This window comes from Mchenga conophoros, linkage group LG3 (genome assembly GCF_057382185.1).
Source record: "Mchenga conophoros isolate Kocher_MC1m ecotype Shallow Benthic linkage group LG3, M_conophoros_male_GT1.1, whole genome shotgun sequence".
Classification (NCBI taxonomy): domain Eukaryota; kingdom Metazoa; phylum Chordata; class Actinopteri; order Cichliformes; family Cichlidae; genus Mchenga; species Mchenga conophoros.
In genome coordinates this window covers 78,371,902-78,514,150 of record NC_140528.1, presented here as the reverse complement: position 1 = coordinate 78,514,150, position 142,249 = coordinate 78,371,902, and the positions used below count along the sequence as shown (strand labels likewise).

Here is a 142,249-nt window from a genome sequence, read left to right as displayed (position 1 = left end):
ATATTATAAAGAATGGAGGAAGATATTAATCTGGGATTTTTATCAAATGTACACCAAACACTAGATGAAGACAGTCGATGTTGTGTCATCAGCGAGATGACAAGAAACTTGTACACAGTTTCACTTATGTAACAGATAGTATGCAGTGAAATTTTGATGTGCCTTTATGCATATAGTTGCATAATAGTGGGAAAACGCTGCTTTTCATTAATTCACAAGACTATTAATTCCAGAGCTCAAAGTCCTAATACCAATTTTCTTATACAACATTACTCATGCTAACAGAAAGACAACTTCTAATTAGAGCACGTTTTAGCTTAAAGAATGAGCTATGTCCATAAAAGTCTGTATTAAACGGAACCTAATATGCTCATTTTAGAGGGCAGATTTTCTCACCTAGAGTCTACTGGAACAGCTGTGCATGATTCACAGTTTAAAATAATCCTTTTTATCTCATACTGGGCCTTTGCTTAGCTCCTTGGTTAATCCACTGTCTGAAATAAGCTGCTTTAGCTCCCTTTAAGCCAGCTTTCTTCTGATTGGCTGTCCCTTTGGGAAAAAAGAAGAAGAAGAAGAATGGAAAGTGGGTGGGGCATATGCTCTTGCTGCCAGAGCCTTGGTGCCCATGTGAGGGCTATGATCGCTAACTGACATCATGCAGAGCCAAGAGTTTAAAAAAAAGTATTAAAACAGTCGGATGCCTGAGCTTTTGGCTCACACTGAATACTTGCACAGATGTTGGCCTCGTTATGTGAAACTTTGGCCATGCTTAATGAGCATCCACCTTTAGAATAGTAAATGTCACAGACAGACAGTTGCCAGTCCTTTGAAACTGTGGACACAAATTAGATTATTTAATTCACCACTGGGATAATGTCACTATCAATATAATCAATACCCTTAAGATAAACAGTTTTTGATGCTCAACAGGGTCTGAGTGAGTGCCTTTCTTTACATGCGTGCAGGAACAGCTTTGTGTTGTGCATATGTGTGTGAGATGCTGTGAGTGTGTAATTATGGGCAGATTATGGAAGAAGCGGACAGCATGAAGCAGTCTTTGATGGGATTAAACACTCAATTACTCAGCCAAGTCTGCCCAACCCCTCCTCCTACCAGCACCACCCGTGCACACACCCGCATGACTCTCAGGTTGAAACATCTGTGAGTACACAAAAACACATACACGCATAGATAAACGACAAATGATGCCATTCTCACTTCTGTTGACAGGAAGTGACAACAAGTTTAGAGCACTTTGTTTTTGCAGGTCAGTAAGTGTTGCCATGACAACAGTGTGGAAACATCCCATTTTAGAACAGGAAGTGGCGTTGCTCCCCTTGATGTTACATTAAAGGCAGTGTGTTTAGATTCTGTATTTTTTATATGTAGTCCAGATTCAATGCAGTCATTTAAACATTATGTTATAGAGAAAGGAGGCGCACACTTACGCGTGAATGTTTGCACCATGGAAGGAGAAGCGTCTCTGGCAAAAGGAGGCTGTGCAAACTTGACCAGGAGATTCTAAGAAAATGCTTGTTCACTTCTTGCATTAGTTTGAGATTCTTTATGTTAACTAGTACTGAGGCTTTACATATCTGTGATAGACCTCTTGCCCCTTAATAGCAAAGATAAGCTTCAGCCCCTTGTAATCTTGAATTGGATAAGCAGTTTAGAAAATTGATTGAGTTATCAGCACACTGAGGAAGGTGAGTGTTTAACATCCACATTCAGACAAATTGTGTTATAATATGTTATTGTTCTGTGCTCAGAACACCTTAAAAACACAGTGGAGAAGGACTTTTGGAATCAATGCTACTAAACAGCATATCAGATTTTCTTTCAGCACAGTTACCCTTCAGACTAAGCAAACAGAGCTGATCGATTCTATCTTACTGAAAATATAAGACAAAATCTACAAATGTCATTTGTTATTTAAACTATCATCCCATCTGAGATGTCCATTTGCCTCATATTGCTATATCAAATCTTTCCCTTCCTCTGATAGAGGCGATTAAGGAAAGTCTTTGACTACATCCTTAAAGCTCTCTCCAGTTGTTGCAGTTTCAGAATTCTTTAAATGGGTTAGTCTCATTTGAGCACTGGGATAATGTGTAGCATACTCACCATAGCAGAGCTTAGGGGAGGGGCTATGTTATTCTGAAGGGTAGTGAGAAAGCTACAGTTCTTGGTGTTGTCTTTATTTCCCAAGTATATTTAGAGTTATAATTAGTTTTCTTATCCATTCACGAATGGTAATCCAATATTTACTATCCCTTTTATCTCTGTTTGTGGTCCATGATTAAATTAGTAATGCTCAGCCGAGTTCACCAGCAAGTTCCTAAATCTTTGTGCCTGCTGTTTGGTGGTAGGCATGTGGTTTACTGTCTATTTGTTTTTCTGATAGAAAGCATGTGCCTTTTGAGCTCTGAGATTGACCCAAAGGGAAAAGTAGGTGTAAAACTAAAACGTTGTACGTCTCTATAAAACAGACCTGTAGGGGTAGAGTCCAAATTTGGGGTGAAAACCACCTTAAACTAAGTGATGATGATTCCACAGCTGAAGGGGATGCTATCAGCTTCTCCTATTTTGAACCTTTTTTATTTTAAATGTAAATAACATACATAAAACAAGTGTTTTCATTCTTTTATTGATTGCTATATTTCTCTCTGCACAACCTCTACTCCACTGTCCTTTACAAGTTTACTTTTAATAACCACATTTCCACTTCCACTACCAAGCAGATATTGTCCCTGTCAGTGGCCTTTTACCAACAAATATACCTGACATTTGAATGCACACATTAAAGTGTGTGTCCTTGCCCTACTGTATAGATACATGGATGTAATAGGGACTTCTGAGAATGCCTATTATCTACCTGTATGGGTGTGTGGGTTGAGAAATTGAGGGCCAGCTACTGTGGAAAGGTCAGGTCCCCAGTCAGGCACAAGTGGTGGTCCTTGTTTATTGTACCCTTTGGAGTTACTCAAGTCCTGTAGTGATTTACAGTTACTAATGTTTTTCATAGTGTCTTACATATAACCCCATGACATTAATAGCAGTCACTTTTTCATAACATGTTACTAATAATGCCAGAGCCTTTGTTTCTTCTCTATCAGCAGCTGTTTAATCCAGCTGCCTCAAACTTTGCAGGTGCTTTGCAGGTAATTGAAGTAAACACAGTGATGAGGTTGTTGAATACTCACATTTCAGCTAAAACCTGTGTAACACTTTATAATATGGCTAAGGGTGTAATTACATGGAATTTTTATATACTTTATTTGAAATTCCAACTAATTATATTTACCTACAAATACTTAAATGTAAGTCAACTAGAATAAGGGGACAACAAGTCAGCTGTTTACAAGAAAGAAAAAAAAATATAAGTACATTTAAATAGCTTGTCAGTAACTTTATTTAGCGCATGGGTGATTTAAATATTATAAGCAAAGTGTCATTTTAGGTATTTTAAGGAATGCACAAATTGTGGGTTTTTTACAGGAAATGAAACAAAAATTATACAATATATATATTATATATAATAATTATTGTGTTAGTAATTACAAGTATTGTGTATTTTCTTGATAATTTTGACAAAAAACAAACAATATTTTCCCATCTTACATTGTAAGTCTACTGTACTTTTTGATCTGCAGGCTGTATTATGGGGTGGCGTAATCTTGCCTACCTCCCAGGTATTTTACTATAAAAGTAGTAAAGGGAGAAAAGTCCTTATTACATTTATGTTGGTTAAATAAAAGTGCAATTGAAAAATAGAACAGCCATCATGCTCATCAACATAATGAATATTAAATATAGAGATTTAAAATTCAGATGTAAAAAAGGCAAAATTATTTCACTCCAAAAAGTACAAAAGGGAAATATTTTTTATTTGTCTGCAAAATTACCACGAATTACTAATATTACTCCTTAAATTTATTTACTTACTTATTTGCTTACTGCTTGATACCCTTTTATGTCTGCCTTATGTTTGTAAGATTTGTAAATAAATAAATTACATTGCAATTTCAAATAAAATACATTGAAATTCAGTTCACTTACAATAGAACTGCGCCCCTTGAGGGCCATATCACCAAGTGTTAGCAAAAGTTATTCTGAGACAATTTAATCTCTTAGCTCACTTTAATTCCTCACTATGATACCTGCAAAAGTGAAAAATAGCTGTGTGTTTATTTGATTTCTTTTCTTTGACACTTACTTTTCCTTGATGACTAAATGATAAATATACTGGTTTTATAAAGCCCTTTTCTACGTGAGCACACAAAGTGCCTTATACAACTTGCCTCATCCTACATTTAAGTGCTTTTTATCTATCATTCATGCTCCAACAGATGCATCAGAGAAACCTGTGGTTAGTATCTTACCTTTGGATATTTAGCATGCACACTGGAACAGCCAGGGGTCGAGCTACAGCCACCCCCAGTAAACAGTTTGCTGGAAAGCTTCACAACAACAAAATTAATGTTTTGACAGGTTTGGACAGAGGTGGCAAAAGTACAAACATTTTGTACTTACGTAGACGTTCAGATACTACTGTCCAGTAAAGGAACTGATTCAAATTCCAGATGCAAGTAAAAAACTAAAGCCTCTGAAATGTACTCAGAGTAAGAAAGTAATCATTTCCTGATAACATTTACTTTTACAATAATTGATTACACAGCGGTGAAGAGTAGACTTTATCAAAGTAGATGTCTTTCTGAAAGCACTGTAACTAAGTTTAAGAATATAATCCACCCACTGTTATCATCTCCAATGCCCTGTACCAACACAGAGCAAAGCAGCTATCTGAACGCTACCCCAACAGAGGTCGATTATCTTGTTAATAATTTCACCTCCTCACTACGTACGACTCTGGATACTGTAGCTCCTGTGAAAACTAAGGCCTCAAATCAGAAGTACCTGACTCCGTGGTATAATTCTGAAACACGTACCCTAAAGCAGATGACTCGTAATCTGGAGAGGAAATGGCGTGTCACAAATCTAGAGGATCATCATTTAGCCTGGAGAAATAGTTTGCTGCTTTATAAGAAAGCCCTCCGCAAAGCCAGAACATCTTACTATTCATCACTGATTGAAGAAAATAAGAACAACCCCAGGTTTCTCTTCAGCACTGTAGCCAGGCTGACAAAAAGTCAGAGCTCTTTTGAGCCAACCATCCCTTTAACGTTAACTAGTAATGACTTCATGAACTTCTTCACAAATAAAATTTTTATCATTAGAGAAAAAATTACCAATAATCATCCCACAGATGTAATATTATCTACAGCTACTCTTAGTACCATTGATGTTAAGTTAGACTCTTTTTCTCCAATTGATCCTTCTGAGTTAACTTCAATAATTACTTCCTCCAAACCATCAACGTGTCTTTTAGACCCCATTCCTACAAAACTGCTCAAAGAAGTCCTGCCATTAATTAATTCTTCGATCTTAAATATGATCAACCTATCTCTAATAATCGGCTATGTACCACAGGCCTTCAAGCTGGCTGTAGTTAAACCTTTACTCAAAAAGCCATCTCTAGACCCAGCAGTCTTAGCTAATTATAGGCCAATCTCCAACCTTCCTTTCATATCAAAAATCCTTGAAAGAGTAGTTGTCAAACAGCTAACAGATCATCTGCAGAGGAATGGTTTATTTGAAGAGTTTCAGTCAGGTTTCAGAGCTCAGCACAGCACAGAAACAGCTTTAGTGAAGGTTACAAATGATCTTCTTATGGCCTCTGACAGTGGACTCATCTCTGTGCTTGTCCTGCTAGACCTCAGTGCAGCGTTCGATACTGTTGACCATAATATCCTATTAGAACGATTAGAACATGCTGTAGGTATTACAAGTACTGCACTGCAGTGGTTTGTATCATATCTATCTAATAGACTCCAGTTTGTGCATGTAAATGGAGAGTCCTCTTCACACACTGAGGTTAATTATGGAGTTCCACAGGGTTCAGTGCTAGGACCAATTCTGTTTACATTATACATGCTTCCCTTAGGCAGTATCATTAGAAGACATAGCATACATTTTCACTGCTATGCAGATGACACCCAGCTCTATCTGTCCATGAAGCCAGATAACACACACCAATTAGTTAAACTGCAGGAATGTCTTAAAGACATAAAGACCTGGATGGCCGCTAACTTTCTGCTTCTTAATTCAGATAAAACTGAGGTTATTGTACTCGGCCCTGAAAATCTTAGAAATATGGTATCTAATCAGATTCTTACTCTGGATGGCATTACCTTGGCCTCCAGTAACGCGGTGAGGAACCTTGGAGTCATTTTTGACCAGGACATGTCCTTCAATGCACATATTAAACAAATATGTAAGACTGCTTTCTTCCATTTGCGCAACATCTCTAAAATTAGAAATATCCTGTCTCAGAGTGACGCTGAAAAACTAGTTCATGCATTTATTACTTCCAGGCTGGACGACTGTAATTCATTATTATCAGGATGTCCAAAAAACTCACTGAAAAGCCTTCAGCTAATCCAAAATGCTGCAGCAAGAGTGCTGACAGGGACTAGAAAGAGAGAGCATATTTCTCCTGTTTTGGCTTCCCTTCATTGGCTTCCTGTTAAATCCAGAATTGAATTCAAAATCCTGCTCCTCACATACAAGGTCTTAAATAATCAGGCCCCATCTTATCTTAATGACCTTGTAGTACCATATCACCCTATTAGAGCGCTCCGCTCTCGCTCTGCAGGCCTACTTGTTGTTCCTAGAGTATTTAAAAGTAGAATGGGAGGGAGAGCCTTCAGTTTTCAGGCCCCTCTTCTGTGGAACCAGCTTCCAGTTTGGATTCGGGAGACAGACACTATCTCTACTTTTAAGATTAGGCTTAAAACTTTCCTTTTTTCTAAAGCATATAGTTAGGGCTGGACCAGGTGACCCTGAATCCTCCCTTTGTTATGCTGCAATAGATGTAGGCTGCCGGGGGATTCCCATGATGCATTGAGTTTTTCCTTTCCAGTCACCTTTCTCACTCACTATGTATTAATAGACCTCTCTGCATTGAATCATATCTGTTATTAACCTCTGTCTCTCTTCCACAGCATGTCTTTATCCTGTCTTCCTTCTCTCACCCCAACCGGTCGCAGCAGATGGCCGCCCCTCCCTGAGCCTGGTTCTGCCGGAGGTTTCTTCCTGTTAAAAGGGAGTTTTTCCTTCCCACTGTCGCCAAAGTGCTTGCTCATAGGGGGTCATATGATTGTTGGGTTTTTCTCTGTATCTATGAAGCGCCTTGAGGCGACTTTTGTTGTGATTTGGCGCTATATAAATAAAATTGAATTGAATTGAATTGAATTAAACAGTAGCTTTTTGGAGGATGTTTCTAACAGCTATTTTTGTGCAAAGCTAGCTGAGCCCTGTGCTATATGAATGTATTAATGTAATATTAAAATAATATTAGCATATGGGAATAAAGATTTTATTTCACTCTAAATTTTAATTCTAATAAATTTTCTTAGCTTGAATCATTTATGTAGAACATGAGAAAAATATTAAAATTAAATTACAATTAAACGGAATTAAATTATTTAATTAGTATTTTAATGCCAATTGTAAATAACACATTTAGTCTACCTCAGTTTGTTTTGCAGCACATTTCACAATCATAAACAAACATAATATCACTTGTACAAACCTAATATGTGATTTAAAAACATGAGCATTTACATTTAATCTTTACATTTCCGGTTTATCACACCTCACTGTGCAGTCCTTACCATTAAATCTAACATCTCTTCTTCCTCTCCTGTCCTGTCTTTCTTATCTTTCTCCATCTCTGAGTGAAGTCTCTCCTTCTTTTATCTCCCTGTGAAATACAGCAGCTGGACCTTTAGCTAGCGACACACTGTGTGACAAATTGCACACAAACAGTTTGCTGATGTTTTCTGAGCTGATAAAAACATTGCATTTGAAATTAATAAACGAATAGGACTGCCTTTCACGTGTTACTGTTTATGATGTGTGACGGCTCCCCTCTAAATGCATTAAACTAAAAGTAAAAAGAAGTTTTGAAAATGAGAAACGAGTAGAAACCGTTTGTTTAAAAATGTGGGGAGGAAAAGTAAAAAGAATATTCAAGTACAGATACCGAAGAAATCTACTTAAATAGACTAATAACATATTTGAACTTTGTTACTTCACACCTTTGGGTTTGAGACAGCCACAGAAACACACATGTAAGCATTCAGTGAGTGCATCCTTACAGCTGTCCTCTTTTCAGAACAGTACATTTATACAAATAACAAACCTGGGATTGAAACTGTGTCATGAGTCAGCGTGATTTAAACTCACATGTGATGTTATGGGCTGTAGCCTTACAGATTACAGACTCAGGATGAGTTCATCACAAAGCTAGTTTATTCACGTGGTTCATCTGTTCCTTGGTGGCTGTTTTACATACTTTTGAGTATCTCTGATACATTAAAAGTATCACTAGTTTAAAGTGGGTGGCTGTAGCTCAGGTTGTAGAGCAGGTCATCTACTAATCGGAAGGTTGGTGGTCCTAATTCCTGGCTTCCCTAGTCTGCATGCCAAATATCCTTGGACAAGATACTAACCCTAAATTGCTCTCCGATGCATCCATCGGAGTATGAGTGTGTGAATGATAGTTAAAAAGCACTCACAAGCACTTGCTTGGGTGAATGCACAAGTTGAGTGCTCAGAAGAATAAGAAAGTGCTATATAAGAACCAGTCCATAATACTAACAGACTGATATTTGGTGGTACTAATAAGACCAAGGCTGTGCTGCTGATGTTATTAAGCTCAGGTGCCAGCTCAGAGATGCATGTGATGATGTTTTTAACGGTGTTTAAGAAAATAATATGGAATTGTTATTGTAATGAATGAGTGGTGCTAACCAGTTAAATGCTACTATTTAGAAGAAAAAATGCTGTGCGAACACTGTGTTTTCTTTCCTGTTTGTCCCATATAGCCATTAAGACTTATTGTCCCTGACATGGTAACTGTAAAGCAGGCGCTTGCAAACCAATTCTCACTTTTCCCCAATCGACTTCTCCTTTCCACATTGGTGAACAATCGCTATGAAAAAATGCATGACCTTTGTTTTTATGGACCATTTGCGTTACAGAAAAAAATGCCAGAGTGTGATTCTTCTTACTACCTCTGGTACTAGAGGAAAAAGCCAACAGCCCTCAAAAGCTCTGGGCAGAAAAACGCCTATATAATACGTGTGTGTGTGTATTTGGTGTGGTCACCTTGATCCACAAGTTCATTTTGAACTTTCATGCACCATAAAGAGCCATCAGGCAGATACTGTAAACTCATGAGATTGAGGGGGGAAACAGCAAAACAGCTCTTGCATTAAAAGGTTGACTCCAGAACAGATGGGATGCTTCACTCGGCTGACAAAGCCCAAGGCCTAGGACCAGACTCAATCATGATGACCAGTCCACTGTAGCTTCCACAAGAAATAGCAAGTAAATCTTGACTGCCTGAGATCCAAACATCCAATTATTCAGTGTCAGGGAAAGCCTTTCCTCTACAGAGCCTGACTTTATTTGAAAAATCTGAACAGGCCAAACAGGAAATGTGCTTTCATTTCCAGAGGCAGCCAAGAGCTGAGACTGAACGCCATTTTAATGAGCTTTCCCAATGAGGTGCCACCTGTTTTATCCAGATAATTGAATGATTGGCCACCCTTAAACGACCCCTGCTTGGCAAGCAGTTTATTTCTTTCTTTTTTCTTCTTTCTTTCTTTCTTTCTTTCTTTCTTTCTTTCTTTCTTTCTTTCTTTCTTTCTTTCTTTCTTTCTTTCTTTCTTTCTTTCTTTCTAAGAATAACCTTACAAAAGCACATAGATCTCACATTGTTATTAAAAGGCCTTGACAGATGATGATAAAACTAAAATCAGACTGCAGACAAACATTTGGCTTTTATATGAAGAAATTAGTCTTGCCTGCCACTGTAAACCTTCCCAAGCAGCTTAACTGCAGAACTTTGATTTATTCATAGTGTGACATCAAACATAAATCCATTCAGATAAGATGAAAAATACAAAACAAATGCTGCACATACAGTATGTGGTTTCAGCATTTGTGGAACAATATACGCCAGTGATGCAACTTTGTCTTCTTAATTTTAGAATAGCACAGTGGTGTATTTGGTTCAGCTGGACCACAGAGATGTTGCAGTGCACTGATTGCTTTAACAATTAATTTACAGTTGCTTTTGTCATTCTGAGTGCATTTGCTGTATAGCAGATATTAGACTCCACGCTGAGGCAAATGGACGATTTAATCCATTTCACACTGAACAATTGGTCCACAGTCTATGATAACTTGATAATTTCATGATTTCACACTGCTCTTTTACATACAACAGACATAGTCAGCTGCTGCTCTGCCTGTGACTGTGAATGAAGCCAGTTCCAACGTCCTGGCATCTTATGGGGAAAGATTATTGACAAGAGACACACCAGGGAGATTCAATGTCAGTTATAAATGCAAATGAGCACACAGGAGAAGTTGTAGAGGTTTACCCACATGCATTTGACATTTAGAACTAGAGAATCTACTGCACATAAGGATTGCAGACATTTTGGCTTTATTACTTATTCATTCATTTGTTTTTCATGTATTCGTAGTGTTTATTTATTTATTTAACGACGTCTCTATTTGTGTTAAGTCTCATCACGGTCAGATTGTTCACTTAACTGAATGTTTGTTTTAAAAAATCATTTAACTTTTACTTTCAAATTGAAATATTTGCACAGCTTGAGCTTCAAGCTTAATGAGCTTTCCTGGATTCAATCCATTTTTCATGAGCACACGAAAAAACTAACCATCACATATTTGCCTTTCATATTATCACACACTGTAATTACACAACAACGTGAAAGTTAATTAGTGGATTCATATAGCAAAAACGAAACATGTTACATACGCATTTCATACGTATATCCTACTGAAGCAGCTATTCACATATATCTTACTAGGGGCAATACCTTTGTTGGGTTGACTTGTGATTGTGATCAAAAAACTAGCTAGCTAACAACTTGAGTTCAGCTTTTGATTACCTGGCATTATGCTCTTGTGTACCTCTGTGTACTTTCAAAAGCAATCACCCACCTGCTTTGGCAGTCAGCTTGCTTGTTGCCTTCTTGTGTGTATTCAACCTGCAGGCAGTACCTCCAGACACTGTCAGAGGTTTTATTTCTCAGAAATAAGCCACAATAAAACCTCATTTGTTATTTCATGGGCAGCATATATGTTGCTATTTACAACATAATAGATAGGAGGAGAGTGTATCATGTCTTAATGTGTATCATCTGGTTTGAGCAGAGTGATAATTTCAGACAGATTTGGTTCAAAATAACTATCTTATCATACCACACCTGTTAAAAATGGGTACCGAAAATTAGCAGAATTGCTCTGTCTCTGGTTGCTGTTTTTACATAGAAAAATAAACCTTGTGCAGAAAACAAAAATTAATGACACTCATATTTGATTCAAACAATAGCATCATGTCTATTCAGCCTACCTGTGTTTGCAGTGATGACACTAGCAGGCTCACTTGTTGTTGTGCTCCATTAAACAGTCCACAGCGTATGGTATAACACACTTTGTAGTGCGGAGGAGGCTTGCCTGCCCATACCACAGTCTTGTTTGTGTACAGTAATTACACTAAACTCTAACATCTGTGTTGTTTATTTCATCCAAAACAAGAGCATGTGCTATAGCACCTCTAGGAGACGGTGGGCAAAGTAGCATAAATCCATGCTGTTAATGTTTAATTGCAATTAATGACACAGGTTTTTACACAGGATCCAAGATCAACGCGTTTTAAAATTCTTCAAATCATCACAACTGCACTTTGTGTCCAAACTTTATAGTGGCCTTGTCTGTCCTGTCATATGGAGGAAACCCTATAGAAGCCAGGTAAGGGGGCCAGGAGGCTTCCCCGAGTCATCCTGAAAAAGTAGGCCTAATCCTCCCAGACAGCGGGGAACGGCTGCTATCCTGGCCTGTCACAACCACTCTGGGCCCTCACGGCTGAGGCCGTCACAATGAAAGCCAGTGCTCCGCAGAGAAGAACAGGACATGGGGGAGAGGAGGAGGGACAAGGGGCATAAAGGAGAGGATTTAAATGCTTGGCTGTTCTTTTTATGCCACCCAGAGGACTCAGGTGGAGCAGGTGGATTTATGATACCACCGAGAGGATAGGAGGCTGCACTGGGCGTGAAGGATATTAATAGTTTTATTATTTTGTCTTTTATATATGATCCACCTTCTGGTCATATGGTATCCTTGTGTCCTTGTGTACTTCTGTGTACTTTCAGAAGTAATCAATGGCAATGCAATGGCCTCACCACAGACAACTGCTTGCACACTGAGATTTATGGCAGTGTTGTCTGACCATCATGATCCCGTCTCTTACACTTGTTTCCTTCCACTGTCAATCCATCCATCCATCCATCCATAGCAGCAGATAGGTGATGAACACAGTAAAACATTTATTGACTAATTTTCCTGAAGATCAGATGGAAAGTTCAACAAAGACAAATGAAATGTGCATTTTTGGACTTTGACATGACATGCAATGGGAGTACGGCCAAAGTATTGGCAAATATGTAATGTGGAGCAGCTTTCACTGCCCTGAACAGGTGCCAAAAAAAGAACAACCCATTGGGTGAGCGAATTTAAGCCCACTGGGGGCAAGGTGGGTTTTTCGTCTTCTGTCATATGTGAAAAGCTTTCCCCTGAGCAGTCAGTCACATTAGAAATTCCATCGGCTGTGGTCTTGTCTATACAAAAAAGAAGCCGAGTAAAAAAAAAAAGAAGACGGGGGTTAGAATGAAGAGAGAAAAATAGATCAATATTTAATTTTCTCCCCAGGAGATATGTTCAGGCACTAATCAGCAGCGACTGGAAAAGATGACACCTGGAATAGCAAGCAGCAGAGCTGTGCCGTCCTCTCCTCTCCTTCCACCAAATCTTTTGCTTCCCATGTCAGTCTCTCACTTTGCCTGTACTGTCTCTGTGAGGATACGTTTCTTATTTATTCAGTCAAGTCCGTCCATCCCTCTTTGTCTTTCTTTCATATTATCCCAACACTTCGTTCTCTCACTCATCTACCTTCTGTCATCCTCTCCCTTTCCCCGCATTCATCCTGTGCCCTCGTGGATCTGCTTTTATTTCCAGCCGAGTCTCTTGCCCTTGCACCCCTCCCTCTCTTTCTCCAGTCTTCTCACCCAATCTCTTCTTTCTTACTTTCAATCTTTTACTCAATAACCGCTTGTCCAGCATGACAGAACAGCTGAGATTGGGGTTGCAGGAGAAAGCAGAGATTCACTTAACAAAATCACTATACATGGAGCAGGTATCATTCACAGCGGGCACTCCAGCTGTGTGCGGAATTGGTAATCCTGCATTGTGTGCTCTTTCTTCATTACAAAGCTCGGTGATTGAGCTCCTTGCACATGAATCTCGACTCATGTGCATTTACAGTGCTCTTATTGGCGGTATACATGGCTCTTTAGGATAAAATGAACTGTTACACTTGGGTGATATTTCCTGGAGAGAAGAATGTAACACAGCACTGAAGTGATTTCTCCAGACTGGTCATGATTTGATTTGCAAGGCTTTCACATTTTCATTTAGCAACATTGAGCAACCCATCTGTATTTCAAAAGCATTTCAAATTCATGTTCCTTCTCTCACTTGGGGTTTAACAAGACCTCAAGCGTAATGAGCTTCATTTCCAACTTGAACAAATTCATACAAATTGGGTGTTATCGCTTCAAATTACTGCTCTGATTTCAGTGCCAGAGATGCCTGCCTGATAGCAATAATAGAATTGTTTTTAATGTGCCAGAGCAGTTGTGTAGGAAGTCTCCAGATATTTTATTTAAGCAATGTCATAAGGTAAAAATGTAAAGAAATAGTCCTGTATTTCACCTGTGTGTCCGTTATATATATAAACCTCTGAATTTTGTCAACTGTATAAAGCACTGTTAAAAATAAAGACCCCGCACTCTGTAGTCTGAAGTTTAGTTACATAGAAAGGTACTATATGTACAGTGGGGCAAAAAAGCATTTAGTCAGCCACCGATTGTGCAAGTTCCCCCACCTAAAATGATGACAGAGGTCAGTAATTTGCACCAGAGGTACACTTCAACTGTGAGAGACAGAATGTGAAAAAAAATCCATGAATCCACATGGTAGGATTTGTAAAGAATTTATTCGTAAATCAGGGTGGAAAATAAGTATTTGGTCAATAACAAAAATACAACTCAATACTTTGTAACATAACCTTTGTTGGCAATAACAGAGGTCAAACGTTTACTATAGGTCTTTACCAGGTTTGCACACACAGTAGCTGGTATTTTGGCCCATTCCTCCATGCAGATCTTCTCGAGAGCAGTGATGTTTTGGGGCTGTCGCCGAGCAACCCGGACTTTCAACTCCCGCCACAGATTTTCTATGGGGTTGAGGTCTGGAGACTGGCTAGGCCACTCCAGGACTTTCAAATGCTTCCTACGGAGCCACTCCTTTGTTGCCCGGGCGGTGTGTTTTGGATCATTGTCATGTTGGAAGACCCAGCCTCGTTTCATCTTCAAAGTTCTCACTGATGGAAGGAGGTTTTGGCTCAAAATCTCACGATACATGGCCCCATTCATTCTGTCCTTAACACGGATCAGTCGTCCTGTCCCCTTGGCAGAAAAACAGCCCCATAGCATGATGTTTCCACCCCCATGCTTCACAGTAGGTATGGTGTTCTTGGGATGCAACTCAGTATTCTTCTTCCTCCAAACACGACGAGTTGAGTTTATACCAAAAAGTTCTACTTTGGTTTCATCTGACCACATGACATTCTCCCAATCCTCTGCTGTATCATCCATGTGCTCTCTGGCAAACTTCAGACGGGCCTGGACATGCACTGGCTTCAGCAGCGGAACACGTCTGGCACTGCGGGATTTGATTCCCTGCCGTTGTAGTGTGTTACTGATGGTGACCTTTGTTACTTTGGTCCCAGCTCTCTGCAGGTCATTCACCAGGTCCCCCCGTGTGGTTCTGGGATCTTTGCTCACCGTTCTCATGATCAATTTGACCCCACGGGATGAGATCTTGCGTGGAGCCCCAGATCGAGGGAGATTATCAGTGGTCTTGTATGTCTTCCATTTTCTGATGATTGCTCCCACAGTTGATTTTTTCACACCAAGCTGCTTGCCTATTGTAGATTCACTCTTCCCAGTCTGGTGCAGGTCTACAATACTTTTCCTGGTGTCCTTCGAAAGCTCTTTGGTCTTGGCCATGGCGGAGTTTGGAGTCTGACTGTTTGAGGCTGTGGACAGGTGTCTTTTATACAGATGATGAGTTCAAACAGGTGCCATTCATACAGGTAACGAGTGGGGGACAGAAAAGCTTCTTACAGAAGACGTTACAGGTCTGTGAGAGCCAGAGATTTTCCTTGTTTGAGGTGACAAAATACTTATTTTCCACCCTAATTTACGAATAAATTCTTTACAAATCCTACCATGTGGATTCATGGATTTTTTTTTCACATTCTGTCTCTCACAGTTGAAGTGTACCTCTGGTGCAAATTACTGACCTCTGTCATCATTTTAAGTGGGGGAACTTGCACAATCGGTGGCTGACTAAATACTTTTTTGCCCCACTGTATGCTGCTTGATTCTTTTGTGTTCTGTTATGATAAGGTGCTTTTTGTACCAACATTTAAAATTAAGCACTTTTACTTGATTTTTTTACTCCACTAGCATCAGTAAACGCTAGCTAGCTAATTACAGCTCTTGCTGTCTTCGCCTGGTATCTCCACAGCTGCTTGAGTCTGATGTGTAATTACGTTGCTGAGAAGGCACAAATCAGCTACAGCATTGTCAGGCTACATCACTGCCAGTAAAATAATGGGGTGGGCAAAGGCTGCCTTATGGTCTCTGAATTAGTACTTAAAATGTGTTTATAGTCATTCTGTACAGTTTCACTTGAGGGCAGAGCGAATAGCCAACCATTATGAAAGGGGGGGAAACGTGACCTCCACAGAATGGAGGTCAGAATGGAAGAACTGTGCATGTTTTCCAAAAGTCTTGTTCACATACCAAGATCACTATCATCTATCATAACAGTCTTTGAATTATAACAAAAAAGCAAGTGTCACTGATCCATTCATTCATCTGCCCATTTTCTATGCCGTCCAGGGTGCAGGGCCAACAGTATAAGCAGAATTACCCACTGCTCCATCTTCCCAGCAACCCCACAGCTTTGCCAGGAGCACATTGTTCACGAGCCAACCATGAGAAAAAACCTCTCCAGCATGTCCTTGGCCTGCCTCGGGGTCTCCCTGAACCTACCACACCACATCTGGAAGTAATCCAGGAGGCACCCTGATCAGATGCCTAGACCACCTAAATGAATAGGTGGTTTATTCAATGAATGAATATCAATGAGGAAGAGAATCTACTGTCTCTATTATGAGCCCCTTCTGAATTAAAATCTGTAAGGGAGCCCATACACACTACTTTGAGAAAGCTCACACCACTTGTATCCACAATCTTATTCTTTCTGTCACTACCCACAGCGAGGTAACATTTTTCTTTTTTATATTCATCATAGGAGTCATTAGAATTACACTCTGTCTGGGCTTTACCCAGGACCAATTGGCTCATTTGGAGGCCCTATCAGGGGCAAATTACCCATGATAACTTAACTCTCGGGAAGGCTTGTGGCGGCTGTAGCTCAGGAGGTAGAGCCGATCATCTACCAACTGAGCCAGTTATGTTTTGATACCTTGGACCTTGTGCCAAAGTGTCCTTGAACAGGTTACTGATATTGAATGTGTTGTGCATGATAGGTAAAAAGTAGGGCTGAACGATATATTGCATTTGCGATAATATCGCGACATGATCAAGTGCAATTTTCTAACCGCAAAGGCTGCGATTATACTCTGGACATGTCCAAATTCATGGGCTGCATCCTCCTGAGGCCGCATTTGTAGACCGATTACGTCACAGCGACGTGCCGAAGGCTGTCCAAATTACTACCATATCCCAGAATTCATAGCGCGGCCCAGCCAAACTCCAGTTTCCAGCAATGGCGGCCGCTACTAAGTTTTAAAATTACTCATACTAATCTTTCTGGGTCACAAACTAAACTTTTAACATATTTTCAGGCGAGAAAGTAGTTGTGTAAACATCAAATATCTGCTCGGTTTATCAAGATATCCCATATTTGCAAAAGTGCTTCGACGTTTTCAGAGGCGTCTGCTACCCACCAGCTCGACAGCTAGCCGGGAGCTCGAGGGTTACTGATGCGGCCGAGAACGGCACAACTCCCGGCACATCATTTTCAGATCACCGCGGAGTTTCGCTGCTCGGGTTAAACGTAATATATAAGTCACTTAGACAACCTAAAAATGTTATTGTTGGGCTTTTTTCAGTGTTTTGTTTGTTCGTGAGTAAATCGGTTTGGCTGAGATTAAAGTTATTAGATTAGATAAAATAAAACTTTATTAATCCCCCGGGTGGGTTCCTCCTTGGTTTTCACACAGCTGACTAAACGTCAAACAGAAAACTTATTAAACAGAAGTATGAGACAGTCGAGAATTTACGCCAGTGTCTGGTTATATTTTAGATAGCAAGAAGCAGACGGCCGAGTTTAATAAACTCCACCGAGACAGCGGTGACGCTAATCAGAACTAGCCTTCTGATTCAGAAGGCTAGACCGTCCAATTTCACGCCTTTAAACTTTAAAGGCGTGTTTGTGTGTGTGTTTATACAATTGCTATTATGTTTGCACTTTATGTGTAATGTTACTGACTGCAAAGATCAGTAAGATGTGTGTATTTTTTATTTATTAGTTTTGTTTATTTAATATTATTTTTTAATTGAATGACTGTCTAGTAGTTCACAGATGTCGAAAAACTGAGTGTGGTAAAGCCACTGATTTTTTTTATGTATATTTCTGCAATCTGCACATTGTACTGACTTTCATTTTAATGTTTACACCAGGGTTCCTTGTCAGCACTTTATGCTCAGATGTTTGTAAGCTAAAAATAAACTATTGTGTATGTTCAAATATACTGTTGTGATTGAAGAAGTTAAATAAAAATGTCAGTCATCAATTCATGCATCACCTCATGTCATCATAACAGAGGTCTGTCTTCCAGGAAAGAACAGTTTAAAATTAATGTAATATAGTATTGGCCATACTATATGATGTATTGCTTGTCTTTGTTTAATAATACAGAAGACAAAGACCATAAAAAATAATCGCATATCGCATCGCAATCGCAATATTGGGGCAAAAAATCGCAATTAGATTATTTTCCATAATCGTTCAGCCCTAGTAAAAAGTGCATAAAGTCATACAGTGAAGTGCTGTGTCAATGTCTGTCTGAATGGCTCTAAAGGTGCTTTGAGTCCTTGGTAAGAGTGGAAAATCTATATATAAAATGACTTTCACGATTGAAAGTGCAAAACTGATATGGTATCTGTAAAGCTATAAATGTTACCAGTACAAAATCTGGGTGATGCAAACCTATTCTCTACAAAGAGCAAATAACAGATTTGTTTAGTGATAGTACATTCATTATAACATTGGATAAGCATTTGATAGTGGTTAGTTTTCTTCAGTTAGTCAATCAAACTGCAATTCAAAATTCCTAACAAGTAACAGTATCCTGTACTGGTTTTAAAGCTTTCAAAAAGAAGCCACTCTGCAGTCTCTCTCCCCACTTTCCTCACTGCAGGGAATGAGTGAATGAGATAAGAGCTTTCGGAGGTAAGTGGACCTTATCCAGTGGACAGAAAGATTGTTCAAGGTTGATCTGTTGTGGGGATTCTGACATTGGACAGCTAGCCAATCAAGCTGTCCTGCCGATATCTAAAAAGCATGCACACAAGCCCACACTTACATAACTGGAGCAAAACAGAAACTCAAGAGACTGGATTACCATACTAGACCTCCCTTTGAATATTTCACTTTACTGTATACTTCTTCTGACACTTAGACAACCATCTATGGCCTGTTGGTGGGTGTTGAATTGGTCTGCTATGAAGGAAGCGTGAGTGTGTGGATGGAAGTCTCTCCTGTCTACACAAAGCCTCTGGGGTGAAGATCCAAGAGACGCAAAGAGACGGGGAAGAGGGAAAGAGAGGCAGGAAACCTTTGGCCCCAAAGGGAAGTCCCAATACAGCCTCTGCCTGCCTGCCTGACTCCTTCTCTCTGACTCTGTGCATGCACTGTCAACCTGTCTGACCACAAACACACAGACACGCATACGTCATACGATAAAAACAGTCTATTACCTTTGCACTGCAGTGAAAGTGTGTATGTGATAGAGGGAATAGCAGTCACAATTCTAATGTAGTCGATTTCATCCTTAAAACCTCAGCTCGGTCCATGATGCAGACAGTTGTTGATCTCACACATACACACACAGCTCTCTCTCCCCCCCCCCATGGAAACCAGCGTGTTTAATTAATACCGACACCATAGTCCTAGCAGGAAAGTCTGCATGTTTTGTTCTGTAAATTTACGTGAACGTGTGTGTGTGTGTGTGTGTGTGTGTGTGTGTGTGTGACACACGTGCGTGTAAGACAATATGAGCCCAGAAGTCTTTACAGCTACACTGTTTATAGAATAAGTGGCCATTAAATATTATGCAAAGCTCATTCTCACACAGAGTGAGGCCAATCTTCCTCTCAATGTCACCTACACAGTCTTAAGAAGCCTCAATTAACTTATTAGCAATTCTGCAGAGCTTAACATGGGTGCTAATGAAGAGAGCATTGAAAGGAAATGAACTTAATGATAGGAAACAGGAGTCTGACACACCGCATTTTGTAGTGCTCTACCTTGTTTTTGATGGGGTTAAAATGTCCTTTGCCTTTTGACCATTGTTAACAGTGCTGATTTGAATCCTTTGAATATTTAAAAGCAAAGAAATCATACTACTGTGATGCTTTTGAGGTTATGCTTAAAATTGTCCCTATTGCTAAAGCTAGGGCTGAATCAGGTGACCCTGGATGGTTAAATGATTCCCTGTGTTAGTGTTGTTTCTACATCATCCAGGATGAACATTGCAACTGACCTATCACGTCATTGTGATTTGATAGCTTTAGAATTTGGTGCCATTGTTTATATAAAACACTCTTCTTGAACAAATGGTAAGCATTTCAAGTGTATTTAAACAAGCTACCAAATATATTATCAAGTTATGTTTGCTGTTAACCAGTGTTAGGTTACTCATGCTGGTTTTTATTGTTAAAATAGTTTTTAATCATATTAGCTAACGTCTTGGCTAATGCTAACTGAATGGTCAGACCAGTGTTTCCCAACCTTTTGAAGCCACAGCACATATTTCACATTAGAAAAATCACACGGCACAACACCCAAAAAAAACCATGTCACAAAAAGCATATTAATAAATTCCCCTGCACACTAGTGGAATTGGCTCAGTTTGTCCCCAGTATACCTTTTTTGCTTTCTTCTGACCACTACTCATGCTAGATCGTGTATAAAGCACCTTGAGGCAGCTATTGTTGTGATTTGCTGCTATATAAATAAAATTCAATTGAATAGCTCCTTCATCTGGGTTGGAATTTTCTCCAGGACCCAGGACAGATTTACTACTTTTTCTTTTCAAATATTTTTCTATTGCTGTCTCACAGCATGACTATCATGTAGTTTCTTCTTCGTCTCTTTCTGTTTTACTGGCAGTTGGCAACCCATTTAATTAGATGAGATAGTTGTACTGCCCTCTAGTGGAAGAGAATGAAATTGTTCAGCTCGTTGATCACACAGATCGCTTAGTACTAATCAGAAGGAACGAGATAATCTTCATGGCATAGGAAACACTGGGTCAGGCAATGTCATCATGGACCAGCATTGTTATGATGATACAGGAGCAACACCCAAATGGGGATATCAGATCCAGATCCTGAACCCTCCCTCCTGCAATTGACCTCAACTGCTGGGGGCTTCGCACGATGCACTCAGTGCTTTTTCTTCACTCACCTTTTTTCCCTCTCGTGTGTTTATATGCCTTTGGATTTAGTTATTATGATTAATGCTTATCTCTTCCACAGCATGTCCTTTGTCCTGTCTCCCTCCCCTCACCTCCAAACACCCGTGGCAGATGGCTGAACCTCCCTGAGGTTTGTTCTGCTGGAAGTTCCTTCCTGTTTTCTCTGTAGTATTGTAGGATCTTCACCTTACTATATTAAGCATCTCGAGGTGACTGTTGTTGTGATTTGGTGCTATAGAAATATAGATTTATATAGCACAATATTGAAATGGCCAAAAATAGCAACTCTATGAGATGCATCCCATTGGAATGGCTCAAGATGTAAAGAGATGACAGCGGCTATTAAGCAAAAATAAGGAAAAGAAACTATTCATTGTATGAGTACAGTTAGTGATTTCTGGCCACAACATTGTCATGGGAAATGAAAGAAAATATACACACCCTACTAAATTACTATAAATTCTTCCTCTACTTTAAATAACCTTATAATTTTTTATAGCATATCAAATATATAGCATTTTACTTGCATATGTGCAGTTATTCTTTAAAAATTCATTGCAGTAATGTTTTAATCATGCATGTTTCAAAAAGGAAAATTATGGATATTCAAGATAAACAGGAAAGTTTCAAAAGTAAGCCTCCGAATGACTTATCCTGTACATGATAACATCATCTAATTTCTCTCTCTCTCCCTCATTCCTGCACTTTCTTCATTGCTCATTACCATCCCTCTCTGCATCCTTTCCTTCTTTCTCAAAACTCTATCAGCTCCTCCCTCTTCCTCTGTTGCTTATTCATCTTCTCCTTCCTCACAATTTGTATCCCTCCTTTCCTTCTTCCGCTCTCGTTCCCTCCCTCTCCACCCCTACAGGCAGTAGCAGTCTTGCACAAAGTGACACGATGGTTGTAATTGGCTGCCCTCTGCCACAAATCAGATCACAGTTGGTGCTGGGAGTGCTCTGGCGATTATCCATAACCCCCCACCCCACAGATCAGTGGCTAACTCCAAAGAGACTTGGAGACAGGGAGGAGTGAAAGGGTTAGAGACTAATTTTGTTACTGTGTTTTTTCCTCTCATCAGCTTCCCTGCCATTTTACCACCGATATAGTGTTCATCATAGTGTTGTAGGTATACGAAACAACAGTTTCTTCTTAAGTGGCTCCTTTTCAGATTAGCATTGATCTGATCAGAAGGAGCACTGAAAGGGTGAACAATGTGGTTGTTTTTTTTAAACATCGGCTGTCCTTTACCTTTCTCCTCCCTTCTCTTTCAGTCCTTCCTCATTCCTTGTTCTAACACCTTCTTTCTGTAAAGCGAAAAGAAGGTGATGAGATCCAATTTACTCACAGGAGCAATTGACTTGGAATTGCTTGGCTTCTTAGACACTGCATCGACCCTCCATTCTCAGTAAGGGGTCACGCTTGATGTGGTCCTTTATTAGCTCAAATTAGGCTTCGGTGTCTCCAAGAAGGGAACATCCATCTCCTTATTCATTTGTTCTTCTTGTCCCATTTATTTACTTAGTTGGCTAGGCAGTGGGCTGTTTGTACAGAGAGCATTGGTCGCCCCAGGCAGGGACACAAATATCATCTTATGCACATTAGTTACAAATCACCAATGCAGGGTGAAGGTCAGAACATGGGGAATAGGTGAGGCTTGAAGAAGCATAGGAGGATGCGAAGTGGATTTGCTGAAGAACGTGCATTATCTGTGCAAACATTTGTAACATGACTTTTTAGACCTTTCCAATTAAACGCAGCTATTGGTTCATATTAATTATCCTTGAGCATGACAATCTGCCACTGTCATTTTATCAGTATCACACATCAGTGTGAGAGTTGTATGTTTTCTTGGTTCATGAATCTTAATTAATGTAAAAAAAAAAAGATCCTATTTTCTACATTTAAAAAGGGACTTTAATAAATATGCTTCCATTTGATGGTGGAACAGAATCAGTCTTAATAAAAATGTTCTTTTTTAAATCTAACTTTATTTAGATTCAGGGTTTTTTAAACTATTAACCAACATTGACTGTTACTTGGGTGGTTATTAATTTGTTTCTGATTATCTAGATGTAATCGTTGATGTTTAAGAAAATAGGCAGGCCGGGTAACAAGATAGGCAGCACGGTCCCGTGGTGGTTAGAACTGTTGTTGGTTCGAATCCACCATCAGGTTCACTCTGACTTCCTCCTGCAGACCAGAGACACTGGTGACTATAAACTGACCATATGTGTAAAGTGTCAGTGTGTGGATGGATGGATGGACGGATGGACGGATGGATGGACGGACGGACGGACGGATGGATGGATGGTAATGAGGCTGCTGTTCTTGTTCAGTTGGCTTTCCTTTTTCACTTTCACCAGCTATTGCAGTAGAAATGGGCATCAAAAGTAGCAGGATAGTCTTAGGAAAAGCTTATGGTTTGCATTAAAATTCAAAAGTGAGACTAGTCTCAGTGTTGTCTTGTCATGTATCACAGCTACTACAACACTAAAGGGCACATTTGATGTAAGCATCTCTAACTGAGTGGCAGTATGTGAAACCCAGGAAATGAGGACAGGCTCAGTGACTGGTAAGGAACTTTTATTTATAAGCCACAACAACATTTGGCATTGAATTTTTAAAAAAAAGTACACAGAATGTTATGAGCCTCTCCAGAATGTAAATGTATGTATCATCTATGGTACAATACAAACCACAGTTCTTATTTGCATCATGGACATCATTGAGATAAATATGAATCATGACATTACGGTCATATGATTGTTGGGTTTTTCTCTGTATCTATGAAGCGCCTTGAGGCGACTTTTGTTGTGATTTGGCGCTATATAAATAAAATTGAATTGAATTGAATTGAATTGATAGTTTGAGACCATTATTAATTATTTAAATCCTTGTTAGCCATATAATAGCTTTTTACTGAAGTTTAATTAATTGTCAGTTTACAGTTCTTCAGCAATGGCGATCATGAAGTGTTTCCATGCACACTGGTGTAAGAAAAGCGTTGGTCTTTAAGTAGTTTATGCCTCTGGGTAATTTAATCCCTGTGACAGTACATATTTTATAAGCTCATTACATGGCTTTTAGGTAAAATATTATTCTACAAAGTAACTGTAGGAGCTGTCAGATATTTTATAAAAGGTGCAATATTCACTTTTGAACTGCAACAGAGTGAAGTAAGCAAAGAAGATCAAAATGCTGTTTAACTTGAGAGGACGTCTGTGGATATTTTTAACCACAGGATCGAAGTAAAACCATTAGATAAGCAATAGGACCGAAGCGCTATTGTGTAAAATGACTGTGATCTTTAGCTGTTATTGTACTCACCTAATTATGAACACCAAAGTTTGCTTAGTTTTGCTGAAAACCTACATATACAGGGCAGTGTTTGCACCCTTTGTTTTCAGCTGAGAGGGCACAGATATTTCATCAGTGACTTCCTATTGCCCATTTCCATAGCTGATTATTGGCTCATGAACTCACCGTATCAATTTATAGATTGATGGCTATGAAAAGCACTAAACCCAGGGGTGCTGATGGATCCAGCTTAAGAATCACTGTTAAACATGAGCTATTTAGAAGATAGTGGAGCATTGCTTGTAAATTGAGGTTTAAGATGCCTCGTGGCTCAGCTGCAACTATATAGCGAAACAGATGGTAATAATCACAGGGACATTTCCACCACAAAGACTGATGTTTAGTATGTAGTTTATGTGTAGAAAAGTCACTCTGAGAACCTTTTGCATGTTTCAACCACAGAAAACGCATCAAACGGACTCCCAGTTATTTGTGGGTACCCAACAATAGCATTTAAGCCCCCATCGTTCTGATCGTTACAATGACAACAGAGTAATATATATTTGTCTTTACTAGCAGAATGCAAAACACTACCTAGCTGACATCACTCTTGCCTGGAGTTCATCTCAACACAGCGGGATGGTTTGGGACGATTCATGAAAGGTGAAGTAGCAATGAAGTGTTCTTGGTGTGTGTGCCGTGGCCATCTCCAGAAGGCAAGACTGTGTTTCTCCCTCAGATTTGGTTCCTTTTACAGTCTCAATTTAAATTTAGGTGGAGTGAAAGAGAGGTAGAGGGGGATGGTGGGAGCAGACAGAGAGCACAGGGGTTACTGTCAGACAGAGATCCCTCTCTCCTCTGCTTATCTCAGATTCTCTCTGTCTGATCACAAATCATAGCCCTGACTTAACTCAAGCAAAGAGGAGAAAAGCCAGAGCCCCTCAGCTATCTTTGCTGCTTATACCCCTCTTCTCTATTTTTCATCTCTGTGTCTGTCTGTCTCTCGCTCCCTCTCTCTCTTTTCCAGTCATGCAACTCGGGGCGGCGTCCTGGCCTTTAAAAAGGCAAACTTGTAATCTGATAATTAACAATCTGCTAAATTTCTCAAAACGAAAACAGTCATGAGAAATGTCTGCCTCATGCCTGTGAGTAGGATGACCTTTTGCCGAGGCTGGAATGGCAGGCGAGGCGACTCACTTAGAAGCATTTAATTAGCTCTGCTCACGGCTGTGTGTGCTGCCAACGGACAGATGAGGGAGGAGGAAAGAGATAGTCAAGGCCAGATGCAGACATGAAAAATGAAAAACGTTTCTTATTTAATACTTTTCCCCTCATCTTAATGCCGCAGCACCCTACTTATTGTGGAGTGAAGGTGGAGGAGGAATGGAAGCGACTCAGACAGTAGCAAGCTTCTCTGGCTTTTGCAGTATTTCTCTCTTTCTTCTTCTTCTTCTTGACTCCAACAGTTCCCTTTTGCAGCCTCAAGGTGAGACTATAAGGTCAGGAAGTGCATCTTTTAAAGTTTTATGACTCAAAAAATTAAATAAATAAAGTCAAATAAAAGTATCAGGCCTCTCACTACTGACTACTTCCATTCTGTCCTCTTCCTCTGTGTTTGTTCTTGCTCTTTGCCTTTCTACGCCCAGGCTGACTTGTCTGGGTGTAGGGTACACACTAACCTCAGCAGCAGTGTAGGAACATTGCAGCCCTTTGGCATATTTAGTGGCTTTCCCCAGAATGTCAGTGTTCATCTGCTGCAAAAAAGAACAAAGCTTACAAAGCAGCAAGAAATGTTTTGCTCTCTTGCTTTATTTTGAGGAAGCTCTTCTGCAGTTTTTTCCAATTAGAATGCTACAATGACTTGATGAATGCATGTCTTTATTCTGTTCTTTATATATACTTTACATACTGTATCCTATTAGCATTGCTTTGTAATGACACAGCTCCCTCAAGCTGGGATCATTTAACTTTTGTGCTTCACTGCTTTCTTGCTTTATAGGACACAATAAGGAGATACATTCCCCAAATCAAACACAGCACAGTCATAATGGCAACTGCAAACTAAAGCTGTGATTTAGCCGCATGGAAAGGGAATAAGGTATTTCAGAAATCCAAGACAAAACACCCACAGGAATCCAATGGAAGTCAGTTCAACAAAGTCAATAAACGCTCACGATTCCACCTCATTTCAAGTACACATAGACAAATAGTGAGCGGGATATTACTACTGTGACTCCAAGAAGCAGCAGCGCTAATGCACTTAGAGGGTTAATCACTGCATTTGTATGCAAATATGTATTTAAGAGTGTCTGCCCTTACGAGAGGGTTGAATGAAGGAATTGGGCCCAGGCAGTAGGTGACATTCAGCACCAGTGTAACCTCTGCAGATAGCTTCCCTAGCGCTATTTGTGAATGTTAATTGCTTTTCGGCTGCCGTTGCCTCCCCAGCCTCCACCTGTCCCTCTGTACGGAGCAACTTGAGACTCTCGCTGTTCTTAAAACCAGAGCTTATTGTTTAAAAGAGCGAAAATCCTCCTAGGAATAATGTTTGTTGTCTTTGCGCATCACATCAAACTGATGCCTTTATGATAAAAGTGTCCCTTGCAGGAGAACAACAATTTTAACCAAAAGACAGGAGCGACTTCAATTATCAAATGTATATGTATCTATGTATAGGATAGGAGTGTGAAGGATTACATTATGCAAAAAATACCATCTTCTATATATTTAGTTTAGGGGTTTTTATTTTAGATTTTTGTCATCCACATGTATATACAAAAACAGCAGGAGAGGAAGGGAGGAGACTGAAGAGTAAAGATAGAGATCTTTCATTTTCTGACAGGGTGCTTTGAATTGAGGTAATCCACAGAACTGTGGAAATTAAAACCTCATCTGTTAAAAAATGCAAATAGAGCTTTTTGATTCAGCTGTAGAGGGAAAATTGCTGAAATCAAAAGATTACCCCCAATAGTTCTAGATTAGGTTTCAGCTTTATTCTCAGCCTCCTCTCTTCCCCTTGCATTTTTTTTTTTTTTGCACCGTTTCTCCTCCCTTCTTCCCCCAGATTTCAGTCAGGGTGTCTTACTGTTCCATAGACAGGTGGGGGAGAAAGGGAAATGGATACCTGGGATCTAAATTTGGCCTGTAACAGGGATATCAGGTACAGTCCATAGGCAGTTTATCATGCAAGCTGTCTGTTTAAGCAGCGTTCACATTGGAAAAAGAAATGTTAACCTAGAAAATCCAGATTCAATATCTTGCATTATTATTATTCCAATCAGTGTCTTCAGTTGTGACAGAAAGAAAGTGCCCATAAATAAACAGTGGATAAATCTTGAAATTACCCAGGTTAAAAGTGACACTAAACATTTATGAATGCCATGAATCTGTGTGTTAAAACACAACCATTTAGTCTGGAGTGGTGTTTTATGGACTGCGTCCAGTGGACAGCATTGCTAACAATCCTTTTTTTTTTTATTTTGTTTCTATCGCTTGCAGGCTCCCTCTTAGTGATATTCAAGTAAAAGCCATATAAATGCTAACAGCATTCCATTGATTTTCCTGGGTGTGCATGTGTGTTTATGTGTGTGGATTTGTCTAAGGCATCAATCTTGTTTACATGGGCAACTTAGGGTGGAGGTCTCAGCTTGGGACAATATCAGATGTAAATTTAAACCCCTTTAAATTAAATTTCCCCCCTTTAAAATCAAATGTAATGCATTTACTGAGAACAGTCTGCAGTTATTTGACCCCATCAAAGCATTAAACCTAAACAGGAGTAAACAGAGAAGAGAGGTAACACACATTTTGAAGCTGGAAGTTGGTTTATCTCTGCAAACAACTTCTAAATTTGCTCAGAAGTGCGAATGTTGCAGGTTGGTCTGCTGACATTAGAGAGAAAGGGCACGGGGATCACAGGGATCAGTGCATGTATTCATTTGTGTCTGTTGTGTAGGGCTATGTGAAAACAGTGTCCTGACAACAACCCTTTCGCACATTACTGCGCCTGGAGTATGCGACTCTGGTGGGTTGTCAGGCAAGATACATATCACAACAAAGGGAGGTTAGATAAGAGGTCATCACCATTTAGTTTGTGACAAAGATTGCCAACATATTTTTAAAAACACAGTTAAAATCAATTTTGATCACAATATTGCATTTTTAATAGCAACTCATCTTATAGATATTGCCCACCCACCCAAAACCTGTTGCAAAGACGTCTGACATGTTTTTGGCAAATGTTTAAGCCCACAGTGGTCAGCTGTGGGTAATCTGTGGGACTTTCTGGGTGGGACAAACCAAACACGTGGGTTAGTTAGATGTACTCGTATAGGGCTGACAGCAGTTTTGTGCTTTTGGTTTTGTATGGTTAAATCCACTATGGAAATGAACACGGGAGAACACATGTGGGGCTCCTTGTAGGCTAGCTTTGTTTTTGGGGTTTTTGGGCCCTCCTCTTTCCCAAGAGGGAATTTGGTGGGGGACCCCACAGTGGGCTTATCCAGAGAACAACCCATGTGGGGCCAAAGCAAGCTAGTCCACGTGGGGCCCATTGCAGTTTTGACGTTTCACTTCCACTTGAGCCTGTGTAAGGAATGAGTGTGGGTTTGATCTGCCCAGACAGCTTCACAGTTCGCCCACACCTACCCACTATTGGGTTAGCTTGCATATTTTTCAAATTAGAAAACATTACACAGAGAAAAGTGACTGCTGTGGAAAACATGAAACCATAGACTACTGATTCAAAACCTCAGTAAAATATAAGTTAAACTGAATATACTGATATACTTCATTTTCTCCAACTCCAGTGACTAGCTTGTTTGATAGGATTTGCATGCTGTGGGCATGTTTGGTGGGGCAAGCTTCTCAAGTCATTGAAAATATGTTCATATAGACGTTCCCTTTATATCTAAATGAGGCTGAAAAATGAAAAGACTCAACCTGCAGATTCAAAGCAAAACCTGTTGAATATCAAACATTGCATGAGATTTCTCATGAGATTCTGTGCAACAAATGAGAAATATAATTAGAGATATTGAAATGACAAATTCCCCGTCCACCAGGGCATGAAGCAGGTATGGAGATCAAGGCTCCAGACATCCAGAGCAAAGGAGACCAAGGAAGAAAAAAAGCATTATTCATGCACTAAATATTTTATATTCAATTTAATCAGCTGACAACTTTTCACCGTTCACTTTTGCACCAAAGACTGGTCAATCAGATTTAGCCCAGAACATAGTGTCCATGGACTTCTAGTGGAGTCTGGCACCAAGACTCTACCAGCAGGACTTTGTGTCTCAAATAGCATCCAATGTGGGGCCCTGAGTGTCTGGCTTGTTCTATCACTTTCCATTTATGTGGGCAGTTTGAAGGCTGCGTCAGCGCCCGGGGCTCTGATTTTGCAGAGTGGTGGGGCACATTGTCCTGCTGTTAGAGACAGCTGCCACTGGGGACCATCATTGCCACGGGGGAGTGTACTTGATCTGCATCAATGTTTAGGTGGGCAGTCTCCACATGAGCAGCACAGTCCAAAGTTTCCAAGCAGAACAATGCATTTGAATGAGACAATCAATCTTATCCACTTCACCTGACAGTGGTTTCAGTGTTGTGGGCCCTCTGTGTATATACACCCAGAGTCTGCCTATGCTACATATCTACCCAGTGAATCCTTGGGCTCCTTGTATTCATTACTAGCAAGCCATTTCATCAGTATGCTTTTTTTTTTACATAGAGATCAGCAGCCATTGTTTTAAATCAGGGATCTAATATGTAATACGTGCTTGTAAAATCCCATAGGTTAGAAAAGAATCTGAGGTTAACTGCTGACTTCATCTGTGACTCATCTTTTTCATGTCTTTCCCTTCCCCCCTTGTTCCCACTGAATATGGAGGACAAACGCATCAAGCCGCTATTAAGCCTTTTTAATCAGCGTGAGAGATTGCCCACATATCTGTTAACTCTGTCACTAATGGCTATTCTTCCTCATTAGGGAATGTTATGCTCCCTCCACCACGTGCAGGCATGATCAATTCCTCTATCATTTAGGACCAGATCAATCTCACATGGCCCCTCCCTTTTTAAACTCCAATATCTCCCCCTTCCATCATGATGCATTAGAGCATCTAATTAGTCACATAGCCCAGGGAGCGAAACTGGAGCAGGGGAACAGGTCCGCACATTCAAGGTGGGCTCCAGTGGTGTAGATAAGTCTTCATTAAACTAACTCCCATATATCCACACGGTAGTACAAAGGGAGGATAAGGAACATCTCTGGATGTGGATAGTTTGTGAGTCAGTGCATTACATTACAGTATTTATCTCTTTGGCTTCTCCCGACAGATGTATGTTTTTTTGACATTAAGACATATGCGCTTCACTTTTTGGCCTGTTTTTAATGTGAGTTGCTTTTGTGTTGCAAAAAATATTCAATCTTTAGTTTGAGTTGACTTCTTAAGTGTAAACGCAGATAATTTTATCTGTTTCCAGCACAAAAATGAACTTTTTTCTAAACTCAGATATACAGTATGTCTTGTTCAAGTATGCCAACTCCACTTTGTTCTGAAAATAAAGTGAGCCATCTCATCCCACCGGTAGCAAATAAAGCACAAAACAAAAAAACAAAAAAAAGTGGGTCAAGATATGCAGGCTCATGAACAAAAGCTGTTTCAATGACATTATCACAGTTCTTGATGTTTCCTTTAAGAGGAGGTCAAGACTTACCCTTTGGGTGCAAGTGAACGAAAGCTTGGATGGGCAAGCTTTTAGTGAAGCCATTTGGGAATCATTGTTTCTTTGGCGTTTAGCTCAGTTATAAGGTCAATACAGCTATGAAAGCACACTATAAAGCCAAGGTGTGCATCTTGTCTTGCAGTGGAACAACAAAGCAAAACCCCAAAGCTCTTTGTAGCAAGAAAGCTTGTAAGACCTGAAGACGCTGGATGTACGTGTGTGTGCTTTTTTTCATGCCAAATGATAAATTTGTACTTTTTTAAACAAATATATCATCATTATTATTATTATTATTATTATTATTATTATTATTATTATCATGGTTCAATAAAGAAAGTACGATTATGCCTACTCCCTTAGAGTGCTGGATCTATTAACTGGCAACACAAGGTTAAAACACAGTCCTCCACTTTAAGATATTCAATAAACAGGGTACAGTAAGTTTAAATATGAGACCTGATAAAGGTGCGTTTAATGAATCCACATATGTTGTAAATTGAACACTGAGATTGTAGCTAATAGCAATGCAGAAAAGGGAAATATTTCATTTTTTCCCCTTTAACCTGTTCAGCCTCCTAAACCTTAGCAAGAGAATACTGTAGGTTACCACAACCTGTTGTTACCCCTCTGCCATGCTCCTCTTCATCTCACTGCAGTGTGCAATGTGTAGTGTCGACTGCGAGGTGAAGAAAGAGGACAGAGGGGAGGTATTATTTATTAATAGTCAGTCTCCCCAAAGCTCTGTAAAACATCCTGTTGAGCTCCCTGAGGTGAGCACTCAGCTTCAAAGCAATTAAAACCAAAGCTATGAGAGTGGAATGAGAGCAAAGGAAAAATGAATAGAGCAGGAGAAAGAGAGTGAGATAGGCCTGGCCTAGCCACAAGGCCAGTGGGCTTGGCTGACTGCACAGTCACATACTGTAGATTCAGCTTTCATGCCTGGGAGAGCAGGGGCTCTGAGCAGAATCAACTCCCCAGGTCAGGGATCCCTTGTCAGGGTTTAAAACCCCAACGAGCCTGGAGACTGACAAAATCCTCTCTGGGGAATTACGCAACCATAATGTAGCGATTGTTTTTGATTCTATCGTTCTGAGTCACGTTGAGAAGTTTTAGAAAGAAAGACCTAAGAAAGAAAGAAAGAAAGAAAGAAAGAAAGAAAGAAAGAAAGAAAGAAAAGATGTTCTTAATGCTCTATCTGCCAAAAAGCCTTCAGACTTTGGAAAGATTTTTATATTGTGTGGTTGGAGATGCTAAATTGCCATGTCTAAATGTGAGGTTTAAGGATTAGCTCTGTTTTCTACTGTATATTGGTGTTAAACTATATTGGCAACCCCTGCAGGGTGTTTACCTGCTTGCAGCCACATGCTGGGATATGCTCCAGCTGCCAACAAAAATGACTGGTCTCATAAAAACAAATGAAAATCTACCAACATGTTGGCAAAATTAGCCCAAAGGCGTCCAATAGCTAGGAACTACTCAACGCATTTGAAAGCATCACTCTTAAACACAAGAACGGTATGCTTCCTCATTGCATCCAAAGGATTTCTACTTATGAACCTTAAACCTCATAAACCCCATGAAGCAAGGTTAAGCCTATACCCATCTGCAAATGCTGTTAGGCGTCATAAATGCAGCTTAAGTGGCCTTTAATAATGGTGGGCTTTACATGCCTCTTGGGCATTTTCTCATAAAAAACCTGGAAGGTTTTTGGCAAATCGTTGTCTCTTATGGGCTTGTAAATCCTTCGCATGCTCCTCTGACCACAATGACAATAATGTCTTTAGAAGACTTTCTAGGCCTTCAACAGCCTCATAACCCTTAGATTATTGGCCTAGGATGATGCTCTGTCCCAAAATGCCCTGTTGCCCCTCCACGTTTTTCCTACAGATCCTTGTGTTCCTCTTTGTTGCTGCACATCTAGGAGTATTTTTGTCATCAGCTTGATTTGATCAGCGAAGAAAAAACTGGAGAAAGAAAGATTCTGTGAATAACTTATGAGTGCTCCCAGCTCAAAACTGAGGCATTATGATACGTATATTAGTTCCACTGTTTTCCCATTCTGTGCCCGCTGTCAAGGTGGGTTATGCAACTGAACAGACTGAGACAAAGCAACTATTTTGGGCAGAACGCATGTGTTTGCCTCAGAGCCACAAAGGAGACAATGCCTTGCTTCCGCAAAAGTGAATAAAGTGACGTAGGAGAGGAATAGGATGCCACGTAATGGTGACGACAATTACAGTTATTGGAAGCAAACGTACTAAATGGAAGGGGAAACTGAGCGCTCATCCTTTTATCCCTTTCCTCTCTATTCATATTCTAGGTCTCAGTGGCAGAAGGCTGAGAAAGGAAGCTAAGAAATCCTTCTTCACATCCTCTAGCTCTTCCTGGGGCATCGCAAGGGGTTTCCAAGCCAACCCAGATATGTAATCCCTCTAGTGTGCTCAAGGCTCTGACCACACTTCAGCAGGGAAGCAGGAGAAAGTCAATCATTTTCCCAAATCACCTCAACTGCTGACTGTTCTATTCTGAGATATCCCTCAGGGACAGTCCAGATATCCTGCTAGGAAAGATCATTTTGTTCTTTTTAAACAGTCTTGTTGTCAGATACTACCCATTTGCCATTACCTACTGCCACTGCCTCCGTGGTCTCTGAAAAAGAGATGGAGATTGTATCCAACAAGATCTCTAATGATGCCTCTTTTGCGGTGTGTGGGAGTTGTGTTAGGAAGTCTACAGATTTTTTTCTTTCCTCTACCTGACTATATCTTCAGCTGGGTTCAGTAGTTCTTGTCTCCTGCTGAGAACAGCCTTGGCAAGGCTCTGCATCCTTTTCCTGAGTCATCTGGTGGTTTGCCAAAAAGCAGCCCGTCGCCATAGCAGCCAGAAACCTTAGCAAGGCTCGAGTTTTTCCTTTCAAGACCACATTTGCCGCAATCTACCAATCCTCAGATTACCTGGGAATCTACCTAGAATATCCAAGTCTGAAATAACAACTTTTTCAGATTGATGGTTTTGTAGATACAGGAGGCTATTCCTCCTGATAGAAAGATGACATTCTGGTTATAGTTGTGAGCGGCTGCAACCAGGCAGCATCACAATAAGAGATATGTTTAAATTGGCCATTTTCCAGGACATATTAGGTGCAAAAGGACACTGAAATGAAACAGTGTACATCACTGAGCAACTAATTCTCCTGCTAAATAATCCAGGATTCATTTTCCGTTGGGTTTTATTTAATTGAACTTTTTGAGCTGACTGTGGAGGGCAGTAGGAACCCATCCAAGATATGATATGATTTTAGATCTCACACTGTGGAGCTGGAGCGGTAAAAGTCTACCATTAATCAGTTTATTCTGGAAATGAATCAATTAAATGAATAATCTACAAATTTATGCCTAATGAGAAGAAACGTTGTGGTCAGAAATGTCCACGAATGACTCCTTTTTAGCAGTCTTAGCCACAACTGACATCTACTCAGACAGCAAAGCTCTGCAGCGTGTCATTTGGATATAATGTATGAATAAATGTTTAATTGAAGTATTAACAACACTCTGAGATCTCCGTGTCATTATTCTTGGCGTTTTGTTAAATTAAAAAAAAGAAAAAGAAAGAAAGAAAGCAAACACTTTTATTCAAAGGATAACCAAGGATAATAAATACTAAATTCATGTCCTCCAGGTATAAATCAACTGAGTAACCTCCACCACACAGATAAGCAACACCACACAAATGAATAAATGACAGAAGGACAAAGAGCTACAAAGGGTAGAAATCACAGGACTGCTGAGGTGCTCTGGGCTGAAAGCAGACTATTTCATGCTTTCACTGATGAAATATAACTCACCTTTCAGAGCGATGATAGCCTGCATTTAGAGGCAGGTCTTTATTGCAGCCATTTATGCATGCATACTTTTATAGCCTATCATATCTGTGCTTTCATGAATACCTCAAAGCAGGAATGGTAGATGCGCTAAAGTGCTGCTTATAATCTTCAAAAACACCATGGGAATGAAAGGCATGGGGACTGTAAAGTACATCCAGGGATAAGCTTGTTGTCGTTCCTTCAGTTGTTTTTTTTTAGGGGTCCCTTAGCAACAACGGTGACCCGGCTGTTCAGGTTATACATAGATAAGTCTCAGATGCTCCGCTGTCGGTGATGCCAGGGTCACGAGATACAATCTGCGGGTCTATCAGTCAAAACAGGTTTGCTGCTGAGGTGTGCTTCCCTGCCTCTCCTCCTCCTCCCTGTACCGCCACTTTAGGAATATTAAATATGCGAGGCGTCCCCCACTGCAGATGCAATGCTATTGATTTGGTGTCAATCCTCAAAGCCGCAGTAACATGATTTGGTATCAGCAATGGCTAAATGAGACTTCTCCCAGCAAGAATGGGAGAAGAGGTGAAAGGTTGTCAGGTTTCTCATTCGGAATGACTCCTTGTTTACAGGTAGCTTGATATTTGTCCATAGCCCTTTGGTTAAGGATTCAGTTGGTCTCTCATCTTACGTCTTGAGACAGCTGAGGCTGATTTTACATAACCTTGGCTACTTGGCTGTCTTCTTCTCTTCTCAAAAAAAAAAAGCCTTGAGAGTATTGAAACTGCAGAGATGAACCAGACATTAGAAGTGTTTCTCTAATTCTTTTAAAGTTACACCAGGTCCTGGCCACATCCCACTGGGTCTCTCTGGAGAAAGTCAAATTTTCTTAAAGCAATATTCATCATAACTGATTCTCCTCTAATGAGGATTCCAACCCCCTACAGTGCCCAGTGCTTCACCAGAGTCAGCAATGATCTTAATGCAATTAAGGCTGCAGCCTGACTGAGCCGCTTTGACTTTGCGACTGTTTGCCCGGCTGCTTTTTAAAAAATGTCGACAGAGCCAGATAAGCAGCGCTCAGGCGCTCGAGGCGCTTTCGCTGGAACCTATTTGACTTGCTTTACTTGGCATCAACTTCATTTATGCTGTTTGACTTTAAAGATTACTTTGAGCGAGGGACATCTGTGGATGCGATTTTAATACATACGTGGTTTCTTTGAATAAAACACATGTACTCACTCGTTTTTCTCTGCAGAGACACCTGCAAGCTGTGGGGTGAAAACATATTAAACACCGCTAGCATGTGTCTGCTGAAACGGTTCTGAGGGTATTTTATTTATTTATTTATTGCTTGTCTGTGTGCAGGTGAATAAGAAATACAAGTATAAGTGACTGCTTATAAAGAAGTAGCAGTCTATTTTATTTACAGTATGTATCTTCTTGGGCAGTTTCAAAAATGTTATTTTATTTCATTTTATTGCATTTTATGAGACGAAACATATAAAAGGCAGAGGAATCCAGCGCCGTTATCTGCATTGTGATGCTGCATTGTGATTCACCATGAACCCCTGACAGTGGCTCTGTTTTTGTCACATCACTGGCACGGTTCCCACCTCACTGCTAAGAGCCCTACATCGCTGCGTGCTCGATTACAATAGCTCAACATTGCCACCAAGTGGTACACAGCAGCCATGACCCCGGTTTGGCAGAAGGTTAACAGCTCCAGATGCTTGCAGTCAGTGCAGCACAAGGGGACGGCGCTGCAGATGCAGGTGTCACTGTGGGGCTCAAAGAGACGAGCAGACGTCAAATAATCACACAGCTTGGCTGCATTCCCAGTTTTTGATGAGCAGACATGGAATCAATGATCTGTTCATTAGTCCTACATGAGCAAATCTGAGAGTGATCTGCTGCCCAAAAGAGGCAAAAAAAAATCAATACTGCATGTGGATACTCTTTGCACCACATCCTTCTCTCCATACATGATAATCTTTTATCTCTGGCAACTGAAACGAATAAATGCCAATAACTAGGAACAAATATGCCTCTATAGTCTATCAGGGGGCTGTGGGTCGAATCTTTGTCTAATTGAACATCAGCTGGGGGGGTCTTAGCTAGAATGTGTTTTAGCTTTCAGGCCCTGGAGTCTTTTTTTCCCTTGCAATCAAGGTCACAGTGTGAGAGCGTGAACAATGCACGAGGTTATTTCCCTCCTGCCTTCATTACTATACAATTAGCTGTGGTGGTATTCCATTTCCCTCATTTCAGACTTTGTAGATCGATATTGCTCAGGCTCCTGGCTAAGTAGCTGCGCTGCTGGTAGGGCTTTTCAATAGCTGAATGGGAGGCATCAGTCACTGAGCTAAAAGAGATGTTTGAGAGCTGTAGTCGGCGATGGCCACACACACACACTTTGATGAGCGGTTGTAGAGACTTTGCAAAAACAGTCTCACAAATACGGGGGACACTGGGTGATTTTTAAAGAGGAGATTGTGCTAATGTCAAGTTTGAACAATGGTTCCACTATCATCATTATCAAGGTCATTTATTTGCTTGTGTGGGGTCTGTTGAATTTTGCTTTGAGTCTCCTTTCTTTTTCGGATTTTCATTCATTGCTTTAGTTTAAAGGTACAAAAAAATGGGTACAAACACTTTTTTTGGTTTGGATATCATTAATTGGACCTTCTTGCTGGTGGAACAAGTGGCTACAGAAGCTGAATGTATCACAGTAGCACGGTTATGTGCTTAAACTTGAATGCATCTACAGTACAAGGCGGTATTTGCCCCTTGTCATGCTTAAATGTTACAGACTATCAAACAAATTATATTATTTCCACTAGCCACACCCCAGCCTGATTATTGCTAGATCTGTTTGAATCAAGAAATGACTTAAATAGAACCTGTCTGACAAAGTGAAGAAGGCTAAAAGATCTCATAAAGCTGCTTTTCAGTAGCTGAATGTATCAGTCATTGATCGACATGTGTTCGAAGACATCGTGCCACAATCTAAAGAAACTCAAGAACCAGTCTGGAAAGGGTTAAAGAGCCATTTCTAAGCCTTTGGTACTCCAATAAACCAGAGTTAGAGCCATTATCTGCAAATGTAGTGCACTGGTAATAGTGGTGAACCTTCCCAGGAGTGTAAACGTATACAAGAGCGCATCAACAACTCATCCAGAGGTCACAAAAGCAAAACAACATTTAAAGAACTGCAGGCCTCCAGGGTTCATGATTCGACAGTAAGAAAGAGATTGGGTCAAAATGATCTAATACTAACACAGCATTTGTCAAAAAGAGCAACATACCAACAGTCAAACATGGTGGTGGTGCTGTGGTGGTGTGGGGCTGCTTTGCTGCTTCATTACCTGAACCATGACTGAGATCATGATGGACCTGGACCATGATGGACCCATGAATTTGGCCCTCTACCAAAAAATCCTAAAGGAGAATGTGTGACCATCAATTTGTTCCCTGAAGCACACCTGAGTTGTGTAGCAGGGCAGTGAAACACACCAGCAAGTCCAGCTGTGAATGGCTCAAAGAAATTGATTGAGATGTTTTAGCATAACTCCAAACTGGCCATTCAAAAGCTTGTGGTGTGTGTGGCTGGATGAAAACAACTCTTCAAAGAAGCATGGGCCAAAATCCCTCCACAGCGATGTGAAACACTCATTGCCACTTACTGCAAGGGCTTGATTGCAGTTCTTGCTGCCAAGGGTGGCACGACCAGTTATTACGTTTAGGTGGCAATTACTTTTTCACATAGCTTAATAAATTAGATCATCATACAAAAAATGCATTTTATTTTTTTCTGGATGATCTCTGTCTCATTTTTTGATTTTGATTTTTTTGGAGGATGTGAAATATTTAAAGGTCAAAGAAATCCAGATGGCAGCAAATACTTTTTGTGACACTATTCTTGTGCGTGATAGACCAAGGTCAAAAGGCCAGGTTATCAACACATCACCTCTCCAATTCATCAGCTCATTTTTATTTGGCACAGTCCCTCATGAGAGCATTTAGCAGCATGATGACAGGAGGGCTGAGATATGAGCCGAGCCAGTGGCTGCAGAAAGTCTACAGAAAACACGGAGCAAGGGCTGTGCAATCAGACACCACAACTGACTTCATCTCAGAGAATAATTACATGTGGCACTGACTCCGAGGCTCGTTATTAATGCCTATAATGGACAGGCAGCAGAGGGCACTGGATCATGGTCACATGAAGGGTGAATGAAATGTACAGTAGTACAGTAGTATCCTGTTTTGTTAAAAAGGACCTATTGTGCTCATTTCCAGGTCCATATTTTTATTTGTAAACTTGACTTGGGCAGTCAAATGAGCCATGGCTCATCCTTATTTACCTCACACCGGGGTGTGGTGCAGGCCATCAGTGTGAATCGAGTGACTTTAGCTCACAACCCTTTCCCTAGCCAACTGACAGAACGAGCTGTGTGCCTAAAATGACCTTATTAGGGTTATCCACTGACATCACACAGAGTCAAGAGTAGAAAGCTTTTGAGTCACATGGGTTGCTTGTATATACCCTAATTGTATATATCCAACAGTTTATGCAGTACATTAAAAAACTAGGACCATAATAGGTGCAATATCTCAAAGACCTTTTTTCAGTTGCTGTTAAACTGTCTCTTGGAAAATACTTGAATTTGGAATCGTAGAAAAACGTTGCATTGATATTTTAATGTGCTGCAGGCCATACATGCTACATTAAACTGGGCCGTTTTGTATTAAATGTGAGAAAGTGTTCTGAAGTTAAGCATGTTTGCAGCTAGTGTTAACTAAATGATTTCACACCTGCACTCTGCTAAACCTCTTTGTCTGTTTTACTGAGCTAAGCTGATCTTGAATGGACAGATTCAGACAGGGGAACAAAGAGCTCCCTTTTTATGAATTGTGAAAGAATATCTTTGATGTTTTACTTGACACAATTGTTCAATTTTTAAAGAAAAAAAGAATTTCTTCTTCACCAAAATCGCCAGCTTTCATTATGAAACATTATCTGTATTTATAGTAACAGCACAAAGTTTAAGTAAAATCAACCATCTTTAAGATCAAAGCAGCTGCTTTAATTTAAAGTGTTCCCTGCTCAAGTTAAAGAAGAGAAAGATTTATGTGAATACACCTTTGATTCAGCATACAAAGTGAAAAGAGGACTAAAGCAAGACAAATTTTACTGTTAGTATCATTATTATTATTATTAGTCACAGAATCTCATAACAAGAACACATATTAGAAAGATGCCTGCTGCATTTAATACTGAGGAATCATGTAGAAACAGACCACGAGGAATAGCATGACATCGTTCCGAATAACAGCAAACATCCAATCGTCAGGCAAGGAGTGGCACAGGACAGGCATATTCGTTTTTTTCTTTGTTTTTTTACCAAAAAAATAAATACCAGCAAACTGAGGAGCCTCATTCAGCGACAAACTCGCAGTTGAAGCAAACGCCACTCAAAGTCTGAAGTCATCTCTCCACAGGCACCAAGAGACAGAAACATTTCCTCTGTGTGGAATTTCAAGACATCATACTTGCTAAATAAACGAAAAGTTGGCGTGCTACGTAAAAAAAAAAAATTACAAATTTAAAAATAGAAAAAAATATCTGTCAGGAGAATACGAGGAAGAAGGAAGAAGCATGCAGATTATAAACAGCGAAAATACAACTTGCATGGAAACTTCTCAGGAAAATGTTTTTAGAAGCTGCTGTCAAATAAAAAACGGCTCCAGTTCTAATCTTGTTCTTTTGATTATTTCATTTATTTTTTCTTTAATGCTCTCAACGCATTTACTGGGAAAGAAAAATGGGCTTCTTCATGTGACAGCAGCATTCCTGTTTCTGCTACATTCACAGTACTGCAGGAGGATGGGTCATCTGTCACTGCACTGGTACAAGACAGTACTCTATACTGAAAATAACACCAACCGCAATAACTATAGTTACTGATATTCAGGTAAACGTGACGAAGAACAGAACATTAATTAAAGTCCATCCCAATTACAGCCGTCGCCACGGTTCTTTCAGCTGTTTCCTTTGCTGCCGTTGTCATCGCACTTCAGACGGGCACCACAAATATTTTATCTGACATCAAAATTGGTCCTATTATTGGTCCGCTGAAATGTATTTCAAAACAACAAACAAGAGGAGAGGGGGGGAAAAAAGTTGAGCTTCCCACTTAAAGGAGACTGTAGCTTAGTCTGGGTGGCAGCTTTACATTCTTGGCAATAACAGCACCTCTTTTATGTTTTAAAGAAAAGACAACTGCGCCAATCTGCAGTGTGCTCAAATTTACAAACTCCACTGACGTGAACATTTCACCAAGAAAATACAATTTTGTGGATTTTCTTTTAAATATATATAGATATAGATATATAGAGAGAGCGAAAGAGTAAGTATTTAGTAAGTATTTTACAGTAACACTCGTGGCCGACACAGAATCAAAATGCACATCTTTTTTTTTTTCATAGAAATCATACAGAGACATTCGGTTCCCACTGGTCGTCACATTCCTGTGAGTCGGGCAGAGAGGAGTGCTGCTGCAGCGTGTGTCCACCGTGTGGCAGCATGTAGGTATCCTGGATCGTGTTCAGTGCAATTTCTCCTCAGCGCTGCGGGTTGTAAATCTGACACACTGTAGCACATTCTCCGTCTCGCTCTCGAAAGGGGCTGATTTGGCTTCTCGAACACCGACCGTAGGAGGGATTCTAAAAAAGAGCCAAAATCTGTCACCGGCCTGTTCATCAAAACCGCTCTTCAGTTCAAGACTCCTGCAAAGATTTGTCATACACTGACAGTCAGACGATGCTGTGTAAAGGCTGTGGGAAACTGTGGTAACGGTGAATAATTGCACTGTCTCTCTTCAAGGGAAGACCACGAGCTAAGCAAATCAGGCACGAGTCTGACATTCCCTGTGTGTAACTTGGTGTGAAATACTGTGGAAATGTGCACGATTTTATTGCACTACATCTGCAACGCCTTTAAGTGACCTTAAAGGAGTAAATATTATCATTATTATTTCAGTATTATTAATCTCCACATATTTGTTTACTTCTCACAGAGATCTCCAGGATGATCTCCAATACCATATCTGGTCCTTTTTTATGCACTCTGATACTTTTCGTTTTTGTCAAACTCAAACTAGTTTCACTTCTGTGGGAATAAGCTGAGAAGAGAAGTGAACTTTCATTTGAGGTTTCAAGCCAGAAAGGGATTAAACGACAACACACTGGTGTGTTTTCTGTGCGGTTGCATGGGTTAAGTGGCTTTAACAGGAAGAGAAATGAGTTATGCTAGAAAACTGGGAAATATGTACGCATGTTTGAAGGTGACCAGCAACTCTGTAGCTAATTAACTAATTCCACACAATTTGTTATTTGTGAAAGAGCTACAGGTTGATAGCCAGGCTTTTAATGATTACTGTGGTAGCTGACAGACTGTGTCAGGTCCTGCTGACTTTACAGACAACAAGAATTCTTCCAGGTCAAAATGGAAGCTATGAACTCATTTAATTAATTAGGAACATAACTAATCAGCAAAAACATATAAAACAATTATCTATTAAACAGCAAATAAGCGGTCAAAGTGCACCTCTCTCACCTGGTTATAGATGGACATCAAATACTCCTTCCTCCACTGCCTCTATATCCTCCTCAGCAATTACTAGTGGGAACAGAGAAGGTGAGGGCAAAGAAATAAGTGGCGGTTTGGTCAGCCATCTGGAAATGCAAAGCATCGCCTAAAATCCAGAAATGTGCGGCCTTTGTCTATTTACCATTCCCAATTCATTCGTCTGGCAGCATTGTGCTGCCCACTGATGGAGCAGGTTTGCACTGATACAGAATTGAGCCAGGCAGGGCGCCACTTTTGCTAATGTCTGATGAAAACACTGCCTTTATGAGTCACTAGCCTCACTGTGGTGGACCATTTACATTTCCATTGCAAATTACACTCTATTGTTGGAAGAAAACACTCCAAATGTCAGCTCCCCATACACTCAAAGGAAGACAAAAGCCCCCATCAAAAAGTGGAGGTGTTGCAGTGGTGACATGAAGTCAAAATTCCTCCGGGCTACACTTGTTTATCTTTGATGCCTGCGATGGGAGATTCTATTTTATCAGCACGAGGGGTCAAACTTTAAGGTCTGTACACATATCAAGCTAGCTGGTACTGTATTCATTCCTGTGAGAAACAAAGATTCTAAAAACAAGTAACTCGATGCTTGAAAAATACACTTATTCTGTGGGGGCTTTTTGCTTATGCCTGTAGGCCACAACCAGCAGCAGGTAGTTGCATAAGGACCATAGATATATATATATGTGTATATATATATACACTAGAAATAGGAGGGCTGGCTCGATCCAAAAAGGCTGAAATTGATCAGAAATGTTATAAAAGACAGTTATCAGTGGAATCACAAATCATTTTTTAATTTTTAATGTAATACGTATTTAGACATGTGTAGGGGTCCATTTCAGCAATCATCCTCTTGGAAACATGAGGGATGCTAGCTGCATGTAGATGCATCTTACCAGTGTTCTGCAGGCTGGGTGGGGTGTTAGCAGGAGGAGGGAAGCTGTAAGATCTGGCCTGGAGAGCTGGCGGCGCTTCATGGCTGATGCTCTTGGTCCTCTTCCGGCACTCAACAGCCAGCCGGCTTCGGCAGGCCTTATGGCAGTTGACCCCGCAGGCTGCAGTGGGAATGTTCGCACGATGGGAGAAAGATGGAGGCAGGGACAGGTTTCGGGAGAGGAGGAGAGGACGGGGGGATTGGAAGGGAGGGAGGGACAATCGGCGAGAGAGCAGGCGAGACAGGAAGAAAGGATGAGAGGGCCAGGGGCGAGAGGAAGATGGAGGTGGAGAAGAAGGGTCAGACAAAGGGACGGGTGCAAACTGATGAAACGGGGCAAACGGGAGAGCTAACGGTGACAGTAAAGTGCTTCGACATGCTGTACAGACACGCAAACACTGGCACATGCACACGGTAAGGCCGACTGTGCCCGACAACAGCTCTGTCAGCTGTGGGTAGTCTACAAGGAGAGGAGTGATGGGTCACCCAGCAAGGCAGCAGGAAAGCAACTGAGTTACTGGAATCCACGGCAACAGAAATCTTTCCTGGTTCATTTCTTCACTGTCACTGGTGGTAGTCACCTGACTTTAAATAACTATAAAGTGTGCAGATAAGCATCATATCAAGAGAAGAAAACAGTAACAACCTACATAGTGGCAATATAACAAATTTTGATCATACTGGATTTTTTTATAATGCTTATTTCTTTAACTCACTATGAATTTTTCATTCTAAAATAATTATCACAGATATTCGTCAGTTCCCAAATAATGACACATACCTATCAGTCTTTGCTTAAACTCTCATGTACTCTCATGTCTTTCCAATGTATATGAAGCTATAAATGTTGCTACTATTCCCAGTCTTCATGCTATGGTGAGCAAAGCAGCTGGGGGATGACAATTCAAATTTAACAAGGAGATCTTAGAGCAGTCTTAAGGTCTAAAGCAAAAAAAAGAAGCCTACCTGCTAAAACGTCAAAGAGATAGAAAGAAGCAAAGATGTTTCTGTGATATGGATGTTAGAATGCTGGCATGAGCACAGCCCCACATCTGTTCAGACAGTGAGAGGTTTCTGATTCAAATCTCAGTAGCTGACATCTACTACCCCATTACACACACCAGACAACCCACACACATCAAGAGCGCTCCTGCACTGCACTGCACTGCAGTGGGTGATTCATTTCAATTATGTGCCTGCCGGTCTGTCTACCTCCCTGAGTTTGGGCTAACAATGGTAATGGGGATGAATGGCTGTGGGGCTCTCTCATTGACTTCCCCTGGTCTCATTAATGGAACAAGCCAGAACTAAAACTCTCAGTCAGGCTCACAGAATGCACTCCTGTAGAGTGGAGAGGACACGGGAGAGTGTGAGGGTCAGTGGTGTGTATGTGTGTCTGTATACACAGAGAAATGCATCGATCTCTTTGTGTGGATCTGCTTGTGTTATTTTTTAAAGCAATCACATGCTTGTCTTTGTATTTTAACAACAAACACAAGTTAAAGATTTAAAGCTCCTTACATAACTTGCCTCATTCACGCAAGCACTTTTTGCTACACTTTTTCTATGTAGCAGTCACACAACAGAGAGCAACTTGGTGTTAACATCTTCCCCGAGGATGTTTGACATGTAGACTGGAGCAGCTAGTGATTGAACCACCAACCTTCGGATTAGCAAATGACCTGCTCTACCTCTCCTGAAGTACTAATCCAAGTCTCCCATCCAAGTACTAACCAGGCCCGACAAGATCGGTTGTGCTTAGGGTGGTATGGCCGTGACCTAGTCAACATGACGTCATCATGAAAAATAAGAAATTACTAATCCTTAAAGTTGTTACACTAATTCAAACACAAATATCTGTATTTGTTAACACATGTGTCCTTTTGTTCTCCTACTTAGACCTCCAAGGCTCCAAGAGAACAACAAAGCGTTACATCCTGCGATACACAAGGACTCTGCACACAATACAATACTACTGTGAGGTTTCTCAAGCTGTCATTGCATTAACACAATACTTAACTTCTTCTAAATAATGAGATATTCACGCTAGTAACTGAACAAACTGTGTAGGCAAGGCTGACTGAGAAATCTTTGCAAAAACCTGACGTGGAATTTAGTTTATGCAACACAGAAAAAGCAGGGAAACGCCATCTATGAAATATCTGCCCTACCTTTCTCGCTCAGATGTCTGAACTGTATCCAATCACTCCTTAAAAGACTACAGCAGATGGAAACTAGGTTTATTTGCATTTTAGATCCGGCATCATGTCCAAACCTTTGCTTGACATCTGGAGAGCAACATATTTGTTGCAAATTATTTAGAGAGTTTAACGTCTGCAGATCATCACTCTGCTTTACAACATCAGCACGGACCACCAACAGCATGTCCACAGAGGGGGGGGTGGACAAGCTGCAAATATGTTTAAGAAGGTAGCCGGCCTCTGTGTATGTGCATTTGTGAAATGAACCAGCTTCCTCAAACACAGGTCCACTTGGAGGCCTGAAAGGGCAAATAATTCTCCATTGTGTATAGTGTGCTCTCCGGTGATGGAGTTTATCCAGCTGCTTAAGCAGAGGGCTTTGAATATAATTAAATGTGTGATATGTTTGATGACATTTACTTAGCACTCAAAAATCTGTGGAAGGTGCAACAGATGGGAATCGATGGCTTCAAAAAAAAGGCACTAATTCCTTGAAGCTTGTACCCTTGTAGCTAGAACAAGTTTATTTGTGCAGAAAACAGCGAGCAAAAGCTGAACGACTCCTCTCTTACCTTTACATTTGTAGCCTTGCTTGTAAAATCCCCAGATCTGGAAAAAAAGAAAGAAAAGAGAGGGGAAAAGGAGTGGGGTTGGGCATTAATCCTGATTTTATTTTGTTTAGGACACAAGGCGCTTTATATAATGAGGTAAAGACCCTACAATAATACAGAGAAAACTGCAACAAACAGGCAACTGTGAGTAAGCACTTGGCAAAGCAAGGCAAGAAAGAGGTACAATGAAGCAAAGAGACACGTAAGGTGTGAGAGCGAGATAGAGGGAAAGAAAGGGGGAGAGAGACGGGAGGCCGGCTGGACAGAGGGGGTGGAGGGGGACCGAGATCAAGCGGGATGCAGGGAGCGCACAGGCAGTGGGGGAACAATGACATGAAAGAGCTGAACTGGAGATCACACACCGCACTGGCACATCTGAGGAGGCACAAAATATCCTGACCTCTTCACGTACACACATACAGACACACACAAACCTACATGAATGACAGCAAAGCCACATACACCTGTAGGTGCACATTTGCACACTGACACAAAGAAAGTCTCTCACACACACACACACACACACACACAGCCAGAGGCTTTAAAACAAAGAGAAGTTAGTTCTGAGCAGAATATCCAAACACAACTATCATCACAGCCCTGCCTACGCTGACTGACCTTTAAAGCCTCTGTAGACGCTAAAACACAACACACTACAAACAACAGCTGGAAACATGCTGGTTTTAATTTAAGCTTTGCCACCTCTACTGGCTGTAGTTACACATTTGATATTTAAAAAATGCACCGGGAGACGTTTATGTTTCTATTTTTGAAATCATTTCTAGTGCCTCAGTGCTGAGTTTTGAACCAGCACTGACAAGCAGTGTGTATTTAATTTCTCAGGTATTTTAAGGCAATCTTTTATCAAATAGGAAAGTTCAAATAAGGGAAACTGTGCTGTCTTTAATGCCCCGACTGTAACAAATCTCAAATGTCATTCTGTTCCTGCTAAATTGCTTAAATTGCAAAAAAAGTGACAGAAGGTAAAATTTGGCTTTTATACGACGAGAAAAGTTTCCATTTATCATTCTACTGAATTCCCATGAACCTTTTTTTGTTATTGCCATTTTATTTTAAGTATTTTCAAATGAGGGAACAAGTTGTTTTCTAAGTGACTGACATCAGCCATTATTGTGGAAGAAATAATGGAAGAAAATGTGCAAATTTGGAATTGGAATCACTTTATCTAGACAAGCTCAAAAGTACCCTATTTTTTGTCTCTAGTGGAGGAAGGGGGTTAACTGATCGAACTAACATTTTAGTCTGTCAGACAAAATAATTTGTAGTAATTTATGTCATGCACATAAGTAAAAAAAAGAGCACACATCCAACCCTTTCCATGTGCACACATGGAAAAACAGGGACAGGGAGAGCAGCAGCATGACCCTGTGCAGGACGCAGCAGGCAGGAAAGCCTGGTGGACGGGCACGCCTCTTTCACTCAATTATGTTTAAGGCTGTGAAATCATTTGCAGTAAAGCATCACTGTTCACTGTAAATGATTCTCAGAGTAGACGCGTTATTTTACATCTTTCAGAATCAGGCTCAGGACTGGGAGTTAAACTTAACATGTAGTTTTTAACCTCCATTATTATTTTTCAGTTTGTAGACCTTTATGCTAGTTTAAGAACCTGTAACCATATCAAACACATAATATGACGTCAATGTACAATTAACCCTGCAAACCAAAAGCTCATCGACAGCTCCAAACACTTAGTTTCAGACATTACATACTCTTACCAAACTCTGCAGTCCAGCAGGATAAGGTCACCCACACATGTCCATAGTAGGCTTGTTTAGAAATGCTAGTTTGCAGTATGAGCATACATGCATGTACAAATGTACCTTGGAAATCAAGTATATACTGCATAAGACACGCAGCCTGCAAAAGATCTGTGACTGTAATGAGATATTTTTATCTTTTGTCACAAGGTATGAACACTCTCGTAACTCAAAACAGAATAAGAGATGCAGCATGCGTCAAAAAGCCTCGATGCATCACTCTGTGTAATTTCTCTTCTGAAACTTGTTTGAATCTTTTCCAGAAGCCTGCTGCATCCTCCGGAGATGGAGAAGCTTGCACACGGTGCATTGTCGGCTTGCTTCTGTAATCTGTAAGCCAGTAATTAAAATAAAAGACCAAAGAAGAATGCAGGCACCACAGCACCAGACTGAACATCCTTGTGCGAATACCGGTGACTGGACGCTGGTGTTTACAGAAGGCCCAGCTGGAATTGGACAGCATGTTTTAGGCAAGTGTTGAAAAATGTGCTGCAGGAAAATATTTTGTTTGCACAGGAGCCAAGAGGAAAGCAGACAGATGAGGAAGTGGTTGGTGTACAGTATCTACCTCTGCCACACACACACAGATATATCCAAAGGAAGAGGCAGACTGCCAGGGTCCTTATCTTTCCCTGCTCTGTATTCTGAATTTCCCCCATGACGATTTAAAAGTAACAGACTTTCCCCAGAGTTTAACGTGCTGCTGTATACATGTTTAATTTTAATGGAAACACATACGGTTGTCTGTACGTCTCTCTCGAGAATTGGTCCGCTTATAATGCAATATAAAGAAATGAATGTGATGTCATCTCAGTGTCTCTACTTCAACACTAAAGGCCTCTTCTCATTACAGCTTAGTCACTGTCTGTGTCTCAATAACACAGAGATCCTTGGGGGACTTTTGGGAACGTTGAGGGCCAGAGGACGCACACTCACACACCCTTAACACTGCCACAGACGAGGGTTATCATCTCACCCAGTTAACTTCCTCTCATATTTCCCAGAATGCAACTTCAGCAGTGTGTGGCTGCAGCTCAAAGTGATTGCACTACCCTGACCTGACAGGAGGAACCTTAAAGAGTTGTGCTACCACGGCTTGACAGTGACAGCCAAGACAAATAATGAAGTGCATGACACTGGGGCATTTATAAATCCTACAGCTGAGTCAGTGCCTAAAATCGAGTTTTTCATGGACTGTGTTTCATGAACATTTTAGGATGGACTGAGGTCAAAAGCAGAATTATACACAAGCTGAAAAGATGGCTACTGTTTAAGTTTTAGGCATAGATGTTTACTCACAAAGCCAGCACAGTGTTCACAGAACGTGGGCTTGACATAGGTGGTCTCAGTAAAAGTGTGGATGAAACCCATCTTGCAGTTCAGCAGAGAGCTGGCTTTCATAAAGTAGTCTATCATCTCCTCCCTGCTGATCTTCCCGTCTCTGTAAGAGGACGCAGAAAGAGATGAATGTCATAGAAAGCAGATTGTAAGTTGGCTCAGTCTATAAAGTGCTTGTGAATAAAGCTACAGATTCTCACTGGTTCTTGTCCAGTTCTCCAAACTTGCTGAGGTATGGAAAGTTGTTCCTGATTGCTTCAAATTCATCCCTGGAGATATTGCCATCGCCATCTGTGTCAAAGTTCTTGAAGACTGACTGAAAAGAAGAAAGATGTGAAGTAATTAGGCTGTTTTAGGGAAAAGTGATTATTGTGATTGCCTGAAAAATAACACAAAAATTTATGTATTTAAAATTTAGATCCACAGATTTGTCCATGCATGAGCTCTGCACCAAGTTTCACAACATTTTTCTTTTCCATCTTTGGTCATATATCTGCATTTCACTTGTTTATTGTGTAGTTTTGATGAATTAGCAGTTCTGATACTAACACCTATAACACCTCTCAGAGCAACCTAAAAAACTAAATGTTCAAACTGGGAAACAAGTATTCCCTCCCTAAAAGGCAGAGAAACCCACAGCATCACAGCAGGTCACATTTATTAAATAATGTTGATTGTCTTTAAACTTTATAAATATATATACATACAGTAGATAGAACAAAGCTAACACTTTGACTGGGTGACAACCAACTTAACACATCTGGAAAATAACATTTGCTGAAACAGAATTTTACAGACAGAGTAGATCTGTCATGCAACTCATTTGCAGATGTGCATTTGTGGGGAAGAAGTTACCAAAACACATACGCCCTAGTTATGGTAGTTATGGTTTGTGCAAGACTAAAAAAATACACTCTGACATTTGCTAAATCTTTGACAAGCCCAATAAAATGTAGTAGATCAGACTCATGCAGTCTAAAAGATGATTTCATAATCCAGCAGTTTGATAATGAAGAGCACTGGTGAGCGTTATTGTTTTTGAATTAATCATTTTAGTGGTAAAAGCCTAGAGATGTATCAGTTTTTAAACTTTTGATCTCTGACAGTTGTGGTGGTGAGTACAGCCATAGCTCATTTTTATCCTTATCCTTGTAGCACCTCTCAGGCTCTGAGAGATGTGAATATGAAGGGAGCAGAGAAACTCACTTCCACCATCTTCTCTATGTGTTTCTTGATGATCGTGGGGTCAGCGCTGGGCTTCACTGAAACGGCCCACTCATCAATCATACTGGGCTTGGGATCAGGTGCGGGGGCAGGGCTGGAGTTCTGCTACAGTTGATGAGAAATCAGAGACCATGAGATCAATAATAAACCAGGGAAGTGAAGCAAAGAAAGCTGCCACACAGGGCAGAAGTCAGGAATAACCTCGGTGGATCAGAATGAAAATACTTTTTGAAAAAGATTTCCAGCGTAACAATTCTGATATTTTAATATCTTAAGATAAATATTGTCTACAGTATATTTGTCTGAAATGCAGGCAATTTTAGACTGAGGTTCAGAAGGCACGCTTAAAATCACCATTATCTATCATAGCAAGTCTGTAGAAAAGCAATATTAGTGCATGAGAGGTGAGGGGCTGGGAACACACGGGATGAGTATATCACCATGCTGCTTACCACTGGCTTGCGTGGTTCCCTCTGTAAAGACATCTGATAGATCTCCTCTTCTGTGTGGTATTGGTCCAGAGACACCTGCACAAACAGCCAATGTGAAAAAGGCACATGAAAAAATTCAAGTAATTTCCATTTATCAGGTAAAATCAGGTATTAACACCAGCAGTTATTTCAAATAAGAATACTTTTATTTCTTAAATGTAAAATACTTTTTCTATAAACATCAAAAGTAAAGTTTTTTATAGAGTTACAATTTGGTTCATACCTTCCAAATCAGTCCTACAAAACCTAAACTAAAGGCTAAAATATTGTTTGCTAGCTAAAAATATGACATTTTGAGACATCAGTGGTTTATGCTAGCAGCCTGTGTCTAGTTAGCTATTAAAGTATGAACTGTGTTAGCAAGCTACTGGAGTTACCTAAGGCACTATACATATTTAAAATGGTAAATGGCCTGTATTTATATAGCGCTTTACTAGTGCCTAAGGACTCCAAAGCGCTTAACATATGCAGTCATCCACCCATTCACACACTGGTTTGATTTGATTTGATTTGATTTGATTGATTAGCATTCAAATATCTCAGTGAGGACAGAACAAAGATCTACCACAAAGCAAGAAAGCATGAGACAAGGCTAATCAAAAGGTATTGGCTGAAGCATTTGCTTATTACGCCAACCCTTTTAACAAAAGATCTTTTTGCATGCAGCTCCTGTACACAGGGCTCGAAGCAAATAATAAAACAAAGCAAAAACAAAATAAACAAACAAATAAACAAGAAAAAGAAAAAAAAACGTTCCACCTTAGATAAGTAACTACATCAAAGCAAAGGAATCAAGAGTTTTTTTTGTTTTTGTTTTTGTTTGTTTTTTCTTTTTTGTTTTTTGCTCTTTTCATTCTTGATTTATATATTTTTCTAATACTGTATTTTTAAACATATTTTTAAACAAGGAAAATGAACTACACCTTTTTAAATCACTGTCATAACTATTCCACAGGTTAACTCCTCTAACAGAAACACATCTCTGCTTTATATTTGTCCTTATCTTGTTTTTTTTAAAGAAATCTGTTCCCCTTAAGTCATACTGACTCTCTCTGACTTTGAACAGCTTCTGAGTACTGGGGCAAAGCAAGTTATTTTGTGCTTTATACATTATCTGTGCCATTTTATATTCAACTAAATCATACAATTTCAGGGTATTCAGATTAATAAACAAAATGTTAGTTGGTTCTATATAGTTTGATTGGTTTATAATTCTTATAGCTCTTTTTTGTAACTTGAAAATAGGAAGAGTGTTCGTTTTATATGCATTACCCCATATCTCCAGACAGTAAGTCATATATGGAAGCAACAGAGTACAATAAAGTGTGTATAATGATTTTTTGTTCAGGACATGCTTTGTTTTATAGAGAATAGCAATGGTTTTTGACATTTTTGTTTTCACATGGTTTATATGAGACTTCCAGCTCAGCTTATCATCAATTATCACTCCAAGAAATTTATTTTCGTACACTCTTTCAATTTCAATTCCATTAACCCTTATTTTAGATACATTTTTCATTTGTCTAGTGCCAAAAATAATCAATATTGTCTTCTTTATATTTAATGATAACTTATTTACATCAAACCAGTTTTTTTATATATTTAACTCCTTTTCCGCTGTAGTCAGAAGCTGTTCTAGGTCACTGGTGAAGGCAAGCTACATATTTAAATGTAATGAGAGGGGAAGACCCAAAAGTCTTTCGCTTTAATGTGCAGAAACATCATAGCTTAGAACTAACATTTGAGTTTGGAAAGCTTATATAAATTTACTTTTTGGTTCTTTGGTCTGTTAGCAATTTGCTGCAACACTTAGCAGCCTGCAGCCATTTATTGTTGCTAGCTGACGGAACTCAAAAGAAGTCACCTAATATTTCAGCTGCAAACCATTTCAGAACACTTGTCACCTGCTATATATAGTGATATAGAGTAACTGCATGCTTTCGTTCTGAAAAATATATTGCCACGTTGTCTGAGCGCACACCATTTATTGCAATCTTTTGCTAATTACTGCCCACATACGCACATTGAAACCTTTTATTTAATGGGCATTGATCCAGTTTCTTGTATGGTGCAATATAATATTGGATTCTTTAATGGAGGCAAAGGTTGTCATCACTTGACTTGTGTTAACTCTAAAGTCACATGATGTCAGCTGAAGTAGCTCCATTAAGTGACTTACTGTCAAATGTAGTTCAAAGCTGAGGATAGTCAATAAACATGGATCTATATGCATCTGTTAATTTGTAAGTTTAAAGACAATATATAAGCTTAATTACTTTATATTGTGAAAATTTAAAACAATAGCAATAATCCAAACACCTAAATCCAGGCATCTCATAACAACAATTTGTTGAATATAAATGTATTCACATATAGTTTCTGAACGCATCTGTCGAGTACTTAACACAAAGACCCTTTCACACAGAAGCATATTTCTCAGAAGACCTGTTAAGCAGAGTCATCTCTTGCGTACAGAGCCATTATAGCAACAAGTGAGAGAGCAGCATCTATTTTTTGCACTTGTAAACACCATAGACATGTGGCATATACGGTCTATGGTTAACACATTTAGGTCTGCTGCTACACGTACTCGTCTACTGCATCCACGCTTGGCCTCGTACACTTTTGTTTTCCTTAAGTCCTACTCTCTCACTGTACTTGTGTGTCTTGTGTTTTAGTCAGCTGGGACAAAATTGCTAAATTATTTTCTTTTTATTGAACCGTGTCATTTCGAAGAATTCCAGACATTTCAGGGAAAAGGTTCAGTTGCAAAGCAAAGTACATCTGAAAAGCTGAAGAGAAAAATAACCTGCGTGGTTTGCTTATTTTACCTGTCTAAAATAAAGCATGCCTTCCCCTTTTCATTATTTTGAAGGATTTATTGACTTGCTTTCCATCTTATCGCTGCAAACCCAGCAGGCCTCATGCTAGATCAACTCCAATAAGCACTGGCATAAGATAATTGGATATTGACTCTGTCCAGCAAACTTTTTCTCTTGCCTCTCAGCTCCAGAAGCTGTCAAGTTATTTTCTTTTATTTTCACAGGAGAAAAAAGGAGAAACCAGCTGCAATCTCACAGCAACACCTGCTACCAGTAATTGATCTCCTTGGATTGTTTAAATTCAGAAAGCGCTTAAATTCAGGAGATTCTTGTCTGCATCTGCCAAAAATACTGACATATACACACACACACACTGGGTTGTGAAGTTGTAAAATGCCACTACCACCTCAGCTTTCAAACTAAAGAGCAGGTAGCAACAATTAAGGTATCATTCTCACTCACTGTTACATGATATTACAGTACATCCACTTTATTTCAAGTGGATGTGTAGTAAAATATTTGCTTAAAATATATTTCTTTATACTGACTTATTTAGTCATTGAGGTAAATCCAAAACATTGCCTTTTGTTTAAATTCCAGTTAGATTTTGGTCTGAATGCAAATCAGTTTAGTCTGTTTTCCCTGGGTAAATAAAAACAGCTGAGGATATCCTCACTGCTGTATATTTCCTGTGTGCTACTGTGCTCTCTAAAAACCCTCTCATTTCTCTCTCTATCAAAATGTTTGTCAACCACAAATTATGAGCCATTTCCTTTTGTTGTTGCAGAGTGCCACTAGTCAAAGCAGATGTCACTGACTGGCACCGTGGTAACATTGGTTACAGTCTTGCATTAGCCTGGTAGGGAGGTGTATACTTTTTACTTAGTTTTTTTTTGTCTTTATTATTGTAAAACTACAAAACAGCCCAGTCCAAATGAATGTGGTCTCAATTAGTTATGTGTATAAAGCAAACATGTCCACAGAGTCAATTTCTTCCATTCCAGCCACTCTGCCAACATAGGCCAGACCAAAGATCTGTCAAAGGACATCAGGGACATGATTGCAGCCCTGCACATAGCTGGAATGGGCCAGAAGACCATCAGCAAGAAGCTTTGTGGGAAGGGAAAAGCTGTTGGTGCGATTTCTCAGAAATGGAAGAAATATAAAATTTCCATCAGTCACCTTTGATCTGCAAGATCATGCCTCACAGGGTGAGGATGATCATGAGGAAGGTTGTGGATGGGTGAAGATGGGTTGTGAATTGGTCTTCCAGCATAACAGTGACCCACAATATAGTCTCCAGACCTCAAAATGAAAAATTCAGCATTGGTTCAAACAATTAATTCCGCCACTGTATTTCTGTTGATCTGGATAACCAAGTAAGAATCGTATGAAAATGAAAATGTCACAATGTCACTATGTTACAATTTTAATTAAGCTGATCCTAAGCAGGCCTTAACACAAAGGTCTTTGTTGTTACTTTTTACCCAAGCTTCACCTCTTCACTAAGTTTTATTTAAGCCTTTGTATCACCTTGCTAGCAAGTATAGCAATACACATGACAACAAACAGCAGTGAACGCATGCCTCCTCCTCAGTTCTTCCCTCAGTAAAGGAATAAATACAGCTGAGCTATTAGTACAGTGATCTCTTAGGTAAAGGGCTTTCTTGAAAAACTGTTCAGATTTCAAAGAAGAGACTGCTGCTACTGAGATCCCCTTGGGTACTTTCAAAGCTAAAGCAACCTGACAGGGAAAGCTTTTTAGTCTAAAGGAATAGACATGAGATTTCAGTCCAGGTTAACAACTTAAAGTTCAGTGAAAACGATGCTGCAGGGGTTACAACTCTCTGTCCCTGATAAAGAACAATGAGTCACTTCAAACAGTGGAACTGGGCTAGCAGTGTTATGAAAGTGAAAACAACAATGCTGACTTAAATGCCCTCTTTAATGTTCTCTGCACCCAAGCGTTAGCATTAAAGCTAACGTACGATGCCTTTTTCTTTTTTACCCATTTAGTTTTGTGAATTTTGCTCAGCCTGTGACACATTTATTTCTTTCCCTCCTGTACGGCTGTACAACATCATGTAAGTGCAAATGTAAGTAACCCAGCTTGTCTCGCTTCTGCTTCATCTTGCTGTTCATTTTCAGTGCATTTCCAATCAAACGCTTAGTAACCATTTCTCTGTTATGCCACTGTGGACCACATCTGTAAATCCCATTTGCTTTGTGATTGAAGGTTCATGTTTTGAATCTTTTCCTCTACACATGATCTCTGACTTTTGTCTGTGCACAGATTTTGTCCCAGCTGGCTACAGTCTGTCTGACCACGAGCCAGTCGAATCACAGCAGAACAAAGTCAAACAGACTGCCTGCTTCACTGGCTGGAAATAAAATGTTTCCTCCTACTACCTCCTCACAGCCGTCTGGTTGACAAACAAATGCCACTTCATCATGACTAACTTGATTTGGGACCTGATTTGTCTCTTATTACCCCTTTAACTGCTTTCTGTAGAGGTAGGTAATTGAAGCCAAACATTTCTCTTGGACTCGGAACAAACTTTATACCCACTGTAAGTAAGTTGAGCAGGTCTGTGTTGGCATCGACGTTAGGTGGCGTGGCCTGAATGAGCGCCAGCTCTTGAAGGATAGCGTACAGCTGCTGGGTTTTTGCCAGGTTGACTCGTGTCTTCTCTTTGTCGGCCCAGTCTGGCAGTGCCACATGCACAGCTATCAGGTCTTTCAGGTGCACGCCAAGAATTGGGAACCGGAAGCCGGAGCATTCAGAAAAACGCTTGCGGTACTGACTGTAGTTGCCACATGATGTCACCAGTTCAATTAAGTTGTTAAAAACCTGTCGTAGAGTGAAAGGAATATAGGTTTGAGGAGCAGAAAAGAGAATGCCTGTCTCAGAAAAGATTGATTTGGAAGCATCACAAATATTGTCGAAAACTTTGCTCCAGATGGACTTGCATAACTGTAACTCGCCCAACTGTTGCATTTAACTTTCTAGTCATGTGACTCAAATTCATAGTTCTAAAAAGACACTGTGTAGGAGTAATGGGCACAGACAGGGAGCTTGGTACCGCTTACACAGAAGATGCTGAATACTCAATCAGGAAGCATTATCACTTATTAGCTCAGCGCACAGACATGCAGCGAACATTGAATTTGTCTGGTAGCGCCTGGTTGCGGTTGCCAGAAATAGATGACAGATGGCTGCAGCTACTGCACCTTGTTGGTCTCTGCACTGATGTGAGCCTGCGTGTCTTTGAGACGAGAGATGGAGCTGTTGCTGAGGCCGCCCACTACCGCCATGAGTGTATTGAAGTTCTGCAACTGTAGCAGCTTCTGTGAACGGAGGAGGAAGAAAAATTAGGAGTGAGGGTGAAAGAAGAGATATTTTATGAATGTGTAAGACACTGCCAAGAGCAACCTGGCCAAATTTTTTTTTTAAGGCAGAGAGAGAAAAAGATAAAGAAGGGTGGTATAAGTTAGGAAAAAAGACTTACAGGCAGTCAGAAAGATGCAGCTATGGAAATAAATGGTTACAGGGTGAAGAGACTTCTGGGTTAGATACTGAAAGAGTTTAGCAGGCCAAATACACATCCACACATAATCTGAATACCAAGAATTTAGTGAATGCTCTAACCTGTCTATGTCAAAGTTAAGCTAACTCTTTGTGAATGGCGCTCTGTGGGGCTGCTCGCTGCCCTTCAGACTGCTGGCATCTCAGTGAAAATCAATGAGGTCGCTGCTGCGTGGGAGGGCTGCCAGAGGGGATCATTTGATTCAGCTCAAACAACCTTTAGAATCAATTTGCAAAGCAGTATGGAAAGCAGGCCATCATTTGCAGAGTGTCGCTGCACCACGCATACATGTGTTCATCAGTGATGCCTGGGAAAGGTTTCACTGTCAACATGCCACACCTTTCCCTGTCACCTAAGAGTTAGCACACAGTGGACTGGTGATGCGGTATGCTTATCAAACGCAGGTGGAACATTCACAAAGAACACAATGTGCAATAAACTGAAGGCAGCCACGTTCACAATTGAATTTATAATGCAAGTGTGCAGTTGAGAAAAAAACACTAATGAGCATGAGTCATTTGTGATAGGCTCCCAGTAGGATGCCGAAATGGGACACAACCAGCAGAGGGAAGCTTTAGGAAATGTCAAGTGCAATAAGACTGCCTCCTGTGCTGCCTCTGAATACATCTGAAGCCAGCATGTGTTTGCCCTGGGATACATCAGAGAATATCAAAGTTTGTGGCATTTTAAATGGGCGGAAAATGAATGAGGAAATTTTGTGGAGGGTTTGATCTTCTCAGATGTGTATGCTCTAATTTTGGCCCACTCTTAGCCTTATTGGAGGATTTTGGGGCATAAATCGCCATTTAAGGTCATGCAAAGCATCTTAATCGAATTTAAGTGCAGTACAGTTTGTTTCAGTCCTGCATAATCCTGCACAAAGTGTGCTTGAGCTTCAGTGCACAAACTGATGGCCTAATACATTTGACTCTTCCAAAAGGTTCAAATTTTGTCTTGTCAGTCCACAGAATATTCTCCCAAAAATCTTTGGGATAATCAAGATGTTTTTCAGGTTTTTTTGTTTGGTTAGTTAGTTGATTTGGGGGAGGTTTAGATAAATGAGAAATCGGCCTCTGTGTTCTTTTTGGTCAGCAGTGGTTCTATTTTTCACGGCTCTGTACATTCAAGTGAGGAACTAGATTGTGTTAAGCTTTGCTGATGCATTGGACACATGTTTGCAAACTGGCTTCATTCACGGCACTGCCCCAGAATCTGAATATAAAGAAGTTGAAATGTGTGGAGTTGGTGTAAGGTGTTTCATGGGAAAGATAGTTACTTTGGTTTTAATCATTAACTGCATAGACAGCCATGCACAATCATCCTAAGAGGACCAAAAAAAAAGGGAATTTAACACTAAGCATTGGCTTCATTAAAATGTCTGCACAGATCAGCTGAAGTTCTGTATTCATGAATTCATTCTACTTAATAAAGCCACAAATTAACCTTCACCAAACAGGGTTAGCTGTGCAGCTCATGTTACCATGGTTATCTGCTGTGGTTGAAACTGAGCCAGCTTTGTATGTGAGGATGTTCTCAAGCACAGCGGTCCTTTAACAGTAAAATCAGAATCAAGCCGCAATTTCCAGGGATGAAAAATGAAGCAAACGGGAAATGTGAAACACTGCAGTTCCTATAATGGCCACTTGAAGCTGGCTCTAAAAGTCAGACTTTGCAGAATTAAAAAGCATAGCCTGGGACAGAGAACTGTTTTAACCTCTGCGAATCATTTCCCCATCATAATAACTGTAAGGAGGGTGAACAGCTTCTGTTAAGACTGACAGCTGGGCTTGAGGATACTTTGATTAACAGGTGTGTTAGTACTTGTAGTTGGAGATACTCAGTCTGTGCTGTGTTTCACCTCCTGTAATTCCACTAGCTCAACTTGACATCTGGGTGATGTCAGTTTTGATTAATCTAGCTTTATATACACACTAGCATTCTGAATGTGTACACATTTGAGCAAAGTAAGTATAATTGCATTATCGAACAGCCAGCAAAAATAAAATGAAGCCTAATGGCAAGTCATTCTTTTCAAATAACTGAAGAACAAAGAGTTCTCTGGTGATGGCAGTGAGTCAGCAGTGTGGGGATCACCACCGTTATTACGAAGGATCTCATAACAAACGAGAATATCCACCTAGCAGCTGGAAGGCTGTTTCAATCCACAACCACAAAGGCCAATGTGTATTCAACACAACAAATGTCATCAGAGCACATTACAATTCATCCAAGGGATGCACACTTCAGTCACTGCACTGCTTTAATATTGTGGATAAGGAAACACGCTTTTTATTTTTGATTAGTATCAATCCAAATTAAACCACTGACAAATATAAAAGAATTTAATTGGTGCACAGAACATCATGTGACCAGCTGACTGGCCAATAGACACCGCTGTTTGATGGCGATCTTTGGATCGGGCTGCACAGAAAGAGCTCATTATCCACCGTCTGCACAACCGAACTTTAGTTGTTCATACTGTCCTCACCTCTAAAGTATCTAGCTCCCTGAAACACTCAAACAACCTTAAGTGTTCAGTTTGAAACACTTGGGAGAGCTCTGCTGGGCTTCCCCTGATAAGAACCCTGCAGAGGTGTTAGATTGCTGGCGTACCTCAACAGAGCACATTATGTGCGTCTAGCATGTGTTCTGCTGAAGATGAAATAAATGGAGAACGGGAGTAGACCTAAGCGACTCATAAAGATGAAAACAAACCCACACTAGACTTGCAGTAAGTAATGAGCATGCATTCACAGAGCACTGCAGGCTATTAAGATGAAAATTCTTTTTCTGCACTTTCTATGGCTGACTGAAGCTTCCTCTTAACGGCTTAGATGACTGAGTTGTCGCGTGGAGGGGAAACTCAGCCCATCTGGCAGACCGAACCAAGCGATAACATCAAGCTGAACTGAAATCAATTACAGAGAAGCCCCGGGTGCCACTTAAAGACATGCGTCTGTAGTGAAAGGACGACAGTCTCCAGACATATGATTGGAAAACCATACAGCGCAGCTAGCTGGCAGTTTCTTCCAGGAAATTGTGGAAGTATTAAGATTAAGTGAAGATTAGGATTAGAGCGATTATGACACGCAGACGACCATAACGCTATAGCGAATGAGTACAGAAACAGGAAGGTGGGCACAGTTTTCAGTCATATTTCTCTAGTTGGAAACTAGATTCCTCCACTACAAAACATCATAATAATATTAATGAAGCATTTATAGAAAAGCAATTTTTAAAAAAAGAAATAATTGCAATAATTCTGTCAGTCAAGTGTATCTACAACTGTTTTGTGTGTCTGTTGTCTTTTTTGGCAAATGAAAAATGTTCAAAATACAAGTTTATGGAGGTGGTAAGAGAATCTTTAAGCATAAGTGTACAAAGGTCAACAGGTCAAGCTTTATGCTAAAAACTCTGCTGCAATTTTTTCTACTCTGTGTGATGTAAATATGAGAGGATATTTGTAATATGGTCATGTCAGACACGCAGCTCTTTCTGCATCACAGAAGCCCACCCACTGTTTCCAGGGGTCAGCCAGTCAGAAGTAAGCTGACTGAAGCTTGTTTCAGAAGGTGGATGAAGTCATGGACTGCACCAAGACTCAGCGTGAGATAAGTAAGGATTATTTGGTACTGTGAGTCACAGAGAACTACTCTGGTAAACTACAGGAACAAAAAAAAACCATAGATAGCTGGAACTGAGCCCAAAGATCTCCTTTATTTTTAAAAGATGCAAAATTGGCAGCAGCATTATCTCACTGAGCAGGGAGCTTGGAATGCTAATACCTCCAATGCCATTTTTGAATTAATGTTCCCTTTTTCACACAGTTGTGCTGCTAATGGGAAATCCTAGTATATTTTGCATTTGTTTGCAAGTCATAAGAGATCCTCGGTGACTTTTCCACTTCTCTCTGCTCCTCCTGGTTTTCACAGTTGCTTCCAAATCACCTTTCCTGCTTTTTTCTCTCTGCCCCCAACAATCACCCACTAACACTCTCTATCCATGAACCCAGAACCGCCAAGCTTTCCCGATTGTAACAGACCCAGCAGACAGACCTGTGCCACTCGGATGAAATGGGAGATAACAGCAGCTCTCTGCGGGGCGGTGGGCTTGCTGAGCACCATAAGCTGGATCCATTGTGAGACGCTGTTAAAGAGCGTGATGAAGCGCTCTAAGACGGGGTTATCCACCGTGCAGCCATGCATCACAAAGCTGTGGTAGTCCTGAAACTAGAAGGAGAAGTAAAGCATTGAAAGCCTTTATCTATTTAAATTACAGTACATCATATTCACATCCCACAGCAATTCTGAATATTAGAAAATGCCTGACGACAAACATATATGCAAAGGCCTTTCTCTTGTTTTGTACATATTCCTCTTGATTGTAGACAGTCTCCTATGTCCATACAGTAAACCTGGATATGCAGTTGGTTTGCTTAGCTGAGCACAGAACTTTAAACAATGAAATAACAAGACTGGATACAAAATACAGACGCAGTCTGAAATGAGAAGTACCGTAAGCCTGCATTATTTCTAATAGTCAAAGCAGGCGGAGACTCATCTGTTTCCAAAAAGAAATATTATCCAGTATTTATAACCTCAGCAGATCCTTTCCCGATTCATTTATGGTCTGATTTGTTAGTTTCAAGTGTCTAATAGAGCTGCATGTCCAAGTCAAATTTGGATTAAAATTGCCACGAGACAGAAAACAATTAAGGTATTGACAACTTCCTATCACATGAGCATCTAATGCTGTATCAGTCCGATTAGCCCCACAAACACTGGATGACGCCATTACGTCTGTCTAATGCAATCTATGGGAAACAGCAAGCCTGGTTTATGAAATTATATTATTATATTAACTGTCTGTAATCAGTCAAATGCAGACAAATAATATTGTGTAATTACAGCTGTACTCGTTGTTAGATCCTCATTAATTCGATTTTTTGTTTCCTTTTAGGCAAAACTCTATTTTAGCAGAGCCATGAAGACAAAGACAAAAGAAACGCCATTAACACTGTCCCTACTGTGCCACGAGCATCATCCCACTGGAATAAATTATCAACAAAAAGAATCCTCAAGCGTTTAATTCTGCACAGACCCAGTCATTTCTTTTGCCTCCTGAAATAGCTCTCAAATTGAACACTATTTCCAGTCACTAAATATAATTACTGCCCAGTTAAAGTTGATTTTAACAACTATTGCTTAGCAACTGCAGTGAGCCTTGAATCATGTAAACACAGAGTTACTTGAGAATTTAAGAGCTGTAAACATCACAGTAAAAAAAAAAAAAAAACAGAGCCATGGTCACACTGACCAGGATCTTGCAGAAGGATTTGTATTCCAGATAGGTCAGGTGTTCAGCCAGTTCACAGGAGTCGAGGTGATCAAACAGCAGGGACATTTTCCTCTTTTTGGACACAGATGGGACACGCTGGGTCACCTGCCGCTTCCATTTATATGACGGCCTGAGAGGGGAGAAAAAGCACAGTTGTCTCTTTTAAGGTCTTTTGGAACTGCACCATAAAAAACTACACAAGGATCACTTTTATAGCCGCTGCAAAAGTTACAGCTGGCCTTTAAGGGCTGTTGGGGAAAAAAAGGAAAAACTACCATGAGAAAATGATGATAGTACAATGTGTCTACAATATAAAAAGCCCTGAGAAACCTCATATTTGTAGACTGAACTACAACTCTCCAACTATTGCTGTAGAAGTTATTTTTAGAAGGCTATTCCCCTGCTTATTCTAAGATATTCTGGCATAGAAATCAAATCAGCTCCACGAATTCATTTCCTTGGAGCAATAAAAGAAAGCGGAGCCATATAGAAGTGGCATTTCTCAGAAAAGGACAGGTCACTGGCCCTGCATAGCACAGCTCAGCAATTTCAAATAACAGGCAATAAAGGGCTTGCTGACATAAACATCGGCAGATGGGGACACTCATTCAAACTGTCAACAACACACGCAGCATTCAGCGGCCTATTCACTCACACGCTGTCCAAGTCAATGAGCTGACTCTGCCTCTCATTGCCCTCAGTGGTCAAGAGGTCTTTATAGTCTTTGATCTGGTCTGCCAGCTCCGGGTTCAGATTGAACTCTGCGGGAAACTCAGAAATCCAGTACCTGGAAGAAAGAATAAAGGGAGAGAGAGAGAGGTGAGCGTGATGGCATACACTGAAAGGACTGGGCTGTGGTCAACTCATAATTTAAAATAGCATTATAGTTTTGGTATTTGATGAAACAAAGCACCTAATTGGAGCACATGAAGAAGACCATAGAAAAAACTAGAAAGGATAAAAGGATAAATGGAAATGACACTTGGAAAGATCAAAGATCTCTTAGAAAAAGGCAACGAGACGAGCAGAAGTCAGAAAAGATGGTTTGTTACTTGACGAGGTGGCATATTTTTGTTCGGCGCTCATCGGTGCAGCCATCCTCTTGAGATCTGATGCTGAGGTCAAGGTGCAACCGAGCTGCTCCTCGCAACACTACAACAACTTCTTCAAAAATCTCATTTAGATTTCACAGATTTAGAAGGGGAACAAAGTCTGGCACTATTTCCATTGCTCTGTGCATTATGTGTGAAAAAAGATATATTCATAGGCAGCATTCTTAGAAAAACACTGAGCAAAAAAAACATAACATTTGTCACTGATGTAAGAACACTCAGAGGTGAAGGATACTTCAGCACGAGCTTCTTGGCCAGGTCAGCTGAAGGGATATACCAAGGGTGCATCATGAGGAACATGCGGACCAAGGATGCATCCTTCAAAGTGCCCTTCTCATCTATGAGGAAAAACAGGGAGTCACCTGTCATTAAGAAGATACCTCAGCATGTTCAATTTGTGCTTGTGTTTTTTATTCTACTGCCTCCCTTTACAAGCAGATGAATAATTCATATAAAAGAAATAATACTTAAATAACCAACCAAAGGCTTTGATGCAGGCTTCCACCAGCTCGTCCACAGTGGCAGACTGTTCCGATAATATGGACTCCATCGTAGCTGTCCTCTCAGTTTTCCCCCTCGTTTACCTCTCTGTGGTTTGAATCTGTTGGCTCTCACTGAACACAAAAGGAGATGAAAAGAGAGGGGAGTAATTATTAAGTAAACACAGGGGAATCAAAACTTACTCTGGCTACTGCAGCACACTTAAAATAGCTGTGTGGTTAGTTCTTCTATATCCTGTTCAGCACTGCAGAGTGGCATATTCATTGCAGTAAGTTAACTGGGACATGTGCCTGTCAGTGTCATCTGATATGATGGTTAAGTATGGCCAAAACACATTCATGGTGTCAACGTGCAAAATCTGCAATGAACTCATTCTACTTATAGAAGCACCTTTTAAGTGACCCAGTTTTCGGGGTTAACAGTTTAAAGTTTTTGCAGTCTGTTAGTGTTGTGTGTGGGGAAATGAGTTGGTGAATTAGGGCTTTAGTTTACAGGGAACAGTTGCACCAATCAGTCTTTACCAAGCCTGGTCCTCACAGCAAAGGCCGGATCTTGATATCAGGACCAATCAAACATAAACCTAGTCTTAACTACACCTATAGTGCATTACTGAATATGAATAATTAGAATATCAACATATCCTAATTAGCGATCCAAGCTGGCGGCACTGAATTTAAACAGAAGTAAAACTGCAAACTTTTAATCCGTACTGCCAATCCTGTTTATTTCTGACTCCCTAAATAAGTCGTACACAGAAAACTGATCAGGTTCTATCCATGATTGTGTTTTTTAAATATTATGCTGTATTCATAGTGATACCTGCATGGATCTACTTTGCTAAGAACCAAAACAAATCCTGCTTTTCCTGCCTTTGTCTGGAACCCACTAACTCGAGAAGGACATCACTTCCTAACAAAGGTTTCTGGAATGCAGTACTAGTCTTAGCTATTTATATGAAGGCTCATGTGACTATCATTATTGTCTAACAGCAAGCACTGTGTTCCAAATTTGTCAAATTTGTGGGATCGATAAAGGAATAAACAAAAAAAAAGAAGGCAATACCAAGAAGCCAGGGATTATAGTCCGTTTGAGGTCCTCATGAGACATACGCACACCTGAGCACAAAATACTGTCAGCTGAAGAGCATGAAGGCTACTTGTGTAGATTCTCACCCACAACAAGAACACAGACTTCTATTAGGGCCATTAGCATCTAGAATGCCAAGATATGACCCACTGCTGCAACTGCTCCAGTGGTTGGTCATTTGCTTCTCATTGGCCAGACAATTGCTGTGATTACTTCTATCTATACTGCAAATTCACAATAGTAGATTTCTGCTGACCAACATTATCTTTGACTACAGCCTCATAGAAAATGTTTTATATTTTGATACACTGGTGGCAAAATGCAGAAACAATAGGTATTTGGACCCATGTGTGTAGCTTGTGTCCGCTGCAGCGAGTAATCAAATGACTATTTACACCGTTAGTAGATGACCAGCTCTACTTCCTAAACTACAGACGCCCAATTTTTACACGATTGATTACAAAATATGACCCTTTTTAAATTGTTTTGCCCAGAAGTTTACATAAATATTTGCGTTACATCTTAACCAGCTGAACAAATTACTGCTTCGATAATAAATTGTTTTCAGACTGCGGCAATGCTAGTTTTGTATCAGTAAAGAATCAGATCTATAATCCTGGCTGATTGTTTCGTCAAACTAAAATCAGTTTTTACATTTACACACCAATTCTATGCTTTATAACTGCACTTTGGAGCCAAGCATAATAAACAGTTTTCACCGATGTGTGTGGCTTTTCTATCAGACAGATACTAAGCCACAAGCCCAATCAGCAGGAAACCACTATTTATCTTTTCCTGACATGCTGTAATGCTGTCTGCAGCAGGCTATAAAAAAGTTTGATGAATATTTACGACACAATAGCAAATATTTTGACATGCGTTTCATTCTATCACATATTCATAGGAAACAAGCTAAAAATTTGCATCTGTGCTTTTCTTGATTTGGTAAGGTCTGGCTCCAAGTAACCATGGCAACAACAACTTAATGACCAGTTACTTTTTAACAACATATACACACACCTGAGCACAAAATACCTTCAGTAGAAGAACAAAAAAACTATTTTGGAGTAATCCCAAATTCTTTACTTGTGTCTCGATCAGTAAAATATACCATCTTCCAAGTTATGACATGATTAATTGGTCAAATGTATCCATCCATCCATCTATTCATTAAAGAAACTAGTAATTTTGATTCATTTTTATATAGCCCCAGATCAAAACATTGACGGCCCAGTGCAGTGAAAAAAGGATTTGCCTTCCCTCCTGATTTCTTACTTTATTTCATATTTGTCACACTGAAATGTTTCAGCTCATGAAAGATAATTGTAGTATTAAATAAAGATAACCCAAGTTAATCTAAAATGCAGGCAAACAAAAGGCTCCAAACCTACCTGGCCCTGTGTGAAAAAGCAGTTGCCACCTGAGCCTGGTTGCACCACCCTTGGCATCAAGAACTCCAATCAAGCTTTTGCGATAACTGGCGAGGAGTCCTTCACATCACTGTGGAGGAATTTTGCCCCACCTTTCTTTGCAGAATTGCTTTCATTCACCCTCATTGGAGAGTTTTCAAGCATCAACAGCTTGTTTAAGGTCATTCTTTGACAGTCAGATTTTGACCAGGTCGCTCTGAAATCTGTTTGGTTTTTTGGGAATTCTTTGAGGCTTTAGGAGCTGGACTTGCAGATGTGTTTCGGATCATTGTCCAGCTGCATAATCCAAGTGGGCAATCCTCCAGGCACAAACTGATGACAGTCTCCTGCAGGATTTTCTGGTCGCAAAATTCATGGTTCCTTCAATTACAGCAAGGTAATTGAAGGAACCACCTTCCAGGTCATGAAGCAGCAGTGGACGATCACACTTCTACGGTGTCTGACTGTTGGTGGGATCTTCTTTTTATGAAATGCTGTGTTATTTTTATGTCAGATGGTTCTTCCCAGTCTCTTTCTTATTACTGAATCATGAACACTTTCTTTTAGTTGTTCTGGGTTCTGAAGTAATTTTGGGATGGTTCATCAGCGCTCCAAGGTTTCTCCATGATCTGATATCTCTTAGCCTATTTTTACTGTGTCAGACTCGACTCAATTCAATTGAAATTATTTCAAAATAAAAAAATAAAAAAGGGTGTGGCTGTAATCAGGCCTGGGTGAGGCTAGTCAAACTAATTTCATGATAGATATTTTTTATCACATAGGGCCCGATAGATTTGAATAGCTTTTTTTTCCTGACTGAATGAAATTATTATTTAAAAAATATTTGATATTTACTCTGGTTGACTTTGTCTAATAGAAAAATTTGTTTGTGGTCTGTAACATGTAGGTGTGAACATTTTTTCATGACACTATAAGTGTAAAAGTGACACTAAGGTTAAGCTCAAGTAACAAAGTTAGGTAACAAAGTCCCCAACAACACACTGTGCACTGCTGTAACTTTATTTTAATGTGGTGGCTCTGTGAGTGTGAGAAGGGTGTGATGTGTATGTGTACGTATCCATTGTGCCTGACACAATGAAGCCTTTCACTGCACTGTCTCTGCCGCAACGCGGTGGGTGGACACACTCAATTACAGGCTTCACAAGCTGTCTCAGCCACGTTCTGCAGGGATGGTGGGGGAAGCAAACGTAGAGAAAGAGATAGAAGTATAATCCTCAACCGCAATTTAAATCATCACATTGTTAGGGCGATCAGCCACAGCGCTGATCAGTAGGCAAGATTAAACTGCTGAAACGATATGGTCAGATTACGGGAAGATAAATGGCGAACAACTAAAAAGGCTTTTGTGTTGCTGTAAATAGATATGAAAGTTTCAAGGTGGGTTGCTAAAGTCACCACAGGAAGTAAAGCAGTGTTGCATGTGAGTATTAAAACCTCAGCAAACAAACACCAAGACCTGTGATGCCTAGCTCAGAAAAAGGAGCCTACACTCCATCAGTATTGGCTCTGTGCACTGGCAGTTACGTCTGCTCGCATGTCATGAATATAATGAGAATGAAAATTGCCTTGAAGTCAATTGTTTCCTCACTGCAGGAGATAAGCCTGAGGATCATCTAGGTTTGAGCTGAGATGGCCTTGCCTGTGAAAAAATGTGCACTTCTGTTTCACTTCTGCATTTTCAGTGTTTATTACAAAAGTGTCCATCCTCAAAACTGAATGAGGACCTAAAACCACTTTCTCCTTCTGTGTGGGGCCCATCTCTCAGGGGCTAAACAAAACAAGAAAGGGAGAAGCAGAGGTGTTTTAAAGTGTCACCAACGCTTTAGCAGAGTCTAGTCTGGCGCTGCTGAACACACTGTGCCCATCTTGATGATGATGGTATCTTCCAAATACACCATTCATCATCCTGCTGACAGGAACGCTTTGCCATTACCCAGAGAACAATTTTCTCTAAGTTTTTATATGAATTAAGACTGATCTGTCTTAAACAGGGTCCCTCCTCCCTTCTTTTCTAGACATTCTTTAAGTGTTTTTCCAACAGCGTCTTTCTAATACAGTCCCGATATCTGCAAAGCGGCGAATTGATTGTAAAGAAGCACACACTGCGAGAGCTTTAGTGTCATCCTTGGTTGCCTGGTGACGAGGACCCGGGGCCATCGATCAGGCAGATTAAGGGGTGGATGGGGCTCAGCGGGGATAAAGGGAAGTTGACGGGTGCCTGGTCAATCCTGGCCATGCAGAATCTGCTGTGTGCTGCTGCTTTACTGGGCAGTGAAAAAGGTCACATCCTCCGGCTAGACGCAGTCAGACCCCCTTCAGACTACTGCCTCTCTCGTTTTCAATATCACGGTCACAGAATAACAGGCGAGCTGCTTTTCAGCTCATTCTCAACTTTACACCAATGCTTTTGAAGTTTGACCCATAACAGTGAATTCACGCTGACATATTATTGTTGCTACTGTTTAAGAATTGATGACTCCTGTTGGACACATTTAAAAGCACCTGAAATATACATGTAGTTAAAATAATGAGGTTAACATAACTAATAATAACAAATAGTGGTTTTATAGGATGTCTGTGAAAACTGATATTCCAAATATGACGGCTTCTGTTCTGCTGCTCAAATGCAGAGTTTATGAGCTGACTTAAAGCAGCAGAACTCTTAATAAAAGGAGCTTATGCTAAACGCACACTTTTTCCAGCTATAGACATTAGAAGAAAACCAAGAGCTTAAATCTTTATTGACTTTCCCGTCTTAAAGTACTAACTGATGATAAGGCATTAACAAACAGGCAATAATCATGTCCATCGTCTTATCGACACTCCCATAATGGACTCAATTCCACGCTGATAAATGCTACATGCTAATTCACAATCATTGATTTAGTTCTATCCTCTCTCATTGGCGTTTGGGAAAAACACGTTTTTTGTGGATAACAGTTATAAGAAAAGAGACACAATTTTAACAGAATTTGATTCTTTATTCAAATTGTCAATGCCATAGCAAGACTGATTGGACAGAGTCCCGTTTTTCAAGTACGTTTGGATGGATTACTACCAAATTGTACATTTTGGGCCTCATATTTTGTGTGCTTACAACTTTTGTCACAACTTTCTTTAAGCAGACACACAAAGATGACCTCGGCTCTATGTTGTGTTTGGTGTGAATCTTCAGATATAAGCATGTGACATACTGAACAACATGGCAGACACATTATTAATTAATGGAGCACATTGTCATGCTGATGCTGCTTATAGCTGTCAGTCTTGTATGAACCTCAGTGTATGAAATAAATAAGTTAAGTATTCTTCTACTAAAACTTTAGCAAATATATAAGAGCTCTGAATTTGAGGCTACCGTGTAATAATTGTTTACAATAGTAAATGTTTCTTACTATTGTGTGGAAGAAATGCAAAAACAACACTAAAACATAGTTTTATAGTCTAGTCACATACTTTATGAATGACTTAAATAGCTACCGTGTTTTAAAGAAGAAAAAAAAGAGGCCAGATTTCCTATAAAACCTTTGATTATTTTCACCCGCGCGGGCTTTTCCTCCTATCTGCCTCCTTTTTACTTTTGCTGTTCCATTTTCCATTTTTGTGAACCACTTACTGGTGGGTAATGATGCTAAGACAGTTTTCCTTTCATCATATGTTACAGCTAGAAACTGTAATAGCATTACGTTTAGATTTCCACTAACAAATTTGGCCATGTAAAATGTAACATAACAGCAGGCACAGGCAGACAACCTTTTCTAATGATATTAGCTTTTAAAAAAAAAGTATATGATATTAAATCATATCTTCCTGTCTTTGACAGACTGTAATACGCGTACAAAAACCAGTTCTTCATACACACCACCCTTGTTTATTCCCCTACATCCCCCAGTTGTAGTAAGGGTGTTGCATGATGGGACAGATATAGTTCTTCAGAGTAGCTGGTGGCAGGCTTCTATTTAGAGACTGTAGGGTACTGAGAGCAGGAAGGGAAACATTTCCCTTTCCCTGGACACGCAGAATGCCACATCAGTGGGGGGGCACCGGCTGCAAACTGAGATTAGCAGCTACAGTTGCTCCTTAGGGAGGGAAGGGGTTGAAGCAGAGGGAGGAGAGGAGGAATGTTTGAATGGGTGATAAAGAGAGAGACTGGGAGGCAGGAAGAGTGTGCTTCAGCTCAGTAAAACACAAAAAGATACTGTTGGCCGAAGGAGGAAAGAGATTAAGTATAGAGGGTTAGTACTGACAGAAGACACAATGAGATATATGAAATTAAAGTGCAACTGGGAAATTTCTATAGGCACATGGAAGCACTCATGCTAATGCTACTCAAAAGATTGAGAAAAGCAGCACTTCTTTGTAATCTTGAAATAACAGAGAGGGGAAAAGGAGAAAAATATGTAAATGTCCTCCTGCTGGGAGACAGCAGCTACCCACGTGGGATGTTGTGTTGTGTCCTTTAACAAATAAAGTCACGCATCCTGCTCCACATCTGGCTCAAATTAATATCTTATATCTCCCATTTCTGACTTCAAATGAAAAACGTAACGCAGGAGACAGAGAGGACATCGTGGCTGATTTCATGTGTTATAATGTATGCCTCCTGCCACCACCCCCCCAAATGCGACAATGCATCATTGTGTCAGATTGTTTTCACTGCTTTGTGTTCAAGCTTCCTGCTCAAATATGGGTCCTTTACCAGATGTGAAAGTTTGCTTCACAACAAATACCGGAAGGGTGTGCTGCTATGTGTATGTGAGATGTGGCAACTTCTTCTGTTTGTCCACACTTTTCTCTTTTTTTGCTACCTTATTACAAACACACTTGTACAGAGCGGCTTGAGTAAGTGTTATGAATAATTTTTTTCACACATATTTCCTCTATATGCTAGAGTTTTTCCTCACTCTGTCATTTATCCCTCTGACACACAAAACTTCCTTTTCAAACCTCACTGCGTGATGAGTAAAAGATGAGGCCACATGGCGTATTGTGTGAAAGGCCCAATGTGATACATCATTTTATGGAATTCTGCATTTGGGTTTGATTCCTGCCAGCTGTCTATTAACTTCAAAGCATGCCTCGGTCAGGGTTCGTGTTCTAGTGTTCTGCTGAAGTCAGGGATATCACTTCCTGTTGTTGCAAAGTGTTCCATCTCCAATGGCCAAATTTTAAATTAAAGGGGAAATACATTCATTCATATATTTGCCAAAAGGAATTTACTCTACTTGCATGTCTCCACAGTTAATATGAGGATATTGCTACCTATAGTTAGCTTACAAGGGTTTAACTTAGCAGATTTTATGACCTTGAATGCAGCCGGGCTAGCCTTTTTTTCCTGATCAGAGTTGTGAGTCTTCTAAACAGAGCGAAACTGGCACATTTGCACTTTTGTCAGACTTTTATGTAAGAAAAACTTTATGTGAAGCGGCGCCAAGAAACTACTTAGCTTAGCATAAAGAATAAAATAAAACAAAGAGCTATCTTAACAGACAAGAACCTCTAAAGCCAGTTAGTTGTGTGATTGTGTTTTCCCTTTGTGCAACACACAATCATGTAATCCCCCGTTTGCCAGGCAATACTGTCCATCTTTACTCAAGGCTATGCAGCTGCAAGCTGTTACATACTATATTTACCTTCTAGAGCAGAAAAATACGTTTGTGGTTAAGGCTTTCTGTATTTTTTACATGAGGTTAAAGTTAAACCCTAGATTAAAAGATGTAAAACATGGGTGTAGTCACAATGATAACACCCTCTGGTTAGTGCATAAAAGCCTCAACCTGGGTGTTTTTGCTGTCACTATCTTTTCACTACTGATAAGTGATAGTCATTAGCCAATAAGCACATCCTGGATGACCATGCTTTCTCGCTCTAATAGTAACCTTCATTTGCAATATGAAATTATGAACTTTGACCTGGAAGTAGTGACTGAGTCTATTGGGACAAAGTTTGGTGGTCACTGGACAAGGTTCGTTTTGCATAGACTTTTAGAGAGCCGGAAGTCTTGTTGCAAAAAGAGCAGTTGCCCAAAACCTAAGAAGCTTTCCTTCATAAATCCTGTCTAACACAAAGCCTTGAATGTAAACGTTGACCAACAGTCAGCAGTAACGTGCTATACTCAAGCAAGAAATCATCCGAACAAAAGAAAACTGAAAAGTATTTTTTAAGCCGCTTCACCTTCGCAATATAAATCTCAGCTACTTATATTGCCCAAAGGTGCTGTTTTCCACCCTTGACTCAGAAACAAGGAGGCACAGCTGTGCAGCTGCTGTAAAAACTGCTTCTGGTTAGGGCCACATACCAAGTGATGCTGCATGTTTTAATTCTCACAAACTCCGATCTTCGAAGAAAGGCCTGCGGTTTGCAGAATGAGGCACAAACTGCAGTTCTGGAGGCCAATTTGTTCTGTTCGCAATGTTTATCTGCTTCATTTCCTCCTGCCTGTCAGAGATGTGCTCACTGAGCTGCACAGTGGTTTTATACAACAGTCATTTTGAACTAGTTGTGAATGCTGGGAGTTTCACATTCAAACAACCACCCTCCTTTTTACCCCCGCAGGCTTTTTAACAGCCCTGGCTAGTTCCTGTTTATGTATTCCTCCCTAAAACAGCACACATCCATGAGCACACCACAAAGCCCTCAATTTCCTGTAGTCATAACACACCAAATATTATGCACATTCGGATAAAAAGCTTGACAGATTACAGACTGTAAACAGAATGAGTGGGAAAACAAAGGTAGAGACTACTTGGTAGCAGATGTGGGATAACAGGCACTTTCGATTCCCTTTCTGAAACTGAGGCACGCCTAACACCTGTTCAGTGCAGAGCGACCCCACTCAGCCCAAACTTTAAATAATGGTGATATTGTAACCACCTGCTAATTTCTCTAGTAATCAGCTTTGGATTTGCCCACAAATGCCTTTCACCCTATCTGATTGAATTCAAAGCCTCAGCTTGATTTATAGCTCTTCAGGTCTGACACTTTCCCACCCCCGCTACCTTCCCCTCCTACAGAATGTCTCCCTCTCCTCTGCTGCCGCCTCTCTTTCCTGTGTTCCCGCCATACCTTTTTACAGAGTACGTGGCCTTTGCTGCAAGCTGAAGAGTTGAGTAGGGAGCAGAGGAATCCAAATATCCCAGATGACCGCTTAATTATTTGCAGACCATTTGCAAAACAGTTTGTGAAGGCTGATACATAATTAGAAGTAACCCTGTTCACATCTATTCACAATTAGATCCTTAGTTGTCACAATTTTGGGATTGCTGTTCTTCTGCCAAGTTAGTAGGAGTCGTACCAAGTCTGATTCCAGCTCTGCCTACGCCGCGTGCCTTTAAATTCTCCTTTCAGGTGTTTAAATCAGTTAAAAGCATCACCAAACAAACAGCTCAAAAAAAGACTTCAACATTCAGGCGGCCTCCGTGGTGGTAATCAAGGAGGATTAAATTGGATTAGCTAATAAAAAGCAAACTTGAGAAGGTAGAGGACAGACAGAGAGCACAGGACCATCCATCCCGGTGATGGCAAATATCCAGTGCACATGTCTGAGCTGCTGCTCATTGTCTGCTCTCTGTAATTATTTTCTCTCAGCTTGATTTTCCTCCACCCCCCCCCCCCCCCCGTTCTGTTTTAGTTCTTGCCTTCCTCAACTCACCATCCCTTCCTCCCTAATTTGTTGCTGTCGGTCCTTTGGCATAAAGCAGCAAAGCTTTTTACAATACAACCAATTATAGCTGGCTTTCCTGATAAGTGCACCACCACTGCAGGTTGAGGTGGAAGGAGGCAGCTGGAAGTGATGCTAAATATCAAGGGTGTCTGCTCCACAGGCCAGAAGTAATTGCACTGCAGCAGCAGAGGAGAACGCGAAAGAACAGAGATGCAGAGATTTCCTACTTTAATCTCTTCCACTCAGTTTTTTCTACACTCGGTTTTTTGGAGGCACTTTAATCCTTGAAATCCCGTCTTTTTAAAGCGCTCTACCTTTCAAGTCAAGCACCACTTCAGTGTTTGTGTACATGAGATCACAGAGGCCATGGGTGACTTTGAGGTGACTGATGATCAAATGAGCCAGCATGTGACAAAATGGACTTTGGACTATTTTTTTTTTATTATTGATTTGTTGGTCGCTGACAGAAGTGTGTAAGTGGGAGCCACACGCATGATGGTTGATGCTGAATGTCTGCCTCATTTGCATTCTCCAGATGAGCAGCTGCTAATCTGGATGAGCAAGTGCACAAAAGCAGGCTTGTCCAATATTCAAAATAGCAGCGGGAGCTACATCAGCAACGTGTAGCTCCAGCCAAATGAGCTACACACTGAAAACACTGAAGTGACTTCTCTGTTTTAGCCTCTCGCATGCAGCAAAAAAACATCAGTAGGGATTCCAGCTTACAAGTGAAATCCCACGGCTCTGACACCATGGCTCAGGGTGGATAAAGCTGGGGTGAACTTGGCGAAGACGCTGCAGTGTGAGTAAGCGTCCACACACTCCGAGATGCCTCCTAATCCCTGCTGCTCTGCACGCATTGGCACGAAATCACCTTGAATCATTACATTTAAGACAGCTGCAGTCTGCACAAGAAAACAAGCAATGAAGAGGTTGACTGAAGGCTGAGAAAGCTACACCTGACCTGTCACTCGTTTGACTCACCACTCGGGCCTGCTGAATCACAATCAGCTGGGATGTGGCCTACAGTGTTGCGTTACAGTCGAGGTAAATTCCTTTCAATGCAGGTATCATTACATCCGTTGGTTTAGTAGTAGAGCAGCCAGTAATCCTGAGACTCAGTGCATGTGCAATATAAAGCACACCTCACTGTGCTGTCAGCTCTGAAAGATGCATAAGGTTTAAAGAGAAGAACTCAGCTGGAGCTTTGGCATCTTGAGCTGTAACTGTGCGTGCCAGCAGACCTCTGTTAACCATCATTCTCATGCCAGCTGAAGCAGGACAAAGATTTTAGATTTTAGAAATAGGCATCCCTCTACCCCCGCCCCAACCACCGCCAGTGTAGCTGCAGCTCTAAGCATCTCAGCTTTATATTGTGGTTATAGTGAGTCTATTAATAGCCACAAAGATAATGCATTTCTTCATACATTCTTACACACAGCCGCCGACGCTTGTTGTTTGCAAGCTAGATATACACAAACACACAAGCACACAGTCAGTCACACACTGGGCCCTGTGAATAGCACCATCACTGTCTGAACACTGTTCAACAGGTAGATGTATCTGCAGCTGCAAGTCTGAGCCCAGCAGCACTAAGTTTACCTCCTTTTTTTCCACAATGAATCGACGTGAAATTATCAGACAGACAATGCAGTTGTTGATGGTGCAATCAGGCATGCCCATGCGCAATTTCACTGTTGCAAAAGAAGTAACACTTGCACTCATGCATTAGTCAGCCTATCTAGGTTGTGAAAGGCTTTTAACAGAACCAGAAAAGGACGTGTAACGTTTCAGCAGATTTCTTCAAGAAATAGGTGCCGTAGTTGAGCTCCACCTTGCAGATTAAAAAGGAAAAAAAGTGGCACCAGTGTTGTACTAACAAGTAAATAGGAGATTTCTTACCTTTAGAGTTTGAAGCGTCCCATGCTCTGAGAGGAGAGGCTGGAGTGACAACAGTTGTGGAGTGAGCTCTGATATGGGAAGCGTTACATCACCGTAACACTGTCGAACTCACAAAGTCTGTTCGGCGACCGAGTGTTAGAGTCGGCAAAGATGGGAGCCCGCAAGAAGTCATCAGATGATAAACAACTGGGGTCCGACCTCGGGGGATTAATGCTGCTGCTGTGAACGGGCCATGCGGCTGTCTCCAAGTTCTCGAGTGGCGCACTCGGAAGCACGTTGTGGATGTGATGCGTGTTGGTGCAGCGGAGGCAGCCGAGCTCAGTTATCTGCTCGCAGCTGGAACGCGTGCCAGTCTTCTAGTGTTCCAGCTGTGCAGCTCACAAACACACTGCAGAGCCACAGTCCCGCCTATTGGTAGTATGACTGCAATACCGCCACAACCTGTCCACGGGGCTTTTCATCGTCTGATCGCTTTTCTGAGAGATCGAGGCGTCCTATCAGCCGGGATCACATATTTATTAAATGTGGACGTGTGTTACCTGAAAAAAACTCATGAAAATGTAAATGTTTTGGTGAGTGAGTGCTGTTTAGCAGATATATATATGATGTATATATATATATATATATATGATATATGATGTAGTTGTTTTTTTGAATTTTGGTTTATCCGTTGAAAGTTCAAAAGTCCTCCCAAAGATCCTTCAGGATATTTATTATTTTATACATAAATGTATTCATTTAATTATTTATTTCAGTCACATTCCTACAGCCCAGCTACCTGTTGCTGTAGATCACAGTTGTGTCCCTTCATTACGTCACGCGTTGCATTCAGGTCTCGCAGGAATAAGTATAAACAACAGAGAAAACATTAAATACTAAAAATACAGTATTTTGCTGAAGTAATTTAAGCACAGCCACCAAAAATTGTTTATTTGATAAGATTTTTTTAGTAATATTTAAAAAAAAATCTGTTAGACAGTATTTTATAAATAAGCGGGACGACAGGTATAAATAATAATATAAATAATTTTTTATTTTCTTCTTATAAATAGAAAAATAATCAGTTAAATAAATCATACCACGTATTTTGATGTTAAGTCTAACCTATTTTCTTCATGTTCGGGTTTTACAGACCAAGGTTTAAATAATGCAACAAATATCGTACGCTCCGGGGTACAAGTTTGATGTTTCCGAAAACTGTGAAAGCAGCATTTCATGATTCCGCCCCACCAGGAAGACGCAGGGAGCAAGAACTAACCATAGGTGCGTTTAAAAAAAGAACTTTTCATACATTTTACATGAAAAGAAAAGAGATAAATACTTCGAGGTTAGCCACACTTAACCGAGGTGTCTAATTACGAATGTATGCTAATTAGCTGTAGGCTAAGTTACACTGAATAGTGCAGAAATACTTTCTGTGGTTGGGGTTTTTCAAAAAGCAGAAATGCACTGTATGGTGTATTGAAATAACATACGTACAAGTATATCATATACATATATACACATATATAGATATATATCTATATATATATAAGAGGCTGAAGAAGTTGCTTAGATTAGTGACCAAACGTTTTTCACACTGAAAACCTTACGTCCAGATGATTGAGCATGCGCCAACACAACATATGAAATTGCAGTTCGGTGAATAGTGTATGTTTTTTATATAGTTTGAAATCCGACATATTATTGAAGAATTTCAGAATATTCTTACTGAACTAAACTTAGGTCCGTATGCATTCATTATTATGTGTTATAAGCAAATTCTTTAAAATGAACTAGATGAGGAGTTTTTGAAAAGTCCTGACAAATTAGGCCGTTAACACTATATATTTAGTCCCCTTTTAAAAGTATACAAGTTCAATTTCATCACGCGTTTTGTTGACTTATTTGTGTGTTTGTTTTTTTACATTTTTATCGTAATGTTAATGTTTTAAAATATTACAAACGGGCCGGATGTGGAGCCGCTCTTTCTCAACAATATTTCAACAGTATTGTCATTTCATGGAATTTCCCTCTCTTGGATCACTCTCTTACAGGAACAGGGGTGAGGAGGCCAAGAGAGAAGGATTTTTTTTCCTTTCCGAAAACAGCTAACTGCGTCTGTTTGCCACAATGGACAGTCGAGAGGTGGGAGATTTACTGGACGAGTGCCTCGGGGCAGCAGAAGCAGCAGGTCGGCAGTCCACCGGGGTTTCTGAGGCAGGGCCCACCACACAAGAGCGGCTGAATTACTGCAGCTGCAGAGGTCAGACACAAGATGGTGCTGTTTAGTGTTTTTTGAGCATGTGAGATACTCAGAGATTTGGGTCAGGATCAAAGGTGAGGTGGAATTATGCTTGCATAAGCTCTGTACAGCTCTGTAGCTTCCATGGCATGAATTTGACACTTTGTGATGTTAAGCATGTGCCTTTAACTAATGCGGGCTGGTGTCTCGCATCTTATAGGGTCAACACACACGTACTGTTACATGTCACTGCTAAACAAGGGACAAAACATGCTCCATTTCACTTAGATTTTTCATATAAATGATGTTTTGCTGCTTATTTTTGAATCTTAGACCTAAAACTGTCCAAGGCAGCTTAAACTAAGTCTAAGTAAATTAAGTCTTCCTTTTGGGAACTTCCTGTTATTGGTTCAAACAGCAGTACATTTCTAAACAGCAATCCATCCAGCTTTTCCTTGTGTTGCGTTGCGTTGATGTGAATCTTTCATGCTTTTTTTTGTATATACTTTTTCTAATGGTGGATGCTAATATTAACCATGGTCAAAGTTTCAAATAAAGAGGTCAGTTTATGTACTAGTAATCCCCGTGTAGCTTGAATGTAGTCACTTTAGGTAAAGATATTCTTTTGTGAATACATTTTGAAAGCATCAGTGTATCTTAAGCCCAATACTGTTTGCTCATCTGGATTTTTATTTCCTGTAGACTCGCTGTGTGCCGAACTGGCCTCCCTCCTGCAGGAAGCCATGGACATGAAATGGCCTTTTGCACCGGAGAAGTGGCAGTATAAGCAGTCTGTCAGCGCCGCTGACAAAACCAACCTCAATGACCTCATCAGCAAACACTTGTCTCAACTACTGGTAATAATTAAACAATAGCCTATTCAGCTTGGCACCCTGTGGTGTCATTGTAAATAAAAACATAAGCACAATCCCAAACGTCGTGTTTGTGTCTGCCAGGATCTCCTGAAGGCCTGCATCAGAGCTGAGGAGGCACACTGTGCACTGGCAGTTGTCTTCTTAGTGGACCGTTACCTCTACTGGACTGATGATTCAAGCCGTCTGCTGAAGATTGCCAAGCTTCTCCACAGACGCTACCCCGAGACCCCCATAGCCCCCCAGCTGGTCATACGGCAGGCCAGGGTCTATTTTAACTCGGGTACAGTGCAGTGAAAGATTGGGATCGATGCTTTTAAAGTATTTTTTGTCTTCTCATCTCTGTGTGATATCAGTGACACGGGATTTATCTAATATGGTAATTTCAGCTACGCTGCGAGCACAGAAGCTCCACCCATCAGCTGTTCAAATCTTTTGTCTGCAGGGGGCAACAGATCAGTTTGGCATGTAGGGAGGGGTGAAAGAGCTAAAGCAGCTTTTTTTTCAGACAGTGGATGGACTAAAGCAAAATAAGAAAAACATAATTTTTTTAAACTATAAATCAAAGCCGTTCTTGGAGAGTGAAATAATAGCAATTTGGAGCTGGAAACGACTATATAAACTCCTGTTTGATACATGTTAGTGCTAATTATTGTTTGGAGAAATTATAGTGATTGACGTAAACTCATAACCTGGAAATTGCACATGAACGGCTCTCACTCCTTAGTTATTTTTGCCACATTTCATTAAAGGGTTATTTTAAGTAAGGCTTGTGCAGACCTGGGTAAATGCAAACATAATCATTATCTGCCCCACAGGAAAACTGCAGAAGGCAGAGTACATCCTGAGCAGCCTGATTAACAACAGCGGGACGACAGGTAGTTTCCTGTCTGTTCCTTTTCACGGACATTTATTGAGGATTAAACTGAGTCCACAAAGTAAACAAATAATGTGCCTTTATCTTTTATGTGCAGGTCATTGGATATACCACTCTGAAAGTGACCGGGTGCTCGTGCAGGCTGTGAGTGTTCAAGTGCGTGGCACGATTTTGCAAAAGCTGGGTAAGATCACTTTTGTGAAGTGAAAGATAATTGTCATTATTTTGTGATTATTTTTTATTGTCTTTGTGTTGTGTTTTAGGCCTGTGGTTAGAGGCTGCAGAGCTAATATGGGCTTCCTTGGTTGGGTACTACTCGCTTCCTCAACCTGACAAAAAGGTACCACAGACAATACTATCATTTGGTTGCCATAGTTGGCATAGTTGGTTGAGGTTTAAATCAGGGATGTCAAACTCATTTGACATTGTGGGACACTCTGCTTTGTGTCAGCTTAAAGAAGTTTAAGTACACATTTTATCTCTGGGATATTTGAATATAAGCAAAAGAAAGGTAACTTCTACATGATGAAGAAATGCTGCTGTGTGCTTTAATTGTAAGAAATAAAAGTGTAAAATTACAGAAAAGATTCTGTTAGCTCAAACTTTCCTGTAATTAAAAAAATGGAAAATCTTTGTTAATTTACAGAATGTGCTTTGTTTTTATTTTTACTCTGAACACACTGTAAAAATACTGCATTTCTATAGCAGATAATGATTGTGTCATTTAAGTGTTTATCAGATATTTGTTTTACTTTGGTGTTGTATGAATGGCCATGATGAAGCTGTAAAATCTATGAAAATACATTTAAAATATAAAACTTTTGTCCTCCTTCACATTTTCCAAAGCCATTCAGTGGACCAGATTGAAGTCTTTGACACACTGATTCTGGTCCCCAGGCCTTATGTTTAATGTTTGACTATCCTGGTTTAGATGTTAGTCGGCCCAGTTTACACACTGTGATAAACCTCTGACCTGCAACTCTGTTTATTTTATAGGGTATTGGAACTTCCCTTTGTATACTGGCCAGTATATTGGTATCTATGAATAATGAGGACTTCCATGCCTTTAGGACTAATCCAGATATTGATTTTGTAAGCCCGCCTCACAATCTCCATTCATTAGTTGTTTTTTCTAAAAAAAAATTTGCTGCATTATTTATTCTGTCCATTTTTTCAGACGTTACTTGGGGATGGAAATCATCGTCTTCTCTCAGCAGCCCAGGCTGCTAAGATGGCAGTGGTATACACTCAGTATACTTCACTGTATGTTTTGACTAACGTGGTAAGTTACTTCTACTGAATAATCTCTGTCTACTTGCCTGCAATTGACCTTTAGAGTTCTAGTTTATCAGCATAGATTACTGACGCAGATAACTGAAACTTCCCCAGCATAACTAATTTGAACTAAGTTTTATTTCCTGCAGTGATAGAGAATCCTCATAGTCCAGCAAAAGTTTTATGTTTAAGCAAGTAGTTATCAGGCAATCCTCCATTGAATGTGTTTGCTGTTTTGTTGATAATATTGAAATCTTCCTTCCTGCAGACTTATTTTTTTGAGTCTGTTAATTAGAACCCCACTCAGGCATGAAATTGGTACTGCTGACTGATTAAATAATAGATAAATAATAATGACAATTATTATTATTGTTATAAATACCTATGCAAAAAGAATGTATGTCAGATTTGTAGATAGTCTTGTTGCGGCTCAGTTACACCAGAGTAGTCTAACAGCAAACACCTTATGATTTTTTTACCTCCAGAGTGACTGCGTTAACTGTCTGATCACAAAACAATTGCACAAGTTGCCTGGTGGGAGGCAACCTGTCTCCAAACAGTTGCGAACAGACTCAGACTGCCTGCAATCACTTTCAGACACACTGTTAAAGGTCTGCAAATAACTGCTGTCTAACTTATAAACACAAACAGCCAAAATGTTGCAATCAGTATGAGTCAGTCTGCTGTGATAAGTGCAACTTGTCCTTGACACGTTTCTTTGCAACACTGGGCTCAACTCAGCTGCTTGTATTTGGTTTTATCCTGGTGATATTCCTATGTAAAGGTAAGGTTGCAGAGCACCTTTGTCATTTTGCAGTTAATCTGCCACCCTGCGTCACTATTTGAGGAGGAATTTCCATTAGGTTCTGGTTGGACTCTTAATGTTAAGTAGTTGCTGCATGAATTTCTGTACTTATGTACTAAGGTTGAAATTCATTGCAAACCATGGCACATGTTTGCAATAATTTTGGTTGTGTTGTGGTCTTCAACTACTGTTTTCTCTATCCCCTTGAATGCAATGCTCCATCAAAAAAAGGGATTTTTAAAATGTTAATTAACTTCTTAACGATTTTTAAAGCCTGTATTTAGCCTGTGATAGTTTTTGCGATTTTGAATTCAGTACCACATGAGAACTGAGCAATGTTAACTACTGTGGTTAATCAGCTTGTCTTTCAACACTATCTGTGTTTGGGAACTGACGTGGAGGGCAAATAATTTTGTTGCTTGATAAAGCATTTTACTTTACTTGAGCAAGACGGAGTCACCTTTGCCATATTTTATGTTTGATAACGTGTCAGGTGATTCTATTAGTGACAGCTTAGGACTCTTAGCATGCCAGTTAAGCAACCACAGTGCTGCACTGTGCCGCTGACATACCTGAAAGAATGTGGTTTGGCCTTTTCATTCTGAAATAAGCGAGGCCTTCCTGAAAAGCAATGTGTTTCTCCAAAACCCAAAATTATATTGATCCATATAAGGGATGTTTCAGTATTCTTTTACTGATGATAACCATGATATTTAAAAAACTAAATATTTTTATGTGGTTTTGTATAGTTACTTAGAGATTCTCCACTTTCCAACGCTTGTTTTTTGATTGTGATTCATTTGCCCCCCAAAAAAACACGAGTTAGAGATGAATTTGACTAATGCTTCTTAATCTGTAATTGTGGCTTTTAGCACTGATAATAACAGAGTAAAAATCTGGTGTCTGACAGCCTTAGTTCAGCATAAATAAGGCCTTCACAGAGATGCAAGTTTCACATGTGCATAGCAATGTCATTGCTTTGAATAGTGTCCAGATCGCAGGCTGGATGGTTCCTCTCCTTTTAACCCAAAGGATGCAAAGTCAGTGATTCAGTCAGAAATATAAATTTTGATTAGTCAGTCAGACCACAGGAAAGTTTTCCCCTTTGCCTCAGTCCCAGAGGTAGGGGATATTCTGGATCCTGGTTTTCATGCATAGTTCCTTAACCCAGACAGTGGTTTCTGCTAATGTCTAATAGTTCAAAGATCACAATCATTCAATACTGGTTTTCACTTTTTCTCCCAAAATGACCTTTTTTGAATATCATCATTTCGTTCTGTCTTGATATGATATTTTCAGGTAAATAGAGGGTTTAAATGATTTGTCAACTGTTGCATTTTGAGTTTGCTTATATTTACATACAGTGACCCAACTTTTTTTTGGATGTATAGCACTGCGCAAAACTCTGAAGCCACCCCTCATTTCTTTATATTTTACTATGAAAATAGGAAAACCTGCAGTGAATTATTTAAACACATGTAAACATACATGGCAATATAGTACAGAGGGCGAAACAGTACAATTCCACATTTATTCTTCAACACAGCCTGCACGCAGCTTTCTTCTGATTTGTTTAAGGAATTTTCGGGAACAGCTCTTCAGCGTTCTAAAAGGACATTTCAAAGCTCTTACTTGGATGCTGGATGGCTTTTATTCCACTGACCTTACAGTGTTTCAGTAATGTTGAGGTTTGGGTTCCATTATTTTGACAAGCTCACCAACACCACTGGCTTAAATGCAGCCCCAGTGACAGAGCCTACAGATGGCCATAGACCCTCGCTGTTGTACCTCTCTCCTGGCCTACTCTGTACAAATTGATGACAATTTGAACCAAAAATTTCACATTTGGATTTGTCACTCTGGTCGCCACTGATTTTCAGTGCAGTTTGTGTGTTATTTCCATTCCTATTCCATTTCCATTTTTGATGAGCAAACAGTAGCTGGATCCACTAGTGGGCTAGATGCATCCCTCAGCTCCTATGTCAACCTTTTGCTGGATTTTTTCGTATTTCTTAAAGATAAGACTTTCAGAAAAAGTTCATCCACTGTAGATAGTTTTTTAGTCCTGATACTTTTTCTCTTCTCCAATTCTCAGTTTTTTTAATCACAAATCGCACACCATGGCAAGATATGCTAAGTAAAATAATAATATATGCCTGTCGAGCTGTGTTATCTTTGACCTTTTTCGCAGAATTAACCAAAATAATGGGAACAAATTATGTGTTTTTGTGACAGACCGCTAATAACAAAATGCCTAAAGATACAAAATTGGTTCTATGATAATTTGTCTGTTATGTGTAGACACAGTACTAGTACATGCATTGCATTAGGTTCTTCTTAATGCTTGAATACTGTCAGGTACAAGAACGGCACTGAAAATGAGTGAGTAAAGAAATGAGGGGTGGCTAAAGACTTGCACAGAATGTAGGATCGTAAACGAGATCTTTCCTGTGGTTATGTAATTGTTCCTCTGTTTGTGTTTTTCTTTAGACAACCCAAGGTACCTGCTTGCTATCATACAGTTTCTCTGTGGAGTGTCCAGATTCTCAAAGACAGTCATTTCTCCAGCAGGCACAAGAAGCATTTACAATTGGCCTTCTCACCAGAGCAGAGGGTGATCTGGTAACCAGCAAGCAGGAGCTTCATACCTTTCTAAAAGCTGCCTATTCCCTCACTGTCACTCACAAGTGGCTTGGAACTCCTTTGGAGGTTGTAGCACAGGCAGTTCAAGCTTGTCAAAATGCTTTATCTAGTTTTTACAGTTACTGCCATGCTGGTACCCAAGACAAAGACAGCCTGTGCACTGAGATCATGCACCTGGTCACCCAAGTCAAGCTGCTTCTCCGAGTGGAGCCTTTCCTTAATTCAGACAAGGGGTCTTTTGTCCCTGACAGCTACAGAAATGTCAAAGACACCTCTGTAAATTTTAATCATGCAGGTTTTGCTAAGATAATGAGGCGGTTCCAAAAGTATCACGAGTCACTGTGTGAGACCACTAACACACACTGTAGGGATGCTAAAGATGAGATAGAGATGGACAGAGGAAGGCTGTGTATAACAGCGCTTTGGACAACCACTGGCACACTCAACACAGAGGCTCAGGGAGGCTCACATTCATCCAGCGTGCATATGCCTCAAAAGCCTGAAAGCACAGATATCCTTGGCTCCTCGTGGCAGGAAGTGTCCATAACAAGTTCAGGCTCTTCTCAGCCCAGCAGAAGCTATACAGGAAGCAGTGCTATTGGACATAGAGAGGGAGCGACCAATCAGAGCTGTCTACCCACAGAAGATGATGAAGAAAGGTCAGACGACAAGTCACAGTCTCCCCATGAAAACAAGAAGCGAAACTTACAGGGTTGTAACTCTGGTGTCAGTTCTGCACTACCTGCCACTTCCTCCTTCAGCATGAGCAGGGATTCAGAAAACTTTCAGATGATAAAAGCTGAAATAGAAACGCTGACCTCTGAAGAGGACGTGATGTCTGATGCTGCTGAGGCAATAGCTGAAGGAGTAGTGCAGTCCTTATCCCAGCTATCTATAACATCCTCTTGCTCCCTTGGGGACAGTTTCGGTTCCCAGTCATCATGGGAAAAACTTTCAGCTGATCTGAATTCTCCCACATACAGGAAACCACAACCAAGTAGTATTTCCAAAGCAGGAGCTTGCCAAAACAGCGATTCACCAGATTCAGATGGGAGCTTCTTCATTTGTGAAACGGTCGATTTTGAAACAGATGATTCCCCTTCTGATCACATGAGCAAAAACCAGAAAATACGTGCTTTATTAAAACCACAACCGATCAAAAGCCCCAAAGTTTACCAAAATGCGGAAACTGAAGTACAACCTGCAACAAACAGCACTTTAGCAATGCAAAATAATCAATCCCAAGCTGTCACAGAACTGTTACCTGTCACTGAAACCTCTACAAAGAGTTCATTTGGAGTCCTGGAGGTAAACCAAAGTTGTTGTCAACAAACTGAGGTGCAGAATGTGCCCCAGAAGAAGAACTCCATGTGCTACAGCTGCCTAGACCCAAGCACTGTAGCTGATGCTGTCCCTATGAAACCATTCTTGTTGTCACAATGGGATTACCGAACCCTTCTGGCTGGCATTTGCAATGATTGTCTGCTGAAGAGGTTGCACAATGATGAGAAAAAATTCAAGTTGGAGCAGTACAAAACTGCCCACAGTAAGTTTACATTCCTGCTCTTCCTTTGTCACCATCAGTACTTTCTGTGAGCTGCAGAAGAACTATGTCTCTAGGGTGTCAGCATCATTCTGTCACTCTAGATAAAAATATCTTAAATGTAAAATATATTATGTATGATCACGCGTTGGATGGATTACTGTGAAATTTTAAACACTCACATTCCCCGTCCCCAAACGATATATTCTACTGTCACTTTCCCTGTAGTGACACCATGATGTTCACACTTGCTGTTTTGAGTGAGGTGTCTCAACGGCGACTGGATGGATTCCAGCAGAGTTTGGCACAGATATTTATGTTCAGCACTCGTGATATTTCCATTGCTTTGATTTCATTTTGCACCATTTTTTTCCAGCTCCCCTTTTAAATTTATACTTGGAATCTGATTCTATAGTTTTGCATGATTCACATTTATGACAATCCTTATTTTCTTTCTACACTGGGCTGCACCTCACTTCATACATAGCAGTTCTGACTCCTTTAAGCCTCCCTCACTTTCTTCTGATTAGCTGCACTCTCATAAATAGGAGGTTTAAACCATATAAGTAGGGCTTCTGTGCTCACACCCAGATCTATATGCTATATATATATCATACAGATCTGGCTATATAAGAATTAGACCAATTACCACCTTCACAGATGGCTTTGCTTTAGTTTCTTATTCAATGGGCTACATCCATCCATTTTCTTCCATTTATCTGGAACCAGGTTACAGGGGCTGCAGCCTAAGCAGGGAAGCCCAGACCCCCTCTCTAGCTACCTCCTCTACCTTATCTAGGGGAAACATGAAGGCGTTCCCAGACCAGCTGAGAGATATCATCTCTCCATTGTGTCCTGGGGCTGCCCCTCCCTCCGGAGCTCACCCAGGAGATGCCAAGGAGGCTTCCTTATCAGGTGTCCAAAGCATCTCAGCTGGCTCCTTTTGAGCTCAGTCATCTAGGAGAGGCTCTGAGTAAACCCGCTACTCTACCACATCGAAAGGAGCCAGCTGAGGTGCTATCTCTAAGGCAAAGACCAGACACCCTACAGAGAAAGCTTATTTCAGCCACTTGTTCGTTCAGTGTCTACCCAGAGCTCGTGACCATAGGTCTATGTCCCCATTTAAGGGGCTGAGATGATCTTTTTTTCCATGAAAATGAGCACCAATGAGTTCAGCAGGCGGGTAGCTTTTATATATCAACCCCAGCCTTGTCTTACAGAACAAAAAAGCTTGTAATTGTCTGTTGATCTCTATCTAGGTGCTCTCCATTTAAAGTTCTCCAAGGCCACCGGACTGTGGACAGCCATGGAAACTTGTGTTTACATTGGTGACTCAATGGGGGAGAAGGGCGCGCAGAGAACAACAATATGGGTGCAGTTTTTACACCAGGAGGAGCGGCTAAGCAAGTATGGTAGCAATCTTGGTTCAACCTAAATATGGTGACTTGAAGTCTCATCTTTTTCCTGTATTTGTCCTTAGTTATGTGGGGAAAGATTACTTGAACCCAAAGCAGATCCAGTTTCCTCTGAAAGATGTGGAGCGACAGATGACAGCCCAGTACTATGTGACTGAATTCAACAAAAGTCTCTATGACAAAGAAGTTATGGCTCAGATCTTCTTTATTCCGTCAGAAGCCCTGTTGGTGAGGGACTGCTGGAAACACTTATTTAAAGGAATTCAAGATAACAAATGTTGCATTCAAAGTGCTTACTTTGTAAAAACAGCTTTAATAGAAGCCCATATCCAGAGTTTGGTACAGACTGCAGCAGCTTGAAATGTAATACTTTCAGTTTAGAGCTAGAAATCTGTTTTGTGATATAGTCAAGCAATTATTCTGTAGGTTATTAGTCTAGGAGGTGCTATGATCTGCAAATTTTTACAATTCTGTGTGGAAAGTATTTATTGATTTGGGCCAAAGACAGAGAGCCTTTATCATTATTCACTGAGTGTAAACCAGACTGTGTACTGCCATTTATCTTTATAAACACAATACAACAGTACAGCAATGTGTGTGCTGAGAGCCAATCACAAACCCAAAAGACACATAGAGCCAATGGATTACTGAGATTAGTAACATTTAAATACAAAGATTTATTTTAGTAATATTGTTGCTACCAGTAGAATCCAAACAGTCTTCAAATGTTACAAAATATCTCTCTTGTTTTCCGGTGATCAGATTCTGGATGGAGATGAGATTGTGGGCTGTGTAACCGTGGAGCCCTACATGCTTGGAGACTTTGTCAAACTGACCAACAACACTGAAAAGAAGGAGAAGATGTTCCATGCTACAGATTATGGCCTCGCATTTGGACACTTCACCTACCTGTTCTCTGGTGGCCAGGAAGTCGTTGTAGATTTACAAGGTGTGTGACATCTGCTGCTTTTCACTGAACGCAATATTGTCACATGACAAAGATTAGTAGTCATCCATTTATTTTTCCACAGGATGGGTGACAGCCAACGGCAAAGGACTGACCTACCTCACAGACCCACAGATTCACTCCACCAGGATCCCTAAGGGTCCTTCTAACTTTGCTGCCAGAGGGCTCAGTTTGTTCCTGAAATATCAGCATGGACCTGAGTGCAATCAGATTTGCCACCTGCTCAAACTACCTCCACTGGACCCAAACTCAAACGTTTCTCCTCAAAAACTTTGAGACGTTGGACACTATTTATTGCTATCCACAAAAAATTGAAAATTATTTAAGGGGCTTGTTTTGGCAAGTTTTTGGAACTGACTGCTTTTCTTTTTTTTAAATGTACCGATAAATGCATTGTGCACCCTTTTCTTGGAATGCTAGAAGTGTAACAGATTTACAAAGAGCTTTTGGGTGCTACATTTAGTTACAAGAGATAAGAGATCATTCTTTTATAAGAGAAGGATCTGAAAAGACAAATGCTAAAATGCCCGATCCACTCCTCTTAGACTGAAAAATGATCCAATATCCCAGGGCTGTAAAATCCCTCTATTGCTGTGCTTGCTTGGTAATGTTGCACAACTTGACAAAATGTCTCATAATGCACATCCGCATAACCACACAATGCGTTCATGCACATGTGACTCCCACACAATTCTAATGACATGTAAAATATGCAAATATGTGCAACTGTTGTATTGTCTTCTTTTCTTGTTTGTATCACTGCATATTTTGTCCTTTTGTAACAATATAGATAAAAAAAATAATTAACTTTGATGATAAAAGCCAGCAATGTTTAGTGAACTGTAAAATCTGTGTAAACAGGCTACATGAAGATGATTATTGTGCAGTCTTCTCTACTGAAATGTTTTTGGTGCATATGGTCCAGTAAATGAGTGATAGATAGATTTTTGAAAAAGATACTTTATTGATTGCACAAGGGAAATTGATGTGTTACAGCAGCACGATGAAGGGTACAGTCTACAATAAACAGCACAGTTAAAAAAAAGGGCCACAGGTGCCTGGTAAGGGCCTTATACTATGAGATAGTGCAGGAATTTATATATTTACAACAGTGATAAAAAAAACAAAGAAAAAGAAAAATGATGTTAGTAAGACTGACATTTGTAAGGGAGAAGTGCAAATTGCATTAATAAATAAAATGTACAAATTAAATCGTGAGAAAAAGCTGCATGAAGGTATAATACAAAAATGTGTTTGGGACCATACGCCTGACAGGTGTGTTCATCTGTCACAGAATGAAGAGTTATTATACAACTTTACAGAGAGTGGTAGGAATGAGTTCCTGCAGCGTGCTTTATGGCAGCGAGGTTTATGTAGTGCAGAGACAATCAACTAAAAATGGCTTCTGACAACAGAACAGTACCTTGTGTAGCAGATCCACCATTAGTTGTGTACCTGTGTGTGTGTTAATAGGTCAATAAATGGAGCCCTTTGCAAAGTGCTTTGCAAACTGCCAATGGGGAAACGTGTAATGTAAATATAGTCCATTTATCTTTACAAGGGGTGTGCAACATGGTCAAGGTGAATACAGTAGAAAGACCTGACTGACATCATTTCAGTGCGACAAATGACCGCTGCAGGTCTACACCTGTAGGTCAGATACCCTTGTAACTGTTGGTGTTTGTTCAATTTCCAAATGGAAAATGATAACAGTATAGAAATGCTCTGCTCGTACACATTAAAAACATCTCACAAGGTGCATTACTGAGTCAGCCAAGAGTAGAATTATTAAGATGATGACAATGATGAAAGCAAAAATAATTCGGAGAATCTACACTGTAATACTACACATAGCATAACTTGCAAAGGATGTGTGTGAACTGCAATATTAGAAAGTATTCGTATTCTATTTTTATCTTATTGTATATTTTTATTCTATTTTATTCTACTGTATATAGTATTTTATTTTATTCTATTCTGTACAGCTGTGTACTGTATTTATTCTTATTGTATTCTAATTTTTGCGTCATAACTTTTGCACTGTCCACTTCCTGCTGTGACAAAACAAATTTCCCACGTGTGGGACTAATAAAGGTTATCTTATCTTATCTTATCTTATCTTATCTTATCTTATAACTACAAGTTTTGTATAGGCTTATATGTAATTAATGCATTTTAAAGTAGTAGGTTTGTAAGTTTATCTAAAGCTGTCAGGTGGTTAGGTCTGCTGACAGCAGTCACACACCTCTACAGTCACATGACAGTGATGTCATTCATGCGCACATGTTTACCCGTCCCCATTCGGCCAAAATCCTGTTCGGGCTTTATGAGCTGCCCTCTTTTGTAAACACAGCATGCTTTACCCTTGGCCCACTAAGCGCAGTATGACACAGTATCACTAAGCGCTGTTATGAATATTCGACTGGAAAGCGGTGTATTTTTGAAGTTTGTCCTCACTGTAAGTGCACTGTATGAATAGAGTTGGCATAACATTATAAGCACCTACAGATGGAAGAATAACACCGATGGTCTCTTCATCGTGGCAGACGTTAGTGGGTGGGATATGTAAGGGAGCAGGTGAACATTTTGCCCTCAAAGGTGTGTTAGAAGCACGAAAAACTGCAAGCGTAACGATTAGCGTGAGTTTGACGAGCGCCAAACTGTGACTGTTTGGAGACTGAGTCAGAACATTTCCAAACACTGCAGCTCTTGTGGGATGTTCTCAATCTGCGGTGGCCGGTGTGGGTATCTATGAAAAGTGGTCCATGAAGAACAGTGGTGAACCAGAGACTCGGTCGTGGACAGCCAAGGCTCACTGATAAAACGTGGGGACGAGCAATGGACGAGCTGCCGTAGCTCAGATTAAATGTGGTTCTGATAGAAAGATGTCAGGATACAGAGTGCATCACACAATATGAGGCAGGTGGTCATAATGGGGTTATGTTTCACTTTTGCTGCAGAATTTGTACATTTGTAAGCATTTACAGTCTACACACACTCTGCTGTATGAGGCTCTTGCCCTTGGAAAACATTAACCAGCTTTTAATGTACAAAGACATTTCCTTTTATGGGCTTACACTGCGACCTCACCCTGACAACACCCGAATCTGAACTTGAGCCCTCAGATGTTGGTTGAAAATAAAATCCGGAAGCATCTAGGCCTGTCTGGTCATCTGTCAGCATATATAAGGAAGTGCAGCTCCTCTAGAGCAACGGAGACTTCGCAACTACCTGTGAGAAAGTCTGCGGATTCCTCGAAGATGAAACTCTTTGTGGTGTTAGTGTGCGTGCTGGCAGGCTGCCTGGCAGAGAAACCTCGCCCATGCAGTAAGTAAAAAAGGAAATCGGAGACGAGCTCCGTTGTGGTTACAGTGATAGCTCACTGTTGGGTTCTCATTGCTGTTTTCTCTCGCTGACTTGTAAATATTAATAAATAATTCTGTTTTCTCTTATTTCACGCAGAAAGCCCTCCCCTTCTGACTGGAGCCCTCACTGTTGTGAGTTTATGCTTTGTGTACTTAAAACTTTTGCTGTTGCTATTAATTATGAGGGAGAAATGAGCCTCTGTTGTTGTTGTGCATTAGCAATGTTTGATTGAAACATAAAATATGACCCATTGTTTAATGTTTGGGTGAACAGTGGGTAAAAAGCATTTAAAAAAGAATAAAAGTGTGTCAGCCACTGCATCAGAGTTAGGAATGAGGTGGTCTTGTGGTGTTGAGATACAAGTCCAGACATTTCAGTGCTCAGGTCAAGGTCCAGATTGATGTTTATGGCGAGTGAGCACGTCTGACAGTGTGGAAAGCAAACAAAGAAAATGAAAGTTGTACTTGAACCAAACGTGCAACCACATTTAATTGTCATTCATATTCTGTGTGAACGAGAAAGATGTCAACAATCTTGCGTTCTGTTTCTCCAGTCCACACAGAATGAAAAGCTGTGGGTTTATGCCAAATACCTGTACGATGCATGGGGACAAAGGGTCCGGCTCATGGAGCTGGGGAACTACCAGAACAAGTCTTTCACCTATGACGCCCTGCTGCTCTTCAGAGAGGTGACCAAAGCAAACACAAGAACGTCTCAAATATTTGTTTTAGTGTGCAAATCACTGCTGATACGATTCTACTGAAGTGGAGACGCATGAGGCCAACAACACAACATGTTATAAGAAAGTATTTTCTTTCCTTAATGTTTTACTGGAATATAATGGGAACTCGTAAGCATGTGCAACTGACACAATAAAAAGCGGGCCATATTTAAAAAAACAAAACAAAAAAAACCCCGACAATGACAGCATATTTAATTAGTTTAAGGTTAGCACATCTTTCTCTTGATTAGAATAGATATTATGGCATAATTTTGGGTGTGAGCACCCATATATGTTATTTCTGTGCTAGGTTTTGGTTGTTATTTCCATCTTCAGCAAACAGAAGTTACTGAAATAACCATCATCTTTAGACTGAATCCTATTGTATGTAACAGCAAAAGAAATTCTCATTCTTACCCCACAACTCATGCACCAGGCTGCCATGTATGAGATCGACGACAAAGCTCGTACATGCAAGAAAAAGCCTCTGAAGGCAGACTTCCATCCTATGGAAATCCCAATAAATTCAACTCTGGTGGGCCAAGCCGTCCTGGGCAGCTCATCTGGACCTGGTGAAGGACTCCTGGTCAACACCTGGACTGGAAATCTTCCTGGAAACACAGGTGAGTTGGCATCTAATGTTCAGAACTGTCATCCTGGCTGTTTATCTGCACTCTGTTTATGGACACATTTCATGTCTGTCCTTCCAGGAAAGTACCTGACCACCTTCACTGAATTCGGATGCATTCCAGTCAACACTATGTACCAGACACAAGAGTATGGATGGATGGCGACAGGGTTCGTTTCCTCTCAAGTCTATAGTGTGAAAAATGTAGAATGAAATACGTTTGCGTCCGTCCAAGTAAAAGCTGTGTCCCTTTTTTTTTTTTTGTGCTCACCAGCTTCTTCAACAACGTCGTTGGGATTTCTGACCCTGGTCAGCTCAACCCCCCCGACTTCTGCCCAACAGAGATGACGTCGAATGGAGAGAAGCCTGAAGATTTCACCAGCTTGTTCTTTAAGCTGCAGTGAAGGCTTCGGCGGGTTTTTATCTTACGCAGTGCACTGAGATCACCAATGTTGGAAATTGGCATTATATAAGTAAAAATGAATGGCATGTAATTGCATGTAAAATGCTGTCTCCCCCGTATTCCTGTTTAAAACATGGAGGACGAGTTTGGCCTCATTGTTCTTTCTGTGTATCTCTAACCGGGATGAACTTTGCAATCTTTTTGGCATGCAGAAAATGATAAAGCGGTTCGACAAATCATCTGGTTTGGTTTGGTTTTTTTGTAACAGGTTATTGCCTGTCATATTTGCTTTTCTTACTTCCCATTTTCTAACACTGTGTTGTGGCCACATCTTGTGTTCATCAATATAAATGTAACGCATGAATGCATGCGGTGTATTTCTTGTTTCATAAGAAAAGGTAAAGAAGGATGTATTCTCACAATCTGTCTATTGACACAAAAAAACCAACATGTGACTTAATGGTTTCAAGAGAAAAAAAAAAGTCCTGGAGGATCAAAAGTCTTTATGTTTAATGCCCACCTTGCTGGTTTCCAGTTGTTACTTGCTTTCTGGGTTGGTTCACCAGAGAGGTGACACTAGTCACCTTTACCAGCAGACATAGTTTCTAGCTTGTTAAAGTAGTTTGTGTACATATGAAGTGGGAGTGGTTAAGGTTACAAATGCTGCTCTTTTACATCTACATGCAGTCTATCCTCTCAACTTTCTCTTCAGTCAGCCTTCTAGCTCCTCCCCTTGGTTTGTTAGTTAGGGGTCAAAACAGCTAAAACGCAGTTTCTACTATTAAAAGACATTCCCCTTGACTTTTATTCTCACATAACTGGCGTATTGAGAAATGACAAACAAAAAACTTGGCAGCGAAAACAGAATGGGAGTATCACCTGCTTGTTTTTTAAGGAAGTGATATTTTTGAAGCAGTATCATATGAGCAGCTGTTGCAGAGGAAAACATTCAGATCTGCAATCGAACAGCATGAAGGTCCTCGTCCTGCTTGTGTGCCTGTCCGTGGGCTGTCTCGCTCAGAGACCACGGCATTGCAGTGAGTACGCAAACATCTGAAGAAAGTCCTCTTTCTTCAAATGTCTCCAAATGCAGCAGTTCTCTTGCTTTAGCATCAGAACTGATAGTGCCGATTTGTTTTTGCTTCAGTGTAGAATGACCAAGTTAGCAATGTAGCACATCTGTAGTGTAAATCCTCCAAAATGCTTTAATTTTCACAGGATACCCGCCACTGATGAGCGGAAGCCTGTCTGTGGTAAGTCTCCTCTCATATCCCTCGATTACATTTGAGTGTTGCAATAACAACTGATACTTAATGCAGTTGTTAGTTATTCAGAGTAATCTGTGAGAAGTAATCTGCAATGACGAACATTTGCCTCTGTTTGAAAGTCCACTGCAAATCAGAAACTGCTGGCATTCTCCAAGTACATCTATGATGGACTGGGAGAGCGCATCCGCTTCAGACAGTTTGGACTCTATGACAATAAGACCTACCACCTTGATGTGCTTCTACTGTACAGAGAGGTAGCGACGGCACAGCAGTAATATTTGCATTCAAGTTTATCCTGGATACCATAAATGACTGTGTAATGGTGCCCTGTCCTCTAGGGTGTTATGTACAAAATAAACAACAAGAACCGCACATGCACTAAGCAGCATCTGAGCCCTGACTTCCATCCGCTGGCAGTTCCAAGAAATGCCACCCTGATGGGCCAGGTTGTGTTGGGCGCCTCCTCTGGTCCTGGACAGGGAGTCCTGGTCAACAGTTGGTACGGGGAGGAGAAGACGAAGACGGGATCAGGTACAATAAGAGGAAATCAAAGCGAAAAATTGCAAAGTCATGTGTTAGTTTGTAACACATGACATTCTCTTACATAAGCTTGTGTTGATCACAAACAAACCTGCTTGTCTGGTTGCGCTGCCTCGGCTCCCATGTGATCCACTTCTTGTTTCTGCAGCCAAGTACTTTACCACTGTCACCCAGTTTGGATGCATCCCCGTCAGTACTCTGTACCACACCAGCAGCGGTGACTGGGTGGTCAACAGGTCAGTGGGCAGAAGGCTTTTAATATTGTTCTAGAACTTTCATGCATGTTTCAAAAACTATTTGTCACGTTGCGTTTTTTTTCCTTAATATTTGCCAGTAAACACTGAACTGGGTCCCTCAGTAGGGCACTGGCTTTTTCTCACACTCTAAAGTCTCTGAGAATCTGTGATCCTGGTTGAAGAGAACTGTTGGCATCCTCTGATTCATTTTTGCTTCATTTGTTTCTGTTTTTCAGCTTCTATAACAATGTCATTGGATTAGTCGATCCCCAAAAACTCAACCCGCCATTTTTCTGCATGAATGCTGAGCAGGGGGATGAAGACGAGCCAGTAACATTTCTCAGCTTGTTTAAAGAATGATTTTACAAATGGTGGTGACAATGATGATGATGATGAGTCACTGAACTGCGTTGCTGCCATTCATAAACAAGCTTCATTTGGTTAAAATTCATGCTAATATTTAATCAGAGTATTTTCATACATATTTTACATTCATCAGATTGAGCAGCGTTTCCTCTAAAATCTATTTTTAATCACACTGTTTCTCTTTTTTAATATTTTCCCATAACAGTTTATCGGTTAAATTAGTGTTTTAACATTTATGTCATAAGAAAATAAAAACAAATTCAGAAAAGTCGAGCCTGATACTTTGTTCCTGATACTTTTTTAACTGATCTGCACAAACTGCAGTAGGAGTGTGGCAATAATCAATACTCACAGACTAACAACGCAAAGACTAAAGGCCACTGGTATGTCCCACTGGGTGGCATGTTGGCAAAGTTCAGGAGTATCACACCAAAGAAGATCCTGAAGCTGAAGAAGCATTTTGCCATTCCCACTTCAAGAAGACTTCAAATGAATATTTTAACCTCACACCTTCCACAACAAAACTGGACAAATCAAGAAATAAATCTAATGGCATACATTCTGCTACTTTCCAGATGTTGCAGAGCGTGGTGTAAGGGTATTGCTACACCCTGTCATCCACTGATTGACTGGGGGGGTAGGCAAACTGAGGGCTATCAGCAGTGTCTTGGGCCATGTGGTTGATGTGTGTGAGAACCAGTTTTTCGAGGCATTTCATGGCAATTGGTGTGAGTGCCACTGGCCTGAAGTCGTTTAAGGTGGACATGTCCGGTCTTTTGGAGACTGGTATGATGGTGGAGGATTCGAAAACGCATGGGACTACTGCCTGACAGGTTGAAATGCACAATGCACTGTTACCTCCCAACAAGCATCCCTCATCATCATTTCTTTGTGGCGTTTCTCTCTGTGTGTGAGTAGTCCAGCTTCTTCCCACAGAGGCATTAAAGCCTCAGTGGGGTTAGGTTGTTTTGCCCATAGGTGTGAGCGGTTGTGTTTGTGTTAGAGAGACACCTTTTCCACCCACCCACCCTCCCAAAAAGCTAGAATTGGATGAACCGAATGACATTTGTAATGCATTATGTAAAGCTGCAAGGTATTTAGATGTTTCTCATAAATAAATCTGAGTAACATGAATTAATAAATCAGAAATAATATCTGAATGCGGGAGATCCATCACTGCCAAAAAATATTAATTTGATTGGAAACCATTAATGTGTCTAGCTGATGTTTTTTCTTCCCTTTTCTTTCTACCCTATTGTAGTGCACTGTAACTTTGGTACTTTGTACCTAGAGCTACTCTTCTGTTTACAAAGAGGAAATGAGCAATGTGGTCGCGACCTGGAAAACACACTGCCACAACATCACAACAACTTTGCCTACTTATCTCTCTATATATAAGTTAGATATATATAGAAGTACTTCCATAATATGATCGCCCAAAACTACTGGGCTTTAAACATTACTAACGTGTACCTAAAACTGCCGTCTCCAGGCCTGGAAATGTTTCTACTCTACTCTACATGTCTTTAAAATATTTCTCTAAAAGAGGCATATGTGTGATGTAAGTATAGAGAACATTTACTTTGCAAATTGTATCACAGTGTTGTGTTCTGCTGGATGGGATTGAAATCCTGGATGCTGGGTGCCTGCTGGCCACTAGATGGCAGTGTGTGACAAGTAATGAAAGAGAGAGATTTCCAAATCTATGCAACTCAAACATGAAACACTGATTTACAGTTCAGAGATGATATTACAATTGTGTTGTATTATTTTATTTATTTATTGGAGTAAAAAGTTTCAGTTATAGAGCAGGATGAGGGGTCACCTGGTAGCAGTAGTAATGGATCCCCCTTAGCTCTCCAACTTCCTGCACCCCAACATCTGCTGTCATCACTCCCGGATCCTGTGCAGCCGTCTCCAGCCAAATAAGCCTGGAGTCAGGGTCCTCATCAGAAAACTGGAGCAAGGACCCTGAACTCCGCAACACCCTTAAACACTGCTTCAAGACCAGGCTGGCATTTCGCTTCCCCTCCCTGGACCTTAACAAGGCATCAGTGGTCCCCTTGTCAATTATAAGGTCCACAGTACTAGGACTGAAGCGTTTATCAAGCTGTGTGCAGTCCAGCTCTACGAACTCAATTTGAGAAGAACAGCTGTGAGGTTGAATGGCTTTAGCTTGAATGTGTTCCTGCATTAGTTTCACAGCTATGGGGGAAATGTCAGCACAAGTGACATGGACGGAGACAGGAGAGTGCCTGTAGATAGAGGGTCCCAGTGCTGACGTACCACAGCCCATATCCACCACCTGGAGCGCAGCGTCTGGGCGAGACATAGTTTGCAAGAGGGGCATGATGAAGTCTCGGACAGAATCGAAACCAAAAAACCACTCAAAGTTTTTGAAGGTGGCTTTCCCGCTGCTGGTCTCGGTGTAGAAGCGGTCCCAGGTTGCTTTCTTATCCATGTTTTCAATCAGTTCAGCTACAGTGAAACAAAGATGGGACACAGGAGTTATCAGTAATACACAAAACATCGGTTATTTTAGCATGATCATGACTGAGCTCTTTTCTTAGGTTATAAATAGACATTAATAGTTTCTTTTGAGGAAGTTCCCTCAACTTTAATGTGATTTCCAAGTTTATACAACAGCAGTGTGTATAAGATACATTTATGCATTGCTGATATTGTTGTAAAGATGCACAAAACCTTTCAGTCAAATCCACGTGATAAACATGCTTTGCTGTTTGGTTCAGCTTTTCGGAAGCTGCGGTTTATGATGTTGTTGACAGGTGTTTGGCTAAGTGTTGCCCAACTGTGGTCTGCACAATTGTTTAGAAGGCACACTGCGGCTGCGATTAGAGACTTAAAGCACATCTTTCTACACAGCTACGATGACCTTTAATGGGCTTTAATGTGTAAACTAGCAGCCGACTGTACTACAGGACTACCTCGTGGTACAACTGCTTTTTTTTCAGTGAATACGTCACTAGCTTGCACCCCAGTCACAGCAGAGTCCTTCGTCTCTGTGAATGGCTAAGGTGTTGTAGCTAGTTGCTAGCTGTAGCTTATTAGTCTGCAGTCACGTGTAGCATGAAATGTCATGAACACATTTCAGTCAGGCTAGCCTGGTATTAAAAAAATATAACATGTTTATACATACCAGTTAGAGAAGAATGATACCGCAAATAAGCCCCCAAAACTCTTCTGCCTGACAAAAATGACTTTAAAAACGGAGACATCTTGCCTTTCACTCTAACCTTTAACGTAAGAGTTCTCACTTTGGTATTTTTTCTTGGTACCAACAGGACTCAACGTCCATAAAATGCTAAAGAGCAAAGTATTTTATGGTTATAGACGATCTTTGGTTCGGTTATGCTGCAGTGACGGAACTGCGCATGTGTGTGAGTGCAAGCGTAAACAACATACACCCACTTAACCATTCTGTCAAAAAGCAGCTGTCCGTGTACATCACTGACATCTGTATATTGAGAACTACATATCAAACGCTTTCTAGGTACCAAAAACCTTTTAACATGTACGTTTTCTCTTGTAGGTCATATACTATTTATTACTGTATAGTCCCATATTCTTCTTTCTCCTCTCCCTGCAGGAATAATGCAATAATGCTTTCAATTCAAGTATGGTTATACCAGGTTCCTACAGATGGATGCAGCACAGTTCTGACATCAAATATGCATCAACGTGCAGTGTTGTTTACACAAAAAGACTTAGAACGTTATTCTCAACTTTCAATATTTAACTGAAAAACAAAAATCATACTGACACAAGAAATAAGATGTAAATTGCTTTAATAAAACTCAATGAAACGCAGTGTAACAAAGGAAAAGAAACAAAGCAAGTAGATAACATTTACAACCACAAAAGAAAAAAAAACCCTGTACAACTCTAAATGGTTGGAGTCACTTCTATATTTCCAAAGATTTTTTTTTTTAATTTAATCATTTTGTCATGACTGAAGGTAAATTTGGGGGTTTGGGGCAAGAAGGGCAAATGAGGCAAGTAATGTGATTTTCTCTCTCTTTTTCGTTTTTTTTTTCCAAATACACGAGTGTAATCTCATACACAGATGTACGCTTCATCAGCATGGCTGCTGGTAGGATTTCTTGAATGCGCTGCTGCGGCACACAGCAGGAGATGCATGAGATGGGCTGTGGCCAGGAGTGCTATTTGTACAAGATGTCGTAATGGCCAGGTCTATAGAGGAGGAAGATGCGGGGGTCTCCGCCTTCGGGAAAGACGTGGTGATTGACTGTTCCTCCCTCTCCTCTATCCATGTACTCCACCAGAATGGATACGTCCAAGGCCTGAGCTAAGGCGATGATGTGAATGTGGTCACTTTCTTTAGACATTGGCTCTACCTCCTTGGAAAAAGAGAAGAAAAAAGCACATTAGGTGCGAGTTTCAGACAATAAAACGTGTTTTTTGTACCAGAATGGCAAACAGTCATAACATGTCATAACAGTTCAACAGTTATGTACATTATATTTAAATTTAAAAGCAGGAAAATGATTATCTACGTAGGGAAAACCTTCACCTGCTGGCAGAACTCCTTGACAGTGCGCCCACCCTCTATGAAATGCTGAAAGAAGGTATGCTGTCGCTGCAAGTAGCCTGAGGTGAGCAACCGCAGGTACACCACCACATAGTCTGATACGTTCTGGTCATTGAAGGAGTTCAGCAGCTCCTGCAGGCTCGGCTGTTTCTCACATAGCTCAATCAGGTCCATGAACTAGCAAGAAAAACAAGATTTACATGTTTAGACTCATGTACTCAGGCCTCAGCTTGCCAACTTTCTATTTAACTGGCCAAAACATGTGCTCTGGCAGATGGCCATCTAAAATTGGCTAATCAATAAGGAAAAATCATTTGCACCTTAACCAACATAACAAATGATATGCTGTCAATCAGGTTGAGGGTTTTACACCTCTTTTTTTAAGCTTATTTACAGCAACAATGTAAAAAAAAACCAGACAATAAAACAAATGTATCTAACTAGATGACATCCATTTGCATTTGTAGCAACTTCACAAAAATAGTCATTTAGGTTTGCCAGAATACTCACAGTATTGTGAAAATCTTCAATAGTAAACTCAGTGAAACCTTCGTTAACCAGATCCAGTTTACTTTTAGCTGCAACTGCTTTGAACCTGATGAGACAAAATGTGTATTTAAAAAGTAAAAATTGTAAATATTACAGCCGCCTATGTGCTTATCCGAATTTTAAAATATTGAAAACAGAACACAGTGTACTGCCCACACACACTCATACATCCGATGAACAGACAGAACAGCAGCAGAACGCATTTAAATCGTCTGAGATGATGATGAAGTGTGAATTTGAGCATAGACACTAACAGCCAGCAGAGCACACACAGTAACCACTCTGGCACTCACCTCTGAAGTTCTTTGCTGTCATCTAGCAGGGACTCGAGATGTGCAAAGCCAAAGGCTCTGTAGAAACAGTTTCCATCTGGTCGCGTCTTGCGAATGTACGAGTATTTTTTGTGCAGGTCCTGTAATAACAATAATTTTAAAAAAATCTGTAACACCAGATCCAAAACAGTTTTTGCGAATTTAAACAGAGAAACTTTGGATTGACGTGTGGCTGCAGTAACCTGAGAGGTGCAGCGCTCTGACTGACCTTGATCTTGAGCTGATAAACCGTGTCATCCTCAGCGTACTCGCTCTGCAGCACCGACAGGTCCTGTCTGTCTGACACTAAAGGGTTACTGTTGGCTATCTGCACAACCACACACACAAAATTGCAAATTAGTCATTGCAATCCATCTCAATACTTGTTTTTAGACTTTTTATTAAACAGTATGTCAGTGATTATGCATTAGTGACATTTCTTTTTATGCTCATCATAATCTCACAGCTGTGCACATAAAGCCTGTTACAGGTCAAGGTCAGTGTAATTACTGCACAGATAGATTCTCAAAGAAATGCATCTCATTTGTGTTCAGAGTGCAAATGATGCTTTTATAGCCCTGTCCACATGTCATCTGAGATTTCTGAAGTTGTAACTGTGAAAAAATAAAAATAAAAAATAAATAAATAAAGACAGTGGAATAGGGCTGCCACAAACGATTATTTTGATAGTCGACTAGTCACCGATTATTTTTGCGATTAGTCGACTAATCAGATCATCATCCATTGAACGTAAAAGTACAGCTTATTGCACCAGCAGCATCTGCTCTTATATAACTATCATTAGCTTACAGCTTTAAGTGTTTAAGGTCTGTGCTAACTAAAAATAAAGACAAGATGATAGTTAATTGAATTTTAATTAAATGTGCAGATTGTTTCGGTGGAGTTTAATAAACTCAGCCGATTTACTCAGGAACAAATAAAATACTGAAAAAAGCCAAACAATAACATTTTTAAGTTATCTAAGTGACTTATATATCATGTTTAACCTGAGTAGGGCGGTGGGTTTGAAAACGATCTGCCGGGAGTCCGGTGCTCTCATGGCCCCCGGCTAGCTATCGAGCTAGTGGGTAACAGACGTCTCCGAAAACGTCGGAGCGCTTTTGAAAATATGTGGTGTCCTGATAAACTGAGCAGATATTTGAGGTTTACACAGCTACATTCTCACCTGAAAATATGTTAAACGTTTATTTTGTGACCCAGAAAGAATAATAAGAGTAATATTAAAACTAACTAGCTGCCGCCATTGTTGACAACTGCGCTGGGCCGCGCTATGAATTCTGGGACACAGTTTCTTCTTCTTCGGGGTTTAACGGCAGCTGGCATCCTTGTACATGCAGTGCTGCCATCTTCTGTTTCAGTCCGTTATTACACTCTTAAATCCTGCTACTTATTCCTGCTTTTGGGATCTTACAAAGCTTCAAACGACGCGTCGACTATTAAATCAGTCGTCGACGATTTTGATAGTCGACGTAATCGTGACTAGTCGACTAATCGTGGCAGCCCTACAGTGGAATGTGGAAATTTGCTCATCCGGATCCCGAGAATAACACAAAGTCATCTTTATTTCTTTTTGCTTTCCAAACTAAAGGCTTTCTTACCTCCTGCTGAATCCGGTCCTGTTGAGCAATTATGGCCTCATCATATGCTAGGCAGTTCACTCCTGTAAGACAAAGGTGACATATTTAAGAGGCTTCAGGAGTAGAGTAGTACTTAAATGACATACTGGCCGACATGGAGGATGGTGAAGCTGTGGCATTGGGATTTTAACTGCACATCAGACTAGAAGCAGATTTACAATACCATAAATGCTACTATATTTATGGTGCTATATACAGACAATAGCACTGTAACAGTTCTGAAACTGAGACTGAAACTGCCCTACAAACATCTACAGTATCAAAGCACAACTCCATCTTCCCAAACTGTGCAAGCTGTATAGAGGTGTTAATGTTTCGTCAAAGGATGCTAGTCTGAGAAAACTCTAATGTTTAAAAACTGATTAGGTTAACGTCTTTAGTAGAGGGACCCTAATGTGATCTACTGCCCAGATCTGTGGTTTAAAAAAATGAAAAAATTGAAAAAAGGATGAACTGAAAGCTAGTTCCACCTTCTAGTGTTTCAGAAAGTTAGGATGCAAGCGTTTGCTACTAGGAAAACAACTGTTGCACAAATTCAATATTTGGATTGGATATTGATCCGATACCAACCGTGAAAACTGGACCGGCTATCAGTGATAACGAGCCAGCCCATTCGATTCACTTCTGTGTTGCTCTGTGTTTACTTTGCCACGTGTATCCTAGAGCTGTTTTCTTTTAATTCACTAACAAATACCAAAAATTGTATAGAATTATATTTATTTATTCATTCCTTTTTAGTTTTTTCAAAGTTAGGAAATGTTTTAACTTGAGTCTCGTGTTTCCTGAAACATAAAAGAATACTTTCTAGTCTCTTGCTCACATTGATATAGATTATTCAATTAAAACTGGTATCCTATCGCTAGTCAGTATTAGCAGCTAGCAAAGCTAAGGTATCGGTATTGGATGGGATTCAGAACAAGCCTATTTGGGCCATCGCTGACTGCATTCACTTTTACAATTGGTGTGTTTAAGCAGATGTGACCTAGTGACACTGTCAGTGTACCTGCATTGCACCTGCAACGCTGTGTGACAATGTAATACCCGAACAAGCCAGGGACTAAAACTGAAATAACTTTATATTACTTGGTTATTCTAGGATATTTTTTAAAAACGCCTAGCTTGGATTTAGCAATCACAATTAAATGCGACTACATTATCTTGGATGTAAAAATAAATAAATAAACTTGATTACCCGTAATACAGTGTAGGTAAGGAACTAGTATCTTAATAAAAGTAACGGTGCCAGGTCCTGCATGTCGTTTTGCTTTAAATGTTTGTCTTTTGTCAAAAAGCCCTTTTAGCTCGGTGTTTTCCTTCTCACTGGCGAAACCACTGATTTCGTTATAATGCCAGACAGCTGCATGTAAACAAAATGTAATAAAATCTGGAATAAATCAATTGACAAAGACACACTTCCCATTTCCGTTTTCGTCACCTGCCGACACCAATAAGCAAACAAGAGCGCATTTAGCCCTTGGTCAGCATTTAACATGAAAACAAGTTAACCTACAAGCTAACGTCAGTCAGCTAAACTTGGCTAGCGCGACTTGTGCGAAAACAAAACAAATTTTAGCCACGACGACAGTCGCAGTTTTACAAACTAAAAATACGACGTCTTTTCTTTAATATTAAGTACACATTTTAAGCATTTCCAAAAGTCAAAACCTCTGGAACTGTCACTCACTGCTGCCCTGACATTAACTAAACAAGCTTTTTTTTCTTTGTGTAGCAGTGGCAGCTAGCTAACGTTAGCCCAGAAGCTCTGGCCTCTGTGTGCCCCTCACCGCTGCACATCAGCCAGATTCAGCACGGAGGAGGTAACGGCTGAAACGCTTTACAGATGCTCGTGTGAATAAGAGCTTTGTTTAGAAGAGAAATGACAGCGCACTTTGCTTGACATTTGTTGGTGTAACTGTTTCTCTCACCCTCCATCTCTCCCTGTGATGACTCTTGCTGCTCCTCCGCCATCTTAGCTGTTGAGATCGGTTTCCTCCCTCCGCATGACATCACTCGTCGCACACTTCCGAGCGCAGGTCAACGGTAAACTTACTTTATTTACTTATTTATTTATTTATTTATTTATTCATTCATTCATTCATTCATTCCTTTAGTTGGTGGGCAACCTTTTCGCATGAATAATGACTTTGTTAACAAAGCTAAAGCGTCGTACGAGGCTTCCAGTAAATAATGCATTTATTTATATAATTACAGTATTATACCATATTTAATATACATTTATTTCTTTATTAATTAAAAACTTTAACTAAAATGAATAGAATATTTGGTAGTGTTGTCAAAGGGTTCGTGTTGTTGCTCCACGCCATTATAACAGGTTTCTTTTCTGAGGGTCAGGCAGGATTATGAGGCAGGTGAAGTGTGCAGTCCTTCCACAAAACCATGGACCCTCACAGACCTGTACAGTCACTGGTTTGGGGTCATTTGTTTAATTGCAAACATGGGGAAAATTATGCACTAATTCACTCTAAAATTAGAAGGGCTAAGGAGTTAGAAAATCCCTGCATACGTTAGTTCTAAATGGCTTGTTTTTATTTATTAAGTTAGTGGCTGTTCTTTAGTATCTATGATGAAGGTAAAAATACCACAAACAATTCGTTTTGTACATTCATCCTCTGTGATTTTGAGTTGGCCCTTTCCTGTCAGTATAAAGGTGTTTAACTGCACATTTGATCTTAGTATTAGAAAAAGCAGAGCACTTTCAACAACATATCTAAATATAAATACATAAATGTAAGAAATCTCTTGCGTCTCTCTTTGGGCATACATTTTAAGAAATAAAAGTGTCAAATTACATTTCTAAAAAAAATGGTAGCTCATTCTCCAGTCTGCCCTGTTATTACAAAACAACGTTTTTCTTCATTCACAGGAAACATCCTGTTTTTTAAATGTATTTATTTATCTTTTTTGTTTTGTTTTGTTACTATGGATGAAAAAAGAGACATTTTGATAGTATCAGAATCAGTAGTTAAAAAAATAACAGAAAGGGTCCTGTCATCTAATTGTTTATCTATTAGTTTTGATGCATGAATTTCCATAAGGGAGGGGAAAACATTAAGATGCATGGAAAAATTAAACTCCATCATATTTATCATAGCTGTCCAGTGGTCTGAACTGGAGTCTTTACCAGACCGATTTATGTTTGACACCCTTGCCCAACAGTACTCTTAGGAAAACCCCAACAATCACAACAACAAGCGCATATGAGTAAGCACTCTGTGACAGTGGGGAGGAAAAACACCCTTTTAACAGGAACAAAGTAGGGCAGAACCAGCCTTGAGGAAGGCTGCCACTCCTCCTGCTGTGCCTGTGGTTCGAGGACTCTGACAGTTAGCATGACTCAGTGGGTGCTGGTTCATTTAAACATATTCATCCTGTTGCAACCAAGATGACTACATTAACTCTGATGAAGCAATTGGATATATGGACAATGCACAGTGATAGAAGCCATTGGACAGGAACTAAAAATATAGTAAATTATTCAGTGGCCAAGATGTTTCTTTAAGGTTTAGTTTGCTACGATAACTACAACAAAAGAGCAAAAACTGTTGGTATCCCAACGTCCCCGCTTTGAGCAAGTTCTGTTTCAAGTGAAAAAACCCATCTGATGTGATGATGAAGCTCCTATTACAAGGAGAGCCTCTGGGGAAGGAGACCAGAAGTCCCAGGAGCTGCAGTGAAAAGGTTAATTAGCCTCCTAATTCTGCAATTAACAGTACCTACTGAGTGAGAGCACTGAGACTGAAGAGGCAAGAATTGGCGTTACTTGAACATTTTTTGATTTCAGCTGTGAGGGCAGATGGGTTTAAATATCTGGGATCAACCAAAGCAACAGACAGTGAACATAGGCAGCAAAAAAACCCATAAGGGAAGGTTTAAAAGTGAGACCTGCTGTGATGTATGATTTGGAGATGAAGTCGGGAGGCGGAGGTGGCAAAGATGTTCTTTGGGAGCAAGACTAAAGAGGGGGATTATGGATGAAGTAAAGGAGGACATGCAGACGGTTGGTAGAGACAGACTGGAGCAGCTCAAAGAAGAAGAAAACTACAAAATGTAATAGTTTCTGTGCCTTCAGTTTTTTCTACAATATAAAAAATAGTTTAAAAAATGAATGAACAGGGGTAACTAAAGTGCTGTACACCTGCACCTTTAGAAAAACCACATACATTTATTTCAACCCATCAGTACTAGCTGATAACCATCCAAAGCTCTCCAAATAATTAGAAATCCAGGCAAATGTCCAAAAAGATCATCTGGATCACAATCTTTCATAGTTGGTTAGTTCTGCAGTTTGTTGCCTCAGTCAGGCCCCTGCACTTTCCAGCAGTATACACCAGGGGGCGCTGTCTGCAAATGCATTTGCTTTCAGACATTATGGCTTCTCATTTGTTAGGTGCTGCCAGATAATAGTCACACATCACTTTAAGTTTGCCACAAACTGTCCCAGCACACTTTTTACACAACTAAAACAACATCAGACAAGTGTCTCGGAAAAAAGTCGTATTTACAGCAGATAACATAACAAAAAGGAAACAATACAATTATACAATTGTACAATAAAATGTATGTAACGAACAATATAATACTTCATATTTGTCAGAATAGCAAACCTGTTTTTTTTTTTCATGTTTTCCCTTTGGCACATTTTCCCCAATACTCATAACAGATATTTTTTTTAAAAATGTGTACACAGATAAACAATACATGTTTGGCTTTTATGCTGCAATCAAAGGCTGTAACATGTCCCTGTGAAACTCCTTTTGGAAAGACACGGTCCTCTTTTGGAGGAAATGTTCCAAACTGTACAGAAAGTCCATGTGTGGCAACCTTTTTTTCATTTCTATGATCTGCTTTGTGAGAATCCAGGAATACTTACAGACTCTGATCAATTCTAACTATGTTTTCCAAATGTTTGGCAGCTTTTCCAGATTCCATTGACGTTGACATTCATACTGTGTGTGTAAACATCGACAGACTGAACATAAATGCACTCTAATGTATTAAGTGTGCATGCTTCGTATATGCTTTTTCATCTCTAATCTTATATATGTATACATCAGTATGTTTGCAGTACACATGTACTATGTGCATGTGAAAGAGGCCACTGAGGCAGAAGGATGCGTGACCTGGCAGATGGATGCAGCACATTTTATTTGTTGTTGTTACTATGCTGTGTCTTTGTTACTTCAGATTTAAGTATTACAGCTCCATTTCAAAGGCGTTTGTAGTTTTCTTTGTTTGGTTTTTTTGTTCTTTGTTTTTTTAAGAAAAGGGAGATCACTCGTGTATTTGTACAGATTTACAGATCACTACATGTAAGGGACATTAATCTTGTTTTGGTATTAAGGTTTCATCTGGTTCAAACTGTCTCAGTGCCTACGGCGGCAGGACAGTAAGACAATATGAAGGTATGGAGGTTGCAGGTGTGGCCAGAGATGAACAAGCCAAAAAAATCTGGATCAGGTCCCAACCAATGTTGTGTAAGAGAATGTAACACAGGCAGTTACTCTTACACTCACCACAATCTCTTGCAATCTCCTTTTTAGATTTACCGACTTTCCCACAGCCTTGTTTACTCCTCCTGTATTTCCTGTTTTTTCCACAACAAGTGCTTTCGATATCCCCTCATAAGCTCGGGCAGCTGCATTCACCTGCAGCTGGTTAGAGCAACAGCTGTGTTGTGAAAGCTCAGAAAGGAATATCATCGGTGATGATGCTGAATTTGCTGCACTGGAAAATGTGTGATATTGTCTTTGGTTTCCAGTAGCTCTGCAAACATTTGGGGAATACACCCAAACAGCAGGCAGCAATAAGAAATGCCCTAAAGATGCTTTGGAGTCAACCGCATCCACAAAAGCGGTGCAGTTCTGTAGTTTCACGTATTATTTTCTCACCAGCTGTTAAACTATTTGAGCCTTGTGGATTATAGAGGCGTGGGGGTTGACCGGATGGGGGCTTGGGATCCTTTTGTATTTTAACAGGCCATTACTGGGGTGGCAGGGCACGCTGTGACCCTCAGACACCTGAGAGCTGTTCGTCTCGCTGTCTTGATCAAAAGGTTGCTCTTGACTGGCAGGACCGCCCAGCCCTTCGTCCACTTCATCATCGTCGTCCCTTATGGGTGGGCAGGTGCTGCTCACGGGAGGGTGTTGGTGATTTTTGGTGATGCTTCCCAGTCGCAAACCCACATCCAGTGGGACAATGGGGCTGCCGTTCATCGACCTCAGAAAGTCGGGCGTTTGCATTCTCTGAGGCATTTGTGTGAGAGGAGCGTGGTAGTGAGTTTCCGGCTACAAAGACACAGAACAGATTTTGATTGCATCATCATCAGGTTAACTATGCAGTGGTTAGTAATATGGAGCCGAGGCATTCCACAGTTTGGCGAACTCAAGCCTTGACACGCACACTAAGACACACTTACCAAAGATAAAGAGCTGTTTTTCACATATCTCTCCACTCTGAGACGGCTTTCCTCGTCTCTGTCCAGAGGCCTTTCTCTCCCCCTCCGGGAGTTGTTGTATATGGCTGGTCTGCCCAGAGAGTCATACGCAATTCCTCCTCCCCGACTGCCTGAGATAGTAGATCGGCTGTCACGGCAGTGAGGCTGCTCCTGTTTATGGCATGGAAACAAAACACTAGTAACTATTATTCGACACACTGATTAGGTGCATAGATTGTAGCAATTCTATGCTCAAAACAACAGAATTGCTACAAACATTCTCCCCAAATTCACATAAAAAACACATTTTTTAAAGAATCCCTGATTATAGTTAGATCATTTACTTACATGTATATTTAAAAAAAAGTGGTTTTAAAACAATAGCTTAGCATTAACTGGGGAAATGTGCTGTATTGCTGACAGATGAAAAAATTGGTATTACTGTGTAATATCCCTTTAACCATTATAAAGCTAAACCTGGAAGTCTTCAATAAAGTCTTCCAAAAAGGAGTTGACATAATATTGATGCCAATAGTTTGATGTTAAATAAATAAATAAAAAAATGGCATAATTAGTTATGTTAAAAATAATTAAAAAAATAATAATAATAATAATAAAATACATTCAGTTTTAATGGAAAATAGTCTGTTATTTATTTGCATTAAATTAGTCACCGTTTCCAAGAAATTCGGAGGACAGTATTGGATAATATATAAGGATAATATATATAAAAAAAAGGATAATATATTAGATATAAGGGATTTAATTTTAGGCCCCAAACTTCACTCCAGGTCCTGATTGAATCAGGCCTGACATACAATTAGGCAATGAAAGCTTTAAAAAGTAGCTTTTTGGGCCTAAACGTTGGGCTGTAAAAGACAAAAAAATGGGAATAGCCACATACAAAATGTTACTTTTCTTTTCTCAGTAAGCTGCATTTGATGACACTACAGATGAAATTAAATGGGTTTTCTGTTGTTTTGGGAAATATGCTACAGCGTATTCTTCCTGAAACATAAAAGCCTGCCACTCCCATGTCTTCATGCTAATTACAGGAGCTACAACCAGCAGTAATTTAGCTCAGGAAACAGAGCACTATTAAACCAGTCTGATCTCACTAAAATGTGAAAGGTAACTACTGACTCTTAACACCACATTACATAGTGACATATGTCTGAGCTAAACATTGTCATTTTAACTCTCTTTAAAAGAATCAGCCACTATTTTTGCTCTTCTGATAAAGTTGTAAAGGCCAAATCATGGACTTATTATCAGCCTAGAAAACCAACTAAGCATCAAATAAAAATGAGCATGAGGACAAGAAGTATAAACATGTGAACCCAAACTTCTTCTCCCCTCAATTTTGTTTGCTTTATACCTTATCTAAAGGAGGAAATTCATCTGTCCACAGTAACAAAGTTTCTAACCTCCCAATTGCACCACGCTACATTATACTTCACCAATTAGAGCTGCTGGCTTGCAGTTGTAGTTGGTTGTAGTTTAAAACAGCCTAATGTCTGGCCTAATTCTCAGCATGAACTTTAGGGCCCATTGAGAGGAACAGAGATGTTAAAAGAGAAAGAGAAAAAGAGCTGTGATGCACTACATGCAGATTCGAAATGTTGAAAGTCAGAACTTAGCCATCTGGCATCTGGCTAGTAAAGCCTCAGTCCCGGGCCCTGGCCCTGCATGCAGATTTATATAGATACGTAGACTGACCCCAAGGGAAGACAGGCTGTTCCTCAGTGTTCCCTCCACCCTCAGAGGGATGTTTTCCTCTGTCTGCAATCAAAAGAAACACAACAAAATTCTAAATCGTGAAAAAATCTGTGCATTCAAACCTTACCATACTATGCTTTGATTACTTTAAAACTGATGGTATTATTGATAGAAGATATGAATATTTATCTGTTGCGACTAACAGATGCCGGTGGTTATATTGAAGTATTTGGAGTTAGTCAGAGTGAAATCTGAACGTTGAAAACAGGTTTGTGTGATACAAGTGGTCCACTGATTTGGATCAGTGCTGAGCAGTGTGAGAGAATAATCATGCAAACGTACCGTTCTCCTGGTGTCTGTACTCATGGAGTTCATTCTCCTGATAGAGGCTTGTCTGGAGAGAGTGTGTATTTCCTCCCTGTGAGAAAAAAAAAGAGAGAAAAATTAATTTCTAAATGGCACTGAGGCTTATAATGCCACGTGTGTTATTCTCTGGCAGCTCAAGTTATGCTAAAGCTTCATTTTTGAAATTTAGATTTCATGCATATTTGTGCCTGCTGTTAATTTACAAGTCCCCCACACAGAGTCATTTAGCCTGTGCATTTTACACTTTATGCTCCTCTAATTTTACACGCTCCGCTGTTGTATCTGTCAGCTGGAATATTCTTAATAGCTGTGATTTGCCCCATTTTTATATATATTCTTCTCAGCCTGCGGATATTATTAATTCATCTCATCTTTTCGCATCTTAATTAAACATCACATTATCTCATACTTTTTCTCAGTCAGCTGTCTCTTTAGCTTCTTGTTCCTGCGCTTGTGGTAACATGTGACAGCAATGATGATGGTGAGCAACAAGACCAGGAGCCCAATGGCCACGCCCCCCACAATGAACATCAGCTCCTTTTCAACACCTCTCGGCTTCGGGGCAATTTCTGTGAAGGTAGAGTTAGAAAGATTAGAATTAAACGGATATCCACTTCTATACACATAGTTTATATTACTTTGAGAAGTATGTTGATACTGCTGCCATCTACCTTCCACATTAATCTCCACCTCTGTCTTTCCAACTCCCACTTTATTCGTTGCCACACACTGATAAGTGCCCGCATCTGAAAGGTTAAGGGGTCGCCCAAAAGCTAGCGTTCCATTCGGGTGTTCGATGACGCCTTTCGGCAATTTTCCATCCTTCCTGTAGAGAGAACGTACACAGACAATACTACATCACAGTCAATCCACACCAATTAATGTCACCTTCAATCTTGAACTCTCTGGACAGGTTGTCAGTCTGTTTGAAGGCTAACAGATAAGAACCCAGAGAGAGCCCATACAAACATGTTTACCCTATTAGGCTCAAGTGTCCTAAAAAAAATGCAGTTTCGCTCCAATAAATGAGATCAATTAGAGTTTATTTGCTGAGTGTCCGAGTCGCTAACAATGTTAGATCCACTTCAAAGAAAGTTCAGTGACACCGGCTTATAGCAAGAGCAAAAACAGAAGTGCTTATCACTGTCATCATGCAGAAGTGAGTTTCGCTGACTAATCGACCTGTATCAGACTCCTCTCACAAAGATTTATAACCTCCTGCAAAGTGGATGCTCCACCCCCAGCATTATAAGTTAAGCAGTGATCCGACAGCCTAGACTCACTAGATAAAAGCCAGCTGGAGTGTTTGAGGTAACTCGGGGACAAAAAGCGAAAATATCACAAAGTATTTGTCAAATATTTGTTTTTCTTATTACTGATTTACTTCCATATTAATCTTCGTTAATATAGTGTGTACATACAAAAACAGTAGTATAAACACGCTAGCTAGCCACAACAGCTATGGGATATAAATGGTTAACAAGCTTGCTAGCATTAGCTGATAACTGTCACTCCACCCTCCGGTCCTAAGATGCTGAATAATGGCTGTAAACAAATGATAGCAATAAATAAATAAATAAATAAATAATGCCAACGCTTCAACGTACAGCCACCTGAAAGCAATGGGTGACTTTGGTGTACCTTATACCATCTTTTATAGTAAAGACTCTTTCATAGCTTGCAGCCTCGTATTATTTAGATAATAATTCAGTGGGACATGGCATGCTCGCATAATGATAACAATCAATTCCACAAGATCTTAAAGAAAATTGAACACCCCATCCACCAGCAACACTAATTATACTTCTGTACCTTCTAGAAGAGAACTTAATGATATAGTAGCTGAACACATTGTTTATCTACTGTATCATGTCAAAAATCAAACAGCTACCTGTGGGGCTGAGAAATGCAGCCACAGAGAGAACTTATTCCCCACAGACAACCATGTTAAAATACCCAAATTAGTTAGCAGGGATCTGTCTGTACATTGTACCGGAACAGTTTATGAATGCAGCTTGCTAGCCAAGCGTCCTAGTATGAAATAATAATTTATCTCGCAAAAATGGTTACTTCTAGATCCAATAAAGTAGCGCGATAGAGACCAAAAGACAAACAACGAGGCTTCAAAGTGCAAAGCCCCGAAACTACTGGGTGACGTGGTTGCATCTTTTACATACAGTTAAAAAAGGACACAACTTGAACATTCTCAGAAATACATCTTCTTTTGTATAGAGGCCACTCTATAATGTAATCTATATTAGAGATGTCATAAGTGTGTTGCATAGAACTCTTGTTTCACAGAGTCGTTTCTTTTAAGCAGAAAGGAGGAACCATATACTTGTACTACATATGCAACACATTTTCATGATAACATCTCACACAGATCTCACGCTGCTTCCTTTTCCTCCACCCTCCACCCCTGCCTACCTGCTCCTACTAGTTAACTTCTGATTATTGCTCATCCCTTTCCCTTTTACTTCTCATCCCCCTCCTGCTCCCTCCTTCGTGTGAAACTGTCTCATCTGTCTGCTCTCGGCACAAGCCGGAACATGACACTGTGACAGCAGCTATTACTTCACCTGCCGCCATTTACTAACAGGTTTTCCCAGTGTGTGTGTGTGTGTGTGTGCGTGTGTGTGTGCGTGTGTGTGTGTGTGCACGTGCATACACAGTCATTCATAAGTCTGTAAGCGTGTATACACGGTGTGTGCCTCTTAATCTTTACTCACAAAACCTCCTTTCATAAGGTATGTTCCTGTTTTGATAACTATTAAAAAAGAAGTATTAGATGCTTTACTTTCTGTCAAAACAGCGAAGACATAACCAAACATTTGCTCTTCAGATAGATAAACATATTTTCTGCGTGTTTTTCCCCCGTGAAAGCCTAACTGTCACATGCCTAGATTTAATCGGTGCCATTCCTCTTCCAGCTTTTCAAGGCCTGCATTTTTTCTAGCTACACCACACCCTGAGAATATATTAATGCATTGAAACAAACAGCTTAAAATGACAGCTGGTGACTCAAGCAGAAGAACTGAAACACCTGAGTCAAACCCTCAGCTGGCTGAAAGCAGGGCTTCTCCTGAATGAGCTGCCTTCCAGCCTTCCATTGAGGCCGCAGAAGCAGGAAGTGACAGTGAAATGAGGTTGTTTGGTTAAGACTACGTCCACACTAATGCGTTTTTGTTTGAAAACGCATCATTTTCTCTCCGTTTTGGCCTCCCGTCCACACTGAGACGGCGTTTTTGCTGATGGAAAACGCAGCATTTTGAAAACGCTCTCGAAAACGCATACATTTGGAAACGGTGCTATTGCGTCGCAGTGTGGACACTCAAAAACGCAGACTTTCTAAAACAATGACGCATGTTAGTCATATGATGCAGTCATGTAACCAATTAAACTAAGATAGCGGAGGGCATTATACAGCAGTTCTTTTGTTTGCTCTGAATTTTGACAGCCCTATTAAAGATTAATATCAGTCTGCACATGCTCCAGATAGCTTTTCTTCAAATTCTTTAACTTGCTCACTTGCTTTTGCAACTTTGTGCTTTTGTGTTACTCGCAAAAAAAAATCACTTCACACAGCTAAAATCTGTTAGCTGTGTGAAGTGCTGGAATAAATTTGACAGATGTATGATGGCAAAAGCACACTATGAGGATTTCATGTAAGGCCTTCACAATTATCAATGCAAAAACACTGATGCTAATGATATCACCACAATATTTAAATATAATTCAAATGTAAGTGCATGAACTGTATATTTTAGATATGTAAAATATACAATATTTAAGTTGATTTTAGTCCATTTAACTGGAAATTCAGGGTTAGTTTCCATAAATTCATAAATTAGACACAGACATTAGATTTAATAACATAAGTACGCAGGAATTATTGGGGAGGAAGCACTAGCTACACATTTCCATGAAAAGAATGTCAAAAGACAAGAAACTACCGTGATGTGTAGTCTACTGCCGGCATTGTGTAACTCCAGTTCACAGTTTCACCTATTCACAGTGGTGTCACCATTCCTCTTTCATTTTGCCATGTATGCACTTGTGCACATGCAGTGCAGTGTGTACCCAGCATAAGAGTATTACAGTAGTAATTAAAAGTTTTGTAAGTTTAATCATATTGTCTGGTGTCTTTCTGTGTGTTTAAGTAAACTCCTAATGTGTAAACAACCGTGACTGTTGCTTCTACTAAGCATTTTCCAACAAGACTTGCTGTATGTAATAGTAACTAATACATAATTAATAAGTAATAAAGTAACTGTAAGTTGGTGATGACCTGAATTTGCTTTCACCAAACGTTAAATTAAAGTGGTGAAATCATGGGACACAAAACTGGCATCACAACTGGCACTTCTGATTAAAGTAACCATGACCAGACAGTTAGTCATACAAACAGCAGACACCCGGAGAGATAGGTGGATCCTACCATACCTGATCCAGGTGAAGACGTGTGGTTTGGGGTTTCCTCCACTCACGCAACTCAGGGCAGCATTCTCCAGACCCACATACCAGTTTCCATTGTAGCCAGATACCTCTGCGTGCGGCGGATCTGAGAGAAAGGATAATAATTTACCAACTTTAACGCTTTGAGATGGAATAATCAGACTTACAGCTGATGCGAATATGAATGCAACATTTTACAAATAGTTAAAATCACTGCCATGGCTTAACGTCAGTGTAAGGTATTGTGAATGATAATGCATTAAAAATTAAGGAGGGGAAGTACTACTATTTTTTATGTATATTTAACACACTCTTCATCTTGAAAATGAAAGGTGAAGAGAGTTTTATAGATATAAAATGTAGGTAGTGTGAGCTAGACTTGCTAATATGGAGAGAAACGTGTGTAGCAACACAGTGTTCAGAAAGTCTCTTGTGACTCTGAAGGGATCACAACAGTGATAAAAACAGGAAGTGAGAACATCGGTCCTATTACTGCTTTAACTCTACGTATGCTTGTGTTTTTCATGATTTAAATGTGTCTCATTTCTGCACTACTGGATCATCTCAACTCTTTTGATTTTTAAAACATAGTCCAGTTTGGGTGTAATGTGGAGGGAAACTCACAGTGCACTACCAGCTGGTTTTTTAACCTGCGGGGTTCCGAGTAAGTCGGATGCCAAACCAGGCAGTCCAACTTCTTTCCATTCATGCCTCTCAGGGGATACAGGGAGAAGTGAGAGGAGACTGCCCCGGTGTCTGAGGTGCGATTGATCGACTTCCCGTTCAGTTCGGTGTCCCAGGAGAGCTGCGGCAGGGGTCGGGCTACGGAGCGGCAGGTAGCAACCTGGCTGAATTCCTGTCCCTCCACCACAGTCACAGAGTCCACTGTGGAAATGGGATGAGCTGGAAGAGGGGTGGTTACAGTGTTTGATCAGGGAGGAGATAATGATGGTTAGATCAACACACTCAGCAGCCAGTGTTGAAGGCAGCTGTACACTTAAACAGATATTTAAAGGTCTTTCTAAGTAAGCGTGTCTGGTCTTATGCAACATGCGGGTCGCAGCAAAAGTTTGCTCACTAATTAGAAGAGCGTGTGGCTACGTTTTTAGAGAAGAAATAAGATACATAGTTTCTTTCTTTCCTCGCTTATCAGTATTAAACAACTTTATGGTAACAACAGCAATAACTGCTTATGCTTAAATATTTAAAGCTCAAATAAGATTTGAATGCTTTCAGGGTAATAAAATTAAGTGAGCATAGTTTTTTTTTCAGGCAGTCAGAGTTCATTTAAGTCTGCAGTCTTGTTAGATCAGCTGATAACAGCTGATCTCAGTGTTGACATCTCAGCTGATTTACTACTGAGCAAATCTCATGTAAAGCCATTTATTTAAAGTGCTTTAACCTGCCTACAGTTTCTTAAAGCTTATGCAAGCAACCTTCCTCCACCCCACATCCTCTTGATACTGTATCTATTTTAATCAGCGCCATATCTGTTCAGTACTGTGGGATCTTGCTGCTGCTGTCACGGTCAGACTTTCCATGTGTGGTAAAGTAAAGAGGGACAAAAATGAAGCTATATCACCAAATATCAATTATTGTAGGCAGTAAAAACAATTTTCTTCAGAGTTAAGTAGAGCTGATGATGACTGATTTTGCTGTCGAATAATGCAGTTAACACTAATGATACCTTTATAATAATAACGTTATTAGTGTTGATTTGCCTCCTAATGAGTTATAAGCAAATAATCAAGAGGTAGATTCTGGTCTGAATTCAAACCAAAGCAGAAAATCTTCAGTGCAACCTGATCAAGGCTTCTTTTGCTACATACTAGAGGAAACGTGTTGTTAGAGGTTGAATCCTAGAAGCACTTGTAAATTCTATATACTGATTATTACTTGCACTTGATCAGTTTTATTAATTCAAAAGTGTAGAACCATATATCGACAGTAAGACGATAAGATAATGTGAACGTTGGAAACACGACAAAATATACTTCTGAACAATAAACTTCAATTACAACCTTAAATGTAAAAACCTGAAAATACGACCACTTGTAATGCCTTATTAGGTGCTACAAATGCTTAATCGAGTGACAAATACAGTCATGAGTAAGTGTGTTATTCATATTTTGTCTGTGTTACTACATTATTAGTCATGTATTAGCTACGCCTTAATAAACTAACAACCTGGTGACAATATGAATTAGTTTCCATCCTTGAGAAGACAACATATTGTCTCTTCTGTTGTGTATTGTATGCCAGAGTCATGATGGAAGGACTCACTATGCACAAGGAGTGACAACTCTGTCTCAAAGTTTCCAAAGGGGAAAGTGCTGACATGGCAGGTGTACTTCCCCTCATCAGAGATCTTTGTGATCTTGATGACCAGAGACGAGTCCTTGGTGGGTTGGTTGCTGTTAAACTCCACGCGATCGGCCCACGGTCCGAACGCTAAGGACAGAGACAAAAAGAGAAAGACAGTTTAGGGAACCCAAGAGGAAGGATGTCACACAGAAAGTTAAATCCAGCAAGTTCAAACAAACCTCAGGCTTTCTTTTTAGCATTTTCAGTTCCGTACACATGTCTGACTCCCTCTCTTATAACTGAAATTACGTTACGGCGTGGGCACTAATGCCTTCTGTGAGCAAAGACTCCAATATCACCTAAAATTACACCAAACTATAAAAATCTCTGGCAAACTGCTTTTAGACATTTATGAGCTCAAGCCTTGGTGCATGATATGTTTACTGGGAGGAGAAACAAAGCCACTGAATAACTCTTGTCAGCTAAAACAGACGCATTAACTTGCAATACAAGGAAACTTTGTGAGGGATTGATAAAGAAAACATTTCCCACTGTGAGGAAAAGGGAAGTAACTCAATGTGACAATTTAGTTTTTAGCACTTGGCAGAGGACGTAAAGACAAGGTCGAGGGCAGAAAGAGAACTGGAGCTCAGACACAGTGCCAGTTACCTGTTTTTCCATTTACATGATGTGCGGTGATGATCTGCTCCTTGGTACCATCAGGTTTCTCCTGAAACCAGGTGACCTGCACCACTGTACTCTCGGCATCTGGCTCGTAGCGACAGGGTAGGATGGTCTTTTCCTCCGCCAGGGAAGTTAAGGAATAGTTTGGAGGAGGTGCCACAAAGTCTCCTTTTATCACTGTCACTGGAAGAGAAAGATAGGACCATAAATTCATCTGATATAAGAATCAAGTACTTGCAGCTAATTGACGGCACGGTGGCTTGTTCATCTCTAACACAGTGACACTGAGCTTGGCACGCTGGTCGTAAATACTAGAATCCCATTACAAGTGCCACATTTTTAAAAGTTTTAACCAGAAAGTGGAACTCCTGAGACTCAGAAAACACAAGCAAACTCTTCACAGAAGGACTCTGCCTGGGCTCAAACCCCAGACTCTTTTGAAGTGATCTACAGGCTTTCTGAAGCTCTTTTTTCTTTGCACATTGACTGTCTTTTCAATCATTTTCAGTTGACTCCTTATTAATAACAATTTTAAAGGAATGCTTGTTTCTTTGTTTCTTCATTAAGACAACTAACAGCAATTTATTAATCACTGAAGCCACCTAACTTAATAGAAGAACCAGGGTTGTCTCTACAAATAACACACAACATAACAAAGAAAAACAATTTTAAACAGTGTCTTTAGCAACTTGTTAATCCCAGCCTGTGGCAAAAGCAAAGAATTTTTTTCCAATGTCTTTAATTGAATCTACAGAAAATGCAAATGAAAACACAGCTTCATTGCAATTCTGCACCAACAGGCTGATTCCAGAAGAGCTAGAAGCCGAAATCTTGGCCTATCTCAGAATGGTGAACTGAACAAGCGGCAGGCGTTTAAAAAGACGTACAGCAGATGAACATGAAAATGAAAACCTTAACTGTTTGATCTTAATCTCAAAGTCACATCCATGAGAAACAGAAAAATGTCCAACAAAGAAGAGATAGGACCTGAGAGATGGATCAATATGTACAGAGGACATCAGGAGAGAGGTACAACATCTGTGCACCACTGCAGAGCCGCTGTCAAGGTTTGGGGCTGCATTTCAGCCACTGATGTAGGAGATCGGGAATACTGATGGAATTATGAATACAGAAATGTACCATCTGGAAAGTGTCTGATTGGCATTGCTTCATTTTTCAGCATGATCCCAAACACACTGAGAGTGCAGCAAAAGCATTTCTGGATAGAGAAACACACAATGGAGAACTATCATCTCAACAGAGGATGAAACAAAAGGCAGCAAAAAGGGTTTTGAATGTCCTTCAAGAAGCCTGGAAAACTATTCCTGAAAACAACATCAGAAAATTAGAAGAAAAGAAAGAGTTCAGGATGTGTTAAAAAAAATAATAAAGTGACCAAATAGTGACTTTAAAGCTTGTTAGAAACACACAATCTCAGTTTTTTCTTATTAAATCTATAAATACACTATATAAATAATTCCATCTATTTTAAATTTTCCTGGCAAAATATAAAGAAATCACACTTTTAAACAGTGTTGTATCTTTAAAAAGAGAAGTCTCAGTTATATGTGCCAGTAACTACTGTAACTTGTGTGCTGTAGTGGTGATAAGGCTTTTAACTTGTTTTCTGTTTTCAACTTGCTACCTAAAGAAAAGTAAAAGCATACAGTTTTACATTAATACGAAGTTGCATCAGTTCTACAGTAACTTTGCGAAGCTGCTTTATGCCGTGCGTCAAAAGTCCCAGTTCAATTAAAAGCATAATAGTGTGGAAAATGGTGGCCTGGCTGTGCCGGAGTTATATATTATTTGAGTAAGCAAGCTGTGGTTATGTGGGGTGGCTATTTTGTCCGAGCACAGGAAGCCAGAGCTGCTTCTCGTACTGTCACGCTTTTCTGTTAAGCTGAGCCAACAAGCTGCAGGGTTTAATGCAGCTCTGATAGTAGTTTTGTCTTTTTGCCAAACTGTCTGGAAGGACTAAGCAACATTTAAAATGATTTCATTAATATAGTGTTTCAGGAGCAGAGTTTCGGTAGAGACAGGTGTGCACTAGTCTGACTGGCAGCAACATAGTTTTAAAAAATGGCAGTGTTTAAAGGCAACGGATGAGGTTTGAAGCTACAGAGTTAGTACAGAAAACAAGCTGTATATCATAAGCATGAGTCAGTACAAGTGAAGATATGTCGTATAACTAGTTGTTCAAGATAAGCTTTCAAAGAAACTAAATGCTCAGTGTCTGCACACAAACAAAGGGACCCCAGAAAACATAAAGTTAACACAAAGTGCATCGTATCACATGTCTCATTGTCACAAAGCAGCATTATTTAGTGCAAACCACAAGTTTACATAAATATCTTGTTGTTTTTTTTACTTTTCTCCCCTTCCTCCTTTCAGTTTGCTAACCTGTTTGCTCTCAACAGACTACAATCCTTCACGTTACCTGCAATATGTGCAGCGCACTGTTACACGGTTTAAAACTGTATTTAATGCTTCTTTGCATTTGTGCATGTTCACCTTGGCACAATGCTAAAATAAAACTGAATTCAATTTTGTGGAAGTTTTGCCTATACGCACAATGCCTGCTGTCATATTGCTGCTCTTAGATCAAGCTGGAGTTGATTGATACTACGATGCCACCATTTCCGGTTGTCATCTAAAGGCTGAAAGCTAAAAACAGCTTGCTTGCCTAATAAGGTTACAAGGTGTAGTTTTGTTTTTAATACTCATATATATCTGGAAACAAGAACTGAAAACTCTGGTTGTTTCATTTAAACTTTTCAGCTGGTTTCTAGCAGCTAGAATAAGTCAGTTTATCCACATAAGTTAGTTTTCATTCGAGCTTTTAGTAATATTCATATTTCATTCATGGCTTCGTTCGGACGTTGATTCAGTAGCTGATGTGGTAGAATCTGTTCAGATATGTCGGTGGGTACGATGTGAATCATGCATTTACCAGCAGACCTGATGACTCTTCTCATCAGACAGGTGTGTTTTTTTTTCCATGAATGTGTGTGTGTGTATGTGTCACCCTGATGTTTAAACCTACTTTGGAATCTGCCTGTGCTGCATTACTGGAATGATGCCCAGCCTACCCTGCTTTTATGGGATTGAAAGGTTTTCTTCAGTCTAGTGTAGCATTATCTGTTCATGTTAACTTTTTCCAAGTCATTTTTGTCCATGAATTACCTGCAAAGTTCTCATCTCATACAATATTAGGTTTTTTGTTTTTTAAGCATGCACCCCAAGTCTCACAAAAGATGTATAATAGCACCAATCTATAAACTTAAGGACTGATTCAGGCAAAATTATGATGTATTGTTTAAAAACAAAAATGTCCATGGCTGAAGCAAAGACAAAAAAGCCACATAAATTACACAAAAAACACACTAAAATGCAGTAGAAACTGGAAGGGTACTCAGAGTCATGACACAAAGCCCTGTGTCCACTGTTGTGATTTAAAGATAAGAAATCGGGATCAGGATCTCTTACCTTTAAGTCACATACACATCTTACATCTCTACAATGGTGAGATATGTATGTAGGTAGATGAGGGCAGACTGCCAATAGTGAGATGGTGACAGACAATAGCACCCAGCAAAGAAAGCTTAGACAAAAATCAAGAGGAAGTGCAGCGTCCACAGAAAGACTGCGGACACTTTTTAAAGTGTCATTGAGTTTTATTGTTGAGAAAGATAAATATAAATGACTTATTTGATAATAAATCAATTTGATGTCCATCTCTCAAAGAGTTCCTCCCCTTTCTGATCGCTGCACAGCTTATGGGCTAATGTGCAGTTTTTACAGTGACAAACGGTATATAATATAAACCACAGCCATTCACACTTTGAGTAAACAGTGTTTGACAAACACTGTAAGAGTGAAGTAAGTAAGAACTAGCTTTCAGTAAGGTTTTCAAACATATGTGGCTAATGACCTTACCTTCTATCTCAGATCAGTCTGACTGATTCTGACTCACAGGCCTTATCCCCTTTGAGCTTTAAGCGAAAGTTTAAATCACTCAGACCTCTGGAGTACCCGTATAACATGTATTTTGTAAGTGCATCAGCAGCTTCTGACATGTTTTGCATACATTTGAGTAGTGATGTTTGTACATAGTATTTAAATATGAAATGAATAGTGGGCCCAGGATAGAGCCTTGCGGAACACCTGTAGACAACATGGGAGTATTTGCATTTCTGGGTAAATTTAGCAACATTATTTTATAACGTTGAGTGTTGTGTTTAAGTATATGTAGTAGAAAGTCTTATGAAGGCTGTGTGGATATTATTTATCATATCATCACATTTTTGAATGACATATTTATACTTAAGCAGCGCACACACATACACACTAGGAGGATCCACAGAGTTCATATGAATGCTGCAGAAAGAAGCGTATTGATCAACAGCAACCAGTTTTTCCAGAAATAGAAGCCAGGAGTGTTTCCTAACAGCCCTCCTCTATGTATTCTTGAGAAAACTGACTATGCCTTTAGAGGTTGCAAAACATAGCTCATGAATATGCTTCAGATACTGTATTAGGCCTTAATAGGGTACAGGAAAACCAAAGTGTGCATCATGATATTTTTAAAAAGCCTTTTTTAACTTCCGATGCGTTTGATGTGTGACACACAGCTGCTTTATCGCTGCGAATAGTGGAGTACAGCGGCGCATAGGCAACACATTAAACAATCACAGCACAATAAAGGGGTCAGTAAAGGCAGGGGATAAAGATATATAGTATTAAAAGAACACAAAACATGTTTAAATATCATTTTCATCAGACTTCATATGAGCGCTTATCTTACCAAAGACACGGAGGACAAAGAGGCACAGAGAGAGTCTGTTCAGCAGAGATGTCATTCTCTCTGGGAGTTGCTGTTAACTGTGCACAACTTTTGACAATTTCAGCAGTGGAAGAAAGCTCATAAGTCCAGGTAATATGATCCTAACTGACAGGCAGGCTCGAAGCATTGAGGCACGCTCATGGCTCGTACTGCCGGATCATCCTTGGAGATGTTTTTTCTTTGAGAACCAGGTCCCTTTGAGAAATGGAAAAACTGTGCGTAACCCCGTCCTTGTGAAAAAGTTAAATCCTTTGAGTTTAGAGTCCTGTATGGTTGTTAAGCCCACGCCATCATGTTTGCCCTTTAGAGGAAAATAAGGCGCAGCTTTACCTGTTTGGGATACACCTGTTTGAGCTACACCCCTCTCTCTCTCTCACTCTCTTGCTCTCGCTCTGACATACACACACACCTAACAACCTGACAAGCCACAAACACACACTCACACGCACACAGCTGCGGGGAAAAAAAGTCACCTTTCCGGTTTGGTTGAGGCAACATGACAGTTATTTTCTCGTCTTTACTTGCTCTGCTCAGAGGAGAGGCAGGGGAAAAGCAGGCACAAAGACGCTGTTTAAAAGAATGAATGTTTCGCTTTAATACTCACCCTGATACTAAACTAGTGCCTCCTCCCTCATAAAGAAAGCAAATTAATCCTTTAATTTAAAGGGATCGTCACAAACATCAGTACTATGCAAAAAATTCCTGTGAAGACTTCCTCAATTTAAAAAGAAAAACACACAAACACACACAATAAAACACCACCCTGCACATAATGGTATTTTTAATCTTGTTAATTTGCATACATGTAACTGGCATATTCACAGCTTGTTACAAAATAAATCTGAGCAGCTGTAACCAGCTAAACCAACAGGACGCCAGCAGTAAAACTACTGCCAGTTACTAATCATTATTAGTATAGTATAGTAATGTTTTGTTTTATTATTTTGGGGTTTTAAATCACAAGGTTGGAGGCTTCTTGGAGACACAACATTTAATGTTAACATAAAACTTTTAATAGGTTTGGTGTGTATGTACATGTGACAGTTTTAAGGCAGAAGTTTACTTACAAAATAACATGCATGATTTTTTTTCGATAGCACACAGGTGAGGACCAAAGACAGCATCGCTGCCATCCTGTGGTGTACAGGAAACACTGCTCATTAAAGAGAAGCACGATTATGTTTTTCTGTACTCCTCAACAACAATTGAACATCTTAAACTGCAGCATTTTTTAAAACAGTCATGTCTTCTTCTGTTCTGTTTTCTTGTTGTTTTCTTGTTTTTTGAATAGCAGAACTTGGGAGGCTAAAACTAAAACACACAATTTCTCATGTTCACACAAACGGGCAGCAAAAAAAAGAAGAAAAGGAGGAAGTGAGATGGACAGTACAGCTTGTCTATATAAAAAAAAGAGTTTATATTTATATATATATATAAATATCAAGCAAAAATCACTCTTTTTTCAGTTACTGGGTATAAAATATACTGGATATATACTGGATATAAAATATCTCTGAAGCTTTACCGCTGTCAAACTGAGTTTGTGTTAATGTTAAATATACGAGCAATCAAAGTATGTCATGCAACAAGGAAAAAGCATTTCTCGCAATCTCCCCTTTCTGGCCTCAACTTCCCTGTTTGTGACTCCTTCCAAACTTCCTCTAGAATCTCTAAAAGCAAAAGGGAAATAACCCGTGATGTACAAAATCTCATACATTCTTGAAGACCTAAGCTGAGTATGATGTGCAACATTTAATTACAAAGAGAGAAAGAAGTCATTCGTCATATCACTTCTTCATGCCGATTGTTTCATATGTGTCCGTTGCATGAGGAGTGAGACCCTGAGGGGGAGGATGAGGAGAATTTCAGTCCATAATTCATTAAATATAATTATAATAATAATCCAGCATTCGACTATCTGCTGGTTTTCTTCTCTTTGACATGTTGATAGCACAACAACTCACCGTATATATGCCCTCTTCAACATTCTGACAAGGAAAGAGGAGAGAAAAATGTCAGATACAGTAGAAATTAAAGAAATCGGACATTGTAATGACGGGTTTTTTTGGTTCTTAGTAACTAGTTACAGATCTGAGAAAAAAAATAGAAGCCAGTAAGCAACACATGAGTGGCTTAGGCGGTGCAGAGTTTGTGGCTAGCAATAGGAAATTAATAGACTTAAAAAGGGGGTGAAGCAGCGCACCAGTTTTGCATGAGAAAAAGAACACTATCTATCTCTGTATCCTGTGCAAGTCAGATTTTTGACAGAAAGAAAAAAAACTGTCACTGAAGCTGCTGCTTGTGGATTAAATTTAGAACTACGGATATTTATAAAACTGTCTTGGCTTCATGTAAATGTTAAATGTCCACATAGCTAAAACCAGATTCTTTGGCTCTAAGTGACACCCTGTTCATTTTCTAAACCTTCCCAGAGCGACAGATGTCTACATGAGCTCGAAAGTAAGCTGAGTAGTAAGTCCTTAATAGAGATTTGGATTAAATATGTCATGAACTAAGTAGACGTGGTTGTATGCGGCTATGGTGTGGCAGCTTCATCCTTCAGTTTCTGCTCCATTTTCAGACCTCAGGGTTTGTCCACTGAGGTTTGACCTGGCCAATGAGCTCATCTTTGTCTCTGGTGAAGTTCTGCCTTCTGGTTGTTTACCGAAACGCTACTTTTGTGCTGTGGTGTGTATGTGTCGCTGCTGTCTGCAGTTTAGACAGTGTGTTGCTTCTTTGTGCCTGTGTCAGTAAGGTATGCACTTGTGTGTCTGCATCCATTCTCACCCCCTTCGGCTTTCCTTTCCCAGCGGCCTCTTTAGCATTGGAGATCTGTAGAAGGCAAAGTTAGGGAACATTAAAGAAAAACTACAGTAACGTTTTAGTATAAACCTAAAGCTATGGTAAGCTATACGTGCATTTCCTGTTGTCACTTTAGAGTTAGCAACATTACACACGCTTTAGATATATCTTCTTTCGTTTGTCACAAATAAAGGAAGTGCAGTGCAGTAAGATAATGACCAAGTACTTGTGCTGCAAAAATAGTTTAAATCTAAAATCATCACTGTCAGCATGTAGAAGTATCACAGTCAAGAGAATATTTTTATAACCATCTTAAGAGTTTGTGTGCTTACTTTGCTGATGATAGCCTACTGTAGATACATTTCAACTTTCTTGGATACAACTTTTATGAAAACCTTATATTAGTGTTGATGTAGGCTTCTGCAAAGATATATACATTGATATCATATGCAAACCTTGACTTTGCAGTAGAGAGCTGTCAGGATGATCCCGTACAGAAACAGGATGCCATCCAGGATATAACAGATCTGGGGCTCAGCAAGAGCCGCTGAGAAAACACAAGGGAATATCGTTAGCAGATTAGATTAGATCATATATTAATTTAAAATGATTATATATCATTGATATATCACTTATATCAGCGATAACACGGTTTTGTTGGGTAATGGCGCTGCCACCACTTTAGACTGAGAAACAGCGATGGCAGCAAGTTCTGTGCAACTGCAGAACGCTGTCTGTCGGTCAGTCTGCAACATGTAACATGTTTAAATGTATCCATAAATACATTCAAGTAGCATAAGATATGGGGTATGTTGCCTTTTTTTAATGTTGTGTCTTATCTGTGCTCTCAGTTGATCGACTACTGTGATTAACAAACAGCATGGGAGGAAAACTTCAAATATGCGCTACACAGTACTCAACAGATAGTTTTAACACTATAATCATTCAAAAACCTTTCATATTGCAAAAATTACAAGCAAACTGTCTACAAATAACTAGAAGGACTGGGTCGTATCTTTCAATGACCAACATCTGTCTGACTGACTGTAGAAGATACAACAAAAATCCTTAATGCTGTTATCTGTGCTCTCAGTTGATCGTCTACTAAAAGAAGTGTGACTAACAAACAGCATGGGAGGAAAACTTCAAATATGTTCAGGCCTAAAGTTTAAAGTGAATAAGAACCTACGCTACAATATTCAACAGGCTCTTCTCGCTGCATGTTTACCACATAATGGAAGCACCGAACAGTACTCAACAGATAGTTTTAACTCTATGATCATATAAAAACCTCTTTTATCTTGCAGAAATTACAAGCAAAGTGTCGACAAACAAACAAAAGGACTGGGTCATGTTTTGACATCACAAACATCTGACTGACTATAGAAGATGCAACAAACGGCCTTAAAAAGCATTGATCTTACATTACAGTACTTTGAAGGTTGTGTGTAATTTCAATATTGCGCGATCGTGTCATATTCAGTCATTTATAATCCATAAAAGTGTTGATAAATCTAAAACTGTTCTGGATATAAGAAATTCAAGAAACTGACCTTTTTTAAAATAAGTATTTTTTAGAATTATAAGTAATTATTGCCCAAATAATTCAGTTTTTGTACTAGTCTCTCTTTTTTTTTTTGACAGCTACTTTGTTTTTCAAGGAACTAAAACTTACGTGATTACAAAGATCCCGTGTAACTTTAGATTGGGTAGATGAAAAGAGAAGTTTTGTCTTATGACTCCAAAAACAGCTATTGGCCAGTCAAAGCACAGAGAGTTGGATTTCTTCAAATTTGCTAAATTCAGATGGAAAAGATGAGATCATAGGAAGAATTCATCAAAAAGTCTGAATGGTTTATAATTAACTTTTAATAATGGCTTTTCTTATTAAGGCTGAAAGTATACACTGAAAGTATATTATGGCCTTTAAAACTTTGATGTGTACACAGTTATTTGCAGTTGGATGAAAGGATGATGTCTTCATTGTGAATTTCCCCAGACAGCTAACGTCATTTTGGTCTGTTCCTTCCTTCACAATTTGTTTCGCTCTTCTCATAAATTCACTTCTCTAAAATCTCTGATCACATGACGGCTGTGCACACAGAGACTCGCTTCCAAACTGTTCCCTGCTACCTTCTCACTTATGTTCTTTAAATAAATAAAACATCTTTTTTCTTTAAAAAAAAAAAAAAAAATCATAATCCACATTTGCATAAAGACAAACATCGACATTTGACAACCATTAAAAAGTCAAAAAAATATCCCAGAATGATCTCACAGCAACTTCACCAGACGCGTTTCCGTCTGCAAAATTAATGGCCGATTTAGGGGCCGACAACCTGTACGTGTTTCAGCTTAGCCTGTAAAAATGTGTTTATTTGATCCCATTAACTGTTGGTTGTATTTGATTAAAAACGGAACAACAGTGTGATTTTATTTTATCTTTTACTTAACAAAAAAAAAGAAGATTTTTGCACATACACCGTCAGAGACAAGTTTCCCATATTTGGAGGGAGCTGAATTTGTTACATACGCAGAAGTGGCTGAACAAATGCAGAAGCTGCTACTGGCCATATAGACCAGCATCCACACCCCTTGCCACAAGCAACAAACTCAGCAGGGTCAGTTTCTCTTCTCACAGGAACTAAAATGTGGTAAATACATCTGCTGCCTACACTGAGCGGAATAAGGCCAAATGTCAGAAAACCTCAGTGTTCTCTAACTTTCGGTAAACAGGATAGTGTAGTTAAAGAAATGCTGTTTAATTGAACAGCAGTGTTGAATCTAGTCAACCACATAATGAAAACACATCATGTTCATCCTGATTAACTTTACACCTCCGTTCACCCAAAAACTGTTCATTTTTCTCGGAAACTGAAACCAAGCGCGAGATCTCTGGACATTAAATCTGGTGACATAAAAACAAAGCGTTCCAGTATTTGTGTCAACTCACCGGCTTTCCCAAAACACATCCACAGAGGAATGGCCACCAGCATTTGGTTCCTGCACCACCCAGCCATGATAACACAGGCTCGACACGGATAATCAGCTCCTTGAACAGCGAGCAAACACGACTGCTTGGTGCGTTTTTTTTTTTTCCGCTAAAGACTTCGACTACTGCATACCCAGCTTTACAGCTCAGAGGGGAAGTTGTGGTCTGAGCTCTAAGTCCATTTGTCTCAGATCTCATCAGACCACTCCCCCTGTTAACACCAACCAAGAGGAAAGACTTCACTCAGGCGTCGGTGTCTGCTGTCATCTTTAATACTTTATTTGTTTTCAGGCGGCACAAGAGCGTGGAAAGAAAAAAAGAAAAAAAAAGAGGGTGTTTTAGACTTTACGAAGCCTTAAGATGTCAACTTATCGCAGTGGGACAAAGAAAACAGATGCGTTTACTGTTCAGACATAAAATATTTATTAGGTTGATTTGGGCATTGTACATGAATGGTGATAAACGAAGCCGCCTGTCAAAAAGCTCACTACAGTGAAAAGAGAACAGGAAGAAAGCCCGTCTGACAAGATAGTGGTGTGACAGAGAGAGAGAGTCCTCGCTGGGGAAGCGACACATTAAGAGTATCGCTTTAACGGTCCACCTCTCCAAACACTATGTCCTGCGTACCTGCAAGAAGATAACACTCGATGTGAAGCAGCTCCGTTTGCACGCTCGCTTCTGCATGTCTGCAAGTATTTAAGTTATTGTGACATTCTCACCAATGATGGCCACCACATCTGCCAACATGTGTCCTTTGGCCATTTTATCCAGACCGGCCTAGAAAGAAGCAAACATGAAGTAACATTTAGAGCAAGTGAAGCTTCCAGTATGCACGAGAGCACAAAAGTTGTCTTAATTCATGAGATTATAGCCTCGAGTTATCACAGTAACGACTCAATTAGTTTGTTTATGCAACTTCAAACACATTTTTAGCCTTGTAAACCCAAATTCTAATGACGACGTTCAACTGCATTAGCTCGTTTACCCATGAGCTAAGACGAACAGGAAGGAAGCCGAGGAGAGCTTTGGACAAAAAAAAAAAAAAAAAAAAACTGCTCCGTAACGCTTAATAAAATATAGTTAATGAAGTCAAAGTAGCCTAGAGGACAAGCCGTTAAATGAGCTGAATAATTGATGGTGGGAGTATTTAATATTTCACAGTGTCGTGTGAAATTTTTAAGTACGCACCAAGTGAGCGAATCCAGGGGCTTTGATCTTGCAGCGATAGGGTCTGCTGGAGCCGTCTGAAACCATATATACACCAAACTCTCCCTGCAAGCCACACACACGCACACACAGACACACACACTCCAATAAGCATATTACACCACAACAAAGTCCCATCTAATTAAGACTCAAAAAGCCTTAGTCGTACACTTTGATGACTGCACAATTTGTCCTTATACTCTACACTGAGTGCTCTCACCTTAGGTGCCTCTACAGCTGTGTATGTGGCCCCTGGGGGGACCTGGTAGCCCTCTGTGTACAGTTTAAAGTGGTGAATCAGAGACTCCATGGACATCTAGCAAAATAACACAAAGTTTGTGGGGGGAAAAAAGCATAAAAAGAAAAGAGCATCAGTGTATATTGAGGGAATGTTAACATTACAACAGTGAGGGGAAGTACAGGTGGTTTCCAGCCTTAAGTGCAGCCAAATTTAATTGAGTTTTACAATAAAACTGTCCTAACTCTGAAAAAGGACGAGTGAACACAAATTAACAAGAAATTGAAATAACACACGAGTGATGAAATACAGAGAAGAACGTAAATAGCCTGCAGGCTGCACAGCAAAAGAGGAAACCTCTCTACTCAACACACCTTCATCTCAGACCTCTTAGGCGGAGCCACTTTGGCATCATCCACCTTTATCTCGCCCTCTGGCATCTTGTTCATCGCCTGGTGCATGATCCTCAGGGACTGCCTCATCTCCTCCACTCTGCACAGATACCTGAGCCGCACACATACACACACAAGTAGCAGTAAACCACAGGACTGATGTTGCTCTACGCCACTACACGATATACACCTCAAACACTCTGCAGAGAAGGTGGAAGGCAGACGTTAGCAGCTCAGTCTGGCATCATCATGCTCAGAGTGCATTACACAACTACAGTACTACGGCATAGTATAGTACAGGAAATCGACCTGAAGGAGAAAAAAATAGTTCCCAGGGCCATTTTGACTGATTAAAACAGAAGTGGATGTGTTCCACTCATGCCAGTGAGACTGGTGAACCACAATGTGCTTTGTACGCAGCCACATGTTTAGTCACTCCAAGAGGGTGATCAGAAAATAGGTCAAACTCTGTGGACAAACGAGGTCGCCAACTTCTGCCGTCTGTGAGTGACGGCTCATTCTGATTATTTATGCTGCATTCATGAAAGCCAGGAGCATCAAGCTCTCACCGTGTAGGCACGTAAACCAGGATTCCTTTTAAACACAGTTGGCCAATAATGTCTCTGTGAAGCTTTCTGTTGCTAGGCTGAACGTCTGAGTTTTAAACTGGGTGACATATTTACTGCTAAATTTACATTGTGTTGCTTTGATCAGAAACAGAGATATGCGCCATGGCAGCTGCCGAGTGGTAAGACCTGGTTCTATAGGCAGCCTTTTGTAAAAAAGCAACAGATAAACTCACATAAATCACAAGTATTTCATTTCAAAAAGACTAAACTGCTCAATAATAAGAGACAGTAGAAGAATATATATAATAAAGAGACCAAATATTCTTCTGGTGTGCTCATACCCGGGCTGCTATAGAGAAGACTCGGGCTGTTTGTCTGGAGGAGTCTTACCTGTCATAGCAGTCTCCATTGCTTCCAATCGGAACGTCAAATTCCACTTCATCGTACTTGTCATAGGGCTGAGACTTCCTCAGGTCCCACTTGATTCCAGACCCTCGTAACATGACTCCACTGGTGGTGGGAAAAGCAGAGTGATGCATTTCAAGGTTTACAAACACATGTATTTCTAGCAGCTTCCAGAAGGAGACTATTTAAATGAATTATACAAACTGATTTCATAAGTTTGTGGCAGATTGCACCATTATTAAGACTGAAAACACGCGTTGCCTCTGACACAGCAGTGTCACTTCCCTTTAGGAGGGTTTGTTTATTCATTTAGAATGCATTTATAACAGCTCACTACTGTGCAAGTGAAGCCATCATTGTCATCAGTGTAACTTAATTTTCTAATATGTCAGTGAACTTTCATTTATGGGTTACCTGAAACCGTAGTTGAGGGCCTCCTCAGCAGAAACCACTCCGATGTCCACAGTGCGATTCTTCCAGATACGATTGTTGGTCAGCATCTGCATGAAGGAAATCCAACATGAATGTCACTTTAAATTTATTGCATCCACAAGCTCCACATGCCCATCGTGCTTGAGCTCACTGAGAGCTTGTGGAGAACTGAGGAGAACATGGAGTCATTCACCTCTTCAACTTCATCAATCCGAATGGAGAAATTCTTACACCACTCATAGATGTCATCCATCAGGCCAAGAGGCAAATCCTGAAACATATTCAAATGTAACAATATTATACTGATCTTTAGATTGCATCTCTCATCTATCTATCTATATAATCTATATGTATCTATAGATAGATTTTAAAAAGCATGTTTAGAGAAGTGTTGAACTTTCTAGTTATAAAAATGTAATGAATTCTTCTCCTACCTGATGTACGCCACCAGGCCTGACGTATGCAGCGTGCATCCTTGCTCCAGACACTCGTTCATAAAACTCAAACATCTGAGAGGAGACAAGAATTAAAGATTTAAAGAGGAAAGAAAAAGAAAAAAACCCCACACATTTCCATGTACAGTAGTGTCACAGTCTCAGGATTAGTGGCAAAACTTATACGCTGGATTAGACGGCCTATTTTAAAAGAAAAACTACAATCGTATGTACCAGTCGATCACGGTGATAGGTTATCATTTCACTGATGAATGCTGTTACAATCAAACAACTGAGACTCTCAATGAGTAGACTGAGGCTGGTGCCACTGCAATCAAGTGTCTAGTCAACAGACACTGAATGCAAGACGTTTGAAGTTCAGTGTGAAGTTTCTAGACTTTGATTATTCGGGGTACCATTGTTTTATCAGCATATTAGTACTTTATGCAACAGTGTAGCCGTAGATTTTGGAGGACTGCGTATTCCACCTGTTGTCAGGATTTATGATGATGCAGTTTTCATTTCACTAACACCAAATCCTTTGATGACCACTTACTACTGTGTTTGCTTGACTTGGCTGAACCCCTTAGTGAATCTGTGGGGTATTGTCAAAAAGAAGATAAGTAACACTCTGACCTAAAAACACAGACAACCCGAATCTCACTATCAAAGCAACCCGGAATTAAGTAACATCACCGTGGAGCCACAAACTCCTCATTTCATGCTACGCTGGATGCCGTAAACCAGGATTCTCTTCAGATCATCACATTGTATCGCCAGCAGAAGATTCAGACTCAAGCGGTTGACTCATTTTACAGTCCTGTCATTTTTGGGACACTTTCAGTGACTCAGTGAAAATGTGAAGTCAGACGTGGCCCACATCCTGACTCACACACAGGATATTGTTGAGTAAACACCTGAAGAGCTGAAGGTCACTGTGCCACTAACTGATGAGAACATAGCTACTGTTTATGAATCAAAGATACAGCGATTTTGGGAGCGGGCTTGACTCAACAAAAAAAAACTAGAACAATCCCCAGATTAGAACCACAGTACACCTTGTGATTGTTGTTCCGTTACCTTCTCTCGCTCCTCGAACATCCAAAAGAAGGGAGTCATGGCGCCAATGTCGAGAGCATGTGTGGTGATGGCCATGATGTGGTTCAGGATGCGAGTCAACTCTCCATACAGCACTACAAACGACACAGAACAGAGCTCAACAAACTGGAAACAGGTTCCAGCTGCTCACTGGTGAAGTTTTACTTTACTTTCAGTTCAACATGTTTTGTTAGCGTCCACGTAAAATAAAATAAAATAAAAAAATCTACTTAAACACTTCAATGCTTCTTGAAATTAGATTGGTGATTACTTGGTCAAACAATCAATTCAATCAGATAAAAAAGCCCCAGGAACACTAACTGAGTGCAAGAACAGAGGGCATGTTAGCTCTAGATAGCTCGTATGTCAAGTTAACTCTTCACAAATAGAGCCTAAACATTAAAGGCAGGTACACAACACAACAGTCAACACAGTAGTTGACGCTTTTTGTTGCCAGACACGACTTTAAAGTGATCCTCTTTGAAACAAAACTACGACTCTGATCCTTGGTTCTCACTGTTTCCTGTTGAGGAAGAATCCAAGCAACCACAACTACATTTTCCAATTCTCCACATTGGAAAATGTAGTCTTTTCAGATCTTCTAGTTCATGTACGTTGTGCAATTGTGGCTGCCTGATCTCTACCAGAAACCTCATTTGTTCCGTACAAGGCTAAAGGTGAGAGGCACGTGTCTGTGGCACAGAAACACACTGAGCGTACATCTCCGTGCAGCCTATGCTGTGAACTTTGTAATGGACCAATAGAAGACAGTAGCAGCGCTTATGTTTAGTTAGCGCCCCCTAGTGTGTCATTTTTAACTGCATCTTAAAACAAAGGGTCAAAAACAAACATACCAGACAAAGAAAACTGCTGTTGGAAACTCAAAAAAATGTAAACGTTTGTTAAATGCTCATGAAATCAAGCTTTAAAAGGGTTTTTTTTGCCCAGTGAAGGTCTTACACTTCCAGAGAAAACAATGCTGCGCAAGTACCATGAAAGTGCACAACATTAAATTTGATTCATCTTACAGTCATAACAATAATGTAATGCATACTTTATTAATCCCCATAGGGAAATTACTCATCTGCATTTAACCCATTCACTCAGTGAATGGGTACCTCGGGGTAGCCGTTTAGTAGATTCAAACCCCCAACCTTCCAATCATGGGGCGACCACTTTAGGTCACGAGCAGTTGTCTAAGCATTTCACTGCATATCGTACTGTGTATGACTGTGTACGTGACAAATAAAAATTTGAATTTGAATTTACCCACTATCCCTGCCCCTAGCTATATTTATATTTATTTCATTTATAGCATTTTTATTTTTTTCTATTTTCTGACAAACTTAATAGTCTGTCAGAAAATAGAAAGAAAAAAAAAACACAGTTTCCTTCAGCTAAATACACAAACTAAAGATATGTAGATATGAGTACATAAGTGCAAACTACATTGTAATTAAATAAAAAAATTATAATAATATAATAATAATATAATAATATAATAATTTATCAATTATTACAAATTGTAATAATTTATAAAATGCAAATTTGGCATTAATAGTGGTTAAATAAGACTTCCAGAATAATGTTTTTTTAAATATTTTTTCTTCAGGAGTTTTCATATTTGACCACTCATGCTCAGTACCTCTGATCCACTGTGCACGGGGTGGGGCCTGGATGTTGAGCAGCTTCTCCACAGCCAGAGAGTAGGCTTGCTCATTACACATCATGGAAACATAGTCCAGGCGGTCAAAGTAGGGCAGAGCCTGCAGCAGAACGTGTTTTATTTAAATGAGGATGGTTACAAAAATAATACAAACTGCCCCTACACTTACATGCATACAAAATAATTTAACAGGTATGTAATGGCTGGAAGTTGGCGAGTACAAAGACCACTTAAGTCATCCCATTGTTCAGTACCTGCAGGTATGTCTTATACTCGATTAGCTTTTCTGTGCCACGATGCAGCAGGCCAATGTGTGGGTCACATTTCTTGACAGACTCCCCGCTGAGCTCCAACACAAGACGCAGCACACCGTGAGCTGCAGGATGCTGAGGGCCGAAGTTAATCGTCAGGTTGGACACCTCCTTCTCTGCAGGAGGATCTTTGTCTGAAAAACAAAGAGCACAAAACAGCAAACTAAAGTTCGACCAGTCTGACAGACCAGCACGTTTGTTTTCATCAAACAAATAACCATAATGCGGAACAAGCTGCCCAAACTATGAGCACATCTTAAATCAAGTGCACTGTGGAAATAGAAACGCGTAAGTCAGACACTGAATACCTGCCTCCCATCTTAATGAAGGCTGGCAGACAGAAAACACAGAGGACAAAAATGGAAATAAGTCAAACGTTTTACCGTTCTGTCTCTGCCAAAGGCTGACATGATACATTTAGACTTGGACTGTGTTCAACTCTCCCGCAGTCTTGGCAGCTCATTATTTTCCCTTTCAGTTACAATTAAAAGAAAAAAGTAATATTTGAAACGAGTAGATGTTGGTGAACAGCAGTCTTTACCATTCCACGGGGGCGGTGTCCACTTCTCATTAACAGCAGTGGGGTACATGACTGCACCAGCGAACTGCTCCGTCCACTCCACATCTGGCTGCCATTGTTTCTGCCTGTGAAACACAGCAAGGTTATTTTTAAGGCGATGTAGGTATGAGGCTGGGTGGCGACCTTTATCAGTGCTAACACGATCCTGCAGTACAAAAAGGTGGTGCCTCAGGCTACCTACGCGCTGCTTAAAGCCTTAACCTCATTATCAGATGTTACTTGGAACTGAGCCTGCCAACCTGAGGACTGATCGTTAGAAGTAGCTCATCAAGGAAACATGCAGAGATGGAAAGTTTTCTTCGTGAAAAACAAAATATGTCAATGATTCAGTAGTTTGGAGGGCCACCTTTTGCAGAACTTAGGTCGAGTAATTGTTTTGTGCATCACTTTATCAGTCTCTCGTGTCATTGTGGAGGAATTTTGGCCAAGTTTTTTTTTTTTACAATGCGGCTTCAGATCATTGAGGTCTGCAGGCTCTCCTAAGATCTCCCGACAGTGTTTCAATGAGGTTGAGGTTTGGACTTTGAAACTTTGTAGATTTACTTCTGCGACTGGAACAGCTATCCCTCATTTACTCATTTTAAGTTTTCACTCATCCATTCAGAGTCAGCGGATGCTGAAGAGTGTGCAGATGTCACCAACTTTCTGCAGAGCGAATCTCTACAGACCTCCATACTTCAATGGGCTTCGGATTAGCTAAAGAACAGTGCGTAAAGACCTTCATGGAATCGGTTTTTATCGTCGAGCAGCTGCATTGAGTGGTATAAAACTCTCCATCCCTGGAAACTAGAGCAGTGGAGACGTGTTCTCTGGAGTGACCAATCACACTTCTGTCTGGCAATCTGAAGGATGAGTCTGGGTTTGGTGGTTGACCGGAGAAAGGTACTTGTGTGACTGCACTGGATTATGGTGTGGAGTTGTTTTTCAGGAGTTGGGCTCGGCCCTTTAGTTCCAGTGAAAGAAATTCTTAATGTTTCAACATATCAAGACATTTTGGACAATTTCCTGCTCCAAACTTTGTAGGAACAGTTTGGGGATTTCCCCTTCCTGTTCCAACATGATTGTGCACCAATGCAAAAAGTAAGGTCCATAAAGACAAGGATGAGTGAGTTTGGTGTGGACGAACTTGACTGGCGTGGATAGAATCCTGACCTCAACCCGATAGAACATCTTTGGGATGAACTAAAGGAGAGACTGAAACCCAAGCCTTCTCGTTCAACATCAGTGCATGACCTCACAAATGTACTTGTGACAAAATGATCAAAAATTCCCATAAACACACTAAACCTTGCGGAAAGCCTTCCCAGAAGAACTGAACCTGTTACAGCTGAAATTCTGTGCAGACATAATATTAAATCCTATTGATGAATTTCATATGTGTGTGAAGGCAGATAAGTACGTATGGAAACACTCTTATCCCACGCAAAAACAAACACACACTCAAAACTACCACCAGGTTTATGAAATGTGTGCACCGGCCTATTTTGGTCTTGCTATTGTGTGTATGTAAGTAAATCAGAATCACTCTGAACCAGCAGGCTTGTGCACTCTGCATACTGCCAAGGCCCCATGTCTACATAAGGAAATACGCTGAGCTCCAGGTAAAGTGGAAAAAGTGGTAATAATGCAAGAAAGAAGCCTGAAGACACTGAAACAACTGTGTACGAAAAGGAAGCCAGAAAAGGTACAGCCTTCCAAAGACTTTGCATGAGAGCAACAATGCAATGAGAAAAAAACCACAGATCCTCCAGAATATGTGGGACAATGCCAAAACTGTAAGTGATGTCATTCAGCAAATCACTGATTTGTGCGTGAACTTACATACTATTATTAAATGATAATTAAATCTTGTGGGGGGTTTCAGAAGCAACTTTGCAAACTTTTTCTCTGGGAACTGTCATGAATTTAAACACTTAACATGCTAACTCAGGCCTGTACAGTCTAAGATGGAGCTCTTGGGATTTTCCAGTTCCTCTGAGCACTGCACAGCCTGACCGTGGATTGCATTCGTTGGGATTTCCACCCCTGGAAAGAATGTGGCGTTGTATTAACACACACCTGAGTGCTCTAAAACTAGCAAACAGCTAGTTTGGTAACATTTGCGGATCAGTTATTCAAATGCATTTGATTAGCACCATCTGGCTGCTCTGTGCCCTCCTAACTCCTATAGAAGTAGTAAGCATGTACATGTTTTTGACAGCACTGCATGAGTCCTGTAACATACAGCCACGGTAATAAAATAGCACGTATTAATGCTGAATATTACAAATATACAGAGGCATAAATATGTCAGTAACTAGCATTGCATAATGCTAGTTACAGGTTTATATCCCCCTGAATTTGGTTCAGAGACCTTCTGAAGCCCTGAGCTGAGTTAAACATAGCGTACTACACCTCCAAAATCATCCAAATTATCTATTTATTTTCATCCTTGTGCCAAAACCTTTAATTTTCTGTCTATGCGTTAAAACCATTTTGACCTCACTGACCATGAAACACCGATGTAGTAAACACTGACACACGCTGACAGCAGATCTCCAGTTAACCCGACAGTGGGAGATGCGGACCTATGCTCTAAACAAGCTGCTGAGGGCACTCGTTATAGCCAAGCAGCCAATAAATATGTTTTTCATTTATTTTCATACTACTAAACTGCACAGGGCGAGCCCTGCGATGTTTTATAGCAGCAAAGCCGGATTATGTAGCGTTTTGCTAGCATGAGCCTCTCGGCATGCACATCTGTGAGGAGCTAAGCGAAGACCGTCATGAGGACAAAGATAACTCGTGGAGTCACGGTTTGTCTTTTTGCTATCATACCTGTTCTGCAGCAGCGCACAGCCAGGGCTCAGCACATTATGGCCTAATAACAATTTTGTTGAAGGACGTCCGAGTTTGCTAAGCGACCTCAACATTGTGGCCGCCATCTTGGCTGTTAGACAACCTCCGGCCAGTGACGTAGAAGAGTTTCCTCTTCTGTAGTCGTGGTGTCGTGTCTGCCACCTGTCGGTAAATGTAGTTCAATTCATTGTTTTCTATTTTTATGTCTACGAAGATTTAAAAATATAAAGAATTATTAATATTATATATATATATATATATATATATATATAATAAAATGAAAGTAACAATTTAATATCATAACTTACATTTTTACATCAATAATTCTCACTTCTAATTCTCACTGAGGTCTTTTAAGTGGATTTGGCATGTTCTCCCAGGTACTCTGGCTTGCTCTCACTGTCTACAAACATGCAGGTGGTTAATTTGTATTGTATTGTATCTTTATTTTGAACATGTTAAAATAGTACAAAAACAGAAAAACAAGACAAACAAAAAAAGCAAATCAAAAGGAAAACAAAACATTAATAATAATAAATAACTTACATGTTAATAAAGGAACAGGAAGATGCATAAACTTATTTAATCCCAATCCATCATTTAGTTACTAATAGTTATACTAATAGTTAATTGGTTATTCTTAATTTGACCACAGGCATGAATACAAGCTTGAATGGTTGTCTGTCTCTCTGTCCTGGATGGATATTGCACTTATATTATCATACAATGGTGCATCCAGTCAATAATCCATGTGCAGTCTTGGTTGTATTTAAACTTAACTATAATTAGATCCTAATAAATATGGGAAGAATTTGAATGATTACCCCCATGCTGGTAACCTCTAGCAGGTACATTGGATATAAAACAGCAGTGGAAGGTAAAAAGAATCACAGGCTATTGAACTTACTCAATGTTTTTACAAAACCAGCCAAAATTAGGACCCCAAAATTAGATAAAGTATTAAAAGTTTATTATTATTTTTCTAAAACACTTTGTACTGCCATCTATAAACATACTACAGACTTATAATGGACTCTCCAATGAAGAATTGAAGCTCCAGCAGTGCATGTTAAAAAAAATCTCCACCTACTCAAAGATGACAAATGCCACACTTTATAAAAAACAGTGCTTTTATTTATGTAATACTGTGGAAAAATAATTACATACCATTTTTAAAAAATATTGAAGGTAATGAAATTAAAAAATGAGAGTTTGATAACGTTCGTTGTACATCTTTTGAACAGTTTTCTCTGCTACGAAGAACAGTACAATAAGATAAACATTGGATTTTTCTAAATTCAAAGACACAATAATACAGGATACAGTCCTACCAGAGGTATAAAAGTACTGTAACAGGATTGTGAGAGAAATGATATGGACGTATACTTTAAACACACACACACACACCCACACACTTTTAGACACAGACATGCACACACGCAAGTGCATACAATAGTGACGCGAGCGCTCCGATTGGGGCGCCGCGTGTTTAAAGTATGCTTCCCGTACACGCGCAGTCATTCACGCATCTATACAAACACGCTGTACAAATCGATGTGCGCGCCTACGCCCACGCACTCCCCCTTGATCCTTCTCTCTCTCGCTCTCTCACTCACACACACACACACACACACACACACACACACACACACACACACACACACACACACACACGCTCA

The 142,249-nt window shown here is 40.1% G+C and overlaps 9 protein-coding genes and 1 long non-coding RNA gene across 15 annotated transcripts; 4 read left to right on the top strand and 6 right to left on the bottom strand.

The window, feature by feature from the left end:
* Nucleotides 1–40,053: 40,053 nt before the first annotated feature.
* On the bottom strand, nt 40,054–76,986 carry LOC146580652 (RAS guanyl-releasing protein 2-like). 4 transcript variants are annotated; one of them, XM_085267408.1, is made up of 17 exons: nt 76,543–76,986; nt 64,441–64,574; nt 64,196–64,298; nt 63,901–63,957; nt 63,504–63,635; nt 62,828–62,978; nt 61,567–61,740; nt 57,156–57,272; nt 56,494–56,775; nt 51,064–51,138; nt 50,594–50,713; nt 49,588–49,703; nt 49,349–49,490; nt 46,230–46,266; nt 43,419–43,916; nt 42,487–42,549; nt 40,054–41,594 (listed from the first exon to the last, which is right to left on the bottom strand). In XM_085267408.1, exons 2-16 carry the CDS (start codon nt 64,508–64,510, stop codon nt 42,491–42,493), a joined length of 2,133 nt encoding a protein of 710 aa, XP_085123534.1. In that variant the 5' UTR covers nt 64,511–64,574; nt 76,543–76,986; the 3' UTR covers nt 40,054–41,594; nt 42,487–42,490. The 4 variants fall into 4 exon arrangements, with proteins under 4 accessions (XP_085123534.1, XP_085123533.1, XP_085123537.1 ...); XM_085267407.1 differs by having other exon boundaries at nt 50,594–50,716; nt 76,543–76,985; XM_085267411.1 differs by having other exon boundaries at nt 43,419–43,577; nt 76,543–76,983.
* Nucleotides 60,149–61,591, top strand: LOC146580653 (uncharacterized). The gene is made up of 3 exons (XR_014891295.1): nt 60,149–60,242; nt 61,018–61,126; nt 61,524–61,591. It is a non-coding gene; the product is annotated as an uncharacterized LOC146580653 (long non-coding RNA).
* Nucleotides 76,381–90,303, top strand: alpk1 (alpha-kinase 1). 3 transcript variants are annotated; one of them, XM_085267405.1, is made up of 14 exons: nt 76,381–77,114; nt 78,579–78,787; nt 79,469–79,623; nt 79,723–79,921; nt 80,457–80,516; nt 80,613–80,699; nt 80,779–80,855; nt 81,512–81,607; nt 81,693–81,797; nt 85,086–86,784; nt 88,041–88,188; nt 88,262–88,424; nt 88,959–89,145; nt 89,228–90,303. In XM_085267405.1, exons 2-14 carry the CDS (start codon nt 78,655–78,657, stop codon nt 89,437–89,439), a joined length of 3,321 nt encoding a protein of 1,106 aa, XP_085123531.1. In that variant the 5' UTR covers nt 76,381–77,114; nt 78,579–78,654; the 3' UTR covers nt 89,440–90,303. The 3 variants fall into 3 exon arrangements, with proteins under 3 accessions (XP_085123531.1, XP_085123532.1, XP_085123530.1); XM_085267404.1 differs by lacking the exon at nt 76,381–77,114 and adding an exon at nt 77,711–77,805; XM_085267406.1 differs by lacking the exons at nt 88,959–89,145; nt 89,228–90,303 and adding an exon at nt 77,675–77,805 and having other exon boundaries at nt 88,041–88,397.
* Nucleotides 90,304–92,308: 2,005 nt separating this feature from the next.
* Nucleotides 92,309–94,518, top strand: LOC146580650 (ependymin-like). Its single transcript, XM_085267402.1, has 6 exons — nt 92,309–92,490; nt 92,626–92,660; nt 93,083–93,217; nt 93,687–93,873; nt 93,961–94,048; nt 94,153–94,518. Exons 1-6 carry the CDS (start codon nt 92,424–92,426, stop codon nt 94,280–94,282), a joined length of 642 nt encoding a protein of 213 aa, XP_085123528.1. The 5' UTR covers nt 92,309–92,423; the 3' UTR covers nt 94,283–94,518.
* A 499-nt stretch (nt 94,519–95,017) lies between these two features.
* LOC146580649 (ependymin-like) lies at nt 95,018–96,970 on the top strand. The gene is made up of 6 exons (XM_085267403.1): nt 95,018–95,318; nt 95,500–95,534; nt 95,669–95,803; nt 95,888–96,080; nt 96,238–96,325; nt 96,562–96,970. The coding sequence occupies exons 1-6, from the start codon at nt 95,204–95,206 to the stop codon at nt 96,683–96,685; spliced, it is 690 nt and encodes a 229-aa protein (XP_085123529.1). The 5' UTR covers nt 95,018–95,203; the 3' UTR covers nt 96,686–96,970.
* A 1,417-nt stretch (nt 96,971–98,387) lies between these two features.
* On the bottom strand, nt 98,388–100,002 carry cskmt (citrate synthase lysine methyltransferase). The gene is made up of 2 exons (XM_085269658.1): nt 99,849–100,002; nt 98,388–99,169 (listed from the first exon to the last, which is right to left on the bottom strand). Exons 1-2 carry the CDS (start codon nt 99,925–99,927, stop codon nt 98,493–98,495), a joined length of 756 nt encoding a protein of 251 aa, XP_085125784.1. The 5' UTR covers nt 99,928–100,002; the 3' UTR covers nt 98,388–98,492.
* A 478-nt stretch (nt 100,003–100,480) lies between these two features.
* On the bottom strand, nt 100,481–105,839 carry LOC146580647 (ubiquitin thioesterase OTUB1-like). Its single transcript, XM_085267400.1, has 7 exons — nt 105,705–105,839; nt 103,741–103,802; nt 102,351–102,449; nt 102,104–102,222; nt 101,772–101,856; nt 101,244–101,438; nt 100,481–101,070 (listed from the first exon to the last, which is right to left on the bottom strand). Exons 1-7 carry the CDS (start codon nt 105,784–105,786, stop codon nt 100,873–100,875), a joined length of 840 nt encoding a protein of 279 aa, XP_085123526.1. The 5' UTR covers nt 105,787–105,839; the 3' UTR covers nt 100,481–100,872.
* A 2,442-nt stretch (nt 105,840–108,281) lies between these two features.
* nectin4a (nectin cell adhesion molecule 4a) lies at nt 108,282–125,242 on the bottom strand. Its single transcript, XM_085267397.1, has 11 exons — nt 124,569–125,242; nt 119,747–119,944; nt 119,057–119,224; nt 117,398–117,676; nt 116,762–116,879; nt 112,990–113,144; nt 112,728–112,887; nt 112,295–112,370; nt 111,953–112,015; nt 110,216–110,404; nt 108,282–110,084 (listed from the first exon to the last, which is right to left on the bottom strand). Exons 1-11 carry the CDS (start codon nt 124,621–124,623, stop codon nt 109,695–109,697), a joined length of 1,851 nt encoding a protein of 616 aa, XP_085123523.1. The 5' UTR covers nt 124,624–125,242; the 3' UTR covers nt 108,282–109,694.
* Nucleotides 125,243–125,366: 124 nt separating this feature from the next.
* On the bottom strand, nt 125,367–130,569 carry fcer1g (Fc epsilon receptor IgFc epsilon receptor Ig). Its single transcript, XM_085267399.1, has 5 exons — nt 130,363–130,569; nt 127,865–127,956; nt 127,395–127,439; nt 126,572–126,595; nt 125,367–126,448 (listed from the first exon to the last, which is right to left on the bottom strand). Exons 1-5 carry the CDS (start codon nt 130,427–130,429, stop codon nt 126,395–126,397), a joined length of 282 nt encoding a protein of 93 aa, XP_085123525.1. The 5' UTR covers nt 130,430–130,569; the 3' UTR covers nt 125,367–126,394.
* Nucleotides 130,570–130,800: 231 nt separating this feature from the next.
* ndufs2 (NADH:ubiquinone oxidoreductase core subunit S2) lies at nt 130,801–140,691 on the bottom strand. The gene is made up of 14 exons (XM_085267398.1): nt 140,550–140,691; nt 137,694–137,797; nt 137,096–137,286; nt 136,821–136,941; nt 135,158–135,270; nt 134,078–134,152; nt 133,837–133,914; nt 133,626–133,711; nt 133,197–133,316; nt 132,220–132,349; nt 131,828–131,923; nt 131,590–131,673; nt 131,121–131,178; nt 130,801–131,028 (listed from the first exon to the last, which is right to left on the bottom strand). The coding sequence occupies exons 1-14, from the start codon at nt 140,654–140,656 to the stop codon at nt 130,991–130,993; spliced, it is 1,401 nt and encodes a 466-aa protein (XP_085123524.1). The 5' UTR covers nt 140,657–140,691; the 3' UTR covers nt 130,801–130,990.
* Between the last annotated feature and the right edge of the window lie 1,558 nt (nt 140,692–142,249).

What these genes read in the sequence shown, in the direction of transcription:
- LOC146580652 (XM_085267407.1), bottom strand. Translation starts at nt 64,510, where the DNA reads ATGGAGTCCATATTATCGGAACAGTCTGCCACTGTGGACGAGCTGGTG. An exon ending in ACCTGCTCAACTTACTTACA is followed by an intron (nt 51,139 to 56,493) that starts GTGGGTATAAAG and finishes CTGTTTGTGCAG; the next exon opens with GTGTCTCTGGACCAATACCA. An exon ending in GGAGAACTGGACAAGAACCA is followed by an intron (nt 49,491 to 49,587) that starts GTGAGAATCTGT and finishes GTCCTCTTACAG; the next exon opens with AGACGGGAAGATCAGCAGGG.
- alpk1 (XM_085267405.1), top strand. Translation starts at nt 78,655, where the DNA reads ATGGACAGTCGAGAGGTGGGAGATTTACTGGACGAGTGCCTCGGGGCA. An exon ending in CAGGGTCTATTTTAACTCGG is followed by an intron (nt 79,922 to 80,456) that starts GTACAGTGCAGT and finishes TCTGCCCCACAG; the next exon opens with GAAAACTGCAGAAGGCAGAG. An exon ending in AGTCGTTGTAGATTTACAAG is followed by an intron (nt 89,146 to 89,227) that starts GTGTGTGACATC and finishes ATTTTTCCACAG; the next exon opens with GATGGGTGACAGCCAACGGC.
- LOC146580650 (XM_085267402.1), top strand. Translation starts at nt 92,424, where the DNA reads ATGAAACTCTTTGTGGTGTTAGTGTGCGTGCTGGCAGGCTGCCTGGCA. An exon ending in TGACTGGAGCCCTCACTGTT is followed by an intron (nt 92,661 to 93,082) that starts GTGAGTTTATGC and finishes CTGTTTCTCCAG; the next exon opens with TCCACACAGAATGAAAAGCT. An exon ending in TATGGATGGATGGCGACAGG is followed by an intron (nt 94,049 to 94,152) that starts GTTCGTTTCCTC and finishes TGTGCTCACCAG; the next exon opens with CTTCTTCAACAACGTCGTTG.
- LOC146580649 (XM_085267403.1), top strand. Translation starts at nt 95,204, where the DNA reads ATGAGCAGCTGTTGCAGAGGAAAACATTCAGATCTGCAATCGAACAGC. An exon ending in TCAGAGACCACGGCATTGCA is followed by an intron (nt 95,319 to 95,499) that starts GTGAGTACGCAA and finishes TAATTTTCACAG; the next exon opens with GATACCCGCCACTGATGAGC. An exon ending in TGCTTCTACTGTACAGAGAG is followed by an intron (nt 95,804 to 95,887) that starts GTAGCGACGGCA and finishes CCTGTCCTCTAG; the next exon opens with GGTGTTATGTACAAAATAAA.
- cskmt (XM_085269658.1), bottom strand. Translation starts at nt 99,927, where the DNA reads ATGTCTCCGTTTTTAAAGTCATTTTTGTCAGGCAGAAGAGTTTTGGGG. An exon ending in GTATCATTCTTCTCTAACTG is followed by an intron (nt 99,170 to 99,848) that starts GTATGTATAAAC and finishes GTTTCACTGTAG; the next exon opens with CTGAACTGATTGAAAACATG.
- LOC146580647 (XM_085267400.1), bottom strand. Translation starts at nt 105,786, where the DNA reads ATGTCATGCGGAGGGAGGAAACCGATCTCAACAGCTAAGATGGCGGAG. An exon ending in AGGACCGGATTCAGCAGGAG is followed by an intron (nt 102,450 to 103,740) that starts GTAAGAAAGCCT and finishes GTGGTTGTGCAG; the next exon opens with ATAGCCAACAGTAACCCTTT. An exon ending in GACAGCAAAGAACTTCAGAG is followed by an intron (nt 101,857 to 102,103) that starts GTGAGTGCCAGA and finishes TTGTCTCATCAG; the next exon opens with GTTCAAAGCAGTTGCAGCTA.
- nectin4a (XM_085267397.1), bottom strand. Translation starts at nt 124,623, where the DNA reads ATGACATCTCTGCTGAACAGACTCTCTCTGTGCCTCTTTGTCCTCCGT. An exon ending in AAACCAGCTGGTAGTGCACT is followed by an intron (nt 116,880 to 117,397) that starts GTGAGTTTCCCT and finishes CCTTTCTCTCAG; the next exon opens with ATCCGCCGCACGCAGAGGTA. An exon ending in CACGTCTTCACCTGGATCAG is followed by an intron (nt 113,145 to 116,761) that starts GTATGGTAGGAT and finishes TTCTCTCTACAG; the next exon opens with GAAGGATGGAAAATTGCCGA.
- fcer1g (XM_085267399.1), bottom strand. Translation starts at nt 130,429, where the DNA reads ATGGCTGGGTGGTGCAGGAACCAAATGCTGGTGGCCATTCCTCTGTGG. An exon ending in GATGTGTTTTGGGAAAGCCG is followed by an intron (nt 127,957 to 130,362) that starts GTGAGTTGACAC and finishes GTGTTTTCTCAG; the next exon opens with CGGCTCTTGCTGAGCCCCAG. An exon ending in CTCTCTACTGCAAAGTCAAG is followed by an intron (nt 127,440 to 127,864) that starts GTTTGCATATGA and finishes TGCCTTCTACAG; the next exon opens with ATCTCCAATGCTAAAGAGGC.
- ndufs2 (XM_085267398.1), bottom strand. Translation starts at nt 140,656, where the DNA reads ATGGCGGCCACAATGTTGAGGTCGCTTAGCAAACTCGGACGTCCTTCA. An exon ending in AGTATAAGACATACCTGCAG is followed by an intron (nt 136,942 to 137,095) that starts GTACTGAACAAT and finishes GTTCTGCTGCAG; the next exon opens with GCTCTGCCCTACTTTGACCG. An exon ending in TGTTCGAGGAGCGAGAGAAG is followed by an intron (nt 134,153 to 135,157) that starts GTAACGGAACAA and finishes GTCTCCTCTCAG; the next exon opens with ATGTTTGAGTTTTATGAACG.